Source organism: Sprattus sprattus, assembly GCF_963457725.1.
Source record: "Sprattus sprattus genome assembly, chromosome: 19".
NCBI classification, from domain to species: Eukaryota; Metazoa; Chordata; class Actinopteri; order Clupeiformes; family Clupeidae; genus Sprattus; species Sprattus sprattus.
Genome location: NC_137917.1, coordinates 4,412,895 through 4,534,164, shown reverse-complemented (window position 1 = coordinate 4,534,164; position 121,270 = coordinate 4,412,895). Strand labels below are relative to the sequence as shown.

The 121,270-nt window shown below is 42.7% G+C and overlaps 5 protein-coding genes across 7 annotated transcripts; 2 read left to right on the top strand and 3 right to left on the bottom strand.

Moving 5' to 3' along the window:
* Positions 1-30,790: 30,790 nt before the first annotated feature.
* On the bottom strand, positions 30,791-64,956 carry dennd4b (DENN/MADD domain containing 4B). Its single transcript, XM_080857587.1, has 29 exons — positions 64,839-64,956; positions 52,610-52,945; positions 49,474-49,726; positions 49,038-49,107; positions 47,658-47,827; positions 46,986-47,227; positions 46,566-46,632; positions 45,794-45,852; positions 45,378-45,522; positions 44,449-44,624; positions 43,711-43,811; positions 43,134-43,349; positions 42,683-42,828; positions 42,313-42,446; positions 41,982-42,096; positions 41,259-41,465; positions 41,027-41,155; positions 40,636-40,780; positions 40,307-40,453; positions 39,922-40,144; positions 38,876-39,158; positions 38,427-38,531; positions 37,797-37,972; positions 36,771-36,933; positions 36,205-36,447; positions 34,975-35,074; positions 34,538-34,706; positions 34,158-34,216; positions 30,791-33,784 (listed from the first exon to the last, which is right to left on the bottom strand). Exons 2-29 carry the CDS (start codon positions 52,924-52,926, stop codon positions 33,639-33,641), a joined length of 4,506 nt encoding a protein of 1,501 aa, XP_080713713.1. The 5' UTR covers positions 52,927-52,945; positions 64,839-64,956; the 3' UTR covers positions 30,791-33,638.
* Positions 64,957-68,853: 3,897 nt separating this feature from the next.
* Positions 68,854-86,815, bottom strand: LOC308380452 (CREB-regulated transcription coactivator 2; the record flags this gene model as incomplete). Of its 2 annotated transcripts, XM_080857793.1 has the most annotated exons (15): positions 68,854-69,056; positions 69,309-69,510; positions 69,704-69,784; positions 71,247-71,981; positions 72,272-72,729; positions 75,182-75,414; positions 76,561-76,610; positions 76,940-77,019; positions 77,129-77,155; positions 78,957-79,057; positions 79,693-79,761; positions 81,152-81,213; positions 81,652-81,765; positions 82,178-82,279; positions 86,642-86,815. In XM_080857793.1, the coding sequence occupies 15 exons, from the start codon at positions 86,813-86,815 to the stop codon at positions 68,854-68,856; spliced, it is 2,691 nt and encodes an 896-aa protein (XP_080713919.1). The 2 variants fall into 2 exon arrangements, with proteins under 2 accessions (XP_080713919.1, XP_080713920.1); XM_080857794.1 differs by lacking the exon at positions 79,693-79,761.
* Positions 86,816-87,796: 981 nt separating this feature from the next.
* Positions 87,797-90,498, bottom strand: slc39a3 (solute carrier family 39 member 3). Of its 2 annotated transcripts, XM_080857534.1 has the most exons (4): positions 90,338-90,498; positions 89,523-89,829; positions 89,272-89,402; positions 87,797-88,974 (listed from the first exon to the last, which is right to left on the bottom strand). In XM_080857534.1, exons 2-4 carry the CDS (start codon positions 89,659-89,661, stop codon positions 88,252-88,254), a joined length of 993 nt encoding a protein of 330 aa, XP_080713660.1. In that variant the 5' UTR covers positions 89,662-89,829; positions 90,338-90,498; the 3' UTR covers positions 87,797-88,251. The 2 variants fall into 2 exon arrangements, with proteins under 2 accessions (XP_080713660.1, XP_080713659.1); XM_080857533.1 differs by having other exon boundaries at positions 89,523-90,498.
* An 18,877-nt stretch (positions 90,499-109,375) lies between these two features.
* creb3l4 (cAMP responsive element binding protein 3-like 4) lies at positions 109,376-113,835 on the top strand (the record flags this gene model as incomplete). The annotated part of the gene is given in 10 exon segments (XM_080857428.1): positions 109,376-109,507; positions 110,801-110,920; positions 111,090-111,357; positions 111,553-111,689; positions 111,776-111,868; positions 111,989-112,089; positions 112,407-112,475; positions 112,843-112,927; positions 113,199-113,295; positions 113,498-113,835. Coding segments are annotated over 10 exon segments (1,440 nt in total).
* Positions 113,836-115,422: 1,587 nt separating this feature from the next.
* LOC308381057 (protein JTB-like) lies at positions 115,423-118,550 on the top strand. The gene is made up of 6 exons (XM_080858558.1): positions 115,423-115,551; positions 116,190-116,303; positions 116,433-116,473; positions 116,776-116,861; positions 116,961-117,040; positions 117,425-118,550. Exons 2-6 carry the CDS (start codon positions 116,200-116,202, stop codon positions 117,582-117,584), a joined length of 471 nt encoding a protein of 156 aa, XP_080714684.1. The 5' UTR covers positions 115,423-115,551; positions 116,190-116,199; the 3' UTR covers positions 117,585-118,550.
* Positions 118,551-121,270: the final 2,720 nt, after the last annotated feature.

The window sequence follows — 121,270 nt, the reverse complement described above, 5'->3', positions numbered from 1 at the left end:
ACTTTAAGGACATAGCTTTATGACTTCCACTGATAATTAGAATGGGTGAAGGAATGAGGAGGTCATATTAAGAGAATTGATTACGGCCACACCAGGCCACTGACATCATTGATCTGAATTTTTCCCCATTCATATATTATTCTGAAAATAATGGCCTAAGCCTTGAGACACAAAGGAGCATGTAATCACAGGAACACCAATTAGGAGGTTAACCAGCTCTATTAATTACTCACACACAAGGTCGTAAAGGTAAAGGGTAAAAAGCCCTATCGTACGCCTGACTATTTAAAGGAAGGACATGTTCTTGAATAAAAATACATTTGTCTTTGGCGATGCCATCATTTCATTAGGACAGTCTGCCCCCTTTGCAGTGGTTTTGTGACTGAGATTAAGTTGTTCATACTGTAGAACTATGTATGCAAGCCACACAGGACAGGACTTGGCTTTCCTTAATGCACATCAGATACTGCCCCATAGCATGCAGGGCTTCCATTTGCTTAATAGCACCTTAATTGCAGCTGGGCTATCACTATTATTAATGGGAGATTGAGAAAGGCTGACTACATTGGAGTCACATGAGGCTGGATCTCACAGTGCAGACCTGCAACTTAAAAGCCTGTGAAAGAGGTACTGAATGAGAGTTCAAGGCATGAGGCACTAACTCATTTCCCACAAGGGCACAGGGGGACGAGGGAACGTGAGAGTGGGGCAGTGAGAGAGAGAGAAGCTGACTGCTGAGTGTGCTGGTGACAGCTTCATTCTAGGGGGGGCACGGGGTGTTTGCGTCAAAAAGTATCAGACAACAGCGCCGAAGGGGGTCCATGAAATGGATGAAGAGGGACTGTTTGGGTCCATTTTTTTTTTCTCAGGCGAACTTGCACTTGACTTTGCCTCAGCCTGATTGATGGCTGTGTTAGGGACCCCTTCCACAGCACCCTCACCCCTTTCATTCTCTGCAAGGCAACACCCGCCCCTCAACCCCCACCACCACCAAAACAGTTTCACAATGGACCCTGAATGCCGTAGAGCCACTGAAGCAAAGAAGGCTGCAACAATGTAAGATGTAGGGAAGAAAGGGTGGGGGATATGTTCTGGTGTTCTGGTGAGAGAATGTGGTGGTGGTGGTGGGGATGGTGATGGGTGGAGGAGGGTCAATTGCATCAAGATGGGGCTAGTCCAGTGATAGCACCCTATCCCAGCCCCACCCCCTGCATCCAATCCCATCAAGCTATAAGGCACCCCCTCACCCCTCTTTGGGGAGACAGACCATCTGCCCCCTTTTTGTGACCCCTTCTGCTCCGCCTCCAAGGAGCACCCCCCCTTTTTCACTTGAACTTGGAGGTGACTTTCCCATGCCATCCGATCACTCAGACTTCGCCCCCGACCCATCACCGCCGACGTGCCCGTCCCCCATTCTCTCCACTATTTTGGGGGAGCCCTCTGTTCCATGAATCACCGACTTAGTTCCCTGACCTTTTCTAGCACCAAGCACCCCGGTCCCCCTTTCCCAGCTGTTACAAAAAGACCCACTGAACAAAAAGGATGACGCAGTTGGACTTGAACTTGAGCACTGAGATGTGAAATTGAGACTTTTTCACCTTTCGCCATGCCGTGTGATGTCTGGACTACATGACCCGTCTGCCTTCATTGACACACTGCCTGAACTGAAGCAGCCCTGATGTGACACCACCACCCAGCTTCATCTAAAGCCCCTCAGGCACTGCTTAAAACAACTACATCAGGCACAATCTAACAGCTGCGTCAGTTCCAGCTTGTCTAACAAAACATCACCAACCTAAAAGCCAACCTTTAGCACCTTCCCATGTTGAATCTTTGGAAACCAGAACCCATCTAATAATTTCAGTTCTCTTCTAGCTCTTGCACTCCTCCTGACAAAGATCAGTAGACTGTTGCAAAGGTCTTAATCAGGACCTCAGCATTCAGCTAATCATGCAATACTGCCAGTCCGAAGGATTGGGAGATGGAGCTTTCATCATCTAAGAAACAGACAACAACTCCAAAGCCAGAGCTCCAACATTTGGCACCACTCCAAGACATGCTGTGTGAGAGTCACTGCCTAAGATTTAAACTTTGTGTGCCAAATTAACTCTCTCCCTTCCTCACTGCTCCCCCTGATCCGAAGCTACAGTCTGCCAAAACAAACAAACCCACTACTACACTGGTTTGCTTTTCATGCTGATGGAGTACCCAGCATGTACAAGTTCGACGGCCTCCATCTTTCTGTCTCTCTAAATCCATGGTTTGATGGATCCCAGTTCCCAAAGCTTCGCAATATGATGCAAGGAAACATGATGCAATGAAACAACACCCCGTTGCTAAGAATGGGATGTCTCAATTCAACAGCATTTGTGAAAACCCAGTATAAAACAGGGGATATGGTTTCAACAGGATTAAGAGCTGTGTTTAAGCTCCGTTCAGTGCAAAACCACCCAGCTTAACTCGACTTTCAACTGTGCTGTCAGCGCTCATGAGAGACATATTCATCTCCTTTTGCAAAATCCCAAGTGAGACCGGAGGGGACATGGTTCCAACAGGATTAAGAGCTGTTTTAAAGCCCCAGCCGCTGCCAAATCACCCAACACATCTCTACTCTTAACTCTGATCTTTGCTATAAGTGTGTGTGTGTGTTTGTGTATGAATGCATGTGTGCACGCCTGTGTGTGTGTGTACATGTGTATACTGTTAAGGCTCTCATACAGCAGATCTAGTCCTCAGCCCCCCGAGGTACTGGTGCCAGCTTGTGTGATTCAGCCGCCCTAGAGGAGGTCTGTGTCACACCGAGCTCTGAGGGCCATGGCTCCTTGTGTCACAGTGAGATTCAGAGGGTAAGCAGCACACAACACAGGGAACTCACAGATAAAAGTGCTTCTTTGCTAAAGCAAGGTCAATCACTGCAACTACATATGGTGAGAGGGTTCAAAGGAGTGTATAACATAGCAGTGTGGGGTGAGAGGATAGGCTAAGCTTCTCAGTATTGCTCAGTCCCTGGTTATATCAAATGGTTTGAAAAGGGGAGCCTGTCTAAACAGTTCATGGATTCATGAACATGGGCTTGTCAAATCAAAGACCCTTGTAAAACTAGAGAAAAATACTGTTCTGTGTTTTATTTATTTTTTGCAAACCTAGAAGCAGCTTTCAGCTTAATTAGGTTACCTGATTTGAGTCATTTGGGCCAATTGTGAGTTGTATAAATTGCATTACATATATTCACATTGGGCTGCCCTCACAATGAGCGCTGAATAAAATGGAGCCTTTGTCCAATTAGACTTGCTCTTGTCTGTCTGCAGTCGCAGCTGTATTCCCTACATTTAGAATGCAAACACCCCCATCCACCACTAAAGCCTGATAGGACCTTCATGACCCTGAGTGTGACTGAGTGTTCGAGTTTGGGGATGAATTCGCCACCCATCTGGGGGCTCATAATGAGGCGAGGGCTTTTGGGGGACCCCAAGTCTGTCCCCCAACATGCACCCGCCCCATCCTCAGACTGTGACCCCGGCTCCTGGAGGTCATGAGAGAGTTGGTGGAGGGGCTGGGGCTGCGGACAGCTTGTGCCCGGCCACCAAAGCAACCTCCTCGCTGCTCCGCCTCCCCTTTGTTTATGTTCCCCAGACTGGCCGTGAACTTCACGGTCTATTGTGGCCACTGCTGAGCGAACCCCCACCCCCCCTCGCTTCCCTCCCCCAGAAAGTAAAATGGGCTCAAAGATAAGGTAAACAGCCCAGTAAATCCCCTCAGAAAGTATATGGCCCCTCTGTCTGGGTCTGCCATGGGTGGATGGGTGGGGGGGGGGGACATAAACTTTCACAAGCATTTGAAAATGACATGTCTGATACCCTCGTCAATGTCATTCATCATGACAGGGAAGGGAAGGGAAGGAAAAGTTTCAGTTAAAACCTGTCCAAAGATCTAGAATGGTTTTGCACACACTCCTTTTACAGTGCCATAAAACAAGACTGGGGCAGATGCATTAGCTAGATGGACAAGCTAGGTTGTATTAATGGAACCATAAAGGCCTGAGGGGGAGTATCTTAAAAGGAAGCTGTTCGAGATCTCTGAGGTGAGAGCTAAAGCACTGACAAAATGCAACATTTGGAACGAACTCATGGACGCTTGGCCTGCAACTGCTGAATGACAGACTACGTGTTAAAAAAAGCGAACAGTCTGAACATGGACCATGCAGTATAATATTGCTAAAGAATCTCAGTGACTGGGTTTAACTCTGTCAACCATGTGTCATTATAACAGGCCTCATGCACAGTGATGAGCTAACATGTTCAGATCAATTATTCCCATCCATAAGGGCAAAAATAAAAAACTTTAGAACAATCTTATTCATATGTTTAGCACTTACCACGCAGTGCTACACATAATAACAAAAATGACTACAAATCTATCAATGAATACGTCTTCACATCACTCATTCTCCAAGCAACCCCCACACACACTCCCCTAATCTCCATAGCAGTCAGCTGTGAGCTGGTCTGAGACATCATCTGACTGCAGCCCATGTAGATGAATCAGGAGGGGAAGGGGGAGGCCTGCGACGAAGACTCAAAGCCTTCCCACAGTGGGGGACGGACAGCCCAGGGTGGGGCCATTGTCTCCCTAATGGGAGTTAAACTCCTCTCAACTTCTTGGCTGGCGCCAGGCTCTTTTTCGGTGCACGGCGAATAGGCCCACAGACACCCAGCCTTCTTCCCTGCCTATTGTTTAAGCGTGCGTCCTCATTAGGGCCGTGTGCTGCCAAATTAGAAATCTATGTTAACACACATCCATTTCCGATTGCCTGCCACAAATAGTTTTTAACGCCCACTTCTTAATTCCTTCAAGACCACCCCTCTTTGGGGGCTGGCACAATTAAGATTAACAAGCAATTAAGATTGTCATCAATTGTGGGAGGGTGAGTGAGTAAAAATAGATTGAGATTGGTTAAATGATCTCTTCTCTGCCCTTTTCATATCTTGTTCATAAAATTCCTGGTGCTACTGTGGATATCGTAGGACATAAACTGAACCAAAGCCTGAACATAAAAGTCATATTTAGATTACTATGGATGCCTCCTTGTGCATGGGCTAGTTTGCATTGTTCTTTATTGTTTTCTAGCTGCTATTTTTCCTCTACAAACTAATTTCAAGCCAAGACGCTCTGATGTCTCCAACTTCGGATATTACATTCCGGGTAGCCACTGTGAAAAACAGCAGATCGCACAACAGTTCCTTCGTATATATTTCACAATATTAAGCTCAAAACAATCATTGAAAGTTTGTAAGGCAAGAGCAATTCTCAAAGGCACTGACAACAGGTTTGTTCACAGTGTGTTTTCTCAAACATTTGGCTGTAATCATAACATCAAAACCCAGTGCTTGTGCAATTAAAGTAACACCACCACATCTCTAGTTATTTTTGCCCACAAACAGTTGTGTTGTCCCAATCTGAATCCCACAGAGTGGATAGCTTCTTCCCTACTTGGTATACATAGTATGCGACCTCAGCTTCAATAGCCCCTAAATGTATTCCTTCAGGGTGGCTACCATGATTCATTCACAAAAGGGCACACAGAATAGAGATGCTGCCTGCCTTCATAGCAGGCTCCTGTTCAGGGCTCTAATTCTATCTCGGTGTAGACCTTGCAGATTAGTGCTACAGTCAGAGGGGTGTCTTGTTGGTTTAAAAGTTCCCCATGTTGTGACTGTGCTTCTAAAACATTCTGTGTTTGAGCTATGGTGCAAGGCAGCTGGCCAGGGATTACTGCCTGCCATCCGTGCGCAACCCCCCCTTTGAGATCTCAATTAAGGGCAAGGGCTGTAGTAGTGTCATGGAAATGAGGATATAAAAGTATGGTGGTGGTGCTGATGGTGTGTGAGAGAGTGTGTGTGGGTGTGTGAGTGGGGGGAGAGTGGAGGGGGGACTGTCTGGGTCAAAGTCTGCTCAGTTCACCTTTAGGGGTGACCTTTACAGATGGAGCCCTCCAAAAACTTGAACTTGGAAAACAACTTCAGCCATCGCCAATCAAACCAGAGCATCCCCTTCTCTCGCCTATGCCATTTTCAATTCACAAATTGGTCAAGGACAAATGTGTTATGCATGCACTTCAAGGTCCAAATTAATTCAAGCCTCTGATTTCCAACATATTTGGAAATTACTAAAGTAATTTGCCAATATTTTTTACATCATCTGGTGCAAACATTTCACAGTAGCATATTTCATTAATACCATAGCTCAGCAGCATTGGGAATAGACTGGAAATGACTGTTCATAAAGACAGAGGTTAAGATTTACACTCAATGAAAATACCATGATTTATGACCAACTACTGATGATAACATGCCCCAAAAATCAGACTCAGGCCCAGTGATCTTTAACACTGCTCATGTGTTCTGTTGCATCCATCGATAATAGAGGCAGTATACAATACATACAGTCATTGGTTGCAGCTGTAGAATAGCTTTAAATGAAAGGTTAAATATTGTAATTCCACAGAAACACTGTAAATAAAACACTGTGGATGATAATCAGTGTTCTTTTATGGCTTGTGCAGCATAAGACCCCGTCACACCTGCCATTTATTTACAGTCCACATTGATGTTACGTTCTTCTGTATGTGGCCACAGAAACAACGATACCGGTTAAATGGAAATATAAAATATATGTTTCAAGTTCTAAATGACCTGATATCTTCATGTTAATTAAATAGTGTATCGCATTTGAGCTCCAACATTTTGGCAAGTTTCCAAAATGCCCACGGTATCAAAACAAAACCGTAAATAAGACCTCTATTCAATAGCTCACCTTTGTCGCAAGGTTAAACACGGCATTAACTTCCTATCATTTCCCTGTGAGTGACAATGAGGACTACAGACTAATCAAACCAAAACCACTAATTTCAAACACTGAGCTGGAGGTGTAAAAGTTTGGTAAATATAGGCTATGGTTGTGGAGTCAAAATCATGTAGGGGGCTAATGCTCAGCCATGTGGCAATATACTCGTATACTATCGTTATAAGCCGCCAGTATTGGATATTTTCAAAATCATTGATAGATCGAGGCAAAAACGCCATCTGAGCGAACCATGTTATCCAAGTCATCTAAGGGCACCATGCATCCACACTTTCTAACGAAGCGCTTTTCATCAAAAACTCCTGGCGGAGCAATACACCTGATCTCTGAGTTCCACATGCAGCCAAACAAAAAGAACAAATATGTAGGCAACCCTTGTGTAGGATTAGGACACAAATTCTCACACGCTTATGATTTAAATGGATATAACTATGGATAAAGACTAATAAAGGCTACTTAATCTCATATCTCTTGACATCGGACCAGTTCGATTATTGCAATTAATCTATAAAGCACATATAAAATAGAAATACACTAAATTAGCAAGTGTCGAAGCACATTGACATATACTTCACAAAAAGACTTAGCCTCCTTCACCTGAACTGGGCAAACAGATAAGGACTAGTAGCCTTCGTTCACATCTCATGTGACATCTAGTCTATTCAGTAGGCTACGTCGTTGGCAAGCAGGGTGCTATTACAACTCAAGATTTTAGGGGTTTCTTCCATTCGGACAGTCGTTAGACAACTAGGCTAAACGTATGCTTGGCTACCAAGCACATGTGTGATAATAATACTTTCCAAACAGCGTAATTTCAAGATTGGATGAGTGCCTCATAGCCTACACGTACACCAAGTTCCATTTACCTGAGCAGATGACCAACAGGACAACCAGCAAAGTCGTTGATCCGTTCATGTTTTTGCAAGCGTGGTTTAAATGTGAGCTGCGAAGATCTTTGAAAGAATTTTCATTTGCACTTGAAATATGTTTCCTCTTAAAAAAAAGGCTTTGAAAAATATATATATATATTTTATAAAAAAAAAAAAAATCCACAGAAACGGTGATGGTATTTTTCTAGAATTGAATTGGATAAATTGACGACGTTAACTTAATAGCACATTTCCCAAGTTCCGTGCCGCTTGCCCAGCGTGAGCTAGCAACTGGACTCGTCCAAGGCTTCTTTCAGAATAGCCAGAGTCTTTTGGAGAACGACTCAAGCGCACAACGCCAGAGATAATTAATGCGGCGTTGTTGTTGTCTCCTTTGACACCCGCCGCTGTGAATGGACATTGATACAACAGCACTAGAGAGAGCAGGCACGTTTGTGTAAACGAACCAATGACTGGACGGAGGGCAGTCAAGAGGGCGGTGCCCTGAGCTGACTCCCTTTTCCAACGGAGCTTCAAATAAAGCTGCACCCCAACCAGTCCGAATCTTCACATCACTCTGGTCACATTATATTTTCTTCAGGAACTAGAAATGATAACATCAACATTACATCAGCCGTTAGAAAGACACTGTTTTGGTAAACCACTGAAAGACACAGCTGAAATGAACACACAATCATCTAAGTATTCTCAATGCTTGAAAGCTTCTGCAATGTGCGGAATTACTGGTATGACCTAACATGGACAATGATTTTGCTACTTCATTTGAATCTCAAGAAAATAAATAGGAAAGAGAAGGTGAAGGTCATGAACTGGACACTATGACCAGCAGATCAATAGCGCAGGCCCATGCTTTATAGCCTTCCAATCACAAGAGGCTTTAAACACAAGACTCATGTGTGAAAACAAACAAACCAGAAGTAAGGCAGAAAGCAAACAGAAACGAATCCATCACTTTTATGATCAACACCTCTGAAATGTCCTCAGTTTACTGTAACCCATCATTCCATTATCCTAAATGGCATTGGGAATAAAATGGTACAAGACACTACACTGTCTTACAAAGAAATTAATTCAGGAATATCTTTTTAATATGACTTTAAAAAAGGACCATCTCACAACCCAGTGAGAGTGAGCAGCACCCCTGAAAGCTTTGATATTATTCATCTTCCCCCCACCTCCCAAGCCCATCATCTCTCCTGAACGCGTCTCATTTATACCGGAGCTGGAAAGGGAGTGCTAGGTCGCCGAGTTGTTGGAATGCTGTGTGCCTCGCAGCTTGACAGGACAGCCAATTAACAAGCATTAACATACGCAGTGGGGCAGCACTAACATACACAATGCACGCTCCTTCAAAAGAGAACAACGGGCCAGCAGTGTGTTTTTCATTAGGTGGTCCTCCAGTCCCTCCAAAAAGACACGCAAGAGGAGATCTAATTAGGACCGGGTCCAAGCCTCTGTGGCCCATCTATTATACACCAAACATATCCCAAATACACCAAAGGCTGGTGGAGTATGAGGCAGGAGGACCAAGTTTTCCCAGTCACTGCTGGAGAGGGGCACAGATTCCCCTCCTCTCTGCCCTCCGCCTCCCAGCAAACTTATTAGCAGCCAACTTACTTCAGAGCCCCTCTCCACACATTCCACATCGCTGTAAAGTAGGTCAGTTCCCAAAAGGTATAGTGGCTTAAGATGGGTAAATGATAAAAGAGTGACACTAATCAAAACAGTTCATAATCACACCTGCAATAGAAACACAGCCCCTTATCATGGAAGAATACCTTAAAAGCATGTAGATACTGAAAACTGCTTTATTCTCACGCAACTTAATGATTCTACTCTCATTAGAGAAAACGTTACACATTAACTTTAGATTATTTACCATTAAATGCCTGCTACTGGGGTAAATTCATTTTGAACGCTGAAGTGTTTTGAGGTATGATATGCCTCTACACCAATTATAGGAAATCGTTCAAAAAGTATTAGCTTCATATCTGGACTCCTTAAATGTCTGCAGAACTGGGGTTATAATCCTATCTTTCTTTAAGTAAAAAAAATAGAATTAGGCGTAGAACTCACTCAGATTGAACTGTGGAAGTGGAGCTCTGTTATCAGTAAAGCTTAATACTTTAATCAGATGATTGATCTGAAGAGAGTAGCTGCTCTGAGAGTATTATCTGTCAGACTATACTGGGCTCTGTAATTAACAACAATAACACACTCCAGCTGTATCAATCAGGAGAGTTTTAGAGCATTGGGCATCCATGTCTACCAATTATTCTGCCTTCATTGTACACTGAAGGGAGGGGAGGGACTCCTGTGGTGGCTAAGACTTGTGGAAGTCAGCATGACGTTTTCACAGCACTTCTCATCTTTAAGTTGAAAGCTGTCCCCATTGCATTTGTCTCATTTGTGTCGACTCTGCTGTTTGATGTGGCTGCTGCTGTTTGTTCTTCTTGGTCTCATTTAAATAGAAAATATTTTTGTCTGCTTCTTGTTCAAAAGAAGCTTTCTTATTGCATTAATTAGTGGTCTAATCACTGGAACTTTTCATCCTGGCATTTCATGACTTATAATATAGACATTTACATACTCTTCTCCCCAAAATGTCCCACCTTTTCCTCCAATTGACAACTTCCAGTTTTCCCACAGTTGGATTCTCTGAAGTCTCCGATCCCAGCAGAGGCCTCAATCGTCCATGGTAATTATCTGCACCCTAATTGGAAGTGCCGCCCAACTGCCATACGGATGAACTAAGCATGAGGGAAAAGGGCCATCTCCCCCAAGACGAGAAGCTCCATTACAGAAGAAGACTGTTACACCATTGGGCGAGAGCCTTGAACCGGCTTTGTCTTACATGGACAAATCAGAGGAATAAAGGAGGATTATGTTCATGGAATTAGCCTTATTTGGTTTGTCTCATTTGGAGCTTACCCATAGCATGGCATATTTTCCCTCTGTTCACTGAATATGAAGTTGTCCCTTCTAAAATATTGTATAATATAAAACTCATGGGAGTCATAAGGATGCTCTGTAGTCCAGTTTAACTCATAACAGTTTTAACTCTCCTTTCAGGGATCAAAATCACAGTGCAGTTGAGATAGGGCAGGGAATTAAGTTTGTAACTTGGTCGCTGATGCCGCAAAATAAATGCATACATAAAGTGTCCTTAGCATGTTGATAGTTACTTTCCCCATCAGAGATGTTTGTTTGCATGTCAGATATATCCACTTCTCTCCCCCGTCATGTCCATGTTATTAAAACTGTCAGGTCATGGAACACAGTGCCATGAAACTAATCGAACCGCAGCTCTGGCAAATTGTGTTAAACTTACAAACTTTCAACTAGGACAGAAAAATGACTGAAGATTGCTGTGGAAGCAATAGTACACATAGTACACAATAGACCAATATTCCAAAATGTTCCAACAGCGCAGAGGGCACTGTGCATTGCTGGTGTGTCTTTTTAGAGTCTTTCAGATTGTATCAATGAGAATAAAGGATTTGTAAAGCAGATTGTTTGCAATTCTTACCAAAGCAGTAATTCAGCATGACTGCAAGATCACATCCCCCGAAGATTGGCATGACATACAGTGCCCTCCACAAATATTGGCACCCCTAGTGAATATGAGCTAAACAGGCTATAAAAAAATATGTCTTTGCTGTTAATCCTCTTGGTTTTTCACTCAAAATATTCACAAAAATCTTGCCTTTTCATTGAAGTTAAATTATTGAAAAAAAAAAAAAACTGTTGACATTAAATAAATATTTTCCCCCAAAACATGTGTGCCACAATTATTGGCACCCCTAGAAAAATCTTTAATTAAAATTTAACTGAAGTATATATCCAGTCATATTTTACATTTTTAAATTCACCTGTTTGATAAGGAACCATGACTTCCAGTTCCACTGGTGTACAAATATGAGGTGACACAGGTAAAATTCCATTAGTCATTCATCACTATGAGAAAGACCCAAATAACACAATGACGATGTGAGCTGCACAAATCAAGAAATGGACACAAGAAAATCTCTAAACAGTTGAAAATACCCATTTCCACTATCATGGAAATAATTGAAAAGTTTAAAGCGACAGGAGATGTTAAGAATCAGCCTGGAAGAGGACGTGTCTTTACATTGACCCCACGCACCTTGAGGGGGATGGTTCTACTGGCAAAATAATCTCCAAGGATCACAGCTGCAGAATTGTAGAGGTTAGTTGAGTCTTGGGGTCAGAAAGTCTGCAAAACTACCATCAGACGCCACCTACATCACCACAAGTTGTTTTGGAGGGTTGCCAGAAGAAAGCCTCTGCTGTCAATCAACAACAAATAAAGCGCCTACAGTTTGCCAAATGTAAGTCAGACTTTCAATGGGACCGAGTTATATGGTCAGATGAGACCAAAATAAAGCTTTTTGGCAACAAACATCAAAGGTGGGTTTGGCGTGGACAGAAAGATAGCAGTATAGAAAAGCACCCCATACCCAATGTGAAGTATGGTGGCGGATCTTTGATGTTGTGGGGCTGTTTTTCTTCCAAAGGCCCTGGTCATCTTGTTGGGATACATGGTATCATGGACTCCATCAAATACCAGCAGATATTAAATGAAAACCTAACAGCCCCCTCCAGTAAGCCTTAAAATGGGCTGTGGTTGGACCTTCCAACAGGACAATGACCCTAGGCACACCTCAAAATCAACACAAAAATGGTTCACCAACCACAGAAAAAAAGGTTTTGCCATGGCCATCACAGTCCCCTGACCTAAACCCCATAGAAAATCTGTGGGATGAGCTGTAGCCAAGTCTACAAACGTTGACCTCAGATTCTGAAGGATCTGAAAAGATCAGCATGTAGGAATGGTCTCAGATCCCGTGCCATGTGTTCACTAACCTCATCACGCATTATAGGAGAAGACTCAGAGCTATTATCTTGGCAAATGGAGGCTGCACAAAACATTACATGTTTTTTTTTCTTTTAATAATTTTACTTCAATGAAGAGGTAAGATTTTTGTGAATATTTTGGGTGAAAAACCAAGAGGATTAACAGCAAAGACATATTTTTTTATAGCCTGTTTAGCTCATATTCACTAGGGGTGCCAATATTTGTGGAGGGCACTGTATGTGATAGCTTGTGCAGTATGGAGCACCAGTATTGCAACTTTGTAGAGGTTTAAAAGGTTTATGAAGGCTTTGCTGTGATTTGTAGGCACTACATATAAGAGCCAAAACGAATTAGTATGATTTGCTGCTTCAACCAGTGTCGGTTAGTAAATCCAGAATGTGTCAAAAGACACAGCAGAAATCAAATGAATGAATCTTACCAACACACTTTTTGAATTTGAATATACTTCTAGCAGTGTTTAATAAAGTGTGTTCATCAGCCTCTTTGGCTTGGCAGTGCACTCCACCACACCGCTGGATTAAGTGCCTTTGGCTGCCCATGGCTGTAGCCCCTTATCCTATTAGCTGCATAATGGCCTTTCGGAGGCTCACATGGTGACGGATCACAGTAGCCTAAACTGAGCTGGCAAAACCGGCTCCCTCCCTCTCCACACGCCTTTCACGCAATCACTTTCACAAGCTGTTGACTCCATTATGTTAAGGTGGAGGGGAGGTGGAAGGAACAGGGGAAGGAGGTAGCTTGGCAAAAAGTCCATCGCTACAACAGAAAACAAGAGGAAACCGTACATCCTGATAATAGGGGAAGTAACTAAGAAAATACTTAAATAATAACGTTAATCTGTCAAAGCCAGAGAAGTTTGAATTTGGTAAAAACAATTAACTGCATGTGATTACATGTTGAAAGGACAATTGACACATAGTAAAACATACATTAAACCTTTTTTTGTTTTTTGTTTACCAGGATTTGTTTTTTTACCTTTAGAAGGCCACTTAGTTCTATGGTGAAATAAACTGTGAGAAACCATGATATGTTGCTCCTAGAGGGAAAAAAAACAAGTTGCCAGGCACTCAATGTAACAGATGCCATGACACAAGAAGTGAGTGGCGCAGGGTCTATGATGTGCTTCCGCGGGGCGCTTCAGGGTGATGGGGTGGGAGAAGAGAATCACACTGATTTGTGAGCGAGTGCTGAGAGGATTTTGGGCCTTTACGTCACCCCGTGGTGTAATCTGTGTGCGGAGTTCTTACAGTACAAAAGAACCTCAGGGACACTTTCATTATCGATGTATAGAGAGAAATACATTTATCCTCAGAGGACTGACCCTTCTCTGAACCCTACCTGCAAGGACCCCATACAGCTCTTTCAAAATAAAGCACAAGGTTACTCTGGCGTGCTGGCAAGGTCTCAAAAATGTTAACAGGCCTCTTCATCACAGCCTTGTTTAACTGGCCCTACTGTGCAGGCGCAAAGGAAACTTCCTGAGCCAGGAACATCATGTGCAGAAAGTAATCCTGTAATCACATTAAATTAGGTATATTCTTTGAATGCCATATTATGACCGCCGCGTGACATAAGGTTTAGGTTCAGTCAGAGTTTTTTTTCTGGTTATTTATTTTTGTATTTTTTTTTTCTGTTTGCAGATTTTCTGTCAACGATTCCCGGGACACTGAAACACCGGGGTGCACGAAATTAGGTGAACATGTAGCCCCACTAGATGACCGTGGAACCATTGATTTTCGTTTTGATCCGTAGCACCCCCGTCGGACTGGAGCCCTTTTAAAGAGGGTGGGGCGATTCAGTTTTCTGTGAATAAGTCGAAAACCGTAGGGCTTAGGAGGACCAAATGTTTTGAGGATGTTGGTCTTAAGAGGCCACGTCAACCATTCCACTACCACTTATTTCATGTATAGCGCCACCTAGTTACAAATGAAAAAGCAAAAATGGAGTGTTGTAAAAAAGGTTAATTGTAAGTTGACAAGGTCAGAACTGCACGAAATCGGAGGTGTGGGATCATTATGACACCTTCTGACTGCACGTTAAGTTTCGTGGATGCAATAAATTGATTTATATGGTTGTACACCAACTGGCCTGTAGGTGGCGCGACACAGTTTTCTTCGAATATCCCGAGAACCGTAGGGCCTTGGAGGGCCAAATTGTTCTTGTATGTTTGTGTTAAGGGGCCATGTCAACCCATACCATAACCAGTCATTACATGTATAGCGCCACCTAGTTAAAAATTAAAAAGCAAAAATGAGGTGTTTTAATCGAATATATGTCAAAGTGCTCGAAAAATTACCAAATTTGCCAGGGACATCAAGCCTGTAACCGTCCTTCTTCGGTAGAGTTTTTGTCCATGGATGGAGCAAAATGGCTCTGTAGCGCCCCCTAGAACATTGCAAAAAATCCTGCGCATTGGGGTTATTTTGGCGTAGCTTGACGGAATTCGGTACACGTCTTCATCATGCTTGGACGCACCAAAAAGTCTCTTGACGCCATGTTGGCAGGTCCACAGGAAGTCGGCCATTTTGAGTGGAAGATGCGTTTTGACGGCGTTTGCACACCTCACATCTGATCGAACTCCTCCGACAGATTTAATGGTAACGCCTTGAAATGTGGTCCGGCTACTCTTCAGCCATGGGCGACTAAAAGTTATATTGGATTTTCTCATTAGTCGGAAGGTGTGGGCGTGGCAGACCCTCAAACTTTGCCAACTTGTTAGTGCTTGCCACAAAACACAAAGTCTCTTATAACTCAATCGCATATATGTCAAAGTGCTCGAAAAATTACCAAATTTGCCAGGGACAGCAAGCCTGTAACCGTCCATCTTCGGTAGAGTTTTTGTCCATGGATGGAGCAAAATGGCTCTGTAGCGCCCCCTAGAACATTGCAAAAAACCCTGCGCATTGGGGTTATTTTGGCGTAGCTTGACAGAATTCGTTACACGTCTTCATCATGCTTGGACGCACCAAAAAGTCTCTTGACGCCATGGTGGCAGGTCCACAGGAAGTCGGCCATTTTGAGTGGAAGATGCGTTTTGACGGCGTTTGCACACCTCGCATCTGATCGAACTCCTCCGACAAATTTAATGGTAACGCCTTGAAATGTGGTCAGGTTACTCTTCAGCCATGGGCGACTAAAAGTTATATAAGATTTTCTCATTAGTCGGAAGGTGTGGGCGTGGCAGACCCTCAAACTTTGCCAACTTGCCAGTGCTTGCCACAAAACACAAAGTCTCTTATAACTCTTGCGTACATTGTTTGATCCAGAGAAAATGTCTTAGGGTGGACGCTGGATCCGGCCCGAACGCGTACATATGCCTGACTGATATCACCTATAGTGCCACCTGTTGGTGGTTGGAAACTTCACTTTGTTTCCACACCTCTTTATGTGACCTGTTTTAACAAACTACATTGCAAAAGAAAAATATACCAAAACAATCCACAAAAAAGTAGTACACAAAACATTACATAACCAAATCATCAAAATCTATCACAAATAATTCCTTTAATACATAAAAATGAAACACAAACCAATTTACACACACAAAACACATAAAAACACCAAACACACTGACAACCATGACTCATTCTGTGCCAAAACCTACTGAACAGTTCGGCGGTCATATTTTGTAACGCTTTGCGTTATGTCTAGTTAATATTAGTATACATTTTACTTGGATAAATATCAATGACAATACTCTGAATACTTCTGTTCCTTCAAGGTTTTTTTTCATTAGGTTTGTGTGTCCTTCTTAGTACCTCACTACCAATCACATTCAAGTCCCATAATGTCCCACATAGACCATGGTGCCCCCATTAAAAGAACAGTTCACAATTCTAATCCAACACACTTTGAATCAGATTAATTTCTTCTTTGGGTCCTCTAGCTGCCTCCTCAATATAAGTGCTCAAATCAACACTGCTTCATTGACAGTCCTGACTCTGTAAATGAGGAAGAAAGTGGCTTGGACTGAACAAAACACTATTCCAGCCATTCAATGTTATATCTGGAGCACTGACGGAAGCAGTGTATTTGATTGCTATCTTTTACCTGAATCGTGGACTCACCTATAACAAACTAAAGCAATAGCTATCATTGTCAATGTGCAAAATATGTTTTTAATATGAACAGTCGTGGCCAAAAGTTTTGAGAATGACACAAATATGCATTTTCACAAAGTTTGCTGCTTCAGTGTCTTTAGATGTTTTTGTCAGATGTTACTATGGAAAACTGAAGTATAATTACAAACAGTTAATAAGTTCACTGGATTTGGGTCATTGAAAAGCGCATTACAAATAAAAGTTATTATTATTATTATTATTTTCTTTGCAATTACATAAAGTTAATGCAAAAAGTTAATATTTTGACCCTTCTTTTTTGAAGACCTCTGCAATCCGCCCTGGCATACTGTCAATTAACTTCTGGGCCACATCCTGACTGATGGCGGCCCATTCTTGCATAATCAAGGCTTGGAGTTTGTCAAAAATAGTTTTTTTCTTTTTTTCCACCCGCCTCTTGAGGATTTACCACAAGTTCTCAATGGGATTAAGGTATGGGGAGTTTCCTGGCCAATGGACCCAACATATCAATGTTTTGTTCCCAGAGCAACTTAGTGCTCCATCCAGTTGGAAAAGGCATTTTTCACTGCATCTGCAATATTGACTTTTTGCATTAACTTCAACTAATTGTCAATAAAAGCCTTTGACACTTATTAAATGTTTATAATTTTACTTTAGTCTTCCATAGTAACATCTGAAAAAAATATCTAAAGACACTGAAGCAGCAAACTTTGTGAAAATGTAAATTTATGCCAAAACTTTTGGCCACGACTGTATATTGTAATTCACCTAAAAATAATTGTTCTGACTGCCAAAAATGACATCCTTCAAAGTAACATCAGTCTAATGATGACTTAAAGGTTTAGTCAGTATACTTTCAAGTATACCACAAGATTCCATGCCATCTGATTTCAGTGTAAACCAAGACTGTTAGATTTGCATGAATTCCTAATTCATGCTTGATTGTGCTTCCTGCTCATACAATATCACAACAGACATTGCAGTATTGCCAACATTGTGGTGTGCCAATCTGTACTCAATGGTTCCAAAATTTGTATTTTGTACTTGTAAAAGAAACAATATTGTGGCATTCAGCCTACAAATGTAGACTTATTTGTAGTCTGTAAGATCAGTTTTTTAGAGGGTCTCTTTTCTAAGTCACGTGAATTTGGCTGTGTCATAGTGTATTTTGGCAACCTTTTCATATTGTGGTGGAAGTATCTCATATATTATACGTTTCTGTACAAACTACAACCCTTATAATATAAAATCATGGCTGAGACATTTTCAAAGGTTATACTAAGCAATACAGCTGTATAACTTCTGTATGCCCCATAAAGCGAATGTTGTCTTGAGGTTTGTCATCTAGTAATAGATTAACACATTTTTGCCATCAGTGGAGTAAGAGGTCTGCACCATTGATGGGTATGCAATGTTCTACGAAGGCTCCAGCAGGATGCTAGCCTGACGATGTCATACTCATAATTCTAGTCATTGAGCTGTGATTATGGGGCGTGTTTCAACGAACCAGGAAAAAAAATGCCTCTTCGCTCAATTGGATACCTAGAACCAATCAGAGCAACGTAGTATGACCATCTGATACATTAAACTTTTGCCGGATCCCGTAGGAAGGACGGCAAAAACATATTTTCGATCGACAAATGCCTTAATCACGTTTCTCTGTTCCTCTTTCAAAATGAATGCGCTCTCAATAGCTGTGAGATATGCAAGCTCATGTTATACTTATTAGCAGCGAGGCTAGATAGCTACTATGTGTTTCAATGGATTTTTGGTCTAAGCGTTAGCAATAACCTAACAATAAGACCTACAATACTCTCCAACATACGTGTTGCACATACACAACTAACCGAGTCAATGCAGACATAAAAAAGTCATGTAGATAGCTTAAATCACATAAAATATGTCCCATTAACAGGCTCCCGAGACGCCGCCATCTTGGTACGATTTGGAATCTACAGTTAATTCAACTCAAGCGTTGGTTGGTCATCTGTCCATTATCGCCTAAAGCCCGCCCTGACAATTTGATTGGTCCGGCAGAATCCTGCCTTCTGATAATCTCTCCCCAACGGCACAGAGCCAGACCGAATTTCCCAACCTCAAATTTTGTGGGCGGGGTTCGGTCTGATATCTGTCGATGCCCAATCGTAGTAGTTACCCTATCGTAGTCCTACACATCGGGCATGCTCCAAACACAAACGGTTTACGGCAGAAGGCTCAATATCAACATATCTGGCTTGTCTTAACGCATAATATAGGTTTATTTAATGTAATGTTTTATAATTTTGTAAACGGTTAACAGCATAAGGCTCAACGTCAACATATGGGTCTGGTCTTAACGCATAATACGTTTAATGTTATATTTAATTGTGTTGTAAACGGGCTATTTTCTATTACTGTTACTAGTAATGAATGCACTGCTTAACTAATAATTCAATAAACATGAAGCTTAACATCATAAACCTTGGTGGATTCCCTGGCTCGTTGTTACAGTGTCGCAAAGTGAAGCAAGCGCGACTACGATCCGGTAACTACTACGCATGCGCGACTACGATCGGGTAACTACTACGATTGGGCATCGACAGTATCCAGGCTAGAAGGAAGCAGCTTAGCTGAGGTGACTTTCTTAGTCAGTGTCATGCCACTGGACTGGGTCTCAAAACCCATTGACAGCAGACTCGTATTCCCTTGGACTTGGGTGCTGGCTGTTTTTTGTTTGATGGAAGAAATTAGTGTCTTAACATCATAGAGTCCACTATGGGCAATGCTAAATGTGGACAGACATATAGTGCAAAATGTATGACAGGTAGACACAGGACTTTAACTAATACAAGTGTATTCCTTGGTATAACTCTGGGAGAAAGTCTGTTCCCTAGGCAATGTCCTCCTCTTTTGTTCAGCCATAATTTTAGATTATAAAGTTTGCATGCTAAATTCAAAAAGTATAAAAATTAGAAATTGTTCGTCCAAAACAGAAAGATTGAGCTAGATGAAAAGACTCAGTAAGGCAAATTGAGTGAAGTAAAAAAGGAGCTCGATTACACGGAATACCGACACGTGGAAAGTACTGCTCGACAACGCCTAGAAGAAACACTGACTTTGTAGATATAAGAAAGATAGCAAGAACTGAAGCAGATAGCAAGCCAGAAAGATGGGCGGTAGGAGGAGTGAAATGGGGCTGAGACGGAAGATTACGTTTTTGACATTGCATTAGTACATTAGTTCTAAATTGTGTGAAAGAAAGAAACATGACTGAGGAATAAACACACTTCTGTCTCATCCAAGAGATATTTTTTTTATTCAGTGACAAAATAGCAACTAGTAAAGTCTTCAACCCTACAACCAGTTAAAGAGATATGACATTTTCTAGTTCGACAGAAATCAACAATTCCATGTGATGAAAGACAAAATGTACTATAAAAGAAAAACCCTAACCTGAAAACTACAGAAGGTATAATCTTATCAAAACAAATCTATTTGCCTTCCTTAAAAAAGATAGAACAAAAAGAAACAAAAAAACTTCCATTATAGCAATGACACTTCCCTGTTTGATACATCAGTGTATTTCTTATGATTACTTCATAATAATTAGAACAAACCTAATAGGGTTCTAGCCCATCAGAACATAGCATTATTGCTTTTATAAATCTATCATGGTCAATATAAGTTGGCTTTTTTGACAAAAAAAGCACTCTTTAATGTCAAAGTGGAAACATATTTCTACACAGTTATGTCAATTAAATACAAATATGCAATGAAAATGTGTGATTGCATAAGTATTCACCCCCTTTAAAGTGACAAAGTGTCAGTCACTTTAAAGGGGGTGAATACTTATGCAATCACTTATTTTACATCACATATTTTTATTAAATTGACATTACTGTGTAAAAATCTGTTTTCACTTTGACATTAAAGAGGGCTTTTTTGTATTTTCTTTTAATACATTGACTTATATTGACTATCTAGATGATCTACTGCTTGGACTCAGACATGTGGGGGACACTAGATATAGTCAGAGGTTTTGGTTTTGTTTCTAGCCCAAACACTGACAACTATCTGAAGGATAATAGTAGGCAGTTGTTCCTGTGTGTTCTGTGCATGTCAATAATTAGCTTGAGGTGTTTTTATGAATTTAGAGGGCCGGACATGTAAATCAATACATGCAGTGGGGCTGAGGAAGAGTGTGTGATGTGCACAGTAATATGTATTTATCATGCCTTCACAATGACATCATCATGCGTCCAGAAGCATTTTCATGTTTTGAAAACAAGAACAGCTTTCTGCACCATCAACCTTTACGTGTTACCTTGACCGACTGAACATCTAAAAAGTATGCTTGTTAATAATATATTATCAAATATATGAAAAAAGTTTAAACTGGAGTGGAAAGAATTTTAATTTTCAAGAAGTTTCATTTAAAGTTTCACCTGTGTCATCAATCTAGATCAATGAAATGACTATTAAATAACAAAGGGCCGATATCTACTCTTCATACAATCCACTGGCTAAACTGTGTTCATTTATTGGTTAGAAATATGGTGTTGAGCCTTAGTGAGCTAGTTATGGCAAAGATGGACAAAGGCTACTGCTACAAGCAACAAAGGTCTGGTCTTTTTACAAGTTCTTTTTTTCCACAGGGTAACAAATAAATATTTGTTTGGTCCAACTTTCTGTGCCCCTTTATTGCCAAATAACGCAGCACTGGTACAGACTGAGAATATTCTTTCTGAAAAGCCTGGTGTCAGACAAAGACAGAAAGCACCAGGAGATTTGAATTTAATTAGGTTATTAGTGTCAAGACGGATGAACCAAAAGTACACAACTGGGCCAATTCAGGGTCAATTCAATGATGGAGCAAAAACAATTAGACATCCTTGGGTAAATGCTTTGTTTCTTTTTCTCACTTTCCCAACTTATCTTGTCATTCTGAAGGAGTTGAACGCTAGACTGAGAGCAGATGGACGAACAGGGCCATTCTGCAACACCGTTCCTCTACCAAGAGGTGGCACTGTACTACGGTTACCACTGCCAATCTGCTGGGCAACCCCTGCCATGGCTGCCATGGGCTTTAAGGGGAAGTCAGCCTGACTGAGAGCAGATGGACGAACAGGGCCATTCTGCAACACCGTTCCTCTACCAAGAGGTGGCGCTGTACTACGGTTACCACTGCCAATCTGCTGGGCAACCCCTGCCATGGCTGCCATGGGCTTTAAGGGGAAGTCAGCCTCTGGAGCAGAGGAGCCCAAACCCTTTGACCCTGCCACTGTGGTGGTGGGGCTTTGTGGCATCACGTCAGTGTGTGGCACCTGGTTGTTAAATAGAGCCCTCTGCAGCTGTAGGCCTCTGCCCAGGTTGAGGTAGGAGCCAATGCTAGACTGACCAGTGCCCTCTGCAGTAAGGGGCATTGACTGACTCATGGTGTCCATGAGTACCTCAATGAGTCGAGGAGGTGGGGAGAGAGACGCAAAGCTCTCTGTGGGAAATGTCTTGGGACACTGTTTGAGTAATGTCTCCATTTTGGGGACCTTGGTGGATGATGCTTCATTCTTGGGGGTCGCTATGGAAAGGACTCTAGGTGACATGAACTGGTTAAGTGCTGGAGACTTGGTGCCCTGGCTTGGGTTTGAAGGGTATGAGGGAACAGGTTCAAGGATGGGATTAAGAGCTGGTGTGTTACCGGCCTGACGGGCGGGTAAAGTGATGTGAGGGGTGGGGGATGGAGTGGGGGTTTCAGTGCTGTCTGACCCAGGAGTGGGTGTATGAAGAGTGGGTGTATCATGAGTGGGTGTATGAGATGGCTTTTGAGCAGTGGTTGTATGAATAGGTGGTGTGGCGTAGGGTGTAGGGGTAGGTGTGGGACTACCAGAGGGTGGTGGGGGGTTGTGAGGGGCATCAGTGGTGGGTGCTGGGGTAGGATTTGAGTCGTAAGAGGTGCGAGAGTGGAATGAAGAGGCAGACGTGGCCGCAGCAGAGGTACTGGAGTTGGAGAGGGACACGAAGCGCAGCAGCCGTCCCTCTGTGGTGGACGGGTAGTAGTCCATGGCCCAGGCCCTACGCTCCTGCTGCAGCTGCTCCAGCTCACACAGCTCTCGAGAGAGCTCCAGACCACTGTTCTGCTCACACACACACACACACACACACACACACACACACACACACACTTAACCATATGCATCACACAAATAAAACATGCAAACAAGCATATACATGGCACATGCACAAACATTCATACACAAAGACATTCAGACATACACAAAACTTCCTACACCATATTTTCCGTGATTTTGGATGTAGATGACAATTTTATCCTATGGGCATGTAATGAATGTCATTCTGTTAGCGCTCATTATTATTCTGCAAAACGCTTTACAATTTCATTCTTTCATGGAAGTCATGGTCCATCTTAACTGTGTTCTTTTATTGGTTAGAAATCTACGCTGCCCTCTTTAGCAGCCTCACCTGGCCGATGTCCTGTGTTTGCACAGGCTGGAAGAGCACGCTGGCCAGGTGGGAATCCACCAGGCTGGTGTAGTCCAGCATGAGGGCATCCAGCAGCGCCACGCGCAGGGGCAGCAGGTGGATGACCGACAGAGCCATGAGCCTCAGCAGCGGCTCTGGGCAGGGCCGCATGTACCACACCTCACGGTCCTCCTGTCAATCAGAACATGTGGCCATTGGCAGACAGTGCTAGACAGAAGGCGACACCTTCTAGGTACACCTTCCCTTTGAAGAATCGGATGTGGCAGTCAGTGGTAAACACAGAGTTTATTGGAGTCATTAAATATAAGCAAAATAGCATGCGATTGGACGCTTTCTAAGTAAGAATGCCACAATACACTTTCACAAGGTTGGTAGAATAATTTAAATCACAACTTTCAAAAATGGTTGTCTTATCATTATTACAACATTAAACCACAGATAGCTCAAGAGCTATTAAAAACACAGATACAGTATGTGCACCGATTCTTGCAATTGTTACCTTGGAGAGCCGCAACTTGATGTTGAGAGAGGACAGGTGAGAGGCAGGCATCCCCAGGTGAAGGCTCACTACCTCCTGCATGGTGGTGACCCGGTCGGGGAGGAGACCTCCTGTCTCTCTGTAAAACTGCAGGAAATCCGCCACCTGTCAAAGACCAAAAACATCCAGGAACGGGTGAGGTATCTCATTTACCACACGTACCATCAAGGTACATTTAGAGCACACACACATTTACTACTATTAATACTAAGTCTAACAGATTGTGATACAGGAACAAAGATACTAAGCTGAACTGCTCTGCTGAATATATAAACAGTTCAATATCAAGCCTGGCAAGCAAATCTCTACAACAAAACAATGTTATGAATGAATGAATGAATGAATGAATGACAATCAGTATGCATGTTTTCTATACCTGTGTGTCAAATACATTCATGAGCTTCACACCATATTGAGCAATCAGGCAAGCGGCAAGTCTGCGACAGTCGTGGGCAACCTAGAAGAAGAAAATACCAGTAACATTACTAGTTAATTTGCATGCATATGCTCTAAATTACTACTTTAGACTACTGTAGAACCTTTTAAAAACTGACCTTCAATATGCGATCATTTGAAAAGATCTTGGTCAAACCATTTTTAAAGGCAACAGCTCCAAGTGCCAAAATATCAAAGAGGAAGACCCTGTTCTTAGTGGTAATCTGTGGAAAGAAAACCCCTTTCTCATTTGAGAGATAATCATAGAATTATGCAACACAGATCATGAAATTATTTTCCATTATCATAATGATGTAGTCCATTTCATGCAAACTCTTTTGAAATTAATATGGCATGTGAATGCCTTAGAGTTTAATTTAACAAAGTTGCAGACTCCTTACGTATAAGGCATGGGGGGGATCAATAGGCCAGGACAACAGTAAAGCGGCAACAGATTGTATTCTATCTCACTCACATTACCTTTCAGACCAAGAGTAGGGCTGCAGTCCAAAGGGTTAAAGTACAGTGATAATTTTAATGCAATGGTCTCTCAGGCAATTGAGGCACGGGAAAACGTTTTATGATTACTACACTACACTTTTAAGTACACCTCCTATAAACATTGGTCTCATAGCTTCTCTTACCTGGAGCCAGCAGAGTCTCTCAAGATAAACTCCTCCAATGCCATCGGCTCCCACCCCAATGACTTTCTGCCGCTGAATCTCCATTATCTATAAAAAGTGATTCCACCGCATTAAACATACCAACAGCTCACAAATCATTTATCAAAGCCCCCTAAAATGAGAAAAATTATGTATGCCCACTAAAAGCTTTGTAAGAGACCATTACTGCAATTTGGACATGAAAAGTTTGACACTGACAGTAAAAATGAGACACACTGCAGGGTGTAATTGCAAATAGTGCAAAGGGTTGGCACCTTTAACTACAGCCAATTAAATGTTTTACAAAATAGTAGGTTAAAATTCGGATTGTGTCAGATTTCAATGTACTTACGGCTGGGAGGAATTTCTGATGAAATTCATTGATGACTACATAGTTGACAAATTCATCATCTTCTTTGTCTGATGGAGAACAAATCACACATAACGTCATAATGTCGTACACATGGAAAAGCTGATTAATTTTAATTTAGTTTAATAAGCATTTCAAAACTTTTAACATAGGAAATAATGTCTGAATCGTCAACAACAGTGACTACATAGTTTACACACTTTTTAAGATATCTCCATAACGACCTCACCTCGCAACATATCCAGCTTATAGGGCTGATATTCGGCCACGGTCAAGTGCCCTTCTCCAGTGGCTGCCACCACATTGTTCCTGTAACAAAAGTCCCAGGAACTGTCATAACTGGCATATTGGAATTGTTTCGGATCACTCAAAAACCAACAGAAAACCAAAAAGAGACTCTGTTTGCTGATCTTACCCAATTCCACGTTCTGTGCTACGAAAAAACTCCACTGCAAACAGGAACAACAAAAATGGTTTAGGCAGGGTCGGTTACTTCATGATTCCCTTACTACTTCCTTTAAAGTAATCACTAGTTGGCTAGCTAGCTACATAGCACTACTTACCTTGATAAGAGATTAAAAAGTAAATATCGATTCTGTATGATACATGTAACTGTTGTACTCAAATTAAATTAAATGTATACATTATTATATATTTTTTAAACTCACTTACCGCCCAAAATTTCACGCCCATGAAATTGTCTTACAGCGTGTTCCCTGCCACTTTTGACTGCCTTAACTGCAACATGTTAGCATTGGCATATAGTTAGCGTCAGGATATGCTTCATTCTAACAAAAGTTGCTCTAATAATAGTTGCTGCTTCAAGAAAAAGACTACTTTCCGTGTTCATCTCACACACAATATCGGCACAAGGCAATGCATAACTGACATACGGTGACATCCATTACAGCAAAATGTTAACTTTAGTTAGCTAACGTTAGCTATTGTATATTTCGGAATTACCATTCTCCAAGATGACTGTTTTGTTCAGGATACGCTGAACAACACCGATGAAAGTTTCATCATACACCTTTAATTTAAGGCGCTTCCCTTTCAGAGACTGTAAAAATTGATAGTCTTCAAGCGACGTCATTGCTTTCATTTGGCGAAAAGGCTAAGTGGAAGAATAGATTGATATCTTTAGAAAACCAAGTGAAAGCAGCGTTGAACGATTCACTCTGCACCCCCTGGCTGGCGGTCAGGAAATGGAACCCTTTGTTGAGGTAAGTTAGGTAGGACCAGAGCCATGTGGAGATTGCTTACCCGCCGTCATGGCAGAACAAAAGTCAATAACACATACACTATATAGCCTTCTTCTATGAAACCAAACGATACTAGAATGAAATTAACCCTTTGTATTTATTTCATCAGCTTTTTTTTATGTAGCCAAATGAACAGGGTTTGGAAGGTTACTTTTGAAATCTAATAGATTACAGATTAGGCTACTGTAAAAATGTAAACCTGTCTAAAGTGTAATAGGTAATATGAAAGGAGCCTGCCTAGATGGTAAATAGAGCCAAAGCAACAGACTGTAGCCTACTCTGAATGCTGTGCTAGAGAATTAATTTGAGAAAGTACTTGTCACATGTTTGTTATGTTACGTCATTTAATCCTATAAAGGTCATTTTTGTGGTTATGTACACATGGTTAAGTATTAAGAAAGAATACACCACCATATCATGGTTTATTATTTTGTATTATTTTTTAATGAATGCATTGTGGGAGGGGATTGGTAGAGATGGGAAGTGATGAGGGCGATGTAGATGGGACTGAGGGCAGCCATTTTATATTCTGTTCTTCATTTCACAAAAAAAAATTATTAAGGTCATAAAAGTGTCCCATTATGTACTCAAGGACATCATCTGCCAACTTCATATTTTCTCTCTGCAGCACTGACATCATAATGTATGTGAATTAGCTTGGCATGGATTCATTGAGCTCCCTCCAATTGTGAGTATCTTAATTATAATGACTGATTATTAGAAACATAATATTAGACATGATAATATATTGAAGGCTATTGTTTCTACCTATGTACATACACTCATCTACAGTCTTCATGATATATACATTCTAAAATCATCCCCAGCAATATCTCAAACTCCCCACTTTTTCGGAGAGAAAAGTTGCAGAGATGAATGAATGCTGCGCACTGTACTTACGAGGATTGGGGTAAAGCTCTAGCTCATTCTCAATGTGATATTGGGTACTTCCACTGTATTTCTTTTCAGCCTTATTAGTAGTATTTTGCATTCCCAACAGTCTAAAGATCTTCTTGGTTACAAACTCCTAGATAAAGACATGAGACCTTTATTGTAAATTAATTATTAAAATTTCATTTAAAAAATTAGGTAAACCACCTGCTACCACTGTGTTTTCCCCCTATTTCGAGTCACATAAAGGTGGACTGACAGTTTAGGTATGTTTATCTAAGTGTTAAACAATTTTCATATAACTGTAATATAATGTCCTTTATAAGAGTTATTTATGTGTCAGTTGTCCTGACTGAACAATACCAATCAAATCTGGCATCGGTGGGACTGTGGAAAATGCAATAATGGCTGTGCTGAAAAGCATCAATCATTCAGCCATTAACAAAATTTTACCTGAATCTTGGAGAGGTCACGAAAGGATTTGAATTGGTCCTCAGGCAGTCGGTCTGACCAACCAGACCAATCTTTGGTATACATATCCTGAAGGATCTCCCAGCAGAGTTCAAATATATGCTTCACACAGAAGACAAAACAATTGTTTTAATGTTAGAGTGATATTATTTTGTAATTGATGGTAATTCATTTGTTCATTGATTGTAATTTTTCGTCTATAGTTTTAGCTATATTTTCACCCTTTTCTACAGTAGACCTAGTGGCCGAACCTTGCAGTAGCTGTGCCTGGTGCGTGGCCCGATGTCTTGTGCACAAGTTAAGGTTTGCAGAAAGAGTTGAGATGGACGTGGCAGCGGCAATCCCGTTAAAACCTTTGGGCCTTCTCCAAGGTCATATATCTCCCATAGCTCCTTGACTACAGAGTAAACCCATACATGCACCCATACATGCATTAATGGACATGCACCTCCCTACCTGCAAGAATTAATTACTCCCCAAACCTCCACCTGCACCCTCAGGTCTTCAAACAGCTCGGTCCTCCGTGTCCCCAAAACCAAGCTCCGCACCATGGGCGACCGGGCCTTTTGCTCGGCAGAGCCACATTTATGGAACAGCCTCCCTGACCACCTAAGGGCAACGCAGACGCTGGACTCCTTTAAAGCTGGACTTAAAACTTTTTTATTCAGGAAGGCATTTCTGGCCTTGTGTTAAATCTTTTCTGTTATGCTTATGCTAATAATTAAATTTGTTTTTAATTTTATTGTATTATTATAGTTAATTTCTAATATGTAGGCACTCTGAGATTCTTTGGAATGAAAAGTGCGTTAAAAATAAAATGAATTATTATTATTATTATTAATTTGGGCAGACTAAGAGCAAAATTATATCCAGCTGACCTATCAATGGAGCACGGGGCGACCAAATACCCTATATGGGACTAACAATTTAAGATTTCAAAATGTACTGCAATATTTAGTATGGATACATTTTTCAGATGTTATCGGGTTCATAGGTTATCATAAGGTAATCTGTGCTTTGGTTTTTAATTACCTAAACAAATCTATATGAACACTTGATTGTGGAATTATAGGAGTTGCATTAAATCTGTATTAACACAGTAATAAGTGAGTGAATAGTAAGCTATTATGCCTGATGTGCTTCTTAAAAAAGTCAATACAATTATATCTGCAGGAACAACGATTTTACCGGTATGGCTGGTGGATACAGTTGACCTTCAGGTAACACCCCTTTCTCAATAATCTGAAATCTGCTGTCAGGTGAAGCACTCTCAGAGTTCTTGAGAAGGTCCTCACCTGTGTCTATATTGTGATTACACATCTTGATGTTTCCCTGTTTATACTGCACTTCTGACACTCCATGTTGGAGTTTCTCGAAGCTAGGAGGTGGCTGTAAAGTCTGCATGTGATTCACTTTCACCTCAGGGCCTTTCACCTTTGCAGTTGTTTCAATGCCCAAATCAGTGGCCTGCTGAATAGAGAATAAACAATCATTATTTCATCAACTACTCAAGCTAATTCCTTTGATGCTTAGCAATCCATTTCACATTTTGGCTTTTGCTATTCAAAGTAAGTGGCCATCTTACTGTTGCTGGAGTAGAGGTGAACATTTCAGAAGCAGAGAAAAACTGTACAGCCTTTGGCGTCAATTGTCCCGCTCCTTTCTGAGCACCTGGAAACTTCAGTAGCTCAGGACCATCATTAGGACATTCATTATGACCAACAGCCACCACATGGTTTGGCTTAATTAGGTTATCATGTATCTGCAAAATGTGTTGTTGATCACATCAGTCATTATAAATGATACAGCTTTCAGCTGAAGGTATTTGCTTTCACAGTAATGACATATGTATCATGTGTAATATGTCATATCAGCCAGCCAGCCCAGCCAGCCAGCCAGCCAGCCAGCCCAGTCCAGCCCAGCCAGCCGCAAACAAGATATGATAAAAGCTCATGAGCAGGAAGCAGTAAGGGCACAGTTGCTAGAGAAAAAGAGACAGAAGGAGAGGAGGACAAAAGAGGATGGGAAATGGAAAGGATGTCAGGAATGGAGAGAAGAGAATCTGGAACCCAGGAAGACAAAACACGTCACACAACAAAGATTCCAGGGCGAGTGAGACTGTATTATAAACAAATGTACAATTTAGGAACGAAAACTAAAATAAGCTATAAACTACAAAATCAGTTTCAATTTCATACACCATTTTTTCTTTTTGATTCGGCTTAATCAGAGGTGGTCCACAGGAGGTGGTGTGGGATTCAAACACTTACTACCAGAAAGAAACACAAGTTATTAATATCACAAGTTGTTTAAGTGATATACTGGTCTCAGTCTGATCCAACTTGTTCCTAATCCATATGCAAAAATAAGGCCAGCAAGCAGTCTCAAACCTAATAATGCAGTTACTCGTGTGAATTAAAACTCACTCAATGGCTGTCCTGTAGAAGGCTTGGGGGTGGCCCCAGTATTGTGTGACCTCAGCTACATCAGCGTCCGCTCCCAAGAGCAGCAGTTACTGCCTCACATGGCCGTGCCCATAGTCGGTAGGGTCAATGTGGGAGAGGAATTGTAAAGCATCACTACATCACTACACAAGTTCAGCATCACTACATAACTATATATGTTACATGAAGTCTGTTTAGCACTTAAGACAGAGCACCATTTGTTTCATCATATTTGTGGAAGTCGTGGAGGCTAAGGTGTGGTAGTAGCTATGACTGATAGTAAAGGTTCAAATCTAGACATTAGGTCAACATGTTCTATGACTTCTAAGGCACAGCCTACCGGTTTTAATAAAAGTGTTAAAAAAATATGATATGCATGTTGAACTGGTAGATCAGTAACCTGTGACATAGGCTATCTATTGGTCAGAAACATGACAAATACAGGAGGCACTTGATGTACCAAGAAGCATCAGCATAGTTCGTAATTATGACAAAAGAGAGCTGGGGGTAGATAGTTTTTTATATTTTCTTACAAAAAAATTAACAAAATAAAATAGACAAAGAAATTCACAACATAACAACACCATATAAATTACTACGGCAAACACAATAAACTTTAAATACTACTCTCTTTACTTCATTGTGATCTTTTTACCATACAAAATAAAAACTGACCCTGGAAGTCAAATTTCCTCTCACAAGTATCCAGTCCATTGCATTATAATACAGTGGCATACTCCCATGCATGATCCTTTGGCATTTTCTGCCCTCTGCTGGTTGTGACCAATTATTGCAGTTACTCAGCTTGGCAAATTTAGCATTGAATGGGTGAAGCAAGAAAACACTAACCTTGTTTATTTGCACAGGTTCTGTCCTGTGGTCTTCTGTTTAGAATACATTATAATACAATGGTGTATCAGTGCCATAGGAATATACTACATTATTCAACTTAAGACTAAAATAAAGTGTAATGGATATAGCTTTTCTCCCAATATCCATTCAACATTAACATTCAACAAACAAACAAAATGACAAAAACAAAACAAAAAACAATCACAGCTTTCTTTTTTCCTAGAGAAATAAAACCACAGGAAAGAAATAATGAGGGGTATCAAACTGCTGAGCTCCTCTAACGAAAATTCTTTAACAAAATAAACATCTTTACTATGGTTCCTCTAGCTTTAAACAGTGGTACTGAAATGTGATCTACTCCTTACAGTCGTAGTGTCAGTGTCAGCCTCAGTGTCAAGTTCAATAATGAGATGACAACTACATACAAATAGTTAGGCTCAAAATCTCATGGGTCACATGGTCAGGAGGCCAAAATATGGAGAATGTCAATGTGTAATTTGTTTCCTGTCAACATCCCTGTCCAACAGCATGGTGTAAACTTCATAAAAAAAATGAATAAAGTAATTAATTGTTGCTGCTGTTTAAGCTATTGCTGGGTTAATCATCGCTTTTGGATTTGGAGAAAACTGCCACAATATCACTCACATATAGACAGGAGCATCTAATCTCAAATGTGTTTTTGTCTAGTGCACCCAGACGACTGAATTCTTCTTTTTTTTAAAAAATCTCATTACAAGTCAGTGCCAAAAACAAATTAGAGCAGCCCGCTCATCCATTGCCTTAAGCCCAAAAGCAAGTTCTAGTACTGAACGTCAAGTGGAGGTGTATTCTGGAACACGTGCGAGTTCTGAGTTGCTTGGAGTAGATTTGATTCTAAGGTGCTTTCCCCATTTAGTCTAGACTTATATGAGCGAATGCGCTGCTGAAATGCTGTCTTATGGTATGTGGCAGAGGTGGTTTAAAACAATGCAGTCAGACATCAGTCACAGTGGTGAGAATTCCCTAGCTTTAAAAGCAGTGCAGTGGTTTTCCCTTTATGCTGTGAAAAGATTAAAAAAAAAGAAATACACACAGAGATAGGCATAATACAGATAGATACCACACATGTTAACCAGAGTACTATACCAGTAGAACAAGGCAAAATATGCATGTCACAGGAAGGGCATAGCTGTTGGTGACACTGACAGGTGGGACTGTACGTATAAGCCAGGGACTTTCTGCCCTTTCTGTCACTTGTCATCCAGATCACTGTGAGCTCCGCAGTCTCTGAATAAACACACTCAACACTCCATGTCCCATGTCATGGTCAAACCGACCAACAGGCAACATAATCGCAAAACAAAAAAAACAAAACAAAAATCTAGCAGTCCTTTCCATGTGTATGTGTGTGTGTGTGAAGTCTTTTGGTTTGAGGTCATGCTAAGTGCTGATTTGTACCCAACCTCTTCGGCCGACAGCGGAGCATCTCCACTTCCTCTGCTTCAGTGACCCAGACCACGCGGACCTCTGCCTGGACCTTCCCAACGGAGGAACAACTTCTGTTCTCTTCCTCACGGTTTGTGACAGTGTTTCCCTTCGAGAATGAACCTGGACTCGCAAATGGAGTTTGTTCTTTGCTCAAATCGCAGTTGTACTGTACTGTCCGTTACCACCACCTCTCTCCCTGGGCAGACTTGATCAAGGATGGTGCTGAGAGCGTGACCTCCAGACCAGCCAGGTGTTTCTCCTTCTCCATTCGGAAGTCTGGGATGGCAACAGAAGATGGGAAGTATAAAAACATGAGGGTAAAAAAGGTTCAGTGAAATTGGAGAACAGATTGTGGGTGAAGCCCTTGCCCTTCACACTGTGCTAGAATCAGGAGTTCGATCCCTTTTCTAATTGATGGCAGACATGAGAACGTGCGAGGTCTTACTGCCAGTTCATCGTTTGTCCACGCAGAAGCAGATATCAGGTTCTAGTTTGAAGGCATTGCAACGTGGGTTTGATGTCCATACAAGGTGCATAGTTTAGGATTGTGTCTAAAGCACAAGCCCACACAAAGAGTCCGCAGAATGCATCAGGGCAGAAACACACGGCAGCACAAGACATCTACAAGTTCAGGAGCTCAGGTATGAGTAAGAGACCGGTTTGCTTTGCCCATTTAGCTGACTACTGACCATAGCCAAAAACACCAACTGTGTTCCGTTTGTAATACAAATGGTACAAGGCCCTTCTAATTCTTATTCAGTTGTATTGGCAGCTGCAAGGTAAGCTGTTGGGAGTGTGGCTGGCAGAGACTAAGATGTGGTGTTACACTACCAGAGCCTCCCCGTTCCAAGGTCCTGGAAAAATATGCTGAGATGTTTAGGCAAAACCAGGCAAGCCAGGCATAGGTGGAGTCAAGGCAAGGACCGCTATGTTGAAGTGGTTGGAGGTGGTGTTGGTGAAGAGGTCCAGTGGGCCCTGGCCCTGATGAGGAGCAGGGGCGAGAGAGGGAGGAGGAGAGAGAAGGGAGTTTGGGGAGTCATCAGCACTCCAGAGGCATCAGGAAGCAGCGTCTGCAGTCCACGGCTTTGGGGCTGGGCGGCTGCACTCGCTTCCGCCGCAACTCCTCCCGGCCCAGGGAGCCACTCAGGCGGGAGTAGGCCGCCTTGTACTTCTTATCAAACGCCGCTGCAGACAAAACGAAACAAAACAAAAAGGGACGAACACCCAAGTGTTACATTTAAGTACTCTAATGCAAAATCAGAGGACATTTCTAATTTGCAAAAATGTACAACCACCAAGGCCTTGTTTGTACATGCATATTTAAGGATAACCACTGTAGTAATCCAGTCTAACAGAATTTGTGCTTCAATATCTAAAACACTACAAAATGACCAGTTGTATACAGAATGACTTGCATGAATGTAGTGTATCTGACTTGTAATGAACGTTTTAAACTGGACTTTATCTGCTAAATCGTGCTAGCACACGTTCCATCTGATGTGTCCGCGTGCCAGACCCTCTGTTATCTCTCTCCAACATTCACTGCACGGTTACTCACCGACATGATCTTTTCCCATGGCAGCCAGGGTCAGGAACAGGATCTCTCTGTACAAACTCCTAAAGGTAGGAAAAACACACACGACCCATCAGGCACCACACTCCACTCCACCTCTGTGCTTTCACAGTCACTTCACCACTTCTGCTTTGAACATTCGCCACAAAATCTGTGAACTTTTGAACTCTGTTTTATTTGTTTCATTAAACAATTACAAATGCACATCAGCATTTCTGTGTTTAAAAAAAAAAGAAGTTATATAAGCACTGTTTATGTGAGGATGTGAGACTGATATGGCATCACTGTGGAAACTCTTCTGGCCGTGACACTGAAAAGAATGGGGGAGTCATCGGACATCGTTTCTAATCACGTGCTCTGCTCACCTCTGGATCTTGGGGTTGCCCGGTTGCTTGGCGATGGTATCCAGGATGAGAGTGACCGCCTTGTGTACCTCGTTCATGCCTACCCAGCGCAACACTTCCTCCAGGAAGCTCAGGGTGAAGGGGTGGTTGTGCCTCCGCCAGCTGTGGTACCGCAGCATGTGCACACCACCTAGAGAGAGAGAGAGGGAGAGAAAGAGAGAGAGGGAGGGGGAGAGAGAGAGAGGGAGGAAGGAAATAGATAAAGGGGCAAGACAGAGACATGCATATTAAGAATAAAGAATAGAAAAAGGAAGCAGTGGGTTCTGTTTCAGTGATCACTCTACTACAATATTTGAATCATATGCAGTTAACATTTATTCTCTGCTGTTTACTACTTTCTAGGCATTCCACACCAAATATAACTGCCACACATCAGGATGTAGAAGCTGGAATCTTACTGTGTATTCTCCAGAGGACGTAGAGCGGAGGCCAGAAGTCAATGTCAGGCGTCAGTGTGTCCCAGAGAAGCCTCACTCGCACCGCAGGGTTCTCAATCGTCTACAACAGCCAAAATTGCCACGTCCATTAGCCCTCACCCCACGGCACATCAGAGCAATTCATCCATTGGGAAAGGAACAGAGTGTCCTTTCAGGTCTGAGCCAACAACTTCTCTATCATCCTTCACACACCACCCACCCATTCACACCATATCCATCATTCATTCATTCATCTGCTCATGCTCTCTAGCTGCAGACGGTTCATTCCTTCATTCCATCCATTGAAGCAACCGTATGGAGATTTTGTTAAATACCTAGAATCAATCTATCTAGGTCCTAGATGACTTGCAAAAAACTTTCCAAGCACTGATACAATCTTGATGGCATGATAACTGGTGTGTTTTATGACAATGTCATGGCATTAAAGCTTTTCTTACATTTTTGGCACGTGCACCATCCAGGACCACAGAACTACATAGCACATAGCCTGGGCAGCCAGCGGGAACAAATTGAAGGGGATACTAAAACTAGTTGCCTATAAGAGTCATTCATCCATATACGTGTTCATTCATCCACTCATGCTGTATCCATTCATCCATGAGGTGTGAAACTGGCTGCAGTGAGCATGTGATCTGCAGCACTAGTGATTTGTTAACCGTTCAATCACCAACCCAACTCATACACTTCAGTCATCCACACATCCACAGTCAATGTATCCATCCATCCATCCATCCTTCCCTCTGTCTCTATAAACTCAGCCATGCCTGAGCGCTGAGAGTGTGTGTTCTGTACCTGTGAGAGGTGCGCGGCAAGCTTTGAGGAGCGGATGCAAGTGTGCATACTGTACTTGTGTGAGGTGTGCTGCCGCTGTGAGGAGCAGATAAGAGTGTGTGTTCTGTACCTGTGTGAGGAGCGGATGAGAGTGTGTGTTCTGTACCTGTGTGAGGAGCGGATGAGAGTGTGTGTTCTGTACCTGTGTGAGGAGCGGATGAGAGTGTGTGTTCTGTACCTGTGTGAGGAGCGGATGAGAGTGTGTGTTCTGTACCTGTGTGAGGTGCGCGGCGAGCTGTGAGGAGCGGATGAGAGTGTGTGTTCTGTACCTGTGTGAGGAGCGGATGAGAGTGTGTGTTCTGTACCTGTGTGAGGTGCGTGGCGAGCTGTGAGGAGCGGATGAGAGTGTGTGTTCTGTACCTGTGTGAGGTGCGTGGCGAGCTGTGAGGAGCGGATGAGCCGCAGCAGGTTGCTGGGGAGGCCCAGGCGCTGGAAGTACCAGACCAGGTTCCAGAAGATGATGGAGTGGCTGTCCAGCAGCTGGGGCTGCGAGAGCACGGCCTCGCCCTCGTTCTCCAGGAGGCTCTCCAGCTCCTTCCGCAGCACAAGCGGGCTCAGGTAGGCCACCGTCACCAGAGGAGGCCCGTTTACAGATGAGGAGCCCTACAGAGGGTGGGATGATGGGAGATAGTGGGGGTTAGCAGAACAGCTACTACATGCCCATTTAGAGTTGAATCTCTTCCAATGAGATGTACTAATCTATATCCATTTCCCCATCTAGTGATACTGTACTACCCTTTTCTGGTTTGACTCTGGAATAGGAGTGCAGAGTTTGTTTATGACTTAAAACTGCTGTGTTCATTTTATATCAGGAGGAAACCTTGCCTTGCGACGTCCTGTGTATAGTAAAATCAGCTAATCATCGTTTAAGTCCATGTTTTTTGTAAATGCGCAGTCGCAGTGTTTACTTCTGGGATGAGACTTACGCTGGTGTTGTTGCTGCTGCTACTCTCTGAGTAGCCGCTGGTCTCGGAGTTGGAGTCGTCGCTCAGGCCGTTGTGCAGAGGCCGCTCTGAGCTCTCCTGACCACCAGGGGGCCTCATGGCACTCTCCACCTCATCCTCTGCATTCAACGTGCTCCGCTCTGAGCTGGAGTGGAAGCATTGCCTCATTACACACACATAAACACTCTTCTTGCAGGATGTTATGAGGTATAAGAAATCCTACATTTATGAGATGATTATTTGAGATGATTTCAAAATACATTTTTAAATTGGTATGCGTTTCTAGTGAGTAACTGTCTGTTTTTGGCTGTAGGCCTTGTAGTGCCTGTGTTGACACAAACACTCTAGGCCCTGTTCTTCTAGAGAAAAGCTGGACCTGTGCAGGTGGTAAGAGAGTCAAGAAGACTTATCAGTGAAGAGTTAAACGGATTAGAAAAGAAGCTCACAGATAAAGGAAGGAAAGTCTGTAACACAGGCACATATGTGGCCATGCCTCACTCTACTGAGGAAATGGAAAGTTAGAATGGGTTTGTTAATGTGATCTCTTTTGCTTGTCTTTGTTCTTTTTCTTCCACAGGTTAAATGAGTCACGAGGCTGCCTGACAGCACGAAGCGGAAGGAAGTTGGACCACAAAAACAGATTTGACTGGCCCTGTATAGGCCTCGTAGAGGTCTTACCCCCGTTTAGGCCTCATAGCGGTCTTACCCCTGTATAGGCCTTGTAGCGGTCTTACCCCCACAGGTTTGTCTTTAAGGTGTAACTGTTATGGTGCAAATAATACCAGAGGGGTGAAGATATTGCTCAGATTTCTGCTTTTAAGAGTGAATTAAAGCTGAACCACAAAAACCTGTAAAGTGCAAACAGTACCTAGTACATTGTTCATTTTTGTATTTGCAAATTTATTAGACTTTTATACTCGTTTTATAACTCATGACTGGAGACTGAGCAAAGTTCACAATAAGGTTGCCCCTGAATGAGGGTATGTTTCTGAGGTTGTCAGTGATTACCTGCTGACGGGACCCAGGTCGCAGATCTCTGCATTGAGCAGCGGAACAAAGGTGGCTGAGCAGAATGGACAGCTGGAGTTGAGGTTGGAGTCGTCGGACGTCCAGCCAGCCATGATCTCCTCATCGTAGATCAGAGAGTTGCAGCTCCGGCACAGAGAGCAACTGGACATCAACACCTGCAGGAGGGCATAGAGGGCAGACCCTTAAGAGTAAACTCTACACAGCAGCAGGAGGGCAGACCATAAAGAGTAACTACACACAGCAGCAGGTGTCTCGCCTGCCCTTGGTTAAAATACAGCAGGTGTAGTTTAGTATCCTAAGACAGTTGGGGCACCTGTGGAGCCTCCTAGGAAATATATGGTGTGTATTACGTGATGCTATCACCAGAACACCAGGCAGAGAGCAGCTCACCATTATCAGTTGGGGTGGGAGGGGGTGTGTGTCAAAGTTGTCTTCCTGCTCTAAAACCCAATTGGGCCCATAATAAAACAATAAGACTCTATGCGTAGCTGCATCAAAGACTGACTCTAGGGACACACAGAAACACTGGAGTACTGTTGGTCCACTGCTGGCCTGCTGGATAACGTACAACACAGTACAATCAATAGCTTCCTCTTCTGATGCTGTTACCTCAAGTCCAGCTCCTTCTGGCGTGGGGTCCCAGGATTTCCTCAGTGTGAAATTTAGACCGGGAGGCTCCGTCAGATCAATGTCACTTCCTACTGATAGCGAGCTCTGTTCGGGAAGGGGAAATGACTATCAAATGTCTTGTCACCTTCATGCAAAATAGAGTAAATATTTACATGGTAGGAATCGACATTTAAGTCTAACTGACAGCACGTGTGTGAAGACAAAACAGGAACCGTCTGATAAGACAATAGACACGCAGATAGTAGAAAGTCAAAACTAAAATTGCTTAGTTAGTTATTAATGAAATGAACATCATTCTTCAGTGAAAACACACACACAGGAAACAGACACACAAGACAGTAGAAACGTAAGAGAAAACAAACCAACCAGTCAGTCATCATCAATAAAATGAACAGACACAGACACAAACACACACGCACACACACTACCTCAGAGGTTGCGTTGACCAGCCGCTCCTTGGCCTTGAGGAGGGTCTCTGTGACCTGGGCTTTACGGGCCTGCCTGCGCTCTGCCGCCCTGTGTCCGGGCCCAGAGTTACTCCCCCCCGGGCGCCGCTCGTCTACACTGGCCGCACGGCGCACAAACGCCCGGTGCCGCGTCGGTGTCAGCAGCTGCTGCAGCTTCCCCGCCAGGCCGCTTCTCGGGGTTGAAACGTGGTTGTAGTTCTCATCCAGCGTCTTTCTACTCAAGCTCTCTCTCGCATCAGTGGACCTGAGAGGGCAAATGGATATTCAATATTCAAAGTGAATCCATATTTTATTTAAACTTTTGTGTATGTTTGGATTCAGTAGTATGAATATGTAGGATCTAGTAGTTGTAGTAGTGTTTTTAATCCTTTTTATTCATTGCACATCATTTTACCTCAAAAGAAGTTCCTTATTGATATAAACGATGATGAAAATCAGTGCAGGGATTAAAGCAAACAAAAATCATCTGACTGAAAACATTTGCAATTTTATTTTGGCCAACACACATGTTGCGTAAATGTTCGTTAAAGACTGCATGAAAGTTGCAGTTACCTGATTTGCGTTGGTTCACACATTCCAACAAATAGGCCTAGATATAGGCTCATAATGCACTGACAGTAACAACTTGCTTCTTGATTTTCATTGCACAGAATACAAAACGAGAGAGAAGAAGGATAAATGGCTATCTGATCAGTTCGCTCAATTGCATTGCCTACGTTTTTGTAAATATAGTCATATAAACGTCGGTTCGTCTTTCTTTCTTTGATTCTTTAATTGTAAGCCTTTAAAGCCAATTAATTGTAATTATTATTATTAGGCTATTATTGTTTTTAGTCATCATCATTGAAGTTCATTGGGCGGGGGGTCTGGGGGACGCCGAGGCCCCCAAAAGCCAGACGGAAATCCGTCATAGCGACGGAAAACTTTAATCCATGTCAGTGTTGTTTGGAGAAAAGGGAGTAGCACTGCTATAACTCCCTCCAGGCCTTCTAGTCCCTTCCACTCACCTACTCTCCCTCTCCCCTGGCTGGCACTTGCAGTCTGGGTCCGCGTCGGGCGTCTCGGCGCAGTCCTTGTAGAAGGTGGACAGGCACACCTGACTGCGCTTCACCAGGACCCCAGACGGGGGCAGCCCTGGGGGAGCCTCCTGGGGGCCGACAGGGGGTTTGCGGGCAGCAGGGTTATCCGCACCAGTGTTCCGGAGCAACGCTTTCCTGGGCGGCTTGTCATCTGCCAGGAGCGGACAGGTTACAGTCAGATCAAACAGAAGGAGCTCTTATAAACGCATGCAATTGTGTATTTAGTATGTATCAGTACAGCTCAGTTGACTAGGTTGGGCATGCGTAACATGAGCCTGTGGTGTGGGCGTCAGCGGTGGCCTGTGCTACTCACGGTCAGTGGAGGAGCGCATGCTGCTAAGGCTGTTGCTCTTGGGGAGCAAGCTATTCAGCGATTCGTGGCTGGAGCTTTCACTCAAGCCACTCCAGCTGGACTGGCGAACCAAAGCAGAATGCGGGCGGGGCTTGGAGAGGATGACATCTGAGGACAAAAAGAAGACTACAATTTTAAAACTTTCAATTAATTTGCTGTTAGCTTAGCAGACAAGGTCATCACTTTGCCAGGTTTACTAACATGAACATTATAATAAGACATCAAAAATAAGTGTTTATGAGTTTATTCCTTGACAGATTTATGTTGTATAGCTTTAGATTGTTTCCCACCTGATCTGGAGCTTATAGAGTCACTCTTTTGCCGATGTTTGATTGGCTGTCTGAACTGAGCTACAGCCATTAGCACATTGCGCAACTTTGCCCAGCGTAGACGGCCACCCTGATTGGTAGAGGGCCACTTGCTCTCCAACACAGCCTGAAATGAGACGTTAAAGTTTCAACAAAACATGGCTGAGAGGACCTTAACTTTTCCATTCTAAGCATAAAAACATAATATGCCTATACATAACTATGTCTGCCTTTTCTTATCTTCTGCCATATGTTATTAGAGGAAGCAGTATTACAGGAAGTTAAAGGTATCAAGGGCTTTCAGCTTGCCTTTTTGCAGAGAGATAACAACTTATGATATGAAAACATCCCCCAAAGCTCAGTTACTTCTCACCTTGTTGTAGTAGCCATAGGTGATGGTGTTGGGTGTTATGCCGGCCTTCTTCATCTCTAAAAGCACCCGCACTGCAAGCACAGGCTGGCCGTACTGTCCACACAGCTGCATCAGGATCCGATAACACACCTGGAACAAACATCCCAAAAGCTGGTTGCTTAAAGAGAACTTATTAAAAGGTGTGAAGACAATAGAGGGTCAAATAGTGCAGGAATCTTGTGTTCTGTCTCACCTCATCAGGAAGCACCACCTTGCGAGTCTCCATGTGTTTGAGCACCTCGTAGGCGATGTGCAGGGCTGGCACTTTGGTGCTCTCTGCCCGCACAAAGGTGGGCAGGTAGATGAACCAGAGGCCGTAGCAGTGGCCCAGCAGGCACTTGGACCACATGTCGGGCACCGAGGCGTACTTCTGCGCCCGCTTCTGGGCCAGCTTTATCTCCTGCAGCACACGGAGAGAAGGCATCAATATCCAGCAAGAAAAAACTAACTAGACGCTCACTCTTGGGAACTTCAGGGAAACATTTGGGGGGCTTGTTGGATAGAAGAAACAAACCCTGTATGTGTGACACAACAATTGTAACAGACATAACAAGATTCATGAAATGAATGATAGTTCTGCATTTTGAAAAAGTATGACATTTAATTTATTGCACCTGAAATCTGTTATCTCAAGCACACACACAACTTGCTACAATGAAGAGAGCGGAGAAGGGATGATTAGGAGATATCATCCCTTGTCTGGCTGACCATTTGAATGTTAATGGCGTCAGTTTACTTCTTGTCTGGGAAGGAGTCCATATGAGTCACAACTACTTAAAAGGAATATGAAAAGCACCAATACTCTTCACACCAAAGAGGTGAGAGACAGAGTGGGATGGTGACTCAAATAGGGCTACAAGAACTGAGAGTAAAGCAGAGAGAGAGAGAGAGAGAGAAGTGAGTACTGTCCCCACACCTGTTTGGTGCGGCGTGGCGCGGGGCTGCTGGGTGCACTTCCTTTGGTTGGGACGCGCAGCTGGTCCTGTGGCCGGTCAAACAGCTCGAGCTGCAGGATGGGGAACGTCTCGTAGCTGCTCAAAGAGTTAAGGAAAAGAGGTGAAGCACAGTGCTTAGGTTCATTTGACTGATTTATCATTTGCAGAATTTAAAGCATATAGCAAAGGTTACTCAACAAGTAGTAGTAGTGACAGTTTAAAACGGAGATAAAAAAACATGTCTGATTTCAATTCCACATTTTATTTAATCTGAATGGGAACAAGGTCACAGCTATGAGAGCAGTATGATACCTGTACTGGGCCGGGCACTCGGAACCGTCTGCCTCCTGAGGCTCCTCTGGCGGCATGATGAAGACGGTGTGCTCCCCACTGTGGGTTTCATCCAGGTCCACCAGATGTACCTCCTCCGGCTTCTCCACATCCACCTGTGGGGGGGTTGGTGTGGGGGGAAAGAGCGAGATGGGCAGTCAGTCATGGAGAAAGAGCAGCGAAGTGGAACACCCCGAGGAAAGGGCAGATTAATGAGAGAGAAATGCGAAATTGAATAATCTTGAACACACTCCACATGCTGCAAAACCATACCACGCATCATATATAAAACTACAGGCTTGAAAAAACGAAAAAGATGAAATAAACCAAAAAGATGAATCATGGCTCTGACCTTTTGTACACATTCATCGAAGAACTCCAGACTGACGTGGCGGTCACTGACAAATGAGCACTCCTCTATGAACTGGGCGAACATCTGGGTTTTGGTCAGCTGGTTGTAGAACTTCTGCTGGGTACGGTCTCGAGACTTAAGAAACCCTACACAGAATTAAACCATAAGGATAAGCAGTGAGACTCCATACCTACACTCATGAGCCAAACAGGTACATTTACGGACAAATGCACATGTGCATGAAAATCTTTTAATATATTTCATATACATACTGTCACGAACACCAAGACATCCTTTTCATATCCCCATTGCATTCACAAGGCCATCAACAAGTCTGTGGTCCAGTCAAAAAAACTAAAACCTTAAACTCCTCATACACAGACACACACTTCAGTAACCACAGTTAGCAGTTTACACACACACACACACACACACTCTGTCTCTCTCTCACCCTGCAGGTTGAAGAGGGAGCTGCAGTCGGTAGTGCGGTCTGACGGGGCCTGGGTGATAGGCAGTAGGTAGGTACGGTAGCCCTTGAGCAGACAGCTCATGAAGCGCAGGAAGGCCTCCTGGATCTCCAGCTCCAGCTGCTTCTGCCGCCCGTAGATCAGGTCGTAGTCCGTCAGCAGGAACTCCAGCGTGGCCTCCTCCTGGCCCGGCGTGCAGACTGCACAACACAACCAGGGGTCAGTCAACTGGGACGTTCAAATTCTGTGATTTGACTTCCATATCCAAGTCTTTCGGGGCACGATTTCATCCTGAGAATATTCTACCATGGTGAAATGGGCAGCTATGGTAGCCATAATTTAGGTTCAGTATTGCATTTGTATGGCAAATTTGGTTTCCTACTTGCCACAGTAAGGTCTAAATAATATAGATAATACGGCAGGGTGAAGCCTACCAGTGAAAATAATCTACTCCTTTTTCCACAGAGATCTATCAGAAGTACCAGAAAGTTGAACAGCACCCTTATTCACTTACAAATGAAAGGTACAAAGGAGTCATATTTCCAAACAGGTAACACTCACTCTTCTCTAAGGTCTTGTTCAAGTTGGAGAGTGAGTTCAGTAAGATCTTGCCATGTTTCCTGGGAAGTGATCTCCATGACAATGGCTTCTTATCCTCCAATCTGAAGGTGGAAAAAGAAGCATATTTCACCTGGACTGACGAGATCAACCCATCTAATCAGAGCTGGGTTTCAGGCCCAGACAGGGAGTCAAGGCTGTACTGTCAGATCTCTGTGTCGATGCGTTTTTACAGTGGGGTAGATACAGCATGCAGGGAAGCACAGAAGTCAGAAATGTAAAGCTCAGATCCTGCAAGTTCCCTATTATTGTTGTCAGTCAAACAGGTGTAACCAGTCATTAACATCACACCTGGTTCAGTCCATATGTGACACAGAAGCACGTTCATGTATCCAAAAGTGAACTCTTGGGCTTTTGAGAGCCTTTTTCTCCTTAACAGTTGTAGTAGATCACCCCCCCCCCCCCCCCCCGAGGCTACCTATATAGTCCAATCAGCCAACTACATAAGTCACTATCGTTTCTAGATAAAAATAAAAGGCTAATGCAACCTCATCTGAGGATGCTGAAGATTGAGGATTAATTCCCTTAAACTGATTTAACTCCCTCTGATAGGAAAGCAGCTCACTGTACTTGAGGAACAGCTCACCCTAAATAGGAAACACATGGCTGCTATCACAGCTGGCTACCTGACCTGGGGCTGTGAGGCAGTCAATGGCTCTGAGAGAGAGGGGGGGGACTCACTGGAATATGGTGTTGGTGTCCAGGTCCACACACACCACATCAGAGGGGGGGTCATTGAGGTCAAAATAGCTGGAATGCATGCCAACAATGAAGGGCATGGGGGCGTTGAGCATGCCGGCCAGAGCCAGCGGGCACAACGGGATGTAGGGGCACTGCCAGCGGAGAGGAAAAGTCATCTGTGGAGGAGGACAAAGAGAGAGAAAGAGAGATTGTCAGAGCGAGGTGGGGGCCTCCCCAGGAGGGATGAACGAGTGGAGAGAGAAAGGGAGAGAGCGAGGGACATGTGGGGGAGAAAGGAGATAAAAGGAATGTGTGGAATGAAAGGTAGGAAACACCAGAGTGAATATGAAAGGAGTGAGAGGAGTGAAGGTCAAGGAAGATGAAGGAGGGCAGACATGGGGGAGTGGAAGAGGAGAAACAGAAGGTTTAGGGTTAGGGAAGTCTAAAGTTCTGAAGTTGAACAGTCTCTTGCTTAGATTAGGAAACAAATGAAAAAGTGTGTCATGTTCTTTAAAATATAGCCCAGGAGATCACATTACTGATGTAGGACAAGATATTATTAGGTTTTTCTGCCACCCAAAAATCCCAACCTGTGGACACAGGGAGTCAGTCTACAACTTCTGAGTAAGTAGTACCTGTAGCTTTATAATGGAGTGGAGCAGTTAGGCACTATAATGGAGTGGAGCAGTTAGGCACTAAAATGGAGTGGAGCAGTTAGGCACTAAAATGGCTAAAATATTGTTTTTTTATAGTGTGCTTTCAAGATGGAATACCCCAAATTATTATCACTTAACATCGCTACTCTATGTTTAAAGACTCAATCACGTTAGCAAAAGATCCATCCAACCTAAGTTTGGATTATGGATGAACTATTTCAAGACAGGCTTGAGCCTCATTTCAGAGACGTGGGGCAGAGAGCTGGGACTTACGGACACCAGGGCCTCGCAGACGGAGGTGAGCACGTCGGGCCGCAGAGAGTGCAGCAGCAGCTTCTGTTCGGTCAGCGCGGCCAGCAGCAGCATGCAGGCGTTCTCAGGGCCCAGGTTCTGCAGCAGCTTCAGGAAACTGGCACCGCTGCCACCACACAGAAGAGGTTATAGTGCACGCAAGGCAGGGTGTGTGGGTGTGTGTGTGTGTGTGTGAAAAAATAATGTTTTATACCAGAGGCGCACAGGTAATGCCTTAAAAAAGACAAACACAATAAGCAACAGTAAGAGGATGTGTGGACAGCCATCATATGAGGATTTCCCTGATCACCTCAGGACTTCCAAAGAGAAGTGAAAGGAACAAGTGTACGAGTTAGCTTTGAATGAGGTGTGTGCGAGTGTGACAGAGGGTTTCTCACCTGAGAGGGAGGGGAGATGAGACTGGTTGGCACAGTAGAAGGTTGTCATAAGGGGACAGCTGAAAAAAAAGAAACCCAGTCAATGTACTGTGGAAAGGATGTACTGCAAAAATGGACGGTTTTGTGTTTTAGAATGGTAAGAATGATCACATGCAGATTAACATTTGATCAATGTCATGCTTTGATTTCCAACAGACTAGTCACCAAATCAAACCCCAGGTTGAATCACAAGACAATTTAAATAACTGAAGTTCTCTGAATTTGACCTGTGATACAGCCAAGCTAGCCCCATATGGTCATTCAGTTTATCAATATAGTCTGAAATTCAAAAGCAGTATTAGCAATTAAAGAAAGGGAATGATATTTCTGTCCACTAATGATTGCGTCACAGACTTTTTTTTTCATTACACAGACCTCTCAGCAAAGGCTCTAAGCAGTGATACCACCCTGTGGAGGAAGTGAAGTCACTCATAAGAGACACGGACAGCAGAGCAACAAACTTGCATATTCCTTTCGATACACAAACAATTCTGCTAAAGCTGACATAACATCTCTCCTGACATAACCCTAAGCACCAGCAATGGACAATGAGCTGTTTCGCTGGCCTTCAACATGCTGAGTGTGAATGAGCCGAATGACTGCAGGGATGCTAAATTAAGCATGGGTTCTGCGCAGTGCAACAGCACAGGTGGTTGTGATGAGAGTATGGGGTGAGGTTCTGTGTTGGTGTGTGGCGTGAGTGTGTGGCATGGGCTGGTGGCGCGGGTCTCACCTGCACGAGGATGCGTGGGCGCTGGGGGGAGGGGAAGGGCACGTTGTGCATGAAGCTAGAGATGTGCCTAGGGCAGAACACGACAAACGCAGAGCAATAAATTATACATCTCACAGCATGAGCCATGCTGGAATATAGGTCATACCAGAATAATCTGAGGAGAACTTTATATATATTCTAGCAAAGAGAATTCGCAATACCATAGAATGCATCATTAGGTTTTCATTAGATCAAAAAAACTTCCATGTCTTATAAAAGGGAACATAACAAGAAACATTCATGAAATTCCCAACATTTTTGCTTGGAGTATAGTACCCCCCTTAATTCCTCCCAAATTATGTTCTTGTGACACACTTCATCGACTGCAGTGAACATCATCCCATCTCTGTTTATCCTCAATCCCTTTTCTGGGGAGCTCACTTTTCCAGGGGCAGCACGTGCGGACCAGAGATGGAGTAGCGGTAGACAAAGGTGAGAAACTTCTGGAAGACGGTGAAGAAGGGCCAGTGGGAGAGCACGCAGACGCTCTTCTTCACCTGCACCGAGCGGCTGGTGATGGGCCGCCGGTCCACCACGCTCACCAGGCCCAGGCGCACGCGTTGCCGCTCCGACAGCGCCTCCCGCGGGTACGCCTCGTAGAACTGGATGGCGGCGCCGTACACCTGGGAGAGACAGAAGGTCAGTGGATGGAAATGAACTGGCTCTTGAGACACATTATTAGTGATTCATTATGTCAATAACTTCCCAATCTATTGAGATTATCACCATCAGAAACACAGTGGTCTACTGGACACAGAGGACAACTGGAAATGTTAAATGTCAGAAGGGGGGTAGATGCATTAACATTTTACTTTATGTTTTAACATTTCTGCTTTGTAAGGCATTTTAATCTCAAATCTCAAATGACCTATAGACACTTAACGGACCTCTGATAATAGCAAGAGCTAGTGAGTGATCCCTCTGATTTAACTACAATTGAAAGCATCAATCTAATGTAACACAAACACTTAATCCAACAAAACAACACCACTGATAATACGTAGCATGAACAGTGGCAAAAGCTGCACAGATGTTTTTAGCAGGCACACACACCTTGTCTCCAGAGGCACTGGTGAGGACAAATGTGGAGAAGACAGGAAGCTGGTACTTGGTGTTGAGGGGCCAACTCTCCACCGTGACGCCCATAGGCAGACAAAACACCGGCACAGAGTCTGGCAGAGGGAAGGATTCCAGGTCCTCCTCTGGGTATCGGCTAATTAGACCTGCAGCAAACAGAGAACGAGTGTTTGTGTGTGCATCATCATTGTGTGGACATTAATAACCGGATACATCTGGAGTCATCCAGCGTCTTCAGCTCTCATCCAAAACAATCATGTGTCTGTCAGTTGAACGGCATGAGCTGCAATGGTTTGTCAGATGTAAAGAAATTGTGCTATTTTGACGGCTGGTTGCATGGTTGTGTTGTATTCTTTCAGGTTTCCTCAAAGGATCTTTGATATCAATCCCATTTCACACTAGGGGTGGGGGAAAAAATAGATTATTCGATTTTTCTCGATTCTCTCTAAAACGATTCTCTCTCGATTCAGAAAAGTTCATAATCGATTTTTTTTTACACATCCATTTTATGTTGAAATGCAAGCTGCATCGATTATTGGATTGTTCATAGAAAGTCAAAATTGTGACAAGGAAAAGCTTTTTCTCTAATAAAAAATAGAGAAGGTAATTCATCTGTTGATTTTCTTTAATTATCAAACACAAAGTAGGAAGTGTAGCAAAGACTCTGAGTAGCAAACTCGAATGTTTTAAAAGTCGAAATGGATTGATAATCGTTTTATCGGTTTAGAATTGATAATCGTTTATTTTACACATCCATTTTATGTTGAAATGCAATTATCAATTGATTATTGATTATCAATTCGAAACCGACAAAACGATTATCGATGCATTTCGACTATTGAATCATTTGAGTTTGCAACTCAGAGTCTAAAATCACTTCCTACTTTGTGTTTGATAATTAAAGAAAATCAACAGATAAATTACCTTCTCTATTTGCTTTATAAGGGAGAAAGCTTTTTCTTGTCACAATTTTAGCTTTCTATGAGCAATGCAATAATCGATGCAGCTTGCATTTCAACATAAAATGGATGTGTTAAAAAAAATAAAAAATTGAAATTACAAAATCGATTTAAAATTGATAATCGATAATTGATTTAAAATCGAATCGTTGACCTCTGAATCGGAATCGAATCGTGAGGTGCCAAGAGATTCCCACCCCTATTTCACACTGAAGTCTTTAACTTTAAAACTCTGATCTACTGGCCCATGTTTATTTACTGCAACCTTTGTGACCATTTAAGAAAAAACAAAAACACATCGTTCACACTCCCGAGTGTGGTAGCATTTCACTTTTAAGGATGCGTTCTCTTCCCATAAAAGCCCTGTAGGTTCACACTGTGCTGTAAGGGAACTCACCTGCCTCATAGACAAGAGCATTGGCTTTGGCAACAGCTTTCTTGTAACACAGGTATAATGCTGGACCCCACTGCAGATAAAAACATACACAGTATTACAAACCTCCTTCACACTCGTCCCAGAAATGGCCAAAGGTCAAGAGACTATTATCTCCGTCATACCTCGTGCCTCAAAACCCAAACTGTTTCAGTTCAACTTGTGGTAAACATCTCATGGTACACAATGAGTAGCAGGGGAATTGAGACGTAAGACAGGTTATGAATAGTTGGAAAGAAAAAAACTAATATGTCCACACAGAATACACTGAATAATTAAAGGGCAAGGTAATTGCGGTCATCTCACGATATTTGATGGGTCATTGGCATACAAATGGTTTGACTGCTCAACTCTGGTATTATGAATCAGTGCTGAGAGACCTACACTGGGGAAGCCTCACCATGCCTGTGTTCAGGTTCTTGTCCACCCTGCTGAAGGTGTGCGGCGCCAACTCCCCTTTGCTGGGCATGAGTAGGGAGATGTCAGTGACGCCCAGTGTGTTCAGGGCCTGGGAGTCCGGTGCTCGGCGGTACGTGAGGAAGGTGCGGTGAATGGTGGGGCTGCCTGTGGTCAGGCTGGCCGAGCGACCATATGGGGTGTGGTCAATCACATCCCAACCAGACTTGGAGGGCTCCTTGCCCTCATAAAGGACTCTACAGAGAAGATGGGAAAGGTGTCAAATTAATATACTAAATATATGGATATAGCTATGGTACGCACTCAATATAAGTAACAACTAACATCTGAAGTGTATGATGATTTTGACATATATTAAATATTCATCTCTGTAACACTTCTGACCTATGGTTTCGTGACACATAGACACTTAACTTCAGATAATTAGGGAGGAGAACATGCCAACCATCCCCAAAATCACATTAAATGAAGAAGATACTGTGTCAATCCATGAAGGCTTGCCTAATATTATTTACCTCTTAGCAGCAAACAAGCTTAAAATATATATCACTGCTGTCTTGCACATTTCCTAAAATCCCTGAAAACAGCTGTTATAAAGTCTCTTCTCAAAAAGAATTATCTAAATGTTTCCATACTAAACATTTATTGGCCCATATCCACTCAAAATTGGCAAAATTGTTGAAAATGAGTTGCTATTCAACTAACTGCCTTCTAAACGTCCAATGACCTTTGACGCTGTTGACCTCAATATATTACTTCACAGACCGAAACACCGGGTTGGATTTTCAGACATGGTTATCAAGTGGCTCAGATCACACTTAAAAGACAGAAGCTTCTTTGTTGCCATTGGAAACTATACCTCAACACCAACATCTTTGACCTGTGGTGTCCCCCAGGGGTCGATCTTAGGGCCTTTATTATTTATTTTATTAATCTCTATATGTTCCCACTTGAACAAAGCATTAGAGACAATAAGATTGCTATTTCATGGCTTTGCAGATGACACCCAAATTTACCCTCAACTAATGACTACGGCCCCCTTAAAATGCCTTTGTAAATGCATTTAACAAATTAACAGCTGGATGTTTCTATAGTTTAGGATTGCTACTCATCTAGACACAAAAGGACTTAAAGCAAAGGAAGGACATTGTTAAAAACCTTGGTGTCTTACCTGATTTCAATCTCAGTTCTAACAACCATGTAAAAGAAATAACAAAATAACCTTTTTACAATCTCAAAACATAGACAAAACCTGATTTAGAAAAACTAATTTATACCTATATCTCCAGCAGGGTTGACTACTGCAAGGGACTTTCACATGCCTTTCTAAAAAAGACTATCAAACAGCTTCAGCTTGCGCTAAATGCAGCTGCTAGAGTTCTTAGTTCTTCAAAAACCTCAGACCAAGATCAAGAACTGACCTCATTACTCCAAAGGTTAAGTCCTAACACAGGCTCTGACTGTTTCAGGCCTACACCTTAACAACTATGACAATATCACTGCATTACTTTGACTGCAAATTTCAGAACATTAGGCATGATCAGCCAATTTATTATTTAAACAATAGGACATTTCAGATATAATCATGGCTTTCCATTACATCAAGGGTCTTCAACGTTTTTCAGGCCAGGGACCCCCAAACTGATGGCGAGATGAGCAGGGACCCCCTACTATATAAATTGCATAAAATATTGTTTATAATATACTGGGCCTAGTGCCAAAAAAACATAGCTACCCTGTTATTGTGTCGATGGCACACATCCTCCCACATTAGTGAGATGTATCTTCTTTTCAATTACTCCTGACTGACACGATCCAACGGATGACGGAGGAGGAGTCTGGCGCATGGAGTTGTGTTGACAACATAGATGTTATAGTGAGATTGACAGGTCAACAAACCAATCACACCGCTAGAGTTGTTAAGATTGTAGGTAGTAGCATGCTAACATTAGCTAGGAGGCTCACACACCTCGCAAATCCTCACTTATTTTTCAGTTACAATTAACGTTTTTTGACCTTTTACAGTGTCTATTTCTCTTTATTATTATTTTTTAAAATCTAAGCAAAAAAATGTCAAACTAACAATTTATAGGTACAAACAAGACCAGCTATGGAGTTTGGTCCGCCATCTTTTATTTTTGACCTTCGCGCTCTTTAGACTTGAGCAGAAACGCGATCTGATTGGCTAGTGCCTGTGCATGAAAGGTGCTGTGAGTGAACCGGTGCCCAGCTTGAAAGAGCTCCTGTGGGTAGCTGTGGGTGTCGATTGGACTGAAAGATAACGTCTTCTCGATCAATTTATGCGTTCGCTACAATATGTTGGATTTATGTTAATGTAAATTTAAAGGGAATAAATACAATTCTGATTTGGAAGACATTTAAATTTGTGGAAAAAAAATTGGTTGATTTTTTTATTCATTTATTTTTTTTAGAAATATTAAAAAAAATTATCTTATCAACCAAAGATTTCGCGACCCCCCTGCAGTACCTCCGCGGACCCCCTGGGGGTCGCGGACCCCCTGTTGAAGACCCTTGCATTACATTAATCGATCAACACTTCTAAATCAAGTGGCCAATAGCCAGTACACGTAAGACATGCCTTTTATTGACTCTACCTAAGTGCATCTTGTCTGCACCTAGCCACTAATGAGCTAATGAGTCATTAACTAAATCATATCAACACCTAAAATAAACTTCATAATTAGTGGTCAAACTAACAAATGTGCACCTGAAGCCTTTTAGCAGTCTACACTCAACTTTTGGGCCCAAAACCATGTCAGCCTGAACACTGAAGTGCCTGCACCTCTCACCACATGGTCCTCCACCACCACCACACCCAACCCTCAACCAGCCGTCTTCCTTTGCTTCTGCTTATAAAGGTTAAGGAAGTAGCATTTGTTGTAGAAATGTCTATATTCTTGAACACTATAACTCTAATACCCCTATACATTCTAGATACTGTGTTTTGGTTGTCAACAGTTCTTGTATTTTGAATTGCTTTTCAAATTCCTTCTTTGCAACTTTGTTGTACAGAAAGCACCTTTGACAGATACCCCCATCCCTTGTCTCAGCCTCCCAGCCCAAAAGCCGTGTCTTGCTGCCCTCTGTCTTTCACTCACCCCAGCTCCACGATGGGGGGCTTGTCGTGGCCACGGCGGTAGCAGAGGAACATGTGGGGGTTGTTGATGAGTCCAGCACTGAGCTCGGCTGGGTTGCCACCCTGGGTCTTCTCAATGCAGGTGAAGCCCTCGGGCACGTCCTCACCCAGCCCCCGCGCAATCACCACCACGTCGGTGACGGGCTCCACGGAGCGGCCTCCGCCTCCTCCTCCTCCCTTCTGCTGCCCACCTCCCTCCTCGTCCATGGGGTCCGATCGCTCCGCCAGGCCCGCCACCACAAAGTAGTCCACCAGCTGAGGGCATTTTTCCTCAGTCATGCCGCCTGTCTGCCCACCACTACCAAGAGAGAGAGTGAGAGTGAAAAGAAAAAGAGAGAGAGAGAGAGAGAGCGAGAGCAAGAGGAAGAGAAAAAAGTAGAGCGTTAGAAGGAGAGGAAGGTGAAAATGAGATATAGAGAAGCAGACATAGAAATAGGGGGAAGATGGAAGGTAGAGAGAAGGACAAATAAAATTCAAGCTAGCCAAGAGGGCATTTGTTTATTATTTCCTGACCGTCAGACAGGTATGTCAATAGGCACTTGAAGGTTTCAGTTGATTCAGTAAGTCAGGAGCTAACATAAACACCAGAACATACACACACATACACCAACACAAACAAACACATCATATGACTGACTCATGACAACTATTCTGTTTTTCGGAGAGTACACCTCCACAGTGGTGAAACGCCTCTGCACTACTCTCCCTGTGGCTCTCTCTCTCCTTCCATCCTTCCCCCCTCCTCTCCTCTCCTCTCTTCTCTCTCTCCTCCCACCCGGGTAGTTTTGTGGGAAGCGTTTCCATGGCAGCATTTAATAATGTGCACATCGAGGGTGGCTCTAACTGAGTTACATCCTTGCACGCGGCCGGGGCATATTTCAGAGTGCTTAAGCCTAGTTACAAAATCGATGTCTGATTAAAGCGAAGTGCACAACAGGGAGGAGCAGGGCAGGAGGAGGGAATGGGGAATTCAAAATAGGATTGTGTTGTGTCAGTGCATACCACTTAGAAAAAAAAAAACAGCGGGGAAAAACTATTACATAATCCTCTTGATGCAGCTGTGTTAGAGGATTTGAGATTTGTTGTGGTCAGCAATCCTTTTGGCTGGTGTTTCCCCCCTAGAGCGATTGATGGCTGGAAAACGACCACTGCCCTCCCACTGCCCTCCCTCTCCTCAACCCCCCCCCCCCTGCATGCCTCCACTCTTCCTCTCCATCACTCCATCCTGGGTTACGACTGTGAGAACCGTCTGCGTGAGAGAGACGTGGCGTTTAACAGGGGCACTGGCTGAACACGGCCAGCGGAGGGAGAGAAGGAAAAGAGGGAGTGAAAGTGAAGAATGAGCAACGAAAAGGACCAGCCTAGAAGTCGGATGACAAACAGGAAGTGTTCAAGACCAACATGTTTCCCGTCAGCATCCGTGCAGTGTGGGGGATCAGCGCCCAAATGTCATTGAACTTTACCGCCCCAGCAAAAAAAAATAAAAAATGCGGCCAGCATGTGGCCTGAATTCTACTGATATCTGGAAATATGTACAGTGATCCAAGCCACAACACGTTTCTCAAGCTTTAGTACCCGCCATGGATCTGAACGAACCCACTGCAACAGATGGCAAATGACGGACTTGTGTGGAATTTGTGTCTACATGCCACATGCCAACAGGTATATGGGATCGGTGACGAAGCAGGAGACATCGCCCTGCGAATGATTGAACTCAACCTCAACCTCAAACCAGCAGCGCAGTGCTTAAACTACTGTAGTAACCTATGTTTAGTCGTGAAGATACAGCCAAAGAGCCAACCATGAGCTGACTCTGCAAATAACCAAAGGCAAATTCACCAATTGAAGATGGCCGCTCTCACACAAACTCCCATTACACTTTACACAACTAAAAAGAGTCCGTCCATTGTCATCTTACCATCTCATCATTTTGTGCTCCACCCTTTTGCTGTCGTTTCCTCTTTGTGGCTCCCCTTTTCACTATGAGCAAATCTAGGGCTAGTTCAGTGAACGGAGACAGGAAGCTAGCAGGCGACAGCATCTCAACGTGAAGCATACATTAAGAATAGTCCAGGTTAACTTTTTCACCCACAGTACTGTGCAGCACATCTGCATCTTATGCCCTGTGCGGGTGCCTATCAGGGAGGAGATCCATTCATTCATGACCTGACTATGGCACTGATGGACAAAATCAGCCTTTAACATCATGAAACATGAGAATCTTAAAGCATGCCCTGGTTGGCAAAAGAACTTTTTCTAAAGCTTGATACATAAAGTTTTGTGATAGCAATGCTAAATGTATGGATGTCGATCCCAGGATTGTATTCGGACTACAGCACCAGAAAAAATGAAAAAACTGCTACTTGAAAACAGTCACACCTTGATTGGCATTTATTTTCATTTTGAATAGATGGTATTTATCTCTTTTGGTTTGTAGAAAGATCCTTACCTTAGGCAGGTCTTTGTCATTACAGAACTAGTATCAGCCGAGCAGTCATACGGTTATGAGTGTGTGACAAGGCAAAGAAATTAAACAAACAGAGAAAAGGTCACCATGGTAAGGCAGGAAATGACATCACCACCAGAGTGAGAGCATCTGTCTTTCCCAATTACTCAAAAGGAGAAATAAAAAAGGAAGGTGGCCAACCGCAATACGTATGAGGGGATTCACTGTTAACAGACGGCCACAGGGAATCCTTCCTCATTGCTCAGAGACGTCAGAGAAATGGCAAATAAAATAACAGCTTAACAGCTTAAGACAGCTTTCAACTCATTTGAATGCAGTAATGGCCCTCATGCGGCCCTAGGGAGACATAGAAGGCAGTGGGATGAAAAGAAAGACAATGTTTGAGGACAGTTAATGTATTATTAATGTTATGTATGGGTAGTTGTGTGGTAAAACGATAGAATAATAGTGCAGATGTTTGGAATGAGCCTGGTTTTGCACATGACTGTTTGCGCATGGTGTGAGTGTGCATGTTTTAGAGGGAGAGTAAAGTCAGATGTAAAGTATGATAGGACAATGTACAAATTATTTTGCTGCTGCAAAATGGAGGCACAGCTGAAGAAAAAACTAAATCCCAGGTGTATCTTTAGATGAGTGTGTGTGTGTGTGTGTGTGTGAGTGGGCTAAGTGCAGCTTAACACACTGAATAACTGTGGCGGTGGGTCTGCCGGAGAGCCGAGCAGCGCTGTGCTGTGCTGTGCTGTGCTGCGGCCCAGGTGTGAGTGGCAGATAAGAGCTCATCAGCCCAGTGGCACACACAAAGCCCCATCATTACGTGCCTACAGCACTGCGCAGCTTCCCCAGGAAAATCAACTCAACGCAGATACCTAAGGGTGCCAACATCCATCCCATCAACAGCTCTCTCTCTCACACACACACACACACACACACACACACACACACACACACACACACACACACACACTCAACTAGTGTTCATCTGTCCCCAATCTAACACTAATCTCACACAATGTTGCCGTTTGTGTTTGAATTCATATGCAATTATGTCTTAGTTGGTGCAGAGTGATTTGAGTTTGTTTGTGTTCATTCCTGATTTGACTGCTTTCACCTAATTACAACTATCTCTGCTCTAATACAAGTCAAAAGCCCCAACATCATTCAGACAGACCATACAAAAATGCTAGTCACATTTGATAAGCAAATGACATAACAACAACCAAGTGGAGCCACAAGTCAGAATGAATGAAGCACCAGATTTTACACTTGTCTGGAATTGTACAGCTTTGGATAAACAAAGGCAACTAATTTTCAACAGCCCTAAAAACCCCATCCAAAAACAGGCTTAATTTCAATGCTCTGATTAGACTCGAAACAGTTGAGATGCTCTTGACAAGACTGTGGATGATTAAAGTGTAAAGACCTCTTTTTATTCCCTTCCTGTCGCAGTGCCAGTGGCTTCAGTGCTGTCCACCCCACCAACAGAAGCCTCATTCAGCCAGACCCAGCTCTGGGGTGTTGTGGCTGGGGCAGTGGGGGATATGGCCAGCTGGTACTCCGACATCCATGCCAATGTTGGTGGAAGAGCTCTGCAAGACTGCAACAATGCCACACTGATGCACTCACGGGCTACCCACAATGCCACACTGTGAGCACCGGGCCTGTGATGTCAGCCCCAAACACCAGCTATATTTACACAGAAAAAAGCGACCCAGACGTGCAGGCATTAGACGGAACCTGAGGTGAAACAGAAAGGCCTTTGACAGGATAAACGCAGCCCACAGATATCATCAGACTCCATGAGATAACAAAGAGTGGGATGAACTCAACCCCGGGCACTCCCAACTCCTTTGGCACAGTGTGAAGGAGAGGTGTTTTTAACACAACTCATCAGAACTCCCCCATTCTACTCCACATTTTGTTATTATGGGTACTAATTCATCCAGATTTACCCATGTTTCCTCAGCCGATGTAGACCAAACGACCTGCTAGCAAAATGTTGATGGCTCTAATGATGGGGTGGCATCACTAGCGGAGCTTCAGTGGATGCCACGCACCCACCACCGTGCCCCACGGTGGGCAAAAATACATTCTAAAATGACCAGTGTTGCGAGTATAGTCACTTTGAAAGATGGTGTTCAACAAACGTGTCGGCCACAATATCTGTTATTTTAATAAAATTAATTTTCTTTGTCACTCCCAGTAGGTGGCAAAATGTACAGAAGTCTGCAGATTCCGCTGCTTTTGATGGAAAAAGAGCTGCAAAAATGGATTTAAGGTTGTCAACAAGTTTGCGTGAATAAAAAACATCATCACATTGACGACATGAGTTATAAGTCTATAACACCGTCACTTGAAATATGTAATCATATACAGGCTCAATTTATCAGTTGTATGTCTACATTAATGCATTTTATCCTAGACCAGAAGAAACACCCTAACACAAACGAAGGCCAATCAAGGGGTTCCAGACCACAATAAGCACAGCAATTTGTGAAATGGTGGCTTCATGTCTAAAACTGATGACTTTAGGATGATATAGCTATGTGGAACACTTTCTAACAAGGCTAAGATTGTGGAATGCAAAATAGTCCATGCCCCTCACGTGTCTGAAGAATAAGCAGTTTACTAGCCAAATAAAGTTTAGAAGTGGCATAACACAAATTCACATGATGAGCATTCAAATTGAATGATTCAATATTCAAATATTCATCACAACAGGCGAGGGAACAAATAAAGGAATAATAAACTAGGCTGACTGATAAACAAATAATTCATTCAAGGCATTGTCTGACTGATTCGAGACAATGCCTTGAATGAATTATTTGTTTACCGTGTATCTGCAGGCGTAACAAAGATTAGAGTCAGTCAAACCACAGTCTGTGTTTGTCTCAGCCTTCTCACTTTCTGACTTCTACCACATGGGTGCAAAACCACCTCAAACATGAAGAGACTACTTGTGCAGTGTTCAACTTAAACAGACCAATGTAAGCAAATCTGTTGAGAGAATAAATACCGTAAATGCAGAATTGCTCACAAAAGCACTTCAATGTCAAACACAAACCACATACATTCAACACAAATGCTCTACATTCTAAACTGACCCACTGTACCATTCCAGGACAAACCATCTCTACATCAGGAGGCCGAGTGTTGAAGGACTGCCTTCTTTGCTGCACCTTGCATTAGTAATAAATGTAGGCCATTAGGCCACCTGTCAGTCATCAACTTGGGAAAGCCTGTGATGGGAGTCTGTCTCTCCTAACCCAACCAATAGGAATAGCCCATGTCTCAATCAAATAATCTCTGTTCCTCTGTCCCCACATATCCCCAGCCTTGAGGCCTCTACAAGTATCATGCCTGTGCTCCCTTTCACACGGATGTGTTAATTCAGCTCTGGCTGGTGTTCTGTCTCCTGAAACACACACACAAACACATACACACACTCACTCTTTTTTTTTCTCTCTCTCTCTCTCTCTCTCTCTCTCTCTCTCTCTCTCTGTAGTACACACACACACACACACACACACGTGGTGGTCTCTTTCACTGTCAGCACTCAAGAGAAAATAAGCTATTTCAAACACCGGCCATCTCTATTTAAAGCCTGAGCAGGACCACTCTGCTTAGTAATGAAGGGAGGAGCTTGGCTAGGGTAATTCTTCTGATTACTTCCTCAGTGGACACCAGTCGCCTCGGGAAAGACAAGCACCTCAAAAACATGTTGTTCTATTGGAAACACAATAACATTCAAATTTTGTGAAATTACACCAATTTCAAAAGGCAATTACTCGAGATTGCTAGACAGCTGAGAAAAAATATCCAGACAGTAATTTTCAAGACATTTCCTAGAATTGGCAACATTTTCAGTGACCACCTTTTTAAGATGATTAGACTCCAAAGTGCACCATCAGTGTAGGTTCAAGTAGAAAGAGACAGGAGATGAAGAGAACGAACAGCAGGTATTTGGTTTCCCTCAGGAAATGTGTTTCACTTTCTGTATGCATGTCTTCAAGAGAAGTGCCACTAAAAATAGCTACAAAATGTTTCTATTGAGAGAGGAAAGACATGAAACAGCCTTACTGTGGGTTTGAAGTGGAGGAACTCAGAGGGGCTTTGTGGGAGATTCAAAATTGGAGAGAACCAAGCGTGGGGACTTGAGGTGGCTGTCCTCATCACACACACACACACACACACACACACACACACACTGAATTTAGGTGGCAAAGATAGGATGATTGACCTACAGACAGCAGCACTGGGGGCATCAATTCACTCAGAGAAACTGGATCTGTTTGTTTGGGTGGAGCAAGGTACAGGGGTTAGAGTAAATAGCCAGGACAAGGAGAAAAGAGAAAAGAGAAAGAGGAAGATTTGTATGATGAAAACCATAGCGGACCATTAAACAAGAGACGGTTAAAGCTGATAGCAATGCAAAAAGCCACGCTAGCCTAATGAGCTTGAAATGAAACTGAAATGACAAACCGCTTGATGCTGACTCTTATTTTACTTTATGTTTGAATTGAAATATTCTTCAACGCACTTTGCAAACTGGACAAATTACGACTCTCATTTTGTTGTAGATGTAAACGGAAGTGTTAAGAGAAGGAGGGGGGACAGTGCTAAGAGGAAAGGGCAGTGGTGGGAGACAGAAAGGGGGCTGGTGCAGTTTATTTTCAGCATGGGCAGGTTCAATTTAGAACACTGTAATGTGCCTCTGCCCCATGCAGCAGTGAAACCACAGACAATGAGGTAGGCCCCCAATACTGACCTCCAGGCCCTCCCCAGGGACTATGGGGGTCTGAAATAGAAAGTTGCAAACTTTAACTCTGGGCTAGATAATCCAGCATGATCACGGAAGCAGCGAGTATCTATTGATGCCTATTTCGTCTCAATATGATATCCACAGCTACATTATGCAGCTGGTGAGCCTGCAAACCGCCCCTCTGGTACTGCAGGGGGGTGCAACAGGCGCTCTGGTATAATACAACGAAACTAATTCCAAAAGCTCTACTGCAGCACAGACATGTGCGAAGCCAATCAAATTTTAATCACACTATATAAACAGTAGCTATCTCTGGGAAAACCTATAGCCTATGCATTGAAGGATATACACATACAGTGGGGGAAATAAGTATTTGAACCCCTACCGATTTCGCAAGTTTGGCCACTTGCAAAGAAATGTGTGATTTAGAATTGTATTGGTAGGTATATTTTAACAGTGAGAAACAGAATATCAACAAAAAAAATAAGTATTTGAACCCCCAAGCAAACAGCAAGAATTCTGGCTCACAATCAGTGTGGACACATGCGTCCAATTTCCGATTTCAGTCCGATTTAAATTGGATATTGGACACATGTGACTCCCTAGAACTAGATTCATTGTGTCCAACTTGAGTCCGACTGGACTCCGATGTAAACCCCCAGACACACGATTCGATTCCGCTGGTAATTGGACTGGGCGCGCATGTGTCTCTCGTATCTGATTCAAATTGGACAACAACAACTTTTGCACGTGCTTGAGATCGTGCCCACAGACATATACATGCATCATATATAATGTATATGATATGATAAACGCTGCTAGACGCTCAGTTCTTGTGCTCCCTCTCATTCACGTTGAAATACTGAAAGCGAAAGTGAAACTTATAAACTGCAACGCAACTGTTTGGGACAGAATGCGCTAATTCAGTGAACAAATATTTCCATATTACTTTTTCACCAGTTGTTAGTCATGTAATCCTTTCATATCGATGTGAATCAATCAATACTAATACAAATTTAACTGTGGTGTGTTTTTGTTTCATTTCACAACGTATTTACTGTATAATCAACGGTAGCAGATGTAAACATTCCGCATTTGATTTGAACTGACACGGCCAAGAACTAGTTGTGTCACTGCCATGTGCTTAGAGATAGAGCAGTTAACCCCCCATGGAGACCCCATGGAGAGAATTGAATGGGATCGAAGTGCTGCCATCATGTGCCCGCACTGAGTGACCAGTTATGTGCCCAAGAAGCACACAGATTAGTCCTCATTAGGTCTAACAAGGTACACCTGATCTCAACTGGTGACGTTTATAAAAGAAACCTGTCCAAAGAATCATACATCACACCTTCAACCTCACCACCATTGTCAAGACCAAAGAGTTGTCCAAGGACGTCAGAGATAAGATTGTAGACCTGCACAAGGCTGGAATGGGCAACAAAACCATTGGCAAGCAGCTTGGTGAGAAGCAGACAACTATTGGTGCGATTATTCGTAAATGGAAGCAACACCAAACAAATGTCAATCGCTCTAGGTCTGGGGCTCCATGCAAGATATCCCCTTGTGCGGTATCAGTGATCATTCGAAAGGTGCAGAATAACCCCAGAACTACACAGGGGGAGCTTGTGAATTATCTCAAGGCAGCTGGGACCACAGTCACCAAGAAAACCATTGGCAACACACCACGCCGTAAAAAGCACTGAAGCACTCGCAAGGTCCCCCTGCTCAAGGAAGCGCATGTACAGGGCCATCTGAAGTGTGCCATTGCACACTTGAATGATTCTAAGGAGGATTGGGAGACAGAATGTGGTCAGATGATACCAAAATCAAGCTCTTTGGCATCAACTCGACTTGCCATGTTTGACGAGGGGGGATACTGAATATGACCCCAAGAGTACATCATACCCACCATCAAGCATGGAGGTGGAAACATTATGCTTTGGGGCTGTTTCTCTGCCAAGGGTACAGGACGACTCCACCACATCAAGGGGACTATGGATGGGGCCATGTAACGTGGAATATTGGGCTTGAACCTCATTCCCTCATTCTCTCCCATTGAAAACGCAACCTTAAAGATTTGGAGAGGATCTGCAAAGAGGAGTGGACCAAAATCCCTCCTGAGATGTGTGTAAACCTGGTGACCAACTACAAGAAACGTCTGACGTCTGTGCTTGCCAACAAGGGTTATTCCACCAAGTACTAGGTCATTTTTGTCAGTCAGTTTTGCTAGGGGTTCAAATACTTATTTTTTGCATCAAATGCAAATAAAGTCATAAATGTTATAAAATGCATTTTTCTGGATTTTTTTGTTGATATTCTGTTTCTCACTGTTAATATAGCCTACACCTACCATTACAATTATAGATCACACATTTCTTTGCAAGTGGCCAAACTTGTGAAATCGCCAGGGGTTCAAATACTTATTTTCCCCACTGTATTCTGGATATTCTGCAAAGGTCTAAAAGCAAGTTGACTTCACAACAACAGATAGCACCTTAAGGCACATTTTCTTGACACTAGTGCTTTTTTAACACCATATTGGTGCGATAGTATTGGACTACAAAGGGGGATGTGGGATGAAGTAGAAGAGAAAGAAAAGTGATCCAGCATGAGGCAGCATTTGGCTGAGCTTCGGGGTGTAAACAGACCTGCCCCAAAACAACCTCCGCCAATGTCTGTTCTGTTGTGATTCCCAACACCTGGAAGGAGACCAACCACATCATCCTACTCCGGCTTGGGCGCGTTTGTATCGATGGGATTGACTTCCCTTTTCTGATTGACACACGTGCTGGGCTTTTTTTAGGGTTGGTTTTCACAGCTGCCAGAGAAGCTTTCGACACAACAAGCAAAGAGTCACTTCCTCATCAAGCCACATCAGCTGGTGGGTGGAGAGAGAGGACGAGGAGTGGGAGAGAGTGAGTGAGTGAGTTAGTGAGTGAGTGAGTGTGAGGGAGAGAGAGAGTCCTGTAAAGTCCAGATGTGTTGGATGAACACTCGGCCATATCTGTTTTACAGGGAGTTCATTGAGAAATAGGTCAGAGGGTAGGCCACTTTTTGGACAAAGCATAACTACTAGAAAACAGAGTTGAAGAAGTTTACTGGATTTTGTGAAGTGATGTAACATCTATTCGACGTTACTTCTACTTTTTTCTCTTTTTTTTTGCATTATTGGTGATGTGCTCAGTTATGTGTTCAGTAATATCAGCTCAGCATCATTAACTGGTGTTGTCAACACTAACTGTGATGTTGCTATGTTTGCACCACAAGGTGTTTCTTAACATGCCATTAAATGCTTCACCTGCCTCAAATAATTAGTGACAATAAAATGAACCTGTGGACTTAACAGTTATTCCTAATTCAACTGACTTCATCTTCAAGAAAAAAATATTTCTTGTTAACTAAAATGCAGACAAGTTGTAAAATTGACTTGTTCATATGCCTATCTACGAGCGGATTGAAACGGTTGTATTTTCAGCTCAACCCCTTAGGGACATGCCAAGTCAGGGATCCCTGGACTGTTGCAACATTTGACAAGAAATAGCAAGTCGCAGCAGTTTGATAGTGATCACACAGGCTGGGAATGTTCCACCATACAGATCCCCAGAAAGACAAAAAAAACAGGTCCAACCCCAGAAACATATCACAGACATACCTCAGAACACAAACAGAGCCACTGAAGAGGGAACATAATTCAACCTGGGCGTTTATATATGACCCGAGTATTTTGTAAAATAACTGTCCATAAACTGCTCAAATGAAAGTGGGTTGACCCAACAGCTCTTATAGGCACTAAGGATATCTTGTCTTGAAGTCCATATTCTGGAAGTGTATGTAGACATCAACAGTAAGGTACTAGCAGAACCTGAAAATATGCTATTTAGCTTTAGCCCTCAAGATCAGGTGAAAAGATGTTCACGGATGTTCTGTGAATTCTACGTGTCATGCATTACAATGTCAGCGTTGAATTATCTTAGTCCCATCTCCTGCCAGAACTCAACAGCTGGTGACATAACAGCATGGGAGTAATGACGTTGGTTAAATCTTAAAACGACTGCTTTTCTTTACAGCACCTATGAATTGCTCTTTTAATATTTTTGCTTTTTATGCGTGATTATTTCGTTCTTAGACATGAATCGGGGAATATCAGAGGCCTAATATTACGGCACAATTTGGACGACATGCAAAGTGGGAGTGACACAGTTAATATAACGGTAACAACTTTATGCCTAGCCGTGGTGCTTTGCTGATATAGTAGCAAGTTTTTTCTGTTGGCCACTCAGGGGAAAAAACCTAACAATGTGATCAATTCGTGCTTAATGTAACACTGCGGTGCATGCCAATTCAGAGCACGCATCTCTCCGAGTCCGACCAACACTGCTCCATTACCACTAGCGGGATATGCTAGCGTTCGCTCCACGCCTGTGTAAGCTTCATACAGCCCAACATCGTAATCATAAACGCGTTAACATACATTTCAAAACAGTGTCAGGTTTTTTTATCGATTCCACTGCAGTAAGGTTATCGACCAAGAATACATATGCTAAACGTCATCAGTCTTGATAATCACCGGGCTTTAGCGGTCTATTCCATTTAAATGAGATAATGTCACACACCCCCATGTCTGTGTACTGGCTCGCGGACTGACCGAACAACAACGTTAGCAAGCATGCAAAACTGTAATGTGCCAGCTGAAAATACACCACCTGTCACATCTTGTACATTGCATTTAACAAATACATTTACAGACACTTTGTTTAATTTAACATTTCAAATGTCTTACCCCGAGTCCTAACACTACCGTTAGAACCGGTAGTCTCTGTCGGTAGTCTCATACAGTCGCATAGTGTTAGCTACTTAGCTTGCTAGCCACCTAGCATAGTAGATCAATGTTATCACATTAGCAAACAGAGCTGCTAACGAGGCTTGCTAGCCAACATTAAAAAATGTATGACAACGGCTTACCTCTTGTTTTACTTTGGCAGTTCTGAAAACACAGTGTGCATGTCATGTCTTGAAAGGTTAAGTGACGTTCAAAAAATTCACATCCATATTTGCTCTCTTCAACGCCTTCAGAGGTCGACTGTTGAAGCGTATGGTAGCTAGCAGCCTAGCAAAACTACACTGTATCTGCCTGCCGCACACCGTTCCGGAGTGGCTGGTAGTTTCTTCACTGACCGCAGTAAGGCGCTGCCCCGTGAAGTAAGCTGGTGACTTATTTGGTAGGCTACTCATATAAATTCCCAACTAGTTACTTGATATTTGTATTAAGCTTTTTAAAACAGTGTGTAACCCAACATAGCCGACACGAAGGCGTTTCATTCAAAAGTACTGAAAATATCCATTTATCTGGCCATGATTAAAAAGAGGCAAACAGACAAAGGTGTATTTTGCTTGTTTATTTTTTGTAAAATATCGGAGATACAGTCTTAAAAAAACGTTTGTTAGGTTTAAGAAGCACCTATGGTTTAAGAATATTATGTACAACAGACATGGTTTCCCTGGTTGTTAAAATAGTTGAAAACGAACAGCAACAGCTGTCAACGTATGACTTCAAAAAAAGACAAAAAGCACAAATGTAATTGTTTACACTGAACAAAAAGCAAACTAACATTACTGCAACAAGTATAATTAATTTGATACAACGGCAAAACATGATAAAAACAAAATCAGTAAATTATGGCCAATTTGCACATCCCTAAGACTTCTAGTCACATTGTCGCTGTTCAACAGCTACCCCTACTGGCAAATATTAAAACTGCAGTTATCGTACTGTTGAGGTTCAGAGAAATCAAAAGGATGATAATTAAACAAATACACCTACGGACCTGCATACCACTGACGTGGGCCAAACCGTTAGCTCATTATGGTGGCAATCACATATCAACACAACCTGACCTCTTTTACAAAAATCACATGACATGACAGCACAAACCCTTAAGCAGTCTTTACACTTATAATGCCCCCTTATTCTGTGTTCTGTCCATTACTAACTTGGATGGTCAGCTTAAACAACTCAAATTCATGGACACTTTCTTTCCTATCATTTTAAGATCCAACCAAAAGTACACACAAAACATTGCCCTCACTTTACAAATCACATCCCAAAGCAAAGCGTGGCACAACATTTATGCTATCACTGAAATAACTGCAAAGGTTCAGTATGACATGTACCCCTACATCTCTGTCTCCACTGCAGAATTACTCCCATGACATGAGTGTATCTTGAGGCCAGTGGCCAGCACTGGTCTCCAGGTCAACAAGTACTTCTTGGATCCCTTAAGCAACCCCTTAACCTCTACTCCTCACACTTGCAAACAGCCATGCATGGTGAAAGAAAAAAAGATTTATCAATGTGAAACTGAAAACTGTTTGGCTCTCTTGAACCTGTGAACTACTTGGTACAACTTAAAACACGCTGGCCAAGATGCCCTCTGGCAAAATTTGACCCTTTGTAGCTATAAGTGCTGCATTTAGTCATCACAAGTATCTTCATTTTAAACCGGATATTCTAGAAAACATCAGAAGGCTTTATGTAATTAACCTGCACTTTCAGGTTCTGTTGTCAGCAGGATCCATTCAACCTCCTCTACACAGTCTTGGTCAATGAGCACATTTTTTTTTTTTACTTATAATTAGAATAGTGAGAATAATTCTCTTCATTGAACTCTAATACATTTTCTGACTGATAATCTACTGAACCTGCGGTCAGCTTTCACCTTACACAAATAACCAAATTTGATACATTCTTTATGGGGAAACCATTCAATTGTGGGTTTGTTGAAAAGAAATATAACAATGGATGTTGGAGGAAAATAAAGAGTGTTTCACTGCCTGATAAACCACAGGCAGTTGAGATGAGAAATTCTCACAGTCCATGTCATAATGTAAGGAACAGAATGATTCCCTGGGCCGCAAACTTCCTGATACTTCTGTAAGACACAAGCATTTAGTTTAATTTAAAAGTAGTTTAAACTAAGAAACTTTATCAACTCAAGCATTGAAAACCACTGAAAGATGCAAAGTAAATAAACAAGCCAGAGAAAAAAAAAGAGTACAATATAAATTCAAATTTCAAAGATGACATTGTGAAATAAAAACATTGCAGACGACACAAACACATTTACACCAATGGCAAAATTGACAAAGCAGAGTCTACCCATTACTCAAACTGGTGGTCTTTCAAAGAGCGTGTTGCTTTGGTGCCCTCAAATACAACTCTATAGGCTTCTCTTCCATAAATTATACATTTATATTCATATAGATTTATGTATAACATTTACATACATGTACATCAAGACTGACTTTCTTTTTTTTTGTCCAAAAATACATTTCTTCAAAGTCCGTACTAACATACTATTTTGTCACACAAAAATATGTCATACTCTGACTATGGCCTCGTTCAGAAATACCCATGTGCAAAAGCTGGCAGGGGTACTGGGATTAAAGGGGGGAGGGTGTCAATCACAGTGACAAAGTTACCTGACAGCATTTTCTGGCTCCAAGCACTTACATGTTCAAACAAGTTGAACCATGCAAGAAAAAAATTATAATAGTAATACAATTATAAAGTGAAAAAAAACACTGGGAAAGTAACTACAATACATGTCAATAATTGTTTGGTCGTTTGCATCACAATAATTTAGTACATAAATATAATGGCAACAGTGATCTGTGATGTGGCTTCAAATGTATTTTTTTTCTTTAAGACTGGCACAAAGACATGTGCAGTTTTTTTCAGGGATTGCACACCTTAGTACCTGCTTGAAGAGATCCTCAGGTAGGTTTCTGTAGAGTATGGCGTTAATAAGATGCTCATGATAGCTAATGAAACAGCAGGCAGTAAAGAGAGGAGAGAGCAAGTCCCTTACAATCAAACATGCTCAGAAGCCTCAAGAAACTGCTGCCAAAATAATGTGTGCGTTTCTAATATCTCTTTGTTACTTTAAATTAGGCAAACACTTGCCACTGATGTGACATATATTAACAGTATTTTTAAAATTAAATTGTGTTTTTTTTTTGCCATTTAAAACAAATGCATCATTATAGGTTAAAATAATATCCTTTATGTACAGTTAGATACAAATCTCTATTTCATATATCACTAGTGACAGCTTGGTCTTGCACACAGTGATCAGGTTCAGACGGAGCTGGTAACAGTCTGAATCTGCGACATGCCAGCGCCTGGCTGCATACTCCCCTTTAACAGGATGCATATGATGGCAGAAACAGTGGCATTGAAACAGAGCTCTTAATATCCCTTTAAACATGGGACTCTTCACAATGCCAGGACCCTTGGCGAGGATCTATCCCTCAAAGATGCACAAGTTACTGCGAGACCTTTACTCAACTACCGAGTGGCCCCTTGCTTTTGATCAAAAACAAAACGTTCAGTGGTATGATGATCCTTGGCCATGTTTTGTGGCTTCTGAAAAGGAAACATTGTGACACTTCAAGCTTGTCCCTATCCAGGTTATACTGGACTCTCACCTACAAGTCTTCAAGTTAAGCTGACTACTTTAAGTTTTGACATAACAGTGATATATCACATGCATTGATGCTTTTTTTTGTTGCGTTATCTGAAGTGCATTTAAGACATGCAGGTAAGACCCATAGCAAGCTAATGCCTAGGTTTGCATTGTCATCACAAGAGCGAGACCACAAAAGTGCCTGCATATTGCAAAATAAAACAGAAGAAAAAAAAGAGCTGGACCATACTTATTTTGACATTGAGAAGTATTGGTCCCATTCTTGACCCTTTTGAAGTTTTTTTTTCTTCCTCCTCCATCTCAAAAGTGGGAGGAGGATTCCCATCACAGGAACAGGAGCCTTCACCTCTAACCCCCTGTAGAGTTCTGGAGGGGCTACTGACTGTTCTCCTCCATCATGGTTGTCTGATTTCTCCCGTTCCCGTGGGCTGCTACTTCTTGCACTGGCCCATCCAGGGCGTCTGCCCTTCCCCGCTCCCCCCCACATCCCCTCACTTCAAGCGGTCGGAGCGGAAGGAGTCCTCCACGGCCGGGTCGGCCAGCAGGAGGTCTCCGTCAGTCAGCATGCCTAGCCCCTCCAGCGCCAGCGGGTCCATCCGAAGCGCATCCTCACAGGAGAAAGAGTCCACTTCAAAACCTGGGACGCCAGACAGAGCGCTGGTGATCTCCTTCGACAGACCAGGTGGAGAATCTCCTACAGCACAGATAGCGCAAAAAGATTGTCCATTAAAGGTCAACAAATCAGGGAACTTCCATGCAAAGGGAAGTCACTCATTCTGAGTCACTTAATATCTGTATTTGACACATCAGCAACTGACTGTTTACTTTTACTTTTTACTAAGTGACACTTAATATATCCATCTCCAGTATGAAGGTTGCCATGGTTTCCCTTTGTTTATTTGTAAATTTAACAATACACAGCCAATGGAAAAGTGTTTCCCCTAACCCGTGAGAATAATGTTGGGGACATTGTGCCGTCCACCCCCACCATAGTTCTGGTTCTGGTTGGGGTCGCAGAGCTGCTGGTCTGCAGAGTCCAGAAGATCCAGAACTGCCTGGTATGACCCATCCTGTTCCTTCCCAGAAGAGGAGCCGGTGCCCAGGCCGTGGTTAAAGGACAGGTCCTCTACCTGAGTGTCCATATTAAACTAAATGACAAGAAAGCCAGTAACAAACATCAGACATCAAGGGAACACCTACCACGAACAAACAGTGAGCAAAAACTTGCAATGTGTTGTAGTGACTAATGCTACCCTGTAATACCTTCATCTAATTGGAGCACTCACCTACCTTCCCTTCCCCCCTCTTCCATCCTCATAAGAACCATAAGGTTGCACCTACCTGCTGAGCGAGGTTCTGATTCTGTCTGCCACTGAGCTGCAGGCCCAGGTATGGTTCATCCAGCAGGGACAGCAAAGCATCCTAGAGAGGCCACAGCCGTATTACACACAGTCAGGGGAAAAAACAAACAAGTCAGCATCTAGGAATCTGTTGTGTTCCAGTACAACCTACCAGCCGCTTTACGGTCACATCATTCAGTTAATCACCAAGCTCTGCAGCAGGGCCCTATATACTGGGAGACGAGGCTGTAACAAACCCTTTCCCCCAAAACACACACTCCCCCATACAAAGACTTACATCAAAAGTTTTACCCCTCTCAATATCAGTCATTAGACCGTGCAGAAGCCACCAGGGTCATGATGATAATATTACATAAGGCACAAAGTAATATAATCCCATTTGAGACTTGGGAAGGACGGCTTTTTGTCCTTTGTCTCTGCAAAGTCTCCCACTCCAGCTCTCATGTGGTGTCAGTCTCTCGCAGCACACTCATCGGCTCAGCTCTCCCCACCATCCTAAAAATAGTGCAGCCTCAGAGTGCAGCCTCAGAGTCCTTTGTGCGGTCCTCATTACCACAGCAGGCTTCTCAACTTTCTCTCCCCCTCTCCCTTTCTCTCTCCATCTATCCTTCTCCCAGTCCCCGATCATACCGGGCAGGCAATCATCAGCAGGGGCATGCGGGGCATGGCCAGACTTTTGTTCAGATCCATTCGTTCTATGGTTGCCCATCCATAAACCAGTGCATATAAAGCCACTGTATGTTCTGGGTCTCCCTCTCCCTCTCCCTCTCCCTCTCCCTCTCCCTTTCCCTTTCCCTCTCCCTTTCCCTCTCCCTCTCCCTCTCCATGCTCCAACACACTTCACTGAACTCATCAAGTTATTGTAAAACTGTTGATCAACCAAAGGAGGTGTTCTTTCAAGCACTCAGGAAAAAAATTCTCACACACGTTGTTGTAGACTCTTCATGAGCAGTATTACAGACACGCTGCTTAAACTTTTGGATATAAATGGGAGTGGTTGCTGCAGGCAGCAGAATGCGCATGCTTCACCTGAGGGGCGACGGGGTTTTCCCTTGAGGCTTGATTTGCTTGTCACACTTTTTTTGACCCTACTTCCTCTATCTTTATCACCACATTTAGCTCAATGTTTCCTTCACTCCCAACAGTCCAAACAAAAGCCAGCTGCTTTGCATTACGTCCAAGTATTTGCAGCTCTGCTTCAATCACTGCTGCTGGATGGCAGTTAGGTGTTCACCCTCTATGTAAAGCAGTTGCAGACAGGTAAGCGCTAGATATCAATGCGATGTACTGCTTTTTGATAATGATATAATCCATGGGATCCATACTATAACTATCTATATGTTCTATGTACTCTCACCACCTACCACTGTATTGTGCTGTAATACATCAGCTGCTACTGCTAGGCTAAATATGCAATTCATTGTGAAATTATGAATTTATACGTGCAAATATACGTATGTATTTCATCTCCCATTATACTAAATAATTACAGCTATCTAATTAAAAAAAGACAGAAGACTCACATTATAGAGGCCAAGATCGGTGGCGAGAGAATGGCTGATTTGCTGAAGATGTGGGAGACCCTGGTCCTGCTGTGTATCCATGTGTGAGGAGTTCTGCTGCTGCTCAGAGCAGGCCGTCTGGGCCTCCGGCTCTTGCTTGCACTGCATGTTCTGGCCCGACACCTCCATGCCACCTTGGCCCTGGGCATTGGTGGCTGGGCCTGGCACCAGACCGGGTCGGTGCAGGTGCTGCTGCTGCATCTGTATGCTCTGCGTCTTGCGCAGGTTTTGCAGGTTGTGCATCTGTAGCTGCATGGCTTGTGTCCTCTGATGCTGCTCTTGCTGCTCTTGCTGCTGCTGTTGTTGTTGTTGTTGTTGTTGTTGATGTTGTTGTTGCTGCTGTTGTTGTTGTTGTTGTTGTTGATGATGTTGATGTTGTTGCTGCTGCTGCTGCTGCTGCTGCTGCTGTTGTTGTTGCTGCTGATGATGAAGATGATGTTGGTGTTGTTGATGTTGATGATGTTGTTGATGTTGTTGTTGTTGTTGATGCTGTTGCTGATGGCATTGCTGCTGCTGTGCAGACTGGTGCATGGATGCTTGCTTTGGGGGCAGGGGCTGGCCAGTCTGAGGGGAACCCAGGCCTGTCTGAGGGGAGTGATGGGAGACGGGGGAGCCTGTTTGGTGCTGCGGTAGATTGAAGGAGTATGGTGGCAGCCTCTGGTCCATAGGGAGGTGGCTGGTGTCCAGAGGAACACCCTGGGAAACAAACAAACAAGCATTGAATCTCTTTTACTAACAGGCCATATTACCTTACAGTGAGACTTCATAGGGTACAGCACAGTGTTAACCTTTCTTGATATAAATGTCAGTTACAGTAAAGGCTTTTAAACCGGTAATCTATCAAAGCCATATACATAAACAGGAAAGGGAAAGTCATAAATTCATTAGCTATTCTAGTGGGCAGATGCATTTCTAAATGCTACTGAGATTTTTCCATAATCCATAGAATGCTGCGGCTGCAGGAGTGGGCGGTGACTGTAGTTTACCTGCGTGATGGAGGAGAGAGTGGGCGACATGGTGGGGGAGAACTGCTTGGCGTGGTGCCGCCGAGCGTCCGCGCCCATGGGCAGGATGAGGGGCGAGAGTTGCGCCCGCCGGCGGGGAGACGAGCTGAGCTGGGTCTGCTGGCCTTGGCCGGGCAGGAGTGGTGCGTAGGAGGTTGGGCACGAGCTGGAGCCGGGGCCAGAGCCGTAGGACGCCTGGCCGGTGAGTGAGGAGCTGCTCAGGGAGGAGCGCAGCGATTGGCTGCTGAGCGAGGACGGCAGGGAGGGGGAGGAGCTGAGCGAGGACTGCAGCGAGGGGTTGCTAAGTGACGAGTGCAGGGAGGCGGAGCTGAGGGAGTTGGGGAAAGAATGGCTGCTGAGCGACGACTGGATGTTTGGGTTGCTAAGCGAGGACTGGAGGGAGGGGTTGCTCAGCGAGCCTGGGAGAGATACCAAGAGACCTAAGACATAGAGAGACAGACAGACAGAGATAAACAGACACACACACAGACAGACAGGCAGACAGGCAGACAGGCAGACAGGCAGACAGGCAGACAGACAGAGAGACAGACAGACAGAGATAAACAGACACACACACAGACAGACAGGCAGACAGGCAGACAGGCAGACAGACAGACAGACAGACAGACAGACAGACAGACAGACAGACAGACAGAGAGACAGGCAGAGAGACAGGCAGAGGGAGAGAGAGCGAGACAGACAGAGAAAAACACTTCATTATAAAGCAGTCATCATATATTTCCTCAGTTGCTCACAGAATTTCACAGGAAAGTTTCACAGCCATTCCTTTCATTATTTAAGATGAAATATGCTCAACTGAGGTTTAATAATGTTTAAGAATATGCCGTAGACCTTTTATACGGACATTTATATGGAGGGTTTCAGTGTTCCTTGAAAAAACAAAGCCAGGATATAGCTGCAAGCAGCGATGGCGGTTTCCTCCTCCATACATTGCGAACCAGGGAAAAATTTATTTTTGTGACAATTTGTCACTGTATAGAAAAATCCATGCTGCAGACTTGCCAATGGGATATTACATTTCAAATGCATTACTTTGAAGATCCTCAAGGGCCATGGCTTCAAGCTAAGAGTGAGAAGGGGTGTGGTCATCCCTAAATTTCCTTAAATGTTGTGTGTGTGTGCTTGCGCGTGTCAAAGGAGCCTGTCCCTGTGTGTGTGTGTGTGTGTGTGTGTGTGAGAGAATCTGGAGCGCACACGAGCGCAAGACCAGAGGGGCAGAGGCAGACCGTCTATTGAGAAACACCCTAGCAATTAGCCAAGCATGCGTATTTCAAATATTCACCAAAAAGCTACTTTTCATCTTACAGTCAATTTCTTTTCAGATTTGTGTTCTAAACATTCTCAAGTGTCTTCACATGAACTTGCGATTCAATCAGAGTATCACTTTTTGACCTGTTGATGTGTAAAGCATTGTTTTAGCATTAACAATCTATCCAATTTGCTTTATATCAATCATTTTTTAAGATATGAAGTTGCCTTTGCACATGGCAACATGTTGTAGTGTCTTCCAGTGACATATCAAGTTTGGTGTTGATTTGTCAAAGATTTGCCAAGATATGACTTCACTTCCTGTTTGGCGGCTTTTCTGCTGAGTTTGAGTGGCTGTACCAAACAAACGGTTGTGAGGATCAAAATTCTGTTGATAACTTTTGTGAGGCTAGGTCTGAAGATCATCTCTGGTGATTTTGAAGAAGATTTGCCAAAAATTGTAGGAGGAGTAGGCTTTGAAAGGTTTTTGATAAAACCGGAAACAGCGGAAAATATATAACCGGAAATTGATTGATTGGTTTAATTCGTCTTGATCCAGGGAATCCAATGGTACCTCATTTTTGAAAATCGGTCATACGGTTCAAAAGTTGCGTGTGTTACAAAAGTCCAACTTTGACCTGTTGGTGGCGCTAGAGTGGTGTAATGAGAGCCATGAAACTTGGTGTGAATGAAGAAGGGACTGTCCTTAATGAGTGTGCCAAATTTCACACAAAGTTACCATATGGTTCTAGGGGCTGCCATTGACTCCCATGGCAGGAGAATAATAATACTGACAGTAACAATAGGTTCCTACCGGAGGAAACCTAATTATGTTTGTGAGCTTCAAAAGAATGATTGTCTCATTTGGACTCAGACTAAATGAACCATTCAGCAATAAAAAAAAAAAAAGACAGAAAAAAGAGAAACCGTAAAAAAAGAAGAAAAAAAACTTCCCCTACACCAGTTAACAGACCACAAAGATATGAACATGCACACGTAAACACACACTCACAGACACACTTCTGTACACAACCACCCCCAATAGCCAATGAATCCACACCCTGACACACGGTTTCCTGTGTGGTCTGATGTATCACCTACAGGAGATAAGGAGGTCTACTTTTTCCAACTGCACACTCACTGACTCACTTTTCCTCTCACTCACACACACTGTCTCTCATCCTCTCTCTCTACCTTCTACACGAGACACTGGATGGAAAGTCTTGATGAAGCACACCTGAGTGTGTCAGTTCTAGCCCCCAGTTTCCTTCTTTTGCACTCATTTTAATCTGCGTCTGAGGCTTTGCTCTCGGATTTAGGCTGCTAGTCTGTGATCACTTGAACCAGAAAGTGCCTACTTTTCCGACACATCTTAGGCAGGGAAGTTGTGTTCTGAAATGGAAATGATCACCAAGGGAATAACTAACTTGTGTGCTTCACTACACACACAGACCAGCACAAACATGGCCAGTAGGAAGCTTTGTGAGTTTGGGCCGAATAATTGTCAAATATCCTGTCTCACTCACACACTCTCACTCTCACTCTCACTCTCACTCTCACTCTCACTCTCACTCTCACTCTCACTCTCACTCTCACTCTCACTCTCACTCTCACTCTCACTACCTTGGGAGTTGAAGGCATTGCTGGTGTTGATGCCCAGGTGGGTGAGGGTGCTGGCCAGGTTGCCAGTGCTGTTGCCCCCACTGAGAGACGGGTAGCCGGGCTCGTCCGGGTCCAGTGGGGTGGGCAGCGGCGGGGGAAAGTGCAGGCTGGACAGGTCTGGCAGGGAACCCCCTGTGTTCAGCGCAGAGGGGATGTGAGGGGCGCTGGACTGCTGATCTGGAGAAGGGAAGATGCTGTGGGAACATGACAAAAACAAAGATGGAGTCAGACAGACAGAACAAGACAGAAATAAAGACAAGACAAGAATGAAAGAAAAGGAGAAAAGGGACAAAAGAAAAATACATAGAGAAAAGAAAAATATACAGGATGTAGAAAAGAGGTTAGAAGACCAAAAAAAAGGAAGAGAAAGGGATGAAGAACAAATAGAGGGGAGGTAGAGAATGAGTGTGAGAGAGGAGTAGCCGAAGAATAGGGCAGAGAATTAGAGAGAGGTTAGAGGGAGACATCAAAAGTACAGTTCCATGAGCACACAGGACAGGAGTGGGTGGACACCAGGGAAAAGTAACAAGACGCTGAGACACAGTAGGGCACACAAGGATGAGTGGGTGACCACCTCAAGAGTGGAGAAAGGCAGGGAGATAAATAAACACGTGAGCGAGAGTTATCCAACGGTGACTCCAGCTGCCCAAGGCCAGACTGACTCACCATGACGCCCGGGGCAGGAATGAGACACACACACACACACACACACACACACACACACACACACACACACACACACACACACACACACACACACACTCCTCCCCTCTGCCACCCCCCACCCCATCCCACAAATAAAAACTTCAAATTAAAACCTCTTACTCCATCTTGGAGTGAGACAAGAGATGGCAAGAAGAGGGTTGCGTTCATAATACTGAGTGAGTGACTGAGTGTGCGTGTGGGGGGGGGGGGGGGGGGTGTAGAGAGTACTATAAAGTCATTACTCTGGCCCACTCTGACAGTGTTAGTCATGCTGATAAAAGACGCTGGAATATGAATGTGAAAGAGACAGAGGTCGTGAGATGCTTGGAGGAGATCTCATTAACAAATCGTGGTTTCAGGGCAAAATTAATGGAGATTTATTATGGTTTTTTTGCCAAGGGTGAATACCAGCTACAGTCTCCAACAAGAGACATACTAGCAATACTGAGTCCACATCGTGAATGAGTTGGACTATTTATTTAGTTTGGCTAAAACAGTGGCATTATTAACAGCGGCATTATTTACAGGACGATGTTAGGACAATACAACAGTTTACAAACAAAGACCAGACCTTTCCTGAATTTGTTAACATACCCAGAACTTAGGGATGGAAGCGAAAGAGAGAGAGGACTTACGTGATGCCAGGAACTTCACAGGACTTGGGTCGCGATGATTGCATCTGTAACTGCAGCACAGAGACGAAAGCTTTGAGTAAATATGGACGTCTTCAGAAACTATATATCTGAGATCTACATAAACATTGCAACATGTATAGAACTAGAAGGGTACTCGAACAGTGTAGAGCTCCGCCAAAGCCAATATGCCAAATCTTCCAATATTAAAGAAAGTGACTTTTATTTCCAAAAATGTAATAGGTTCTTCATTGGCCTGTGCTATACCACTCCACCAAATTTCCTGAAAAATCAGCCTGTTCATTTTTAAATAAGACAAAAGAAACAGCAAAGAAAACGTAACCTCCTTGACGGAGATGATATGAATGGGCAGCATGCTGACCTTCTTAGTGTCCCAGGGCTTCAGCAATTTTCCTTCATCAAGCACATTCTCCTCAATCGGGGGGACAGGGTACGGAAACACTAAACAGACAGAAAATACGCTGCTTGATGAGTTTGAGCTGTACAAATGTTAGGAATACACATTTGTACCATACACTGTTGAGCTGTAAGGAAAACAAACATGACTTACTTCTGCGTCCCTCAGCCTCTGCCAAGCCTGTTGGAGAACAGAGGCAACATAGTCTCAGTGACACAAAAAAGGGCATTAAAAAGAATTCTGAATCGGCAGACCTCCAAAACTGCCAAAAATGTTCTGATATCCCTGTAACCGGAGATGCACTTCTCTTGAAAGATCTGCTCAGACAGTGCTGAATGAAACTGCTAGTGTTCATCTGAAGAGCTTTGATGCTAGCACTATCGCAGAAAGATTAGAAGCCAACTTTTCTCTAGAGAGGTCTGAAGCTAATTTTGACAAGCAAAGAAAATATATAAATGATCAAAAGGTCAGACCTCTTTAATAACAAAACCCTAGACATCCAGGGTTTGTGCTTTCCTCGTTTCTGAAGCTATCCATTTTAGAATGGTCTAACCTAAGTATTCTCCTACTTCATGTAATTTAACATTTGTGTGGTTTTAAAAAGGTTTTGGTAAAGCAGGAAGCTGAGCGTGTTCTGGAAACATCGGACACCAGCCATGCTCTGAAGAGGAGTAAGTAAGCATGGCACCTCACAGTATTGTTCACGACACATGAGAGCCTGTGCCTGAATGTCTCAGGGCCTGATTTACTAACAGGATTGCGCCCATTTCAGGCGTAAAATAGCGGGTGTAAACATAAAACGGTATTTACAAAGGAGGCGCATTTGAGTAGAAGCGCAGATTACCGCTGCTGGGAGGGTATAAGGAAAAATGGGTGTGTGCCGCAGAGAGGTGGGAGGAGAGGCGTTAAGTGCGCCTAATTATGTATTCCGTGGTATTTACTAAAACTGCCTGGCGAGAGTGCGTCTCAAATTTGCGGGATAATTATGCTCCTCATAAAAGCACGTCTTAACCAGGAAGCACGTTTTGATTGAGTCTGAAAACTTCGATATGGCATCAGTTATTAGAGCAAGGCGAAGACACAGACAAAGACAACGAGCAGAAATAATTTTTTCAACACAACTAACACTTTTCCAATTTCCAAATTGTAGAGCCAGAGCAGCATATTAATTTCACCTTCCATGTTTATTTTGACGTTATAACCAAAATAAGTGCCAAGGCAACCAAATGTCTGAACTTCAGTTTCCCCTGCCCTGTCCACACTACAAGTCCAGTTTTCAAATGTATCTGCCGAGGGCAGCGTTTTTGAAAAGCATAGTTTTCAGTGTTGGAATACACCGTTTTAAAGTAAGGGGTGTTGTGTATTCCTACCAGACTATTAAACGGGATGCTATGGGCAGTTAACCTGGCTATTAACTATCCTAGCTATCTCTAGCTTAGGGAACCATCTTAACAGTTTGCAGTTTCCTGTGTGTGAACATAAACTCGTTAATATGAAGCTGCACAGGCACACTGAGGGGTAACCATAGCAAACCCAGAAACTCAATGTTCTTTGAAAAGTTTAATTTCCCCAAATCAGCTCACCAATAAAAGACAGTCATGAACTTAAAGTGATCACAACTTTTAATGTGGACGGGAGGGCTAAACGGAAAAATATTTATGAGATTCTGTATTTACCTGGGTTAGTTTACTGTAACCTCGTCAACCAAAAGCTCTAATTCTTATTTTAACTCATCATCCATGGTGGCAGGAAAACGCAGGCTATGTCTACCCTATTTTAGCGGGGCACTATTAACACTAATGGGCGGGGTTAGCCATAATGACAAGACGACGATCTTGTTTGATAAATAGGTTGAAAAACACTGGCGGTATTTTGCGCTTTGGCAAAGGTGCAGATTAAGTTGCAGTCGCAATGTTAGTAAATCAGGCCTTCAGTTTACTGTTTGTTTTGTCTGCCACGGGGGGCTGAGAGTGGGGCTCACCAGTGCGTCTTCCCTGAGGGGTGAGTGTGTGGCCGGAGCCGAAGGGGTCCCCCGCCGGAGGGTTCATGACGCTGGTGTGGAGAGCAGAGTCCGAGTTGGTTCTGCGCAGAGAGAGAGAGAGAGAGAGTAAGGAGTGGAGCAGATGGTGGAGGTTAAGAACCAGGTTGGGCGGACAGAGGGAACTGGGGGGAGGTTGGAGGGGGTCAAAGGGGGGGGGGGGATAAAGGGATAAGCACAGCCAGACACCAAGTGGATTTTGTGGCGGCAAAACCAAAGAGAACTGGGATGACAGGTTTTGAAAAGTACAGAGGATCAGATATTTATGTCCTGGCTATGGTCACTGGAAATCAACTGAAACATGGATTGAAATGTTACATGACACCTAGAATAAAAAGTTACAACATATTTGGTCAATCTTTAAGACATGCACAGAGTTTTAATAAGAGACAAACACCAATTTGTTGAGAGATAGACAACCCAGTCAGATGAAATTAATGTATGAGATCAACCCATGACATCCACATCCCCTTATCAAGGTGACAGGTGAAGGCAAGACCAGTTCATTTCAATATGATAGTGGCCTCCTGGTGTAACACTCTTGCAGACAAGTGTATCTAGATTTAACTGAGACCTCTGGATAAGTTATGATTGGCCATTATGTGTAGGTCATTGTGGCTTTGAGAGAAGTGCTGCGGAGCTTTGCGCTGATGCAGAAGGAGCAGGAGGATGGATTCACCTGTTCAGTGCAGAGGTGGGGAGGCGGAACAACTGGCTTTTGTCCATGGGGAAATTGCTGGACCAGTTCCTTCGTGATTGACAGAAAAATGCCCGTTATTTCCATACCAAAAGAGAGGGAAAAAATGATTTTTGGGGTAGGTTGCTTTATTTTTTTGGAGAATGCATCGTAAGCAGACAGGGGGCTCAGAGAGAGGGATACTGACATAAAACAGAGGACAAAAAGCAGACGCGCTGCTCTTGCTCCCTCTCCCTACATCTGCCAAGGTATCATTCCTGAGCCTGTTCCAACAGTACACAAGAGCTAACTCCAAGGATGGACTCACCCATAACACTTTAACATTTTTCTGAATGCACTGTAAAATGTATACAGAGTGTTCTGTTCCAAATGCGTGAGAGTCTATTAAATGAATCAGAACGAGAACGAACTTGTGTAAGTGTGGAGTGAGTAAGGTGCCGTGAATGTGTATTTTTGTTTGTGTGTGAGAGAGAGAGAGAGAAAGATAGAGAGAGAAAGACAGCGAGAGAGAGAGCGAGAGAGAAAGACAGAGAGAGAGTGTGAGTGTATCTGACTGCAATTTCAAAACATGAAATGTATGCATCAACCTATACCTGCACTTTTGACACGTGTGGGTGGGTGTGTGCGCGCCCATTCTGCTTGAATGACATCACGCCGCTGTCCGGCCATCGAAATGAAGTGGAGTGAATTTACAGCAGCTGTGAATCATGGGCCAGCGCTGAGCTCAGCCGATGCAGGCAGACGCTGCTGACACACCAGAAAGCAGCCCTGGGCCCTGAGACATTTAGTGGCGGCTGATTGATCACCTCCTTTTCCCAAAGCACAGCATCTCTTCCTCACAAAAAGAGCTGAAAACACCATTTCCACCAAGAGTCACTGCCATCTCGGACAAGAGCTCAGATTTCACCAGGGCAAACATCGTGGCAGAGACAAAGTAGCACCTGATAGAATTTGATATAGATGCGCTAGCCTCAGGTGCTGCATCATTCTAAGTCAGTTTCCCCCTCTCTGACATTGGTTTTGGTCCATTGTTTTAGTAGAAGCGGAAGGATTGCTGCGTTAAATGAAAAGATGGAAGAGATTTTGAAAGAAAAATATATGTATACACATGTCCTTCTTCCCAGCTGATGAAAGAATGAAAGGAGTCAACATGTCAAAGGAAGGAGAAAGGAAAAAAAAGAAAGACAAAAAAAAAGTATGCCAAGAGGTCTTTCTGCAAAGAAACAAGGTCAGGGCTATGAAGAACAAAAGAGAAGCCGAAGACAAGCTCTTTGGTGTTAGTCCCGGCGGGTTAGTGTGCAGCATCCAGTGCTCAAGATAGTCTCGTATTTACTACGCAAATGCCTCAGAGACAGAGGAGCCAGCAAAATAACATGTCTAACACTAAGAGCGGGCCGTCCCGAGGGACAGCTGGAGTTGCCACACTCAACGGGCGTCTTACCTTCGCCAGCTGGGGTCGGGCGGTGGGGACAGGTAGGAGGAGCTGCATTGAGAATTATCCACCTGAGAGCCTCGGTCAAGGGCGATATGTCACCTCTTTACAACAGGAACACAAACAAGACCTGCTGCTTTCCATAGTGTTGTCTTTAGAAGACAGTGTAGCACAACCAGATATGAAAATGTACTTTTTCAAAATCTACTATTACAGACAAAAGATGGTTATGTCAGTAGTTCATCTCAAGGAATGTATTCATAGTTCCATACCACAAATAGTCTCTGACTCAGCTGTTCACACAAATACACAAAAAAATGTGTTGCAAACAGCCCTGCTCATACTAATTTTAAATAAAATAACACAAAACTATCTATACCCTGGTACTTCGAGCCAAAACCAAGACATTAATAGTCCACATTGAGCATGTGACCACATTGGCGTGTAGTTTTTGAGGGGACATGTGCACTCTGTTGTGCTGGTAGCAGCCGGCTGGAAGGGAAGGATACTTGTCTCCTGTAGGGCCGGCTCGGGGAGATGAAGCGTCTGTCTCTCTGGACCCTCTCCACCAGGCCGTGGTGCCGAGTGGAGCGGCTGGAGTCCAGGTTGGAATGGAACGGGCCCTGAGAGAGAGAGACAGAGAGAGAGAGACAGAGAGAGAGACAGAGAGACCAGCGAAAGAAAGGCCCAAAGACAGGGAAAACAGAAGACAGAAAAGGAGAAAAAGAGGGGGATACAGGGACAGACAGAGCGTGAGAAAGACAGAGGGGGAGAGTGGGGTGATGAGCCATAATGAGCTGTTGTTGTCTGTCTAGTGTCTGGTCTGCAGGGAAATATAATAATGGGTGTGGGCTCATTAGACACCACACAGAAATGAAAAAAAACAAAGCATTTTTAGGCGAGATTTACACTGAAAACAAAGCAAGCCCAGGTGAATAGATTACACTGCTTCATTTTTCTCCTCTAAGCTTCACAGACCAAGATCAGCACACACAAACGCAGCATGAGCGATCAGTGGCCACTGACGAGTCTCACCTGGAAATCGAGCACATTTCTTCCGATCTGGTTGACGTTTGGCAGGGAGCCCCCGTAATATGGACCCTGAGATCTGGCAAGGCGCACCTTCTGAGCCTGAATCTGTGGAGAGAACAGAAACACAACACCCAGAACTGAGTCACCAACAGGCAGTCACTTGAGCTTCTCTGGTTACAGCAATCTCCACTCAACACATACATGTGCAAAGGCTCGAAAAACCAATCTCACATCCAACAACCAAACACATCTGTAGTACTGACTACACAGCCACAATCTGTTTTGATTTGTGAAATGAGAAGTGCAATAGAGCCAACCGTGAGTCATTAAGTCAGTTACTTTGGCTATTAGCCTATAATTTTACGCTAGAATACAGAATGCTTCACCCGTGCCGGAAGGCCATAGGTTACCAAGGACCATCTGCTACCATCCTGAAATCACACAGGGTAGTGTGGAGGCAACCAGTCAACCATAGTCGCTCACTTTGTCCATTCAAATTATGGCCCACTACTACACAAAGGCATGCTTTCTTCACCACGGAATGATCTAAGTCTACCAATTTTACAGAATCGCACATGGATATGCATGTTGTTAGTCAATTCAGCATAACCAAGAAATATGACATTTTAATGGAGGTCTCTGATGATGGCAGTAAACTGCTCTCTGCAATACTCACAACAATCACATCATCCCAGTGTGGGGAGGATGCCCAAATTTAGCAAATTATTACCCTCCAGGCCATACACTTCATTGCAAATAGTTTACTCATCAGCAGACCAGCACATTGAAATAGCTTGTGCACACAGACTTTCACTCTCTTTATCAATGAAGTGGACACATTTATGGCCATATAAAGAATAGCCCATAGACCATATATGACCAATGAAGAATTATGGTTCTCTTAACAGTTCTAAAGAGGATGGGAACTTTTACCAATTATTTACGCCAAAACGTATGTTTCTAATCCTTCCCTCTGCCGAGCATGATATGGATCCTATGCACAGTATTATTGTGATGAGTAACATAGGGCTTTCACTGCATTACAGGCATTGTGTTTTGGTGGATCTGGCTATTTTTCTCTGTAAATCATCAGAACTTTTTTTATAAACATCTGCCACAATTTCAAAAAATGTTACATAGTTTCACTGAAACCTAAAAGAGAACAATAACAAAAAATGTTTCAACAGATGCAAGAGGCATTAGGGAGATAGGAAGAGACATTTTGAGGGGTTGGAGTTCCCTCCAGTGTACACGATTTCTCATTATGTTTATCTAGAGGTTAGCTGGCTAAAATGCAAGCGCCACTGGCGTGAAGTGACGTCTGCCCACATTAACTGAACCGTCTCACTTGCGGCAAAAATTTACCACAGAAAACATGCCTTTATTCAGGAATGCATGGCAGAGAAATGGCCGTGGCCCTTTTCTAAAGTGGGGTGGAGGGTTGAAGGTCACAGAGGCATAGAGGCATTTCTTCTTCGGCTAAAGAAGAAAAATCGTTCAATCATGCATCTCTGAAGCAGCTGTCCCTCTGTGGCCTGTTTGAATCAAGTCTTCATAATGATGGATGCTGGTACTTCTTAGTGTATAGCCCTCCAGCATTATCACAAGCAAACCATTGTTTTACATTGCCCCAGACCAATGCCATTTCGCATTCCAAAACCCTTTGAAAGTGAAAGGACTGGAAGAAAGAGAGAGAGAGAGAGTGAGAGTGAGAGATAAAGAAAAAGAGGGAGAGAAAGACAGTAACAATGTACTGCTTTGTGTTGGTGGCTGAAGTGACACTGGAACAACATTTGGACTTTACATTAGAATGGAAGGGAAACACAAGGACAGGACAACAGTGCAGGGATCCACACATGAGAGTGAATAAGAGAGGAGGAGAGATGTAATTGCAAGGACGAGACATAGAGAAAGCCTGTGATATCTGATTAATTTAGATCAACCTTCACATGAGGGGCTTGCAGAGCCTGAGCCGAGAAGACCTCTGGGGAAAAAGCAGCCTTTCAACGGAATGATTTATTTCAACTGATTTAATTATATTAGCAGAGGGAGGAAGGAAAAACGTCCGGATTTAACAAAAAAAAAAATGTTCTCTCCTCTGCAATCCATCCTTCAGGCATTTCACTTTACGTGCTGCTCTGACAGGCATATTAGGGTTGAATCAGGTGTTGCGATCATCACAACAGTAGTAAACTATGACGTCTGTGAGACGCTGTAAGATACATTTCCAAAGGACAGATCTAACACAACCCAATGAATTCTTTTGAAATATCACTGACACTACTACCGAAGTTAACATCATACAACCACGAGCAAGTCACTACTATCAACACTGCATGTCTGTGGTACTAACTACTTAAATAATTATGTAATGACCATGGCTTGTTTAGATTTGAATTATTGCACCAATTTGGATCAAAGCAGACACACTATGACAGTCTGGTTCAGACTAATGATACAATTAACCACAGTTCTTTACTTTTAGATGAAAAATAAGACTGTAGTTCCAAAACATTAAATATTCTAAACACCAGCTGTTTCTCATGGTTCAGTTTGTCACCTGACATTCTTTCCCACAATCCATGTTTCCTCACATCACATCGATAAGCTGTGAGGTGACAACTGTTATCACTTCAGCATGGCAGCATCAGCATCCTTGATATGGGTGCAATATCCCTATTTGGTGCTTGCCATGGCAAGAGCTCCACGCTTTTGGCCTGATCGACTGTCGATGTCAAACCAAGGAGAAGAGAAACCCCTCTTCTAAACAGCAATACAAATTCTTAATCTAAACCTTACAAGCTCAGAGACTGTGTCTGTGTATGGCATTTTATGAGTGTTGAGAGAGTGCACAGCCGCAAGGATGAGATGAAGGGAGTCAAACCAGAGCATATAGTAAACTGTGTTTATGTAAGGCCCTCGGGAAGCCTCGGCCTTGGCTACTAATTTAACCCATGTTCAAACACAGGTCTAATTTTAAAAACCTAAAAGACAAGTATTTCTCCATGTTCAAACGTTGCAGGGACTGATACAGAAGGACAACAACAGCAGAAAACCTTGGACATGCTCCATCTACTTGTCACATTTAGCCCCGTTTCATTTTATTTCCATCAATAAATTGCTCTCCAAATAACAAAACCAGGCTTCTTCTACGAAAAGATATGCAACCAGTTTGATTAGATTAGTTTATGCAGCAAGTAAGATGTCATAATAATAATAATAATAATAATAATGTCAGATTAGACACTTCGCAGATGGAAACACAGAACGTGCGGACGAATGTCATTCGACCATCTGTTCTCACAACCCAACTTGTCAAGTTTGATCGCAACGTTGTTACATCTCAGAGGCAGCGGTCAATAATTTTGAATCCAGCCTCGGTAACGCAAATTACATCTCTGAAAGATACTGTCAATTTGTAAGTGAGATTGTAAGTGCACATTTACACCAATTTGTCAATTATTTCAACGAAAGGGTTTCTTCTTATCGTGTATCCTAAACACGGCAAAAACAGGATTCACTGAGTTGTGTGTGGAATCCCGAGATGACATTGTCATTGATACCGACACCGGTTACTTCTAGCCATCCGTTTGTACGCGTTCCACTGATTGCTGCCTTCTCGCTGAACAAACGTCAGTGGAACGCGTACACACGGATGGCACCCAGGCTAGGTTACTTCAGCTTTAAATTCCAAAGTGGCAAATCAGAGTGGCAAGTAAGTGATGTGCCTCTGATTTCGCAAGTAAAACCTAGCAAGTTATGGTTTCTTCTTGGTGACACTATACATTAGATTACTATAAATAAAAACATAAACGAGCTAACACACAGGATGTGTAAAAAAAAAAAACAGTATTTCCTAATAAAAATAGCTACGTTTCTGGAAGTAACGTGAAGTTAGCTTGTTGAATGTATCCGTAGCATAGCTAGCAAATGTACTGAAGGCTACAACCGATAAAAGTAAGCAAGCTAGCTAAAAGGTAACTAGAAATGTATTTTATTATATTGCAAGTTAAGAGATTTTTAACCATAAACAAAATGAGTGTTGTTTAATTCGTAGGCAGGATAAACACGAACTGATAATACGTCTGTAGTAGTTACAGTAAGCTAGCTAGTTAGCAAAGCTAACGAGTACTCATTCCTCATCCGTCAAAATAAAATAAGCAACTGGACGCTTGTTGATAGCTAATGCTAGAAGCTTTACTTCGATAACGTTAGCGGCAACGCTATGCAAAGAGTTGTACTACGTATTGCGTGGGTAGTACTTGCTACAGCGAGCTGTCAAAATGTAACAAGTTCGTTAAACAGGTGAAAATTATTGATGATGGCCGATTGTCACTGGCGAACTACCTACGTTAGCAAGCTATTTCTTGTGTTGAGAGTATATCGCTAACTAGCAAGCATTCTAGCGGATACCCAGGGAGGCCTGTCTTCCCCTCCAGCTCGGCCACGGTTCCCTCCACTACTTACCCGAGTTGAAGTAATGTCCATCATGACCTCCTGAAACGCAGCAGTCTCTTCGGCCTGACGCTGTGTGTGCAGGGCTATTTTCTCGCTAAACTTTCGTGGGTTAGAAACCCCGGACCCAGGACCCATACTCGGTCCCGGTCCGGGTCCGCAGCCGCTTGCACTCGCAGCGGACATCTTCTGACTTCCCCGCAGACCGAGATGATCTGACTTGTGGAGAGGGCAAGAGGGGAGGAGAAACTAGAGCCATCTCGACAGTATGCTCACAATGCCTTCTGGGACTTGTAGTTCTTGTCTTTACTGAGCGTCACACGCATATTCTAGTTTCGCGTTCTCATTCTTGATGTGTAATCCTATCTAATAGTAAATAAGGATGTCAAGTGAATTTCAAAGCACTATTTGTTAAGAAAAACACTATTAGGCTAGATCATAACAAAATGTGTAGTCCACAGTAGAGGTAAAAATAGCTTATCAGCAACCATTTCTAACAATTTCTCATCACATGGTTTTAAGTTATCCTATGGCAATCTTAGTCTAGTTTCTTAAAAAGAAATTGGCTACTGAATTCTACCAATTTCATCAGTTGTATGGAAGTATAAAAAAATTGATGTGGAGACCTATACATTCTATCAGCATGCGCATGAGCTCACAATATTTACTTCCTTTGTTTTGTTTAATAAAGTGGAGGCATAATAATACCACTGCTCTGACGCACAACTCTAATAATTCACATTGTTCAATCATATTGTTGTCTGCAGGCCTTGTGTAAGCATTCTTTCCATAAATAGGCATATAGAAACCACTACTGCAATGTTCAGGTCTCACTTCACATCTGCTTACAAAACCCCAAAGAAAGTCCACAGCTGGAGATTACAATTCTCGTGTAAAAAATACAATGATGGAGAAAGCGTGTCAAATGAGATCCTTTAAACTCCACTACCTCATTTGTAACGTACGGAAATATTTTTAAATGAATTATTGATTTCATAATGTTGTCTAATTATCCGTTAGACTTGACTCAACATTTAATTTGGCATACTGCAATATGTCACTATTCCCTATTTTCACCATAAAAAAAGAATTGATAAGGTCTAAGAAGAAGTAAAATTTAAACACAAAAGAGTGATATGATCCATTTAATGCTCATCATTATTTTTTTATTTCACCACATATAAAACACAAGCCACTTAGTGGCCAAACGACAATCAATAATAATAATCTCTGGTTGAGGCAAACATTATATTATGTTTCATGATTAAATTCAAGTACAGTACCAGCAGTAAATGTTAAGTGTGTGCAAGGAAATAATTGTACTTATTAAAGAAATGATTGGGCAAGGAAACTCCACATCCAATTTGGGTAATTAAAAACCATTATTTAACAGTATATATGCATTACAAAAGCCCAAAATGTCTGATTAGCTGTTATCTTAAGAAAATAGAAAATACTTTCAAAAAAGCATTTCATTATATCTCAGTCTCTCAACTGCAATGGACTTGGGTATAATCCTCCATTGAAGGATTGCATTAGATTGTAAATAATTTCTTCTCCATTCAAAAACCGTCCATAACAGTTGTCAAATGCATCCTGCCCTTAATAATGCATTCTGTCCTTTATAATTTGATAAATAGCACTCCAGTCACAACAGCAAAGCCGGTGAGCAACAGTGCCACCTTTGGGATGCGATCTTTGGGAGAGCCGAGCTCATGTGGCAAGATCTCCATGAAGGTGATGTAGAGGAAGGTTCCGGAGGCCAGGCCTTCCAGGGTGGATCGAGCCAGTTGGTGCTGTGGCGTAGACTCCATCTCTGTGAGGCCAATGCCCAATGCGATTCCCAGCGGGGACATGACGGAGAAGAGCAGGAGACTCCCCACGACCGCAGACCGTTTTAGCCGACTCTGGGTTAGCTTCAGGGAAAGGCTGAAGGCAATGATGCTCTTGTGGAGCAGCAAGGCCAGGCAGATTTCCAGCACTTGCTGCGAGTCCTGTTGTAGTCCTACTGCCAAGCCTTCAAACACAGAGTGAAGTGAGAGGGAGAATACCAGGATGAAGGCACGGATGGCAGAGTGGGAGTTGAAATCAACATGGAAATGGATGCCATCTGTGTCAGAACCTCGTCTGCTGAGATCTGCCCGTGTGTGGCTTGATGAGGCAACTTGGTGTATGTGTCTTGGGTGTTCTTTGTCATTTGTTTGGATGCCGGACCCCACCAATAGAGCTTGTTTCTCTTCTGAGATGTTCCCAGATTCATCTTTGAGGGCTAAGACAATCTGCTCCATTACCAAGACCATAAAGAAACCCATGGCCATGATGAACTCAGGGAGAGGGAAATGCAGCTAAGACATAAGAAAGATATAGGAATAGAGAAGGAGTGAAATACAGTGATTACAGTTCACTTCCCCTTTTCACAACTAGGTAAAAAAAATGTTGGACCCATTATAGATTGTATGACACGAATAAGGTGTCATTACCTATGATATTGTCCATTCATAATCCCACCATTGCTTATTTACAAAAAATAATCCAAGTAAAATCCAAGTGATGGATTGCCTGATTTATTGCAAGAGCAACAACTAATTTGAGAACTAATATCCTGATGTATTACACAAAGATTTCCTAAAGATATTTTTTACCGTAATGCCGACATTTAGGAATGCCCGGTTGATCTCTGTCAGATAGTCAGGGATGAGATCCAGTAAGCAGGTTGCCAGAAACACTCCCCCAGCAAAGCAGCTAACATAATTCAATACTTTGTGTCGGATTTCTGTGGAACAGAACCCCAGGATAAAGTACACATTTAGCAAACATCACCAAATTATTATTACTGACTACTTAATTGTGATAATGGTTGTGTTTTACACAGATAGTTGGCAACCGTCCTTACCTGGGTTAGTGCTCCAGCGCCCAGTGCCTCGTATAAAGCACAAAGGAGCAGAGCCGAAGAGGAGCGTTGCTGAGAGCAGCACAAACAGGCCAACTAATTTTATCTCCACTCCAGGAACTGAGGCAGATGTCTCTTCCATTTCACAATCACAAGTCAATGATGAGGAGTGAGTAGAGCTCTCACTCCTTACCCTATTCGTATGTTACCTCACCTCAAGGGATCGCAAGAATGACAACAGGCAACTTTCATTGAGTTTTGATAATATTGTTATAATAATAGTTATAATAATGTGAAGGGGAAAAACACCCTGCCAAAAAGACAGACAAAAAAGCACAGTGTTACTAACCTCTTATGCATTTAAACATATATTTACATGATCAAAAATAATATTATCACATCCATAAGCATGAACTCAGAATAGGAGAAGCTAAACTTTAAAAGGTCAATTAGCCTAGAATTCCGTACATTTTGCAAGACAAATGTAAACAAAAGTTGAAAAACGCACAAACATAGAGTGAATGCATGGGGGTGGTTGAATTATTTTCATAAGAGAATAACAACGACGATGTCAGCAGTTGAAGCCTTACACGTTACATAGGCTACGTGAAGTCATCAAGGCTGTGTAGACATAACCTAACCACACTCAAATATCACTGATTTGTAACAGTGTAGAATGCAGGGGTAGTTCCTAAGCTTGCTCGCGAAAAAAAGCGTTCAAATTAGAATACAGTTTAGAGTAGAATCAATCGTAAACACGTTGTCACGATCAGACTATAGCCTACGTCATGCTTGAAAAAAGTTTGAGCTCAACTTACTTCGCTTCCTCCTCACTCTTGTTTTCTGATTAGTCAAACCGTTTCTTTCAACTGCGTTACCGTTATGGTAGGTCTACATTAGGCTACTCGATCTCTGTTTGCCTACGACAATAGTTTTCCATTAGCTGATATCAGTATTCGTTGCGTATGCCTTTGGACCAATAGACATGTGCTTGGACCGCCTTGATCCACACAGTGTTCCTGTTTTACGGGAATGTGTGAGTCAAATCACCCCCACATCGGTCAGCTGAGTGAACCGCAGGGTGTGCTGGTGGGAGGGATCCGATCCCGAATACATTTTGGGCATGTCTTCTCGGAAACACTGTAAATACCAGTCGTTCCAAGCGATAGGCTCTCTATTTTGGGTGTTTATTAAGTGTAGATCATGTCATCGTTGTCTTAGCAAATAATTTGACTAAATTGCCAGCAGAGGCAGATGGTCTGTTATTTACGGTGGCCGAGAGGTGCAAACAACATTACAAAATCTGAAACACTTTAAAGGCACCCAGTGCAACTTTCGAGGCTAAAATAAACATTACATTTCTAGTCTTTTTACACATAGTAAGTTTCAATAACTCCATACCATTACATATCGACATTCAAGGAGCAAAGATGAGACGTCGTTGTGTGGTGAGAACTGATAGAAAATCGTAAACAACAACAATCTTTATTTATTGGTGCCACCAATAAATAAAGCAGGATTCCCGTCTGCAATTCTCAGAGTTTTCCGAACGCGTGACTTCACTATTTGCGAGCACATGGTTCTATTTCATGATGGTGGATCTAAGTTGTTCCGAGACGAAGACGAAGAGAAAGCGTGGTCGACCTCGTGTTTTCACGACACCACAGAAAAATCAGAAGTTTCATAAGAAGCATATGGGTGTCGTGTGCTCTTGGGCGACACATTTGACGAATGGAGAAAGCTAAGCGAGAAGGTCGGGCTGTAGAGGGACAGCGAACATGCACGTGTGCTGTTGGACAGGTTATAATAATAGGCTAATACTAATTAATTTTGTAAGTACTAACAACTGTATTCAATTACAGGCATGAAAGTACTTACAACTGTATTCAATGCATGGGCCACATTTGCGGAATATCCTTGTGTAACATTCAGCAAATACCTTAGAACAGACAGCACTGCCTTGCGTGTAAAGGCCGATTTTTAGGGTCGTTTTAGACGCAGAACCGTAAGCACGTAGGCCTAATTACCCAAGGATCTTGTTTTAGACAAGTTTTGATTGACGGTTCCAGTTCCATTAGGTTCCCTACGGATTGTGCGTGTTGCAAAGCAAATCAACGCCAGAACTGTAGTTTTTATTTTGAGTGAAGTAAGCGTATTTATTGCAGCAGGACAAAGGAAAAAAACTTACCGGAACATGAAAGTGTAGTGGGCGAAAGGCTTGATGTTATGAATACATGTGTTACACAAAATGCAAAGGTTGGCAATTCAGTACCAGTGGCGAAAAAGACAGATCACATGATGCAATTTTGTTTATTGACACATCTTTAATGACGCCCGCAGCACTTTAAAATGACGTGTTTATGAGTTACATTATTCAAAGAAGAGAGGTTAACAGCGAGAGAATCGCCAGGTGTAGCTTTTTTATATGAGCAGACCGGGCTCATTCTATCAAACTCGCGGGTGCAATTGATTGATTCACGTCAATATGAACTCAATGAATGATATCACCATGACAAGTGGTGGAAAATGAATATGAAAGTATTTGTTCTGTGAATTAGCACATGAACACATTCTCTCCAAACAATCGCGGGTGAGAATGGGGTATTCTCTCCATAAATTCGCGGTCATTTGAGCGTCCTTATAAGTGTTTAAAGAGGGTTTGTAAAGGAGTTCATGTCTTCGGACCTCTTCTGTTCTGTCTAAAAAAGACTGTAGTATGCTATGAAACCGGAAACGTGAGACTCTGTGAAAGGCTGAGGTTAGCCGGCCAATCACCGTCTTTGCGAGCTGCGTGAGGCCGGAGTGTTTTTGTCGCATAGTCAGAAATTTTGGGCAACGCACTTAAGCACGTAAGGGGGGGGATTTTACTGTGCAAGGGGGGGTTGTGTATCTTACGTGCTTACACGTTGCGTCTAACGCCTCACTCACATTGTTGTGTTGGAAAGCGTTGCTTCAACGGAAAGCGGAGGAGGAGTCTGGCGCATGGGGTTCTGTTGATACCGGAGACGTTATAGTGAGATTGACAGGTCATCAAACCAATCACGTCACTAGCAAGCTTTTACCCTGTGAGTAGCAGCATGCTATCATCAGACAGGGTGCTCAGAGACCTCGCAAATCCTATGATACGTATTTTACAGTTACAATAAAGGGGTTTTTGCATTGTACAGTGTCTATTTCTCGGTAACTTTTAAAAAAATCTAACCAAAAAAAAGTCAAACAACCAACTTGTAGGTACAATTACGACCATCTACGGAGTTTGGCAGCCATTTTTTTTTTTTTTAGTTTGCCGCTCTGTAGACATGAGCATATATGGGATATGATTGGCTAGCGCCTAGGCTGTCAGTTATGCATGAAAGGCAATATGATTGGCTGACACATGCATTGCCTCTCGAAAAGTTCAACCTTCTTCAACTCTTGCCGCAAGCAAAGCATGAAACGCAACGCACGCGAACCAAACGGAGCCACAATTCAGTTCGGCAAAGGATGACATCACCCCCATTCAAAGTGAATGGGGATGCGTTAACCCTGACGCATCAACGCATTCCAACGCATCAGTGTGAGTCTGGCGTAACACAGAGCATATATCACCCTTTAGAATCTCCGGAAGCGTTCGGAACTCATCGGAAAACTCAGAGAATTGCCGATGGGAATTGGTGGCACCAATAAATAAAGATTGTTGTAGTTTACGATTTTCTATCAGTTCTCACCACACAACGACGTCTCATCTCTGCTCCTTGAATTTCGATATGTAATGGTATGGAGTTATTGAAACTTACTACGTGTAAAAAAGACTAGAAATTGAATGTTTATTTTTGCCTTTAACAAAGCTTAAGACGAACTAACATTTTGGAAAACATTTTTACATATCATAAAACAAAATAGCATTACCACAACACTTTAACAAGTCCAGAAACACATTAACAAGTCACGAAACACTTTAACAAATGACATTAACCGGAAAGGGAATGTACAAACTCTGTGATTGACGTGAACGTGATAACGGAAGTACTCAATTTGAGTTTATGGAGTTCATTAGGGGTGGGAATCTCTTGGCACCTCACGATTCGATTTGAAATCGATTCAGAGGTATTCGATTTTAAATCGATTATCAATTTTTTTTCTTGAACACATCCATTTTATGTTGAAATTCAAGCTGCATCGTTTATTGCATTGCTCATAGAAAGTCAAAATTGTGACAAGAAAAAGCTTTTTCTCTAATTAAGCAAATAGAGAAGGTAATTTATCTGTTGATTTTCTTTAATTATCTAACACAAAGTAGGAAGTGATTTTAGACTCTGAGTTGCAAACTTAAATGATTCAATAGTCGAAATGCATCGATAATCGTTCTATCGGTTTCGAATTGATAATCGATAATCAATCGATAATTGCATTTCAACATAAAATGGATGTGTAAAAAAACCGATTATCAATTCTAAACCGATAAAACGTTTATCAATCCATTTCGACTTTTCTCACTACCACCCCACCCATAACATCTATCTTCCTTCAATCACCTACACTAAATGTCTTACATTGAAATAAAATATAAATCCTGTACATTTGCATAGTTCTGCAATTATGTCTATTGAATTTTAGTTCAATTGTGCATAATATATGGCATCAGCTACTGTGCTATATGAACATTGCTTGTTATATCTGGGGCATTGTGGTTCTCTCAATTTCCCCCTTAAAAAGCAAGCAAGCAACCTGTCAATCAATGTGAAATGTATATTGATATATCTACTGATGGCTGTTATGTTTTAGTTGTCAGATGTCAGTACATAACTTCAATTTCAGAAAGATTATGGCAAGATTAGATTTGTTTCAAAGACATCAATTGAAAACTGTTTGATAATAATTTCGATCTCTGACAAGCTGCTGCTGGGAGGTGGACAGCCAGATTGTAAACCAATGTTACGATGTAAACAACCAAGATGAACAAAAATTGTGAGGAATAGTGCTATTCTTTGCAACAATTTCTGAAATAAAGAAAAGTCAACATGCTGCAGTGGTCTGCTTGTTAAAAAAAACACAATTTTTCATTTTCGGGAACTCATTTCAATAACATGATGCATATGAGGAGGTGTTACGCTACCTTGTAACTATTAATAGCTTATTTGACACGGTGTAAACGTTTGATTAGCACGCTAGCTGAGTATTTTGGTCATATAGCTTCGTATAGTTCAGTTAACAAGTAACTTGTGTGTTTAGTTTTATGACTTTGTAAAAGTTCGGTCAACAAGTCAGTTGGGTATTGAGCTGTATAACTTCACAAAAATAATAAATAAATAAATAAAACGATCGTTTAAAGGGCAGGCGATCAACACAAGTTCTCAACGACAAAGTAAAGGTCCTGGTATTAGCCAATCAAACGGAGTAAATCACCCACTTCCGGTTTCATCTCCCTTTCCCTGGTCATCGCGTCTCCTTTCCCGACAGATGTACGCGTTAACTTTGACGCCCTTAATTAATATTGTTCTCAATTTAAAATCAGATACTCGCTCCGCGGCCCACCAATGGGAAAAAAAAAAATCTGAAACATTTTCGCGGCCCATGGATAGTGCTCCGCGGCCCATGGGTTGGGAAACCCTGGTCTAGTTAATGTATGACCTGACATGCATCAGATCTTAACAAATGACGATATGTGATGAAACCCTTTGGAAAAAAATTAAAATAAAACGCCAAACATTTGCATTGATTTTTTTTTTTTTTCTCGTTATTTGACAAAATAATCACGGACAACCGAAATGATGTTAAGGGTGAGTTGTTGATGTGTTCAATTGCACCATTTCCTCGATAAATTTGCTTTTATTTTGGTAAATTACGTAGGCTAAGGATTTAGAGTGTAGAGTTTAACACCCAGTGGCGATTAGGCACGGACGAAACGGGCAGCCGCCCGGGGCGGCACTTTTTCATGACACGTGTGGGGCGGCACGAGCACTTAAAATTAAATTAAATTAAATTAAATGAAAATCATCTGGGCCGCGAAACGGTTTTCTATTATCTATCTATCATATCACTGTGTGGGAAATTGACAAATTGGCGCCCCCTTCGGCTGCAGGCACCCCTGCTCCCTAAGAAGGTGCCTTGCACATATCCTGTGTGAGGGGGAAGGTGAGGGGGTGCGGGGCACAGTTTACCTCTGGGTCTCCCAAATGGAACTAAGGTTGGAATTTTCCTCTGCTAAAGTAATAAACTAAGCCTACATGGTCATAGGCATACTCATTATTCACATTTGTGTCATTGTGAGTACCGTCTTACTTTCACCACTGATGTTTATGCTAGGCTTAGGCAAGTTGTCTCTGGTAAAAACTAGCTAACGTTAGCTATTCGCTAGCTAGCTAGACAGTTATCATTATGGTATTAATTATCGGACTGCGTGTGTTTTCGGCTCACGTTGTCATTTTAATCCATTAGCTACCAAAATGAGCACATCGATTTTTAAACCGTTTTCATTGTTTAACAGAATGGCCAATGTTTGACACTGACAGTGTGTCTTTTTACAATTTATTTGTTACCATTCGTAGTGTTAAAAAGCAAAGAAATAGTTTGCTAAAGACGTTGAACTTCAAAGAACACAGCTGCTCAACCATCCGCTGAAACTCTGAAATAAGTTTAAGTTTAATAAAAAAGTTTAGAACACAGCTGCTCAACCATCCGCTGAAACTCTGAAATAAGTTTCCGGACTACTTGCGGAGTGCTACGAAAGACGTGAATCAGAGGCAAAAAAGCCTTCCTTGACAGCGGTCATTAATGCATAGCAACGGTCAAATAATGATTAATAATTGGCCGCATAACGTTGGGAAGCCTCATTCAAGTGAATGAAGCATTCTACAGCATTAAGAAGAGCCGTGTAATAAGTAAGGGATAAGTGCCGACGAGCTGTAGCCTACAGTTCTACAAAGATAATGGACGATGCGAAGTCCATTATCTTTGTAGAACTTTACAGCTCGAAGGCCGTTATCTCCTGTTTACAAAATCCAAAAATGTTTTTTTTATTGTTATTATTATTATTTAGAATTTCCTTTATCTTTAAGAAACTTAATATGCATAATAACCTGATGAATTCTTGATTTCAAGCCTAGTGCTCCCGTTAGAGAAGTCCTTAAAAAAAAAAAAAAAAACGTTACGTTGGTTGTCAATGGTAACCATTCAAGAGCATTGATATGGAACAGCGATTTAACTTTTCTACTGGGACTACGTCCAAGGTGTCCGGTTATACGAACTTAATGTACACCCCATTAGCCAATCAGTAAACAGTATTTCTGTTTGCAGCTAAACGACATGGCGCTCACAAGCGTCTACTTTGTTTAACCCACTTTTATTGTGATTTAATCACATTTGCAAAATAAAAACTAGAATGCGTTTCGTGAACGAACTGCGAGAGTGTGCTTGCTCTGTTGCGGCCATGACAGAGAGAACAAGTGCCTATGAATTAACATGTATTTACATCTACTCAATCAGTGTAGTGGGGCCTTCTTCCAATATATTTTAGCAAGCAACCAAGCTCAACCATTATATTTTGGCTCCACTGACGTTTAGACATATGAGGGTATCTTTGTTGTTCTGTTTTTGTTTGTTTGTTTGCTTGTTTGTTTATTGTGAAAGGGTCTAGTGTGTTACATTTGGTCATAATAGTTCCAGAGTTTCGTTATACTGACTTACTGAGCTAAGTGAATTGCTGAAATTGTTATCTTGGTAAAAGCAAACATCTCTACAACAATATTGGAATGAATGCGGTTACATAGCCAGCTTTACTTAAAGTTTATTGTAAGATAGGCCTATATGTTAGACTTAATGCAGTTAGAGTTAGACTGTAGGTCTAGTATCTAACGTAAGCAACACTTTTACTGTATAGCTAGAGAGCACGTGTATCACATTGGTTTATAGTCTGTCAAATAAGTTGTATTTATTGGTGTTCGATGGCATAAAAAGTTAGTCTTCTCTTATAAGCCTAGTTAGTACATCTGATTAGAGCTAGCAACCATGAATTGCAGATTAAGGGGTCCCCTATCTCAGTGTTCATTTTGGCAGCTATTTTAGTCACATTTAGTCATAGTTATCCTTCTTAGTTTCAGTCTAGTTTTCGAAAACTGAGCACACTACAACAGCTACGCTGTGTCCAGGTACATCCTCAAACGTTTTTCAGTAACCTAATGATTCAAGGTCTCTCATGAATCATTACTCCCAGGACACGGGTTAATGTTAACTCACGCTGTCGGTCACGCTTAATCCTCTCCAACCACATTAGCAACAAAATAAACTGTTGAGCTAACAAGTTAACCATTCTTTCAGTATAAGCTACTTTTGCATAGCCCCGTACAGCTAGGATAGCTCACGCTACCGTAGTAGGAATACAATACAAGCCTTAGCTCACTATATTCACACAACTAAATTCATGAATTACTTCACAGGTTTACTTCACAACTTGAATTAAGGAAAATGATCCCCCGTTACGGCTAGCTGAAACTGCCAGTGGATACTCCCGTTACGTAGTGTTAGTTAGCCTTTAGCCCCGTACTCAGATATTACAGATGCTTAACACAGCTAGGATAGCACTGCTTAACACAGCTAGGATAGCTAACGTTACGGTAGTGGGAATATAAGTTTTTCAAGTTCGCACGTACAGCGGGTGAAATAAGTATTGAACACGTCACCATTTTTCTCAGTAAATATATTTCCAAAGGTGGTATTGACATGAAATTTTCACCAGATGTTTGTAACAACCCAGGTAATCCAAACATACAAAGAAACCAAAACAAATTAGTTCAGAAATTAAGTTATGTCTAATAATATGAAATGACACAGGAAAAAAGTATTGAACACGCTTACTGATATTTATTGAATACTTTGTACAAAAGCCTTTGACAGCTTCAAGACACTTCCTGTATGGAGAAACTACTTGTATGCATTGCTCAGATGTGAGTTTGACCCATTCTTCAACACAAAAAGGCTTCAATTCTTGAAAGTTCCCTGGGCCTCTTCTATGAACTCTGATCTTCAGTTCTTTCCATAGATTTTCGATTGGATTCAAGTCAGGTGATTGGTTTGGCCATTCTAGCAGCTTTATTTTCTTTCTCTGAAACCAATTGAGAGTTTCCTTGGCTGTTCATTGTCTTGCTGAAATGTCCACCCTCGTTACCTCTTCATCATCCTGGTAGATGGCAGCAGATTTTAATTAAGAATGTCTTGATACATTTTTTCCATTCATCCTTGCTTCAATTGTGTGACATTTGCCAGTACCATATGCTGAAAAGCAGTCCCACACTATGATGTTCCCACCTTCAAACTTCACTGTTGGGATGATGTGCAGTGCCATGTCTCCTACAAACATGGTGTGCATTATGTCATCCAAAGAGTTCCATTTTGTTCTCATCTGACCAGACCATATTCTCCCAGTATTTCACAGGCTTGTCCAAATTTCGTGCTGCGAACTTTAAACGAGCTTCAACATGCTTTTTCTTTAGCAATGGAGTCTTATGTGGAGAGCGTGCATACAGGCCATGGGGGTTGAGTGCATTACTTATTGTTTTCTTTTAAACAACTGTACCTGCAAATTCCAGGTCTTACTGAAGCTCTCCACGAGTGGTCCTTGGCTCTTTGACAACTCTTCTGATAATTCTTTTCACTCCTCTGTCAGAAATCTTGCGAGGAGCACCTGGTCGTGGCCAGTTTATGGTGAAATGATGATCTTTCCACTTCCAGATTATGGCCCGAAACAGTGCTCACTGGAATATTCAGAAGTTTAGAAATGCATCTGTAACCAATGCCATGAGTATGTCTTGCAACAATAAGGTTGCAAAGGTCTTGAGAGAGCTCTTTGCTTTTACCAATCATGAGATGCTTCTTGTGTGACACCTTGGTAATGAGACACCTTTTTATAGGCCATCAGTTGGGATATTAATTTGCACTGACTAGGGGCCAGATTGCCTTCTAATTACTGAAAGATTCCAGCAGTTTTTTTGGCTTTCCATGCCTTTTTGCACCTCCCTTTCTTCATGTGTTCAATACTTTTTTCCTGTGTTATTTCACATTAATACACATTACTTAATTTCTGAATGTATTTGTTTTTTTTCTTTGTATGTATGAATTACTTGGGTTGTTACCAACATGTGGTGACAATTTCATGACAATAGCACCTTTGGAAATATATTAACTGAGAAAAATGGCGACGTGTTCAATACTTATTCCACCCGCTGTACCTATTTATGCAAGTGAAATATTCGCACTGTAGAGCCCTGGTATGGAAGGTGTCTCTTAATATTCCTAGTTATACAGTTGAATGGAGAGGAACAGAGAGAATAGGTTCCTTGGCGCGGGTGTCAGTGAAGCACAGGTGCAAGCCAGTTTAATGAGCCTATTATGATGTCATAATGCCCCACAGTTCTGCCATGCAAGTCTATGGGGGAAAAAGGGGAGGAAAAAAGAGGAATAAAAAAGGTGTGACAAGGAGTACCGCCACGAAAAGATATAGCAGGTTGCACCGGATCAGGCCGGACGTTTCGGTGTTTGAACGGCGTCTCTATCTCAATCGGGCGAGGCGTAGTTAGCTGCAAGAAAAACGGGGAGAATAAATAAAGAAAACTTATGTAGAACAATACTGTGCTTCCCTTCGGGCAAGCACACTAATTAACTATACACATAGGCCACAGACATAGATTGAGCTACCTTTGCATTTCAAACCTTGACTCTAGTTTAAACGGCTAAAATTAAAAACCTTGTCATTACGCTCTAGCATTGGTTGTAGTTGGTCACTCACAGATGTATTAGGAGTATATCTATTAAACTAGAAAATGCATTTCCTGAAGGAAATACCAGTGCATGAAATGCAAAAGTTAGGAAAGGAAGAAGAAAAGAAAGAAGAGTGAAAGAAGAAAGGAAAGAAGAGTGGAAGAAGGAAAGAAGAGTGAAGAAAGGAGAGAAGAGAGGAAGAAGTAAAGAAGAGTGAAAGAAGAAAAGAAAGAAGAGTGAGGAAAGGAAAGAAGAGTGGAAGAAGAAAAGAAAGAAGAGTGAAAGAAGGAAATCATAGTTGAAGAAGGAAAGAAGAAAGGAAAGAAGAGTGAAAGAAGGAAAGAAGAAAGGAAAGAAAAGTGAAAGAAGGAAAGAAGAGTGGAAGAAGGAAAGAAGAGTGAACAAGAGTGAAAGAGATAAAAATGGAGTGAAGAAGAGAGATTGAGTGTGAGATAAAGTAGACTGAGAGGGATAGAGAGAAAGATGGAGAGATGGAGAGAGAAAAAAGTAGAGAATGGAAGGTGTCTTAATGTTCCTAGTTACAGTTAAATTGAGAGGGACAGAGAAAAGGTTCCTTGGATTTGGTGCAGGTGTCAGTGGAGCACAGGTGCAAGCCAGTTTAAAGACCCTATTATGATGTCATAAAGGCCCAATGTAAGTCAATGGGAAAATGTAGATTCGTTTTTATTTAATATCTTAAAAAGTATATTAGAAAAGTGAAAAATACATAGCATAAGTGTCGTTTACAAGACCTACGCGACAAAGTTTTAATGAAGCTTCTACGTTAAACGGTTCGGGCTGAATTAATCGCAGAAAAAGGTAAGAAGAACTAGAAAATGCATTTCCTGAAGGAAATACCAGTGCATGAAATGCAAAGGTTAAGAAAGGAAGAAGAAAAGAAAGAAGAGTGAAAGAAGGAAAGAAGAAAGGAAAGAAGAGTGGAAGAAGGAAAGACAAAAGGAAAGAAGAGTGAAGAAAGGAGAGAAGAGTGGAAGAAGGAAAGAAGAAAGGAAAGAAGAGTGAAAGAAGGAAAGAAGAAAAGAAAGAAGAGTGAAGAAAGGAAAGAAGAGTGGAAGAAGGAAAGAAGAAAAGAAAGAAGAGTGGAAGAAGGAAATAAGAAAAGAAAGAAGAGTGAAAGAAGGAAAGAATAAAGGAAAGAAGAGTGTAAGAAGGAAAGAAGAGTGAAGAAAGGAAAGAAAAGTGGAAGAAGGAAAGAAGAGTGGATGTAATGGCCTCACAGAATGTCCTCCTAATTCTGCTATCCAGAAAGCTAAACAACCTCCACAATGAGATCCGGACACCGAGGGTGATGATGATACTTTATGTGGAAAATTGTGAAACTGGAAAACACATACATACACCAGTAAATACATGGCAACACGAACGTTGCAGATACACGGTTGAGCTCACGCTATCAATAGCTATCACGTTACTAAACTGGTAGCTATAACTTTAGCTGTAATCATAAACATTCTAATTTATCGAATTTGTTTAAGGCACAAACATAACAACGTAATATTCTATCTACTAATCTATCTTCATCTTCACTTACAGAGAATGCCTCAGAACAGCTACACAGGAGGAGCATAACACCGAACTTCCATGTTGCTTTAGTGTTGCTAACTAACGAACTTTCTTCTCTTTCTGCCGACTTCCTGTAGCTACATGTGTAACAAAATAAAAGTCTCTGCATCCTTTAAAACTAATTAGCTGCTGGCAGAGCCAGAACACTCCCCGTCTGGTATCTTTAGAGATACCATAACACATTAAAATTACACCTTACTCTGGGGATAGAAGGAGCACTAATTCTGTAATAGGTCTGTAATAGTTCTTTGTTGTCCCTTGCTGAACAACTTTGACTTCGGCCTTTCTTATGAGTCCATCTTGACTTGGGACTGTCTTAACAACAACCCCCATAGGCCACTCATTCCTTCTGGCCTGTTTCTCCTTGAGGAGGACTACGTCTCCTGGCTTGAGATCTGGTCTCTTGTGTTGCCACTTCTGCCGCGTCTGTAAAGTAGCAAGATACTCCTTGCGCCATCTGTTCCAGAACTCGTCAGCCAGCAGCTGGACACGTTTCCACTGGTTCTTTAAGATCTCCCTTGGACTGCAGCTGCCTAAAGGTGGAAGGGATGTGCCTGATTTCTGAGTCAGCAGGATGGAGGGTGACAAAATGTGGGGATGCTCAGGGTCAGATGAGACTGGTATCAAAGGGCGGGCATTGATTATGGCTGTGACCTCGGCCAGGAAGGTAGTGAGTGTCTCATGTGTAAGATGTGCTTGTCCTGCGCGCAGCAGCATGCTGTCCAGTATGCGCCGTGCAACGCCGATCATCCGTTCCCACACTCCACCCATGTGGGATGCATGGGGTGGGTTAAAGGTCCATAAACATCTTTGTTCTTGCAGGTAATTCTGGATCTTGCCCTGCTCTGTGGTGCTGATGCCCATTTCTCGGCATGCACCAATGAAGTTTGTCCCACAATCTGAGCGCAACTGCTTGGCTGAGCCGCGCAGCGCGAAGAAACGCCTCAGGGCATTGATGAAGCTGGAAGAACTCATCTCTTCGACCACTTCGATGTGGACAGCCCTTGTGCATAAACAGGTGAACAAGATTGCCCATCTCTTACTGTTAGCCTGACCCCCGCGCGTTCTCCTTGTGGACACTTCCCATGGCCCGAACATGTCCATGCCCACGTGTGAGAAGGGAGGGTCTACTTGAAGACGATCTGCAGGCAGGTCACTCATTTGTTGCACTTCAATCTTGCCTCTGAGCCGTCTGCAAATCACACATTTGTTTAATATCTTTCCAATGCACCTTTTTGCTCCTATTATCCACAGGCCGCTTTCTCTCACAGCGCCCTCCGTAAAGTGCCTTCCCTGATGCTGCACTCTCTCGTGATGGTGTCGTACAAGAAGAGTGGTGACATGATGACTGCCCGGTAGGATGATTGGGTTTGTTTCTTTTAATTCAAGGCCCGACCGACTGATACGCCCACCTACTCGCAGCAGGCCGCTGATGTCGATGGTAGGATTCAGCTTGATGAGTGGGCTTTGCTTGGACAGGTCAAGTTTTGCATTGATGCAACGGAACTCCTCTGCATAGACTTCACGCTGCACATTGCTGATGACAAAATTCTCTGCCTCTTCGAGCATTGGACCAGGGATGGCCTTCTTACAGATGTGCCACCGCAGACAGTCTCCATCATTGTGCGGGTGAGCGAAACAGTAGGCTATATGTCTGAGTCTGGCCACGGCACGGATCAGTGATCTCCATGTGGAGAACCGTTCCCAACGTTTGGAGTCAAGGAAGCTCTCAGTGATGTGTGTGGACATGGTTTTTACCTCAGGGCGGACCTCTGCATCTTTTTCAGGCTCAAGAAGATCAAACTCTGTTTGCTGCTCGGGTGGTGACTTAGAGTTGAGGCAAAACGAGGGGCCTGTGAGCCATGAGGTGTTGAGAAGTCTTGAGGCTGGAACAGAGCGTGAGCCATGGTCAGCAGGATTCTGATCAGTTGGCACGTAATGCCATTGTTCAGGCGTGGTAGACTGCCTTATACGCTGGACTCTGTTATTTACATAGACGTAGAAGCGCCTTGACTGGTTGCAAATGTAGCCCAGGACGACCTTGCTGTCTGTGTAAAAGATGACAGAGTTGAGTGGGAGGTCTATTTCTTCGCTTACTACCTCTGCAATTTCAACAGCCATCACCGCTGCACACAGTTCGAGCCTGGGAACTGTGAGTTCAGGCTGAGGAGCGAGCCGCGCTTTGCCCAAGACGAATCCAAGCTCTGTTGTCCCTTTGGTGCTGGCAACTCTCAGGTAGGCAACGGCGGATATGGCTTTAACAGACGCATCGGAAAAGACGCATAGCTCCATGCTTTGGATCTCCGAAGGGGGGATGGTGGAGTATGTGCGGGGCACATGGATGCTGCTGAGGTGCTTCAGTGAGGTTCGCCATTCGGTCCATTTCTCACGCATGTCCTCAGGGAGAGGGGAGTCCCAGTCGGGGGCCTGTGCAGACAGCTCTCTGAGCAATAGCCGACCCTGGATGGTCACTGGAGCGAGGAACCCCAGTGGGTCGAAGAGGCTATTCACCATGGAAAGCACGCCCCTGCGTGTGTAAGGGCCTTCGTTCTGAGGTACATGAAACGTGAAGTGGTCTGACATGATGCTCCATTTCACCCCTAGGCTTCGCTGATCAGGTAAGTCGTCCATGAACAGGTCAAGATCCTGAAGGTCTTTGGCACGATCTTCCACTGGAAATGCATTCATCACCGCAGCTTTATTGGAGGCCACCTTGTGGAGCCGGAGGTTGGAGGTTGCCAACATCCTCTGAGTTCTTTTGAGGAGGTCGACTGCTTGCTCCACAGTGGAGAGGGACTTCAGGGCATCATCCACATAGAAGTCTCGATCAACGAAGTGCCGCACGTCAGCGCCATAGAGTTCTTCTCCCTGGCGGGCAGCTCTTCGTAACCCGTAGATGGCCACTGCGGGAGAGGGGCTGTTTCCAAAAACGTGTACCCTCATTCTGTAGTCCACCACCTCTTTACTCAAGTCATTGTCTCTGTGCCAGACGAAGCGTAGTACATCCCTGCAGTCTTCTCGTACAAGAAAGCAATGAAACATTTGTTGTATGTCAGCTGTGATTGCAACTGGTTTCTTCCTGAATCTTATGAGAACACCCAGCAGGGTATTATTCATGTTTGGCCCAGAGAGCAGCACGTTGTTGAGTGATGTGCCTCCAAACTGTGCACTTGAGTCGAACACCACACGTATCTGTGAGGGTTTTTGTGGGTGGTAGACGCCAAAAAAGGGCAGATACCAATACTCCCTGCTGTGCTGTGTTGGTGGAGCAAGCTCTGCGTGGTGGCTGTCTAACATTTTCTGCATGAAGTCCATGAAATGAGATTTCATCTCCGTATTCTTGTCGAGTGTGCGGTGCAGAGACTTCAGACGACTCATGGCATATTGGCGGTTGTTAGGCAGACTCATCCGCGGCTGACGGAACGGTAGCGGAGCCACCCAGCTGTTTGCCTCATCCTGAAAGACTTCGTTTTCCATGGTCTCAAGGAACAGGAGATCTTCCATGGATGGCGCTAACTTGTGGTCGTTCTTGGTTTGCTGGAAAACTGATACGCCCAGGTTGTCACTGTGTGTCACATGGCTGACAGGCTGAGGCTGATCAGGGAAGAAGAGTCTCTCCTTGACCTTCAAGTGGTTCTTACAAGGGGGAAAGCAGCTTGGCCTGCCATTTTCAAGGATGTATGTTTTCATACTGGTGACCTCAGGAGGCCGATGTGTGCTGCCCAGGCACACATCGCCGACAATCACCCACCCTAAGTCCAGCCTCTGTGCGTAAGGTGCGTCGTGTGGTCCATTGATCTGTTTACGTACCTTGTGCACTCTCAGCATGTCCCTACCCAGCAGTAGCAGGATCTCGGCACTCGTGTCCATCTGTGGTATTTCACTGGCGATGGCTCTGAGGTGGCAGTGGCTGTGTGCGGTGGCTGGAGTTGGGATCTCATCTCTGTTGTTGGGGATCATGTTGCACTCCAGGAGCGTGGGTAGAGTTAGGCTGATGTCACCCTCCGCAGGTTCAATGACAAACCCTGTAGCCCGCCGTCCGGACGCCTCACCTACACCAGAGCAGGTTTTCAGAGTGTACGGGTATGTGGGCCCACTCACACTGAAGATGTCAAAAAACTCCGAACGAGCCAGTGATCTGTTGCTCTGGTCGTCTAGCATGGCGTACATCCTCTTGCCCTTGTTGCGTCTGTGTGCTGGGTAGACCGTCACTAGGCATATCTTTGAGCAAGACTTGCCCTTGAAGCCTTCCCCACATACTTCAGTGCAGCTGGAAACCACTGCAGTTTCTGATGCTTCATGGCTCTCCCCGCCATTCTCTAATGGGGGTGGAGAGATCTTGGAGACCCACGGAGCTGGGCCTGGGTGCATCGCTGTAGGGTGTCTGTGGCTGTTACACTCATTACATTTGATTTCTGCCTCACAGTCTCGGGCCATATGCTTATTTGACACACAGCACTTAAAACAAATGTTATTCTCCTTTAATATTTTCTTTCGTTCATCTATCAGCTTTTCTCTGAAGCCGCGGCACCTTTGCAGGGAGTGTGTTTTTTTATGCAAAGGGCATTGCTTCTCTGGATCCTCAACAGTGGGTGTGGAGTTATAGTGGGCAATGTCAGTTTTGTGCACAGAGACTGTTCTGCGGCTGCTATTGTGACTTTCACTAAACTTATCTTTCCTATTTGCAGCACTGGAGAGAGGAAGACTAAAGCTTGGGTCGTTGCGTGCCTTTGCCTGCCTGCGCACAAACTCTAGAAAGTATTGGAATGGAGGATAGGGGACTCTGAAATCTTGCTTGTAACGTGAGCCTTCCATAACCCACTTGTCCTGCAGCCCGTACGGCAGTTTCTCCACTATTGGGTTTATACCCCTTGCTGTGTCGAGATAGGATAGGCCAGGTAAGTATCCCTCACGCTTTGCAGACTCAATTTCTAAGAGCAAATCAGACAGCTCTCTAAGTTTATGGTGCTCCTTGTGTGATATTTTAGGAAATTGTTCGAGTTTCCTGAAAAGTGCATCCTCTATTGCTTCGGGCGAGCCATATGTCTCTTCTAATCTCTCCCATATGAGCCATAATCCTGCAGCTTGATCTCTCACATTCACTGATCTAATGCGGCGTGCTTGTGCTGCAGATTCTGGACCTAGCCATCTAATTAGTAAATCTGTCTCTTCTCCTGCTCTAAGGCCTAGGCTCTCAATGGTGTTCATGAATGAGAATTTCCAGGATAAGTAGTTCTCTGGCTTGTCATCGAACCTGGTGAGTCCTGATGACACTAGCTGACTTCGTGCTAGGTACCTCGCCAGGTCGAATGTGGCTGTGTCGCTGGGGGGGTGTGGAGCCTGGGGTCTGGTGGGGCTGTGGTCATTATGCCTGGGTGTGTAAGCCGGAACGCCTGGCCTGAGAGGGCTGTGGTCAGCGTGCCTGGACGTGTGAAGAGGTAAGCCTGACCTGAGAGGGTTGTGATCAGCGTGCCTGGACGTGTGAAGAGGTGAGCCTGACCTGAGTGGGTTGTGATCAGCGCGCCTGGACGTGTGAGGAGGTAAGCCTGACCTGACAGGGCTGTGATCAGCATGCCTGGATGTGTGAGGAGGTAAGCCTGTATGCTGTGGCTGACTACTCAGCAGCTCAGTGCAATTTTGTCTACCAGCACGACCATCGTCTGCACAGGGATCTCTATCTGCAAGGTGGCCACATTGCTGATGGTCGTCAGGAGCTAAGGCATTACTTTCCTTATCTCCGCATACTGATACATATGTGCTACGATCGTGGGTCATTTGCTCGTCTGGTGAGCATACATCTTTGATTGAACGGGCGCTGCCACTGAGATGGCTGTGTCTCTCTACGTAATCCTCAGTGCGCTGTTCTGTACTTTGCCTGGGCGATAACTCTGGTCCGCGACTGCTGCACTCTTCTTCAAAGTCTACAGCTGCAGCTTCCATTACTATGGCTTCCGCCGTAGCGGCTTCTGCCTCTCTTTCCCTTTCTAAGGCGATGAGTGTTGCGTCTAGACGGGCTTTTTCCATCTTTAACTCAATCTCTTTATTTGAATAGGCAGCTCTTGTGTGTGCAGCTTGGGCTTTAGCACGTGCTGTGGCTGCAGCCAGTGCTACTTTAGATGAACCTCTACTCGTATGAGAGTCTGTGGATCTGACTGATGAACTTATTCTGTCCATGGCTACTATGGATGTCTTTTACCTCAATCCTCATGTGTGACGTGACAGTTGTTGTACTGGTTCGGGCTTCCGGCACGACAATGCAGTCATCAGTAGCTCTTCAAAGGTGTCTCTTTTCACTGTAATGGCCTCACAGAATGTCCTCCTAATTCTGCTATCCAGAAAGCTAAACAACCTCCACAATGAGATCCGGACACCGAGGGTGATGATGATACTTTATGTGGAAAATTGTGAAACTGGAAAACACATACATACACCAGTAAATACATGGCAACACGAACGTTGCAGATACACGGTTGAGCTCACGCTATCAATAGCTATCACGTTACTAAACTGGTAGCTATAACTTTAGCTGTAATCATAAACATTCTAATTTATCGAATTTGTTTAAGGCACAAACATAACAACGTAATATTCTATCTACTAATCTATCTTCATCTTCACTTACAGAGAATGCCTCAGAACAGCTACACAGGAGGAGCATAACACCGAACTTCCATGTTGCTTTAGTGTTGCTAACTAACGAACTTTCTTCTCTTTCTGCCGACTTCCTGTAGCTACATGTGTAACAAAATAAAAGTCTCTGCATCCTTTAAAACTAATTAGCTGCTGGCAGAGCCAGAACAGTGGATGAAGGAAAAAAGAAAGGCAAGAAGAGTGGAAGAAGGAAAGAAAAATGGAAAAAGAAAATAAGAAAGGAAAGAAGAGTGGAAGAAGGAAAGAAGAGTGAACACGAGTGGCTCTGGATGAAGAGATAAAGAGAGAGTGAAAATATTGAAAAAAGGAGATAAAAATGGAGTGGAGAAGAGAGATTGAGTTCGAGAGAAAGTTGACTGAGAGAGAAAGATGGAGAGAAAAAAAAATAGAGAATGGATGGTGTCTTAATGTTCCTAGTTACAGTTAAATTGAGAGGGACAGAGAGAGAAGAGGTTCCTTTGATTTGGCACAGGTGTCAGTAAAGCACAGGTGCAAGCCAGTTTAAAGACCCTATTATGATGTCATAATGGCCCAATGTAAGTCAATGGGAGAAATTTATATTCGTTTTTCTTTAATATCTTAAAAAGTATAAAGTTTAGAAAAGTGAAAAATACATAGCATAAGTGTCGTTCACAAGACCTACGCGACAAAGTTTGTATGAAGTTTCTACGTTAAGCGGTTCGGGCTGAATTAATCGCAGAAAAAGGTAACAAGAATAAGAAGAAGAAGAAGAAGAAGAAGAAGCCTAGGAATAACAATACAGGGCATTTCATGCACTGTAAAAAGTACTCAACACGCCACTCGATAATTTACGTGTATCTCTTTAAAACACCTGTAGGGTTTGCTTCTGTCGTTTAGAACCGAAGAAACGTCTGAAAATGTGCGTATGAATGGTCACTGAGAGTCATCTCTTCCACATTCCTCATTGGTTAGATGAGACGCCGTCCACCAATCACAGTTCGACAGAATGCTTAGGTGGCAGTGCTGATTACACAGATCCCGGATCCTCCGATCGCAAGTGGTCTGTAAGACTATACTTTTGCTAAAAATATAGTTTAGTTGGAAACCGATTATAACAGTTTATTGTGCATTAGACTTCTTATTCAATATATATGATGTCAGAGATACTTTCAGCTTCTTTCCAGGATTTTTAAAAGGAACACCCAATAGTTTTGGTGTCGTTTACGTATTCGACCATCTCAACGTGAAACAGGCTAAACGACTGGAATGAATACATGCATGGACTGCGTGCGATAGAATCATCGATTCTCGCCCTACACGACTGTAAAAGTAGGCTATGTTGATCACTCCAGACAAGCCTGAATACAATGTAACTCCTGTTTATCCTGCTTGACAAAGTCTGACTCCTCCTACACTGGAGACGCCGCTGCAGTCTCTCATTTAATCGATTTCCATAAACTCAGACGAGGATTTTACGGGTTGACACAATACTAAGTCTCTGTGTTGGTTACTTTTTGGCTATGTGAACCGCCGTGTTATTACCCAGCGTGATGGAATGTCTGCTCACCAGAGACTGCGAGGATATGCAAGGACGACATATTACTGTAGTATGTATACAGTGTAGTTTGCATATAGAAGGAAATAATGGTTTAGCCTCATTAAATCGGTTGCTGTAATTTAATTACATCTTGGGTGATCAGTATGGGGATATGTTTACAGTGAACATTATTTACAATTAGCCTACTTGAAGTTGCGTTTGTTTCTCGGCTGAGTGTGAGTTATGCAATGACATGTGGATGGGTCAACTTTTTTTGTCATGATGTACACATAACCTATACAGTACAACGCAGTTTAAAAAAAAGTAGCCTGCATGTTTTGACCCCCAAGACTGTTACTTCTACCTCCTTTGTAGGGGTCAAACTCTTCTAAGCCCCCCAGTATTCTTTATCCTTGGGCTAAAGGGTGGGCTATTTAGACTGTTGGCCTGCTGTATAATGTGTTTATTAACATGGACACTAGGGTAATACGTTATCCATGAAATGTCACTGTTAAATGGGAAAATCTGTAGCCTCCAAAATATTTACTTTGTTCGAGGTTGAAAAGATTATGGTCAAGGCTACCACCAGGATGCTGATATCCTCTTAGAATCCAGTCAGGGAGTTCCTCCCTAGTGCCACACACCTTGTGCAAATGTCACACCTTTCCTCCTCTTCTCCTTAATATGTGTTGGCTGGATTTTAGTTGTTTATTTCTTTATTTATTGTTAAATAAATGCTACAGTGTACCAACCTTGATAAAGATTTAGACTGATTGCTTTAACACTTCAACCTTTCCTAATCCCTCATTTTACCCAGGACATGGATGCTGAAAACGGAGAGTTATTTTTCCGGATCAAGGAGGAAGATGGTGTGTCTGAGGGTGATTTTCACAGCGGTCCTCTCTCTGGCAGTCATGCTCTTTGGTCCTCACAAAGCGTATGTGAAACTGTTCAGTTTCTGTATTAAACTTCATGAACAGATTAGAAATGGACTTGCCATATTTTGTAAAGCTACCATGGTGTAAGCGGCACTGTCATGAGTGTCAAAGTGGTTCAGAATAATATGTTTCAAAAGGTATCTCTCTCTCTCTTCTGTTACCCCACAGGTTCTCAATGACAGTGAGACTGAGGATGTTCTTCATGCCATGAACCCAAATGACATGTACACCTCTGGGCTTCTCCAGGAGGCCCTCTCAGACAGTGACAGTGACATGTCTGAGGATCTGCAGTCTGATAGTCCCTTGGGAACAATAAAGGCTTCCCAGGACCTGTCTGTTCCCACAGTCTATCAAGTGGTCTATGACATCAGTGCCATAGGTGGCATGAAGACTGAACCAGAGCATCACAATGTGGATGTAATATCCATTCAGCTTGGTAAGTGAAGCCAAATACAATGTTTATCAAACTTCTTTTATAATTACTAAATTATTTATCTGATTTTCAAAAGTGATTAGTGATTTATCATTAATGAACCTTAGACAATTTTGACAAAATGTGAACCTCATATGCATTTCATAAAGTCTTTGTTAACATTCCCCCCTTCTCTATTTCTATTTTCCGTCCTATCAGATGAGTGGAGCTCTCAGATGCTGCTGTCAGACTCTTGTATTGTGAACGAGCTGCCTCTGGTTGCTGCGGGGAAAGTCGAGCCTGTTCACCCCTCAAGTTATGGTTCCAGTGAGGTCAACTACTCAGAGACCTCACTGGTGAGTGTGAAACATTATTCATTATATCATATATTTTATCAGCAAGTTCACTTGCCCTAAAGCTAGCACTGTTATGTATTGGTCAGGATTATCCAGACCTACATCTAACTGAAGAAGAACAGAAGCTTCTGACACAAGAGGGGATCGCCCTACCTAACAATCTCCCTCTCACAAAGGTTTGTGTAGTACACCTGAAAGAGTAACATTTGTATTCAGGTAGTGATAGCCTCAATGTGTGCCTACATTTACCATCCATTTGAAATGCATGTCCCCTATCGAATGTGTCTTGAAAGTCAGAGGAGAGGATTCTGAAAAAAGTAAGACGCAAAATCCGCAACAAACAGTCAGCTCAAGACAGCCGGCGCAGGAAGAAAGAGTATATTGATGGGCTTGAAAGCAGGTAATTCTCTTTCTTTTCAGAATTCATCATACATTTACGCACGGATGACTCCTAAAACCACACACTTTTGTAATACACTTTGAAGTGATGCAAGTATTGTTAAGTTCAAATCACTGAGACATTTCTTGTTCTGTTACACCGGGAAGCAGCATGTTTCATATTCTGTACAGTATGTTTACAGTAGTGTGCATGATAAAGGGCTGCCTAAATCAAGCCCTTTGTGTGTGTGTGTGTGTGTGTGTGTGTGTGTGTGTGTGTGTGTGTGTGTGTGTGTGTGTGTGTGTGTGTGTGTGTGTGTGTGTGTGTGTGTGTGTTAGAGTGGCTGCTTGCTCAGCCCAGAACAAGGAGTTACAGAGGACTGTGGTTCAATTGGAGAAACACAACATGTGAGTGTCTCAGTTATTCGTCTTCTGTGTCTGTGACCCATGTGCTTATTGAAAAGAGCAGTATGACTGTAAACTTCTTCATGGGATCTTTAAGAAGCCAATAGTGACAAGTGTAGCATGGACCAAACAGAGAACCATTAATAAAATGGTTCATCATGACTGAAAGTCTCTAGAAAGCTAAAATCCAAAGACTCCCTTCATACATTCGTACCTTGACACACCAAGGGCTTCTCCATGGATGTCTGCTTAAACGTTCTTCAAATACTCTAGATTATTTATTTCTTCTCAAAGTGAAGTGCATGAAAACAGGGCACTTTTTGAGCACATACTGTAGGTATTTTTGATGGTCCTCTGTATGTATGTGCAGCTCCCTTTTGGCTCAGCTGCGAAAGCTTCAGAGTCTGATCAAGCAGACCGCCACCAAAGCGGCACAGACCAGCACATGCATCATGGTAAGACAACGTAAATCTAGTTTACAGTCTTAAAAACTACTTCACATCTACGTTTCTACCTCACATCTACGTGTCTAAGAGAGGATTTAGTTTGCTCATGTGCAGTTTTTTGTGTACTTTATCTAATATGAAACACAATTCTATGGATACAATTAAAGTAGTGAAAACATACGCAAACACAATGTGTGAATATAGCCTTTTTCAATAGTGTCACACATAATAAACAGTAACAGTGACAGTAATCGAGTTTAACTTGTGTTTTTGTCTGCAGATTTTCCTTTTCTCCCTGGTTCTCATAATATTTCCGAGTTATAGCCCTTTCAGCAGGGGTTCCTTAGCCGTAGCAGAGGGCTATGCTCCCGTTGGAGGTATGTGGTTTTCTAAACTTACTTACTGGTAGATTAGACAACAACTTATTCTTTTTTTGAATGCATCTGTTGGATAGACTGCCCTCACACCTGCACTGCTTGCATGATGCATGGTATCAACACCAGTATCGTCCAATGTTTGTGCACAAGTTATTCAGGCCATTCTGATAAAAGGGTAACGGGCCTTTTTGTTTTAATGCAGTCATTTCCAGAAACATCCTCACCGATCCTGCCTCGTCCTTGCAAATCTCCGAGGACACTGTCAACACGGTGGTCTCTCCAGACAGTGTGCCGCTTCCCCCAGACCTCAGTCAGTCTGACCCCCCAGAACTGACCCTGTCAAGGCTGCAGCAATCTCCAGAGACTCCTGATACGCATGATAGTGTGGCGTTGACATTAGAAGGGAGCCAGCTTGGGAACAGCTCAGGTCTGGCTGACACAAAGAGAACAGACCAAGTGGACCTGGGGGTGATTCAGTCGGCCAAACCAGGAAGTGCAAATATTGATCCGACTAAACCAGTCCATGCAGATGAGATGTGACCAGTCATGTTTTCATTATTTATTTTTTCCCTTTAATTTATGGTTCATTATCAACACCACATTTCCTAAATGTTCTTGGCATTACCTGTGCTTCACCTTCATGTAATGTCTTTATGTATTTCCTTCATGAAATATCTTCATTAGGAAACACATCTTAATTAATCACAGCTTTCATTAAGTGGCTAGGACATCTGTGTTTTGTTTTATTTGTGGGTTTTCTTCCGTTTATTATGCACTTCGAAGAGATGTATTCAGAGAATACTGATAAAGAGAACATGATGTGTTTTGTCTTTACATTTGACAAGACTCAGACACGCAGGTTTCACAAGTTGGTTAGGATACTTGCAATTTCCTGGTTGTGATTTTCTTTCTGTTGTTAGGTGCTTCAGGATGCAGATGTGGAGGAGATTGTTAAAGCCAGTTTCTCTTGAATCTGTCTTTTCTAATATCTGTAAATCCAGGCCTTATCAAGGATAAATGCCTTTTTTGAATTGTGATTTTAGTTAATTCCGTATTAAAGTTATACATAACTTTCGTTATATCAGTTTTACTGAATGCAGAATTCAGTAATTGAGGGAAATGTTTGATGATACCAACTGCTTTTTACATAATTGTTTTTAAATGAAAATTGTCATTGTCTCTCCAGCTTATTTCAACTGTTTGGCACAACCAGGATAGTCACTATTCAGGATAAGTGAACTCAGAGTAAGTGGTTAACCTCCTAATAGAAGAGCCCTATGGTTTTGTTTTCCTATCTAAACAAAGCCATAGGGCTCTTCTTTTAGGAGGGTTTACTACTTCCTCTGAGTTGACTTATCTGGGTTCATCGCTAACTCACGTACCTGGAATCCCCCCCTGGTGTAAGCAGGCATCCTTTCACTAAACAAAGACTGAGGGAAGGGACAGGCAGGTAGAGCCAGGCTTTCATTGCAGTTCAAGCCTGAAGACTCTGCCACCAGTTCAGCTTAAATGTTTGTAGATCTGCAAGGAAGATGTACATGAATTGTGTCCTGCAAACACCAATGAAAGGGAAATAAAGCATTTTTTCACAAGATTTTGTTCAAGACAGTTTTTTCACAAAATACTTTGCAAAGTTTTATCCAGATCACCAGGTGGCATATCATTTACAGGTGGCAATTCACCTCAGTCAACTGTAAAGGCACGTAGAAAGACAGTTGAACTCAAGAGTGATTCTACAACTGATGCCAGACCATACGATTTTTCCCTGAAATGGGATGCGATTATAACTCTGCTAGATGGAGCAATCAATCATCAATGGCCCAGATGCTCTTTAATGCCAACTATGGACTTGGTCCAAACATTCTATGGATGCTTGAGTCTTGTGGAACAGATATTTTAAAATGTGCCCATGCTCTTCAGTCCCCATCTGATACGAGGCGAAAGAAGTAAGATTAGATTTGAGTTTGAGAGCAATGCGGCCTTGATGAGATATTTTCATTTGCGTCACATTTAGGCAAAACAAACAGAAATCGCCCATTTCAGAACTCGGGATTTTACACACTCAATCCGCTAGGGGCAGTCGAGTACAACTCAGAAATGACTGTGCAGGAGCCCGCCCATGGGAATGACAGTGCTATCCCTGAGTAGCATTTTTTGGCTATTGGTATAAATTAAACCATGACTAAATTGCAAAGGTTGTTTTCACGAATTAAAGTTTAATTTCAAAGTTTTCAAAGTAAGCTGCATTTCACGGTGGTAAGTCGTCTCTTTTCATATTCTTCTCAGTGATGTTAATATTTGGCCACTGCTGTAAGTCAGCTTTCCTGTCATGGGATAGTCAGTCATGCGAATGTGTTGCCTGTAACTTCACTCATAAAATTGGTTTGGTTAGCCTACCACGAGTAAAAGGCTGTCCGTTTAGTCAGGTTTCCCAAAACTTCGGTCGTCTTGACGAGACTTTTGTGGTCAACCTAGTTAAAGTGTCCGTTGTTGCTCACTGGATGTTTAGGTGTTGTTTTTAGAATACTGTTATACATCATAAGATCACGTCGAAGTTCTGCTATGATTTCATCCCACATTCAGAAATGTGAAATATACTTAGTTCTTCCCACATGTCTATGTCGCTGGATTGTTTGGGTTTAGGAGCACTGGGTAAAGAAGTGTATCCGGCAATTGCCAGTAGATGGCGATCTACAAAATATTATGTTACCCTGTGCTCTGAACGATTCGTTTGATCATGTGTTTATAATGAATGAATGAATGTATTGGTTGTTGGTCGAAAATGTATGCCTACTTCAAAGATAGGCATACTTCTCCCTCAGTCACCTAGAAAAACACTGCATCAAACAGATGGCTCCACCATTAATGTAACCTAATTTTGTTTTCTGCATCAGAGAAAGTGACATGCTATTTGGGTGTGGTGCAAACACAAAAGAAATGGGTGTTCCCATAGTAGTGTCTCCAAAGCTTTCAGTCTGCATGGTTCTCCTGGCTGTAGTCTCTAACAGGTAGGTTCTGTTTGTGTAAGGAGTGACGTATCAATTACTGGAGTGTCACGTTGCACTTTTGAGTTGTCTTGTAAAGGAGTGTTTGCTGTAGGTTGAATCCTAACTTATTTTTCTCTGTTGTTCTGTCAGAGTGTTAAATGCAGCAGAACGAGAACAACATAACTTTACAGGTTTGATTTTTTCATTATTAGACATTTGTTTTACCAGAAAATTGAGGAAATTAAATTAACAGGGCATGTTGTGTCTCTCCCATCTGCTCATTTTTGTTTAATCGTATGCATGTACTAAACTTAATGTCTTGGATCAGATAAATTGTGTAAAACATTATAGACTAGTCTTTTATCACCTGCTGATGATTCTTGCAGCACTGCTGTGATACATGCATACATTCTGATGTACCTTAAGATCTGATTTACCTCAGAGTTAGGCCATCAGTTTTGCATGCCATTCATTCTTTGTGACCACATTGCAGAACTGGCTCCTGATGGCACTTCATGCTGGCAAAAAGAGGAGTTTGAGGTGCTGGGGGAATGCTCTCCATGCGATTCTATTCAGTCAGTGAGTAATGACATTTCCTCAATAGCTATTTCTATAGTGTCTGTGTCATGACATCAGACATTTTTCTTTACTGTAAAGTTGTCTCAATTTCTTTCACAGAAATGGTGGCCTGCATGCCGTCCCACTGGTTACATTGAAAAGGTCAACTGTTTAAAGTCCAACAAGAATGACTTTAAAAGGTAAGCATCTCATCAAAAATAAGGTGTGAAACTAATATATCACATCCTCTGTCAACACATTTGCAGACACGTCTACATATTAATGATCTCATTTAACTGAAGTACATTGAAACATAACACAAAGTTTACAGATATCATTAGGAATACTGGCGTCATTAGGACATGACATGGGGCTGCACTTGTTCTCTCGTTATGCTCCGCTGAACAATATTACTCAGAAGCTAAGAACACTTTTGCAGTTTCTAACCACTGTCAGTACTACTGAGTGTTTTTGTCTCTGTGATTCTTTACCCAAGCTCTGCTACACAAATTAGGAAGTCTAAGGGAAATGCAGTGTCCAGGGATTTTATCATATCGCCTTTCTTCTTGTTTGCTCTTGTGCAGTTGTCACTCTGCTGTGAGAGAGGAGAGTCTCTTCTGGCGATTTGAGGCAGTGATGGTGGGCCTGACTGTTTTCTTCATGCTGGTGGTTGTAAAGCGCCAGCGGTTGTTGGATCGGAAAGCATCAGAGAGGGTTTGGAAACAGATTCAGTCTTCAGAGTAGCTTACCATGGTTCAGAATGCACGCAGCCACACAGACGGTTGCTTCTTCACAGAGTTTGTTTGTATGTGACTTTAATAGGCAAGGCAAGACAAGGCAACTTTATTTATGTAGTGCATTTCATGCACATGTGCAACTCAATGTGCTTTACATACATACAATAGCAGGAAAGACAATAAAGCATTGAAATAAATAAAAGGATACAAAAAAGAAAGTAAAGTAAAGTGAAACAAGTAAAAAGAAGATAATACACCTAAATTAAAAAGTTCATTCAAACCCAGCACAGGAAAGAGACTTCACAGAGGAGTCAATAAATTGGCCTAGATAGTTCGTTCAGGCACACATTAGGCAAACAGGATATATCTCTCATCTATCCTTGAGAGTTCATCAAGCACACATTAGGCGAGCAGGATATAAAGAGAGTTTCTCTTTTTTGTTGTTTTGGTTGTGGCTTATTGAATTTGTGCAAATACGCTACTGGCAGGTCTCATTACCACAGAGATACGTTTTTTACTTGAAACCTTGTAGCAGAAAAGGATTCTGTTACGTCCATGACTGGTTCTCTTGACTTGGACTCTTTTGAAAAAAGGTTTACTTCCAAAAATGAAATCTTCCATCTGATTTGAAGTGTTTTTATGAAGTGCCCTTAATGTATTGATATTGACATACTGTTTATATTGCCAGTTGCAACATTTTATAAGAGTTCTTTGTTGCTACAGTTTAAAACAATTTACAAGGATTTTTCATGTTTTTGTCTCTTGTACTTTTGAATGTTTACAAAAATCTGTAATGGGGTTGAATCAGAAAAGATTTTGGTTTTGGTCTTATGTAGGCTTTTCTTTTTGTGTTTATTTTTTCCCCTCAAAATTCTGCCTGCTATCCATTATACACTGGGCTTTAGTATGCAAGCATCAGAAGATGGATATTAGTAATCTACTGACAATGGGAATTGTTTAGGCTAACAGTGAAGTTGCAGAAGTACATAAGCCTTACCTTTTCCAATAATAAATTATTTTTATTGAAAAATATAGTATGCTTTACTTGTAGTCTGACTTACTTACACATTGACATAGTATTCAATATTAACATTTAACAAAAATCAAACAGTCATTATTACAAGAAAAATAGGCAGTTTTAAGCAGAAATCCATCATAATAAATATAAAACAGAAATATAATCTATTGAATATTGTAATATTTTGGTCACAAACATTTCAAGAAGAAGAGGTTGCACTTTGAAGCCCTCGGGCAGTCACAGAGTTGGCCAAAACGTGACCCCTTCTTCACATAGCAGTAATCACCAATGCTGCACTGGGAGAGAAAAATAGAGAAGTTAAAGAGAGGAAGCTTTGACCATTACATTTCTTTCAAACTTGTATATCCTAAGAATAGTGTCCTTGAGTTTAGTTACAACTAATTTCCATTGTCTTGTGTTCTTTTGCCACTAGATGTCGCAGTTATACCTATAGTCGTGCTGATCTGTGGTTTCAAAGTTGGCTTGTACAGAAACTCCAAGATTTAAAAAAAGAAAGAAAAAGACTGATTTTGTGATGGTGATGAGAAAGAATGGGTTTATACCTCCCTTGAACTCACAAACTTTGTCAGATACAAATCACAGACATCAGACAGATTATCTGATTATATACATTTGTTGACCATTCCTGGCCTTAATTCGACAATATTCTACACGCTCAAATTACCCTTCACTAGGCTCATGCGTGGAATTTAGGAATGGGCTTGGATAATCTGTATAATCATGTTCGAACACTATTTACAACTAAATACAAGGCAGAATGACATAATGTGCATGTAGTTAATGTAAGATATATTTAAGATAACGGTTATATATCCAGCTATGTCATGAACGTCAAGCGAATGACTAATAACGTTACCAAGCCAATTTCACTGTGGTCCATCACTCACCTGACACCAAATGAGTGGGAGTGGTTAAGACAGACTGCTCAGTCAGGAGGCCAGAAACAAGTTGTAATTTAACACCAAGTCTTATTTTCTATAATTTCACATGCAATAAATAAGGTAGTTTTCAGTGTTGCAATAAATGTGGTAAATTGCTGATTTAGCATTGAATTCGCAAAATGCGGAATCGAGAAAACATGGAGGGACTGCATAGCCTGACGATGTCATACTCTCCCAGACCAAAAAATTTGTGGGCGGAGTTCAGGCTGGTATCCAGGCTAGGGACTGCAGGGTGATGTCCACGTTTTGCAGTGACAGTTCCCGCTTTTAGTGACCTGTCTCTGGAAATGTCTCGTTTTTAACTGAATTAATAACAGACCGGAAGGTCCTAAGAAAGAGGTCTGGCTGCTTACTATAGCTTCGTATAACTTTTCTTCTTCTATTAACCACTTGCTATGTTGGGTATACATTTATTTTTTAGATGCGGAATACGACTTTGCCTTTCCATAATTTATTACAGTAGCTACAACAGTAACCATGGTCAAACTACATAAAAACGGAACTCTCTTTTATAGATAAAAACATTGGATATTTTAATGATCGAACTGGAGATTTCAGAAATCTGGTAACCTTAGCATAAACTAGCCTAACTGTTTAGTTTCTAGATAGGCTTCTGTGTTCTCTTACATGTGTCCACAATCCTTACTTCAAAGAGAGATAGTGGATTATTGATGACCATCGGGTTAATTTGACTAGGCCTAGCAGAGGCTGAAGTTGTTATGATGTTAACTCACTTGAGGAAGACGACTGTGCTTTCTGTCCCAGATAGCCATTCTTGGGTTCTGAAGTTTCTCTAAAACATTCTGAAGAACACCCAACTACCAGGGAAGAAAAGACAATTGTGTTATATATATATATATATAGCCTATAGGTGAACCTTGGAAAGAGTCCATAAACATGAAAACAAATAATAACTGATGTTCTTTTTGTGTAAGCAAACTTACCAGTTCTCTCTTTTCCTCAACCGGTTTCTCGGATAAATCGTCCGCCCATATTGCAGTCACAAGGGCCGATTGCGACAGAATGTACTCAAATATCAACAGGCCTAATAAAACTGAAGCCGTTTTGGCCATAGCCAGGTGTTCAATAATACATAGGATGTCTTCAGATCCCAGCCGTTCCTGTATTTCTTGCCGATAAATGACTAGAAACGCTGTCCAGGGTACTGAACTAAAGTTGAGGTTAGATGTTGTCACAATCGTCAGGATTAGAGTCTCAGACATCCGTTTTCAAAGCAGGGTAAACGCACCTCTCCGTCACCTCAGGCCTTTTATACTATTATTCCCTCCTGATTATGTCATCTAATTAAATTAACGGTAAGGTGGAAAACAGACTCTTGATTATTTTACTGTTTGGCATTTAAACAGGAACAGTAGTAGTGACATGTAATTATTTATAGCTAGCGTACAACTGCATGGTAACGGGCTTTACAATATGTGGTGTTTCTGTGTGTTGCTGTTATTGCTTGCTTGGGAACATATTTGGAGAAAACAATGGTGCAGTAATAGGCTAAGTGACCCACTTAACACCGAAGTGGCGAATTCCTTTTTTTTTTGTCGTTACGTAAAACCTTGATAGGGAATCCCTGGGGTAATTAATCCGTCTATGTGCTCTAATCTTTTCCTTTTTTAGATGGGTTTAATAGACCGGTAGCGTCATGACCATCACAGCGGGTGTGTCTCGTGACGTAGGTAGGGTTACCCATTGACAGGG

Bases quoted from the DNA above. Each gene is read 5' to 3' on its own strand.
- dennd4b (XM_080857587.1), bottom strand. From the start codon at position 52,926: ATGACTGAGGAAAAATGCCCTCAGCTGGTGGACTACTTTGTGGTGGCG. The intron at 43,350-43,710 runs GTGAGTGTTACC...TGTGTTGTGCAG, and splicing joins GAACAAGACCTTAGAGAAGA to TCTGCACGCCGGGCCAGGAG. The intron at 42,829-43,133 runs GTGAGAGAGAGA...AATTCTGTGTAG, and splicing joins CTCCCTCTTCAACCTGCAGG to GGTTTCTTAAGTCTCGAGAC.
- slc39a3 (XM_080857533.1), bottom strand. From the start codon at position 89,661: ATGGAAGAGACATCTGCCTCAGTTCCTGGAGTGGAGATAAAATTAGTT. The intron at 89,403-89,522 runs GTAAGGACGGTT...TCTGTTCCACAG, and splicing joins GCGCTGGAGCACTAACCCAG to AAATCCGACACAAAGTATTG. The intron at 88,975-89,271 runs GTAAAAAATATC...CTTATGTCTTAG, and splicing joins TCCTAAATGTCGGCATTACG to CTGCATTTCCCTCTCCCTGA.
- LOC308381057 (XM_080858558.1), top strand. From the start codon at position 116,200: ATGCTATTTGGGTGTGGTGCAAACACAAAAGAAATGGGTGTTCCCATA. The intron at 116,304-116,432 runs GTAGGTTCTGTT...TTGTTCTGTCAG, and splicing joins CTGGCTGTAGTCTCTAACAG to AGTGTTAAATGCAGCAGAAC. The intron at 116,474-116,775 runs GTTTGATTTTTT...ACCACATTGCAG, and splicing joins AGAACAACATAACTTTACAG to AACTGGCTCCTGATGGCACT.